Below are 118,118 nucleotides of genomic sequence, written 5' to 3' on the forward strand. Positions count from 1 at the left end.
TCATGTATTTAGCCGAGGCAGAGGAAATCAATCAATGCTGTCAAAACCTATTACTTTGTTAGAAGCAATTGGTGATACAGATCCACCAAGGACCAGAAGAATAGTAAATCATTCCAAAATGCTTCAATTTTAAAGTCTTTGCTTTGAATTCAGCATTCTGCAGATGTGCTTCTTCCCCTTTCTGAGATCAATTTCAGATTGCAAATCATTTACACGCATGTGTCTTTACCAGACCTCCATTGGAAGTGATAAATGTTTCCACTTTTCACATTCATGTTCTTAACAAGGATATCTTGAATTCTCTCAATATAAAAGTCTTCAACTAAGGACACTTTAAGCTTGGCTAAAATTGTGGCATATTTTAAAGAAATTGCACTTTGTATCCTTATGGTTGAAGTCGCTTTGAGGTAAAGCGGTGCCGGACCGTTGTGCTTCTCCAGCAGATGGAGCCAGAAATAAACTTTTGCTATAAAGTCGGCCTGCTGTTGCTTTCTGTCTAAATATGTGTGGGTCAGAGGCCTGTCAGTTTCAAGGCTATTCCATGAGGTCCCGTGTGTCACGAGACTGCGCACCCACATGAAACTTCATGGGTTTGCCCGAGGGACGTGTTTCATTCAAGCTAAGACTTTCTTCACAGGAGGCGAGTCAGGCAGGAAACGCCCTCCTCGGCCCTGAAGGGACGTGAAGGTGTGCGATAGGGGACAGGGCCTCCTCGGCAACAACCGTCCAGCTGTCCTCGTCGACAGGTGGATCCACTACTCCTCTAAGACCACCGGTCTTGGGGAGAAGATGACGACCCTTCAAGTGGCGGGGCTTCGGGAGAAGATGGACGCAATGGTGGCGGGAAACGCAAAGGCGGGAAACGCAAGTCTCTCAGATAAGCCGTAGCGAATTGGAGGAGAAGGCCGTAAACAAGGCGAATGAACATGCAGGAGTCCAGAAAGACAGATCCGATCCCTCGTGGGTAAGTGTCGGAAGTGTGTGTAAGAAAAGGATCATTGGTCATACATTTTAATAATACTCCCAAACTCTATAAATATGGTTCTTCCAATGAGGTGGTTTAAGACAAAGCTTTTCTTTCTTTTTAAGACCGTGCACCCCTGGTTCCGCCCTGCTGGTGCTTCGCAGCGATGAGACCTTCACTGAAGCGGAGAGGTTGAGAGAGGAGGAGCACCTGGGGGGGGCTTTGCTCGGAGCTCGGTGGTGTACCCGACGGATCGTGCTGTTCACCTGGGGGGGGTGGGGGGGGGGGGCTAACTGGGAGTCACTCCCATAGAGGAGCACATCGAGAGTTGGCCGGCCCTCAGGTGGTTGGTGGACAAATGTGGGAACCGATGTCATGTTTTTGATAACTCAAACAAGGTGGTATTCAGGTTAAAGAAAAAAGATTCAGGAGACGGAGGTGAACGTGGTCTACTGCTGCGTGGTTTCATGAAAGTCAAAGAAATCAACGGAGAGATGGATCAACGCTGCAAAAAGAAGGCGAGACGGCTGAAAAAGGCAAGGAGGGACATTGATCTGCCCACACGAGCAGCTGAGGAGAAGAAGCCAGAAGAGGACACGATTTAAAAGAGCCAAAGAGAAAGATGAGCAGATTGAAGCTCTGAAAACGCAGAGGGAGTCGGATGAGAGGAAGAACAAAGACTATGAAGGAGGAATTGGATTAGCGGAGAAGAAGCAGCTCCAACATGTCGTCGTGGTGAAAGAGCGAGTGACAACCAGCCTGCGTGAAAGAAGTGCCGTGAAAGAGGACGTCCTGGACGCTGCGGGGCAAAGCAGCGAGGGGGAAAAGGAAGCGCAGGAGGAAAGGGTCCAGGAACAAGAGCGCGAGACGGCAGCCTTTAAGGAAAAGTGTGCAGAGAAAGGAACGGCGCTTGATCGAATGATGATGAATCGGAAAAGAGAAGCGAAGGAGCTCAAAGAGACAATTAAACGGCGAGGGGAGCAAAAAGGAGGCCAAGAAGGTTTTGAAGGCCAGTTGTAGGGGTGCATCGGCACTATCGGGGAAAAAAGAAGCACGACGAGAACCTTTTGACGTCAACAAAAGGTAAAAACCGCGCCGGGCCGACGATAAAGATGGCCGCCCGCAGTGCGACTGAGCCGCCATGAAGAAGAGGAAGAAGAAGCTAAACCCAGTGAGTACAAAGTCATCAGCAACACAGATCCTGAGTGTCATCACCCTGGTGTGTGCGTAGAAGTAAATGGGACTTAATGTACCTTTCATTTGCAGAGACGGAGAAGAAGAAAGCGTTCGTGTTAGATGATGGTGCCGCCACACGAGGAGGTGAGTAAAAGTGGTGTTTTTTTCACCCATCAAGCAAATGGCGATCACGGCGTGTTTCAGTCGTAGTTAAACTTCGTCGGGCTTAATGAGTGAGCCTGAGATTGTGTGCGGATTCCCGCCGTAAGCCCTTTCGCTTCCCACAATGGACATTTTGTTCAAAATCTTATTGGGATTTTTAGTTGCTCCTTCAAATTATTTCAGTTGTCACAACAAGCTTTTTTTTCCAGTTCAGCCATACATCCAGCCAGAGATCTCCAGAGAGTAATTAATGCTTCTATTCCCTCACGGTCAGACCGCGGTGGCCTTGTAAAGTCGTCTCTTTGTTACCTGCAGTTTGCACAATGTCTGTCAGAATCAGGATGGATTTTCCAATTGTATTTATCGGTTGTTTCTAAGGCTTTTTAATATATTTTTTACCAAAATCCTGCGTTTCCATACTGAACCCCAATCAGACGCAGTGCGATCGACACAAAAACCGCGGCAACATTAAAGTTAGAATTTCCGACCTATTCTCATCAATGATCTTGTTTCAGAAATTGGATTAGTGGTTGATGGTTTATTTCGACTAATTAACCTTATTTACATGTTGATCCACTTGAACTCTACTGAACGGCTTCCTCTGGGACCCACGTATTTTATCATCAGGTGTAACACACATGGTGCCTTTAACAGATACTTATGCAGCGAACCTTAATGGGCCCGTAGATAGAGACAGCGGACACGGTGCGTCCTCCTTGGTGGCTGAGGGCCGGAGGCGCTGCCTTCGGGGCTCTTTGCAGCTCCTCCAGGGTTGTGCAGCAGGTCGGCTGCTGGAGCTGCAGCTGGGTCCCTGCTGGGCAGCAGCTCACGGGTCCACAGACCTGGGCTCAGGCAGGGGGAAGTCAAGTCAGACACCAGGAGCAAGTCGTTCTCCCAACAATGAGGCATGAGAGGCCTAAAATCCGACTTGAGTCGTGTATTACAAAAGTTATTTCTTCATTAAGCAAGGTTTTACATCGGGTCTGATCGGACACAATCAATTAAAACATCTGTGTGGGTGTTTGTTTTTGGTTGTCATGTTGAATGGGTTCTGAACGTTTCAGAAATTGTTTATTGCCATCATATGCCAGACATACATGGAATTTGACTTGGTGGCTGGTGCATGACAGCTGACAATAATGGACAACAGACAACGCTGTGCAGGAATAGGATGAAAAATATAATAAAATATAAGCTATGGGTTAGTAAGCTAAGAAATGAAGATAAAATAAAAAAATGAAGATAAAGTGCACCAGATAACAGAAAATAACAAGTGACAGTATTTACATGGAGTGAGAGTCAGTCAGGGGGGGCCCGGGCTCTGTTGATGAGCCCGACTGCCGAAGGGAAGAAACTGTTAGTGTGGTGGGACGTCTCAGTCCTGATGGACCTCAGCCTCCTGCCGGATGGAAGGGGCACAAACAGTTCATGTCCAGGGTGGGAGGGGTCAGCTACAATCAATTTAAATTTAAATGTTTTAAACAAATTTACATTAATTAAAGACAGAATTAGCTTCACATACAATTTCAGAGACAAAAACATATTTGCAAATTAAGTGCATTTTGAGTCCTGCATTCCATATACATAAAAATGGAGCATTTAAGAATTTCATAACATACCTTTCTGATCTATAGAATTTTTGGTAATATTTCAGCTAGATGTGGATACATCAAACCTAGAAAATAATCTAATTATGGTATATTTTAAATAATTATAAGGTAATACACATTCAAGTTGAAAAAGAAAAACCATTCATTTTCTTTTAATATTCACCAAAGCTAAAATTCTGTTTCTTATCTTTGTCAATTTAAATCCATAAACTAGAGGATTCATCACAGGAGGAATAAGGAGGAATTCTATAGCAATGAAGTTCTGAAGGCTCTGAGGTAAATCTGTGGATCCAAATCGCATATACATCAATTCAAAAAACCCTATAACAATGAACGTGACTAAAGAGACTAAATGAGGCACACACGTCTGTATAAACCTCGCCCTTTCATCTTTAGACTTCACACAAGTTCTAATCATATGCATATAAGTCCAAATTGTGAACAACCCATGACATATGTAAATGATAATTGTTGCATATGACAGAATGTTACTTGAAACGGTGTTAGTGTCAGGGCAAGAGAGTTTAACAATTATCCAGTTCACACAAAAGAGTTTTGGAATTATTGCACTGCATAACTTCAGTGTAGATGTCAGAACGATACTGATGGAAAAGATGCAGAAAGGTGTGAACCAGGAGAAACATATCAGCTGAGAGACCTTGCTCTTTGTCATGACAGACTGGTAGTGAAGAGGTCGACATATAGCCACATATCTGTCGTAGGCCATGACTGCTAGGATGGATAATTCACAGCAAGCAAATGAATACATGACAAAAGCCTGCAAAAGGCACCATTCATAGGATATCTGTTGAGAGGAAGAAAACAGATCAAAGAGGAACTTGGGGTAGAAACCTGTGGTCCCATAAAGACCATTCATGCAAAAACTACACAATAAAATGTACATGGGTTCATGCATGTTTTGATCCACAATAATAATCATGATGACAGAGATATTGAAAAACAGAATCATACAGTAATACAGTAAAGTGAGTGAAAAGATAGCAATTCTGTAATTCATTGTCTCATTTATCCCTGAGAGAAGGAACATTCTTACAATAGAAACGTTTTCCATGATTTGCAGAGCAGATTATCACCGGTACTATTTAAAGATATAAAATCTGGTGTCACAATATACATCAAGTGGTTACAGAATGTCATGCAGTGAGCTGGTGCCTCTGTCTCTACCGTCTATTAGTAACAGCTTTGCCTATGACATCACCGCATTTGGGAATTCAATCTCTTGTTTACTGATCTAGGATCACTTAACGATGAGGGAGTAAAACTAGAGGACTAATCTCTCCAGCGAAAATAAATAAAATAAAATGTTTTTATCTCCAGTTACATTATAGTTGAAAAATATGTATCCAATCAAATCTTCATTTTGCAGAGTGCACAGTACCATTATCTCATTAGCTACATTTGGGGCATGTGTGTTTAGCTTTCACATGCCCATTCATTATTTAATCACATAATTTGGATAGATTTCATGAATTATTAAAAATCAATGGGTCACATGGGCATAACTGCTGGTAAAGGGCAGAAGTCTTTTTGAGAATTCTTTCTAAAAAGGATCTAAAATCCCTATAATGCCACATTATAGACACCAATATTTGAGGAGCCCTGTAGAAAAAGTCATGCTGTGATTTGAAAAAAAAATCTTTTGACATTTGGGGATTTTTGAAAGGAAGGGGCTTAATCTTAATTCCTAATTGATTCTGCTGCAGACTGTGCTGCCAAGCTCTGTGCGAGAGCTCCTCTCAAGCTCAGAGGTTAATCCAGGTTGAGTCACGGCCTGGAGTTTTCCCACATCAACTTTGTGGTCAAGTTTGTCACCAGGGCCTCCAAGCAGAAACCACGACCCCACCTCAGCACCCATCAGGGAGCCCAAGGTGTCTAACGGGCTCACACATTACTCTGAGGTCACGCTGGGCTAACACTTGCGTGTCCCTCGGGCCTTTTGCGCGTTGATTCGCAACCTCCCGCCGTGGATTAGTGCTCTCGATTGTGCACAAATCCGCCCTGGGCACGGCATCTGTTCAAAGGAGGTGCTGCATCTTGGTGTTGTGGACTGAGACCTAAAGGCCCCTTTCAGGGACTGTCGCAAGTGGCAAGACTGGGAGCCCCCAGAAAACCCTCACTCCAAATGTTTTATGTTTTCAAGCTAGTGGCTTGACATAAAAACCGTCACACTAAGGGGCGTGAAGTTACACCAGTGGGTTCAGTCACGACCAAGATGTTTCTAATACTTTTGTTTTTTTCTTCCTACATGTGGCTGACGAAGGACTGTGGCAAATAGACAATCATGCTCGAAAAATGGAAAGGGTCCACACGTTGGATATGGCTTTCAAAACATTTTTGACGTAACATTATTCCATGTGTCCTGCATGTTGCTCGATCCGAAAGGTTGATGTTTAAGGCATCACGGCAAGATGCCTTGTCTTTTTTTAAGAGTAGCCTCGTCAAAAGTTTATTGGATAGCGATATGTAATTTTTTAATGTTTGTATAAAAGCAGCAATCAGCCAAACTAGAGTTCATTGTGACAGAAATAATGAGAACGTATTTGCAGATCGTGTTTGATGTTTCAAGTACTTTATTTTCAAAACTAACAAAAGAGAGTGTAGGTTGGCTGAGATGTTTCAGTGAGAACCATGCGACCGGCTGCTGCCTAGGCAGGTGTTTGATGTTTCAAGGGAGCTGGTGCGGACAGCTGCACGGATAAGAGAGAGAGAGAGAGAGAGAGAGAATGTTGGGCGAGATGCTTGAGTGAAAATCATGCAACCGGCTGCTTCCTTGACATGAAGTTGGATAAGTGTGATTTGTATACGTTCAAATTAACATTAATGCCGTTACTGTGTTACTGCTTGATGCAGTAACACTTGTCTCAGATATGCACTCTACTGGGAGCACTTAGTTGTCGGTGTCAATAGTTTTTGCAATCCACATCCTTAAGTGGGTTGAATCTGTTGCAAAGGTTTAGTCTTATACTGAGTGATGTAGAGACATAACAGTGGGGTGTGGTTCTATGACTGTCTTGTGCTCTTTGTATTTAAGAGCTTGTGAAATGTCTGCATAAATTCCTGGTTTACAATAATTGCATTAAGTGCCCCCAACATAACATAAAAATGTCCATTTGGTCATACATGCAGCCAATGATTTATACAGATAATAGTTAAAGATATATCTTCAACAGCACAAACACTGACAATGTAAATGCTTTGTGAGTCAACATACACTGAGGGTTATATTCATTAGTCATGTAGAGCAGACTGGAACATTCTGCAGAGATCTCGGTACATCCTAAAAACATATTGTTTTCTTTCTCACATTGGAATCATTTAACATTGATCTAAATGGCGGTAAAAAAAAAAAATCTCTTTCGTATCTTTGTCAATTTTAATCCATAAATTAGAGGATTCATCACAGGGGGAATGAGGAGGAATTCTATACTGATGAAGTTCTGAAGGCTCTGAGGTGAATCTGTAGAGCTAAATCGCAAATAAATATATTCAAAAAGAGTTCCAAAAATGAACGTGACTAAAGAGACTAAATGAGGCACACATGTCTGCATAAACTTCACCCTGTCATCTTTAGACTTCACACAAGTTCTAATAAGATGCATATAAGTCCAAATTATGAAAAATCCATGAGAAAAATAAATGATCATTGTAAAATATGCAGTTATGTCATTTGAAAAGGTATCAGATTCATAACAAGCAAGTTGAACAATTACCCAGTTCAAACAAAACAGTCTGTCAATGTTTACACCACATAACCTCAGTCTTGATGTTAGCACAACATTGATGGAAAAGATGCAGAAAGGTGTGAACCAGGAGAAACATATCAGCTGAGAGACCTTGCTCTTTGTCATGACAGACTGGTAGTGAAGAGGTCGACATATAGCCAGATATCTGTCGTAGGCCATGACTGCTAGGATGGATAATTCACAGCATATAAATGAATACATGACAAAAGCCTGTAAAAGGCACCATTCATAGGATATCTGTTGAGAGGAAGAAAACAGATCAAAGAGGAACTTGGGGTAGAAACCTGTGGTCCCATAAAGACTATTCATGCAAAAACTACATAAAAAAATGTACATGGGTTCATGTAAGTTTTGATCCAAGATAATAATCATGATGACAGAGATATTGAAAAACAAAATCATACAGTAATACAGTAAAGTGAGTGAAACGAGTGTTACTCTGTAATCATTTGCCTCGTTTAACCCTGATAGAAAGAACATTTTTACAACAGAAACATTATCCATAATAAGATAAGTAGTTGTCATACCTCTCCTCAAATTCTACTTGCTCTGTGTCACAGCATGAATGTCTACAGAAAGAAAGGTTACACCGTGCTGAAGCTGCACCTCCATCAAAGTCTGTGTTCCCTCTACACCTGCTTTTATAACAGCTTTGACAACAACAACAAATCCAACTGGGAATTTACAGAGTTAGAAAGCAAAGCTAGAAAGCAAAGTTAATGTACAAGCTTTTGACATGAAATGTTCACCAGATGTTGATAACAACTCAAGTACTACATACAAAGAAACCAAAACAAAGAAGTTCAGAAATAAAGTTATGTGTAATAATGTGAAATGACAAAGGCAAAAAGTTATGTCTAATGTGCGACTTGCGGCATAGCCAGCCAACCCTGTGCCACGTTCACTGAAAGAGGCTATGGTGACAAGAACCGGATAGGTTGGAAGAGGGAATAGTTTCTAAAGTGGATCAAAGTCAATGGGGGTCCCCAATCGTGGTGGCAACCAAAGGGTGATAAATCGATCTGCATCTGTGGTAATTACAAGGTCACGATAAATGACCAACTGAAGTAGAGACGTACCCCCCTGCCCAACACTGAGGATTTATTTGCGACCTTAACTGGTCGAAAGTGTTTGTCAAAGTTAGATCTCTCGCATGCTCTCACCAGCAATTGAGATTAGACAAAGTGTCACGAGGGAGACGAGGTCGAGGGCAAGGAGGGAGGACCCAGACGCGGAGTTGAAAAATAAAAAGACTTTAATTGTCAAAACTCACAAAATCAAAATCGCTCCAACCAAAAAAAGGGGAGGAAGGAGGAGAAAACAAAACAGACAAAAACAGGGACCTGGACTTGGAAACATGAAACAGACTTGACTTGATTTACTTGAACGTTGACATGTAATGACGCCACAGGGGACAACAGGCACACGGGGCTTAAATACACGAGGGAGGTGCAGGTGATTGGACACAGGTGGAAACACTCAGGCAATCACGGGACAAGGCAGGAAGTGAAGTTAACCCAGGACCACAAGGAACATGAAACTTCAAACTAAGACAGGGAAAGAGACCAAACCGTGACAGAACCCCCCCCTCAAGGACCGAATTCCAGACGGTCCTAAAGGGGGGCAGAACCATGAAAATCAGACAAGGGGCGGGAGGGTGGGGACCCGACAGCTATGGTCCGGCGGCCTGCCGGGGCGGCGGCCGGGCGTGGGGTGCTCTGGGGGTCTGCCGGGTCGGCGACCGGGCCTCGGGGTCTCAGGGGGTCTGCCGGGTCGGCGACCGGGCCTCGGGGTCTCGGGGGGCGCCGAGCTGTGCGGCTCCGGCGTCGTCGTGGCGTGGCGCGCCGGGCTGTGCGGCTCCGGCATCGTCGTGGCGCGCCAGGCTGTGCGGCTCCGGCGTCGTTGTGGCGTGGGGCGCAGTCTTGGAGACTAGTGCCTGGGGGCCGGAACGGGCGGAGACTAGTGCCTGGGAGCCGGAACGGGCGGAGACTGGAGCCTGGGGGCGGGAACGGGCGGAGACTGGAGCCTGGGGGCCGGAACGGGCGGAGACTGGAGCCTGGGGGCCGGAACGGGCGGAGACTGGAGTCTGGGGGCCGGAACGGGCGGAGACTGGAGTCTGGGGGCCGGAACGGGCGGAGACTGGAGTCTGGGGGCCGGAACGGGCGGAGACTGGAGTCTGGGGGTCGGAACGGGCGGAGACTGGAGTATGGGGGCCGGAACGGGCGGAGACTGGAGTCTGGGGGCCGGAACGGGCGGAGACGAGACTCTGGGGGCCGGAACGGGCGGAGACGAGACTCTGGGGGCCGGAACGGGCGGAGACGAGACTCTGGGGGCCGGAACGGGCGGAGGTCTTGGAGCTGGGGGCGTGGGTCTTGGAGCAGGGGGCGTGGGTCTTGGAGCAGGGGGCGTGGGTCTTGGAGCAGGGGGCGTGGGTCTTGGAGCTGGGGGCGTGGGTCTTGGAGCTGGGGGCGTGGGTCTTGGGGCCGGTTCGGGCTGAGACGGGTGTCGTTGGCGCCGTCGCTGCCGCCGAATGCGGAGGTCCAGGGCGCGGGGGTCGTACTTGGCCTGGAGGCGGGCGGCCAGCTCCAGCACCTGCTCCCAGCGTGCGCTGAGGACTGGGGGCTGGACGCTGGCCTCCATTGGCGAGGCCCAACCTCGGTCTGGAGAGAGGCGAGGGCGGTGACCGGGGCGCCGCCCGGAGCCTGCTGGCGAGCTGGGGTTGGCGTTGCGCCGGGCAGCCTGCTGCACGCTGCGGGGCCCACCAAGGGCCAGGCGGGTTCCCCAGAATGGGTTCTGGGGACCCCACTCCGCTGGGTCCTTAGTTGGTGGCGTCATTCTGTCACGAGGGAGACGAGGTCGAGGGCAAGGAGGGAGGACCCAGACGCGGAGTTGAAAAATAAAAAGACTTTAATTGTCAAAACTCACAAAATCAAAATCGCTCCAACCAAAAAAAGGGGAGGAAGGAGGAGAAAACAAAACAGACAAAAACAGGGACCTGGACTTGGAAACATGAAACAGACTTGACTTGACTTGACTTGACTTACTTGAACGTTGACATGTAATGACGCCACAGGGGACAACAGGCACACGGGGCTTAAATACACGAGGGAGGTGCAGGTGATTGGACACAGGTGGAAACACTCAGGCAATCACGGGACAAGGCAGGAAGTGAAGTTAACCCAGGACCACAAGGAACATGAAACTTCAAACTAAGACAGGGAAAGAGACCAAACCGTGACAGAACCCCCCCCTCAAGGACCGAATTCCAGACGGTCCTAAAGGGGGGCAGAACCATGAAAATCAGACAAGGGGCGGGAGGGTGGGGACCCGACAGCTATGGTCCGGCGGCCTGCCGGGGCGGCGGCCGGGCGTGGGGTGCTCTGGGGGTCTGCCGGGTCGGCGACCGGGCCTCGGGGTCTCAGGGGGTCTGCCGGGTCGGCGACCGGGCCTCGGGGTCTCGGGGGGCGCCGAGCTGTGCGGCTCCGGCGTCGTCGTGGCGTGGCGCGCCGGGCTGTGCGGCTCCGGCATCGTCGTGGCGCGCCAGGCTGTGCGGCTCCGGCGTCGTTGTGGCGTGGGGCGCAGTCTTGGAGACTAGTGCCTGGGGGCCGGAACGGGCGGAGACTAGTGCCTGGGAGCCGGAACGGGCGGAGACTGGAGCCTGGGGGCCGGAACGGGCGGAGACTGGAGCCTGGGGGCCGGAACGGGCGGAGACTGGAGCCTGGGGGCCGGAACGGGCGGAGACTGGAGTCTGGGGGCCGGAACGGGCGGAGACTGGAGTCTGGGGGCCGGAACGGGCGGAGACTGGAGTCTGGGGGCCGGAACGGGCGGAGACTGGAGTATGGGGGCCGGAACGGGCGGAGACTGGAGTATGGGGGCCGGAACGGGCGGAGACTGGAGTCTGGGGGCCGGAACGGGCGGAGACGAGACTCTGGGGGCCGGAACGGGCGGAGACGAGACTCTGGGGGCCGGAACGGGCGGAGACGAGACTCTGGGGGCCGGAACGGGCGGAGGTCTTGGAGCTGGGGGCGTGGGTCTTGGAGCAGGGGGCGTGGGTCTTGGAGCAGGGGGCGTGGGTCTTGGAGCAGGGGGCGTGGGTCTTGGAGCTGGGGGCGTGGGTCTTGGAGCTGGGGGCGTGGGTCTTGGGGCCGGTTCGGGCTGAGACGGGTGTCGTTGGCGCCGTCGCTGCCGCCGAATGCGGAGGTCCAGGGCGCGGGGGTCGTACTTGGCCTGGAGGCGGGCGGCCAGCTCCAGCACCTGCTCCCAGCGTGCGCTGAGGACTGGGGGCTGGACGCTGGCCTCCATTGGCGAGGCCCAACCTCGGTCTGGAGAGAGGCGAGGGCGGTGACCGGGGCGCCGCCCGGAGCCTGCTGGCGAGCTGGGGTTGGCGTTGCGCCGGGCAGCCTGCTGCACGCTGCGGGGCCCACCAAGGGCCAGGCGGGTTCCCCAGAATGGGTTCTGGGGACCCCACTCCGCTGGGTCCTTAGTTGGTGGCGTCATTCTGTCACGAGGGAGACGAGGTCGAGGGCAAGGAGGGAGGACCCAGACGCGGAGTTGAAAAATAAAAAGACTTTAATTGTCAAAACTCACAAAATCAAAATCGCTCCAACCAAAAAAAGGGGAGGAAGGAGGAGAAAACAAAACAGACAAAAACAGGGACCTGGACTTGGAAACATGAAACAGACTTGACTTGACTTGACTTGACTTGACTTACTTGAACGTTGACATGTAATGACGCCACAGGGGACAACAGGCACACGGGGCTTAAATACACGAGGGAGGTGCAGGTGATTGGACACAGGTGGAAACACTCAGGCAATCACGGGACAAGGCAGGAAGTGAAGTTAACCCAGGACCACAAGGAACATGAAACTTCAAACTAAGACAGGGAAAGAGACCAAACCGTGACACAAAGACTCTGAACAGTATTTAACCAAAAATACCCACAGAGGACTTTACCTCTACCATCGCCCCAGCTATGGGGTCGCCAGCGCACCATCATTTTTTCGATGAGTGATGGATTAGATTCTGCAGGGACAAGAAGGAGTGACTTGTTTTTTTGAATGACGTCTTAACCACAACCACTTAAAGCCCTGCACTTGAAGAGACTGGAAGCGATGTTGGGCTATCTGGCACGTCATGGCTTGAGAGCAAAGTTGGACAAATCCCAATTTTTGGAAGCAATTGTGAATGCCCCAGAGCCCACAAATGTCTCCGCGTTGCGGTCTCATTTGGGACTGTTGAACTATTATGGCCATTTTCTGGAAAGCTTGTCCAGTGTGTTTTCAGCCATTGCATGCTCTGCTGAAAAGGGACGTGAGGAACCTTTCAAGAAAGGAAAAAAAGTAGAAGAATTAAGCTCTATTTTTTCCTTCTACGATGTTGTACCTGGCCATGAATGCATCAGGGCCGTTCTCCTCCTCACATGGAGCAGCTCATTGCGCCTCACCAGTGGGAAGTATGGAGGGAAACCAGTCCGTCCATTGATGATTAAATGGTCTTCTTTCGCTATTGATTTGTTCCTCGTTTTTCTCACCCGATTCTTTCTCTCACTTTCTCCATCTCACTCGTTGCTTGTTCAAATGTCGCTATCTTTCTTTTCTTCCTACCGTCTTTATATTTGTAATTTGCCACAAGCCTCTCATATCTGTCCTTGGTATTGAGACTACCTCATCGTCCTGCCTGAAATGCAAATACTCAATTGGTCGAGTGGTATCACGTGGGATGGTTTAACTCAAATGCAAGTGGTCTGCGATTTAAGCCGCTACCGTAAAGGCAATCAAAGCTGCGCAGTCAAAGTGCGCTTTCAAGTTTTAATCACAACAGTCTTCTTTTAGCTTTGGGACGACTTCTGGGTCCGCATCCGGACCAGAGTCCGCTAGTCAGCGACCTCTGCCCTACGGGGTAGTCATAGTCAGGAGAGACCGTTTGCAAACGTTTGCCTTGCGCACTCTGACTGAGAAAAGGTAGGCAAAAATAGAAAAAGAGGCGCTAGAAATCATCTATGGAGTGAGAACATACAGTATAAGTATCTATATGGACGCACATTTACTCTCTTCACAGATCACAAGCCCTTATTGGCTGTACTGGGACCAAAGTCAGCGGTGCTTAAGTTCGCAGCCTTTCACATGCAGCGCTGGGGGTTGACTGATGGCTTGAGCTAGAACACAAGAGGTCAGCAGACCACTTTAATGCGGATGCCATGTCCAGACTTCCTGTGACTGAGTCGGACAAGACAACACATGAATCCCAACATTTTCTACTTCTCACCTGTGGAAGATCTGCCCATATCAGCTCAGAACATCAAAGTAGACACCAGAGCAGATCCATTGCCAGAGGTGTATAGTAACTTTTTGTCTTTGTCATAATCAGTTGCATAGGTTTTCATACAAAAGGAGCTTTGCACACTTATAGGAGCTGAAGATTTGGTCAAAGTAGATATTTACAATGGTCATTTACATTTAAAAGGATTTTAAATCCAGTTAAAGTAAATTGTAGCGTCAACTTTAATCAAATTAAACGTCGCCACAATCTCCACTTATCTGTTTGAAAAGGTTCCAAATTCAACTTCAACTAAAATTCTAGCAAACCAGTCGAGATAATTTGCTAACAGTGCTGGCTATGTACACTTTTTTAATCATAACTGAAAGCTATCAAGAGGAACACGGCACTGAAACACTCAGACATTGCTGATATCCATAATATTTCTCTCATACAAAATAGGCGAATCATCAATCCTGAGCGTCATCTTAGGCTCTACCCGTGTTGCATGTTGGTCTACCCGAGTTTAAGGGAGCTGTCGCTCTTTTACGAGTCGTGTTATTCAGTTCCAACAGAATCAGTCGCTCATAAAAAGTGGTTGAAACATGCAAGTCAGTCTGGCCTGCACAAAACCCTCTCCTAGAGAACTGTTCATAATTACATGTGTTTTTAGCTTGGCATGTCCATGTTTTAAAGGACTTGATACCCTGTTAGTGATTTATTTTTTTATTTAAGGATCAGATTGCTGCCTAGACAGAAAGTTAGACAACTGTGATTTGTAAACGTTCCACTATAAAGGCGAGGTTGATGCAGTCACATCTGCCAGTCATCTACACTCTAGTGGAAGTAGTTTTGTGTGTCATTAGGTGTGTTGATTCTGATACAAAGTTGTCAAATTGTTTATTCAGTGTTAAGTAGAAACATAACTGTGGGGTGAGGGTCCATGACACTCTTGTGCACTTTATATTTAGGAGTTTTCAACCCTTGAAATGTCTCCATAGATTTCTGGTTTACAGTAATTGCATTATGTTCATGGAACATGAAGTTAGAATGTTCATTTTGCAGAGGTGGGATCAAGTCACTGTTAGGCAAGTCACAAGCAAGTCTCAAGTCATTGCCCTCGAGTCCCGAGTCAAGTCGAGTCAAAGACGAAGCAAGTCTCAAGTCGAGTCACAAGTCACAGCCAACAAGTCTCAAGTCGAGTCACAAGTCGTACCATTTTAGTTTCGAGTCATTTCAAGTCATCTTATTATAGTGGGGACGGGGAACCCTGGGTGATGGTGCGCTGCCTCACAGACCTAGACTACGAAGGGAAGGGTAACGGTGGATCGACTGTGTTATAGTACTGTAACGCTCACCCCAATGCTGCAGCGTAAATAAGGAGGCGATGACTGGCTTGCAACTCCGCTGCATTTATTTATATAAAACAACTCAACTTCGGTCACTGTTGGCCGTCACCACGCCGAACGAACACTTCCGCATACACGGCCCCCCAAAACTCGGGTTGTCTCGCGTAACTACAGCTGGTAACAGAGCATAACGTGAACACATGAAACATCTGCATAACTGATTAACTAATAACTTTAACTCAGCTCATTACACTACTTTAAAACGGACGTTGACATAATGTTGGCGAGGATTTCCTGGAGTCTGAATCCGGGTTCAAAAATCCCGATTTTTGTAACCATGAACGAGCTGTCTCGTTGATACGGTCAAATGGACTGCAGTGCTCTCTGCATACAGGTGGCGCACATTTTTTTGACAGATGCAGATAAACAGAGCGGCGCGGTGGTGTGAAAATGTTTTCCCCCAGTTTTCATGGGAAGTAGCAAGTCTTCTCGAGTCAAAAGGCTCGAGTCCAAGTCAAGTCACGAGTCATCGGTATTCAAGTCCAAGTCGAGTTGCAAGTCTTTGTACGTTTTGTCGAGTCGAGTCTCAAGTCATCAAATTCATGACTCGAGTCTGACTCGAGTCCAAGTCACATGACTCGAGTCCACACCTCTGTCATTTTGTCATACATACCGTTTGAGACACATCTTCAACGAACATAAAAAATTGAGACGCTTTGTTAATTAACAAACATTAAAGGTTGTGTTCATCAGTCATGTAGAGCAGACTGGGACATTCTGCAGACCTCTTCATATATCCTCAAACAAAAACATCACATTCATTTCTCTCACTTCAAATTTAGTTGAGATTGAACTCAATGGCGGTAATTAAAAAAAAAAATTCTGTTTCGTATCTTTAGTCAATTTAAATCCAAAAACTAGAGGATTCATCACAGGAGGAAGGAGGAGGAATTCTATAGTGATGAAGTTCTGAAGGCTCTTCTGTTACAAAGTGAAAAGGTTTGTCTAATATTCTATTTAATGTGATGTAGAAGCAGGATTGTGGTACATGACACTCTTGTGCTCTTTCTATATAACAAAGATTTGTCCCTTGAAACGTCTGCATAGATTTACAATAATTGCATTAAGTACATGAATACATAACACTGAAAATGTAAATGCTTTGTTAGTCAACATTGAGGGTTGTTCATTAGTCATGTTGAGCAGATTGGGACATTCTGCAGACATGTGTACACATCCTCAAACAAAAACATTACATGTATTAATTTCTCACATTAGATTGAATCAGAAATTTAAGTCAATGGATGTAATTTTCTTCGGAAAAGAAATTGACGAAATATTCTGTTTCGTATCTTTGTCAGTTTAAGTCCATAAACTAGAGGATTCATCACAGGAGGAATGAGGAGAAATTCTATAGCAATGAAGTTCTGAAGGCTCTGAGGTAAATCTTTGGAGCCAAATCGCATATACATTAAATCAAAAAATATCAAAACAAGGAACGTGACTAAAGAGACTAAATGAGGCACACACGTCTGCATAAACTTCACCCTGTCATGTTTAGACTTCACACATGTTCTAATAAGATGCATATAAGTCCAAATTATAAAAAATCCATGAGAGACATAAAAGATAATTGTAAAATATGCAGTTATGTTGTTTGAAAAGGTGTCAGATTCATTGCAAGCAAGTTTAACAATTACCCAGTTCACACAAAACAGTCTGTCAATCTTTACACCACATAACCTCAGTCTTGATGTCAGCACAACATTGATGGAAAGGATGCAGAAAGGTGTGAACCAGGAGAAACATATCAGCTGAGAGACCCTCCTCGTTGTCATGACAGACAGGTAGTGAAGAGGTCGACATATAGCCACATATCTGTCATAGGCCATGACTGCTAGGATGGATAATTCACAGCAAGCAAATGAATTCATGACAAAAGCCTGAAAAAGGCACCATTCATAGGAGATCTGTTGAGAGGAAGAAAACAGATCAAAGAGGAATTTGGGGTAGAAACCTATGGTCCCATAAAGACCATTCATGCAAAAACTACATAAAAAAATGTACATGGGTTCATGTAAGTTTTGATCCACAATAATAATCATGATGACAGATATGTTGAAAAACAAAACCATACAGTAATACTGTAAAGTGAATGTCAAGAGTGTTATTCTGTAATCATTTGTCTCATTTAACCCTGATAGAATGAAAATTCTTACAACAGAAACCTTATCCATAATAATATAACTACTTGTCATACCTCTCTCCTCAAATTCTACATCCCCAATGTCACAGCATGAATGCCTACAAGAAGGGTTACACCGTGCTGAAGCTGCACCTCCATCAAAGTCTGTGTTCCCTCTACACCTTCTTTTATAACAGCTTTGGCAACAACAACAAATCCAACCGGGAAATCAAACTATAACCTTGAAAGTTAAAGTAATCAAAACAAGCACCCCTTGTCTGTGTTTCTTACATATATATGTTTATATTTTTAAATACATATAGGCATATATATACACAATACAATGAAACATGATGCTCAGGTTATAATCACGTTAGTCATGTTTTTGGTTGAATCCTTTTTTTCCCCTTTAAAAAATGTTTTGCACAGTACCGCGATGAAGCAGGAAACACATGAATGGCTTGTAAATATGCGTCTTGTGGCTGTACCATTGTTTATCAGTCAAAAAAAAGATTACACATTAAAAACCTTCTCTGATAGATTAAAAAAGGCACACATAAAACACATTTGTATGATTTTAAATAGGCCTTTTTTATATTGTGGAAATAATACAGAAGTATTTGTTGGGGATACTATTGTTGTGTAATATTTTAATAAAAAAAGTTCGGGAGAAGAGAATGAATTGTTTCAATGTTTGTCTAATAAAAAACAGGGTCTTGATGAATGATCAAAGTTGTAAAAGTCCATTTATTGCTTGCAAGCTGCAGTTTAAATACACGAACGCGTTTTACAGTGCTGTGTGGAGAGGGCGTCTCCGAGCGGTCAAAACACTGAGCTTTTATACACACATACGAAGGCCATCTTCAGTGGCAGGTATAAAAAATTGCAAACCAAGTTGAGGGAAGAACCAAGGTTAAGATGGGGGTAACAGACTCTTTGAGCGTTTATGTGTGAGAGCAAGTTGACTTGACACAGCTGCAAATAGAAACCTTGAATCTTTCAGCTTTACGCACATTACTTTAATACAGACAATTATCCCTATTTTACCATAACACTGTTATAACATATTTTACCATTAAACTATTACGATGGAGGCTGTAGATTAATTCTTTATTCAAAATCGTTTGCTTAAAAACTTTAATACCCAAACCCATCACAGAAATCAAGTCATACCAATAAAGTGTTCTGTGTTTGTTCTTGACGAAGTTCATGTCAGAAAAGGCTGATTCGCAGAGATAGGAGAAACCAAACAGACATGCAACTTTCATAGCTACTGTGCATTCACCTCCGTACTTCTGTGTCCACAAAGCCCCAAAAGTCCACCACAGACTGATGGGTTTTGAAGTTGGAGGTCATTTTGCAGTGTTACAATTTCAATCTCCACCTGTCCAGTATCCACATTGAATATAGCACTTAGCTGCTCAGCAATGCATGTCATGTCCTCTTACATGAAAGGGTTTGAAATTAAAGACACACATGGCTCAAGTTGATCGAAGTCACAAAACCTGTTCTCAAACTCCTGCCTTTGTTTATGACTTGAGAGTACTTTTCTACACTTTTGTCAAAGGCCCCAGATGCAGAAGCATTGTCATTCAACACTGAGTGTAAGGAGGGAAAGTGCAGCACTTTTTTTCTCTGTAAATGCACAGAGAACATTTTCATATAAGCTTTGCAATGCATTGGCAGCACTTATAATGTCAGCAACAGATGTACCTTTGCCTTGCAGCTCACAGTTCAAATGGTTCAGTTTTTCAGCGAGTTTTTCAAGTATCCACTCAGTGTCCTCAAGCAGCGAGGCGTCTTCCCCTTTGTATTGCAAGAACTCTTTGGTTTTGCCCAAAAGTGCTAAATAACGCTGCACAATCCCTCCTTTGCTGAGCCATCGGATTTCTATGTGTAGTAACAGGTCCCTATATTCAGCTGACAGCTCCTCCAATAGCACCTTTAATGTCCTGTGTTGTATGGCTTCAGAGCGAATGCCATTCATGATTTTCACGACAGGTGTAATCACGTAATCGAATCTGGTTACTTTTGCATAAAGCGCCTGCCGGTGAATGATACTGTGGTAATGTAGAACATTTGGGGAAATCTGGGTCACCTTTGCATTGAGCAATGAAGATGCCGGCAGCCCTGTCCTTTGTCAACAATGGCACCTTTTTCTTCACGGAAAAACTCACTGAGTTACATGTCATTTAGCTGACGCTTTTATCCAAAGCGACTTACATTGCATTATAACCCATGCATTACATTTTAGCCTGGGGAGCAATTAGGGGTCAGGCGTCTTGCTCAGGGACACTTCAACATGGCACATGGGGCAGCCGGGCTTTGAACCGCCAACCTTGCGGCTCCCAGCGCACTACACTACTCCATGTGCCACCATCACCGAACACCATTCAGATGAACATCATCAGTTGAGCTGTCCTGGTGCTGTCCATGGACTCGTCGCACTGAGTACTAAACCATCTGCACTTGACCGGATCCTGGTCCAGTTGTGCGGTCACGTTTTCAGATATGGCTGACACTCTTCAAACCTTCGTGCTTGCCCCCAGTGGTACAGTAGCAAGAGTAGAGATGGCTTTGGGGCCATACTACTCGTCTTTGAACACAGTGTTAGCACCTAGTATCAATGGTTCTTTCAAGACCACCGCGTCAGAAAACGTTTTTTTTGTTCTTCATTAAAAAATATGCGGCACTAAACTAAATCTTCAGTCGCTTTTTGTGTTTTTATCCGGGGCCTCGTGAAAAAAAGACTGTCGGCCCAAAGCTCCTTTTGTCAGGGACGCGAGGTCGAGGGCGAGAAGGGAGGACTCAGACGCAGGGTTAATGAACAAAATAAAAGGACTTTAATAGTCAAAGAACTCAAATTGAAAATCAATCCAACCAAAAAAGGGGAGGAAGGAGGCAAAAACAAAACTGACAAAAACAGGGACCTGGACTTGAAAACATGAATCGACTTACTTGACGAGAACGTTGACATGTAATGACGCCACACCAGACAAGGGACTCACAGGGCTTAAATACACAAGGGAGGAGCAGGTGATTGAACACAGGTGGAAACGATCAGGCACGGCATCAGGGGAAGACAGGACAAGGCAGAAAAGGGAAGTTACCCAGGATCACAAGAGACATAAAAACTACAAAATAAGACAAGAAGCAGACCCAAACCGTGACACCTTTTAGGTCACGGGCCTTTTCTATCCGCAGTGCCAGGCGGGGAGCTAGCATTGTAGCTTTGGTGACACGTACTGAATTGTCTTTCCACTTTGTGCATAAATGCCTCTTTTAGACAAAATATCTTCCCTCTATCAAAGTGAAACTGCCCATGATTACTGTCCACACACTGGGCTATCGCATATGGGTTTTTAGCCTGGTATCTCCATGTTTTAAAGGGCTTAATACTCTAAGTAATTTCTTTTCAGGCGATTCTTAAAATTCATCATTCTTTTTTGTGTGTTATATTGATGTCTGCATACATTTCTGGTTTACAATAATTGTAATGCGTTTATGGACCGTAACATTAAAATGTTCATTTGGTCTTACATGTTACATAGCATTTGATTCATAGACATAAAAGATAAAGATGGATCTTCAACAAACACTGAATTTTCAAATGCTTCGTTAATTTGGCTCTCCCGCTTTGAAGCAATGGATGAGATCATCTTCACTCCCGTCGTCTTTCAGTGTCAGTCCACAAACATTGACGGACATTCGGATCATGCCCTTGTCCAGCTTCTCCCAGGCAGTGACCACCCAGTTCACGAGCAGGTGGCGGGCTCTCATGTTACCTCCAGCAGTATATTCTTTACTTTTACATTTATATATTTTTTTACCCCCGGCCTGTATTTGGGGCCCGGCCTTTATTTGTCCGTATCGACCGCGCCCCCGGCTACTATCTGAAGCCCGGCCACTAATTGAATCCCGGTTTTTATTTGAGGATTTACGGTATATCCTAAAACAAAAACATCAATTATATTTCTCCCAGCAGATTTATTTGAATTTAACTTAATGACTAATTTTCTTCCAAAAAAACCCAATCTAAAATCTTGTTTCGTATCTTTGTCAATTTAAATCCATAAACTAGAGGATTCATCACAGGGGGAATGAGGAGGAATTCTATAGCAATGAAGTTCTGAAGGCTCTGAGGTAAATCTTTGGAGCCAAATCGTATATGCATTAAATCAAAAAGAACTACAACAAGGAACGTGACTAAAGAGACTAAATGAGGCACACACGTCTGCATAAACTTCACCCTGTCATCTTTAGACCTCACACAAGTTCTAATAAGATGCATATATGTCCAAACTACGAATAATCCATGTGAACTATAAATCATCATTGTAAAATATGCAGTTATGTTGTTTGAAAAGGTGTCAGATTCATAACAAGCAAGTTTAACAATTGCCCAGTTCACACAAAACAGTCTGTCAATGTTTACACCACATAACCTCAGTCTTGACGTCAGCAGAATATTGATGCAAAGAATGCAGAAAGGTGTGAACCAGGAGAAACATATCAGCTGAGAGACCTTGCTCTTTGTCATGACAGACTGGTAGTGAAGAGGTCGACATATAGCCAGATATCTGTCGTAGGCCATGACTGCTAGGATGGATAATTCATAGCAAGGGAATGAATAAATCACAAAAGCCTGTAAAAGGCACCATTCATAGGAGATCTGTTGAGAGGAAGAAAGCAGATCTAAAAGGAACTTGGGATAAAAACACGTGGTCCCATAGAGACTATTCATACAAAAACTACACAATAAAATGTACATGGGTTCATGTAAGTTTTGATCCAAGATGATAATCATAATTATTGAGGTATTAAGAAACAAAATCATACAGTAATACAGTAAAGTGAATGTCAAGAGTGTTACTCTGTAATCATTTGTCTCATTTAACCCTGATAGAATGAAAAATCTTACAACAGAAACATTATCCATAATAAGATAAGTCGTTGTCATACCTCTCTCTCTCTCTCCTACATTCTCAATGTCACAGCATGAATGCCTACAAGAAGGGTTACACCGTGCTGAAGCTACACCTCCCTAAAAGTCTGTGTTCCCTCTACACCTGCTTTTATAACACCTTTGGCAACAACAACAAATCCAACTGGGAATTTACAGAGTTAGAAAGCAAAGCTACAAAGCAAAGTTAATGTACAAGTTATCAAAACATAGACGAAAATTAAACCTGATGCTCAGGTTTTAATCACTACAGTAATTTATGTGACACAATAATATTATTATAATCTCATGTCCAAGCTTTTTTGCTAATAGGTAAATATGGTAATTTTATTATTTAAAATACTGTTTATTGCACAGTACCAAGATGAAGCAAATACAATCTTAATAGTTTGTATGTAAGTATCTTGTGGCTGTACAAAGGTTTAGTAGACCAAAAGGATGACACATTCAAAACTTTCTCTAATTGATGAAAACAGGCACGGAAATTACACATTTGCATGATTTTGAAGAGACCTTCTTTATATTTTGGAAAAAATAGTTTAAAAAAGTATTTATCGGGGACACTATTAAGAGGGAGGCTGTACATTCATTTTTCATCCAAAATCATTAATTATTGGCTGAAAAGCTTTAATGTCCAAACATGCATGTCAACCTGCAGGTAATGTGTCAGGCCAGAGGTTAAAAAACACGTATGTTCAATCTGCTATGATGTTGCACAGATAGAGACCTTTAAAATAATGGCTTTGATACGCAGTCAAATCAGACATTAACATTAGTTTGCAGGGAATATTTATAGTAAGCAGACTACGTATTCACAATCTTTTCTTCTCAAACGTTTTGAACAATTTTGAAAAGATTTTAGAAAAAGAGATTTGAAAACACTTGATCTGTTGAGAGGAGAAACTCTTGCTTAGATTACATCAAAATCTTGTTTCTGATTTTAGTCAATTTGAAGCCACAAACCAGAGGATTCTTAACTGAAAGTTATGAAGTTCCGAAGTTTCTGCGGTAACATACTCAATAATCTTTTGTACACCAAATTTAACCTGTTTGATCTTTAAGATACTTTAATTTCAAATGCAAAACAAAAACAAAGAGAGTTAAAACAAGTTAACTTGAAGTGAGCAGATTTATAATATAGATGAACATATTTATGCAATGCCTTTTTACATTGTGCATGAACTTGTGTGTAAAGGTAGACTAGAAGAGTACCTTTTCTTCTCCAGCGTCACCAAATTTGCGGGTGGAATTCAGCTGTGGCGCGTAAAAGAGTCTCTCTCACTAGCCACTTGGGCGGGTGGAATTCGATTTATCTGTATTTTTTTATCGTAGTTTAAGTGTAATGGATGTTCAGTGTTTTGCTTATGAGCGCATCATTCACGAACCCAGAACACTCGATTTCGTTGGTGGCAGCCGTGGTTCCTGTAAACCGACTGAGGACCGTGACGACGCGAGCGCGCACTTACGTGCATTAGCTTAGCCGTCTCAGTTTAGCTAGCAGGCTGAATCCAAGCTTAATCCCATCTTTTTTGAGCGAGATACGTCCAGCGGCCTCTGGGTAAACCTCGCAAACCATTTCAGTGTCTTCCACACAGGTTTGGGGGGTTAGGTGGGGGTTTGTCAAGTTTGTCAATCTTGAGCGTCATTTTAAGCTCTACCCATGTTGGTTTCTGAATGTTTAAGAGAGACGTTGCTCTTTTACACGTCGTGTTATTCAGTTCCAAAAGAATCAGTCGATCATAAAAAGTGGTTGAAATGTGAGAATCAGCAATGAGGCCCGCACAAAAGACTATCTTCAAATTTATTGTCACTCTATCAAAGTACAGCCTTCCATGGTCCCTGTCCAAAATTCAAAGATGGACAAAGTAGTTACAGTTATTACACTTTTTTATCATGAGTATGCCATTTTCGTATCAGAAGACAAAAAACAGTGTGGAGCTGACACACCTGAAACTCAAGCCTGTAGGAAGCTGGTGCAGACAGCAGACACTTGTAATTTGTATACCTTCAATTCAACATTAAAGGCAGGGTTGATGCAGTCACACCTGCAGTCACATCTGTACTCTGCTGGGATCATTTAGTTTTGTGTGTTGTTGCACATGCAATCCAGATCATTGGGTGGTTAATTCTGTTACAAAGTGCAACTGTTGAGGTCGGATTTTCTAATTCATATGATGTAAAAACATGGATTGTGGGGTGTAGGTCGATTTTGTTTAACATAGTTTTTGACCCTTGAAATGTCTGCAAACATTTCTGGTTTACAATAATTGCATTGTGTGTATGGAACATACCATTAACATGTTGATTTGGTCATACATGTTACATGTATTATATGATTAATGCACATAAAAGTTAAAGATGGATCTTAAACAAACACAGGATTTTGAAAGGCTTTGTTAATCAATATACGTTGAGGGTTGTATTCATCAGTCACATAAAGAAGATTGGGATATTCTGCAGACATCTTCATATGTCCTCGAACAAAAACATCCATTTCTTTCTTTCTCCCAGTAGATTTAATGGCGGTAATTTTTTCCCCCTAAAATCCTGTTTCGTATCTTTGTAAATTTAAATCCATAAACTAGAGGATTCATCACAGGAGGCAAGAGAAGGAATTCTATAGCGATGAAATTCTGAAGGCTCTGAGGTAAATCTTTGGAGCCAAATCGTATATGCATTAAATCAAAAAGAACTGCAAAAATGAACGTGACTAAAGAAACTAAATGAGGCACACATGTCTGCATAAACTTCACCCTGTCATCTTTAGACTTCACACACGTTCTAATAAGATGCATATAGGTCCAGATTATGAATAATCCATGAGCGAAATATATGATAATTGTAAAATATGCAGTTATGTTGTTTGAAAAGGTGTCAGATTCATAGCATGCAAGTTTAACAATTGCCCAGTTCACACAATACAGTCGGTAAATGTTTACACCACATAACCTCAGTCTTGATGTCAGCAAAACATTGATGGAAAAGATGCAGAAAGGTGTGAACCAGGAGAAACATATCAGCTGAGAGACCCTCCTCGTTGTCATGACAGACTGGTAGTGAAGAGGTCGACATATAGCCACATATCTGTCATAGGCCATGACTGCTAGGATGGATAATTCACAGCAAGCAAATGAATACATGACAAAAGCCTGCAAAAGGCACCATTCATAGGAGATCTGTTGTGAGGAAGAAAACAGATCAAAGAGGAACTTGGGGTAGAAACCTGTGGTCCCATAAAGACCATTCATGCAAAAACTACACAATAAAATGTACATGGGTTCATGTATGTTTTGATCCAAGAAGATAATCATAATTATTGAGGTATTAAGAAACAAAATCATACAGTAATACAGTAAAGTGAATGTCAAGAGTGTTATTCTGTAATCATTTGTCTCATTTAACCCTGATAGAATGAAAAATCTTACAACAGAAATATTATCCATAATAATACAACTACTTGTCATACCTCTCTCCTCAAATTCTACTTTCTCAATGTCACAGCATTGTCTACAGGAAGAAGGTTTACACCGTGCTGAAGCTGCACCTCCATCAAAGTCTGTTGTCCCTCTACACCTTCTTTTATAACAGCTTTGGCAACAACAACAAATCCAACTGGGAAATTGAACTCAAAGCTACAAAGCAAAGTTAAAGAAATATAAACAAGCACACTGTGTTTCATATGTATATATTTATACATATATATTAGGGCTTTCAACATTAACACATTAATCTTTGTGATTAATGTGGCTAAAATAAAAGTAATAAAATATTTTGGAACTAAAAAAAATTGACCCTCGAAAAACGGTCTCTAGCTGCAGTCAGTTAGATCGGAGAAAGCAAGACAGTACGGAGAGAGCTTTTTGCATTGGAAGTAAAACAAACAGGCGCGTGAGGAGTGGGCCGAAATGTGCGTGTTTGGGAGGGAAGGGAGGATGGGGGCTCACGGCCGCACACGCTGCTTGTGGAGAAGGTGGGAATAACCCCCCGCCCCCCTCTCTCTTCTCAGTCGTGGGTTGTCATCAAGTTGTGAGGGTGGGTCCCGCAGCCAGGCCTGAGAACCACTGACTTATGTTATACAATAACGTTAATACAAACTCAGGTCTCAGCTTGAATCACATTTTGCTATTTAAAGTGCTCTTTATTGCACAGTACCATAATGAAGCAGATATAATCAAAACAGATTGCAAATGTGTATTATGAGACTTTATTTTTAGACTGTACAATATAGACGAAAATAGGCACACAAAATACACATTTCATTAAGATTTCTTAATATTTGGCAAAAATGTACAGAAGAATTTGTCAGGGACACTATCTAGAGGGAGGCTTAATTTACAACTAAAGTCATTAATAAATGGCCAAAAGACTTTAATATGTGAACTAAACACAGAAATCAAATCATATCAATACAGATTGTACTCTGAAGTGTTAGAATGAATGTCAACATGCAGGTAATGGCCTTTAGAAAAGTTACTTTCATAGCCAGTCAAATCACACATTTAAATTTGGCAGGGAACAGTTATTATCAGAAGACATAATATGTTTTTATCCTCTTTATCTCAAATAAACATGAATTTGAAAATGTTTTAGAAAAAAGGTTGGAAAAAACTTGTTACAACGTTGATATGTTGATAGGATAAACTCTCCCCTAGATTACATTGGCTACTAGGAAGACGCACACTAAATAAAATCTTAAATTCTGAGTCTAATTTTAGTTCATTCAAACCAGAGAATTCATAACATAAAATAACATGTAATGTAATGTAATGACTGAAGGAATTGACTGCGTTTACTTACTCGAGGCAATTAAGATCATAAAGCACAGCAAAGTCAACATTGAACAAAGAAATGAAACAAACAACATCTTGGATGTTTCAAGGACTTTATTTGCAAAGGCAAAACACTAACAATGGAAGTATTATGTCATGGGAATGTCATAGCTGGCTCAAGCTATGCCAAACATCAGGAGCAGGAGACAGTGTATACGAATAAAGAATATATGTTTATTGAAGTATAACCCTAACAGAAAGAACTTCCATGAAGAACTGAAATAACATACCCAAAAACCATTAGGATCCTATGAGGTGGGAAGTCAGTAAATCAGTAGTGTAAGTGTGGACGTGTATGAATGAAGAGAATAGGGCCGGGCCTGCCTCCTCTCGAGTCCCCCCTCCAACTGGCAGGAGCATGGCATGTATAGACCTTAGGAGACACCGGGCCCAGGTGCTCTCCATTAGCCATCAGGACAATGCCCCACCCAGGCTCACCTATAGGGCGACAGTTAGGTAGGCACACCATCCACTACTCATAATACTATGTGTGTGACATCACCGGAACTTAAAGAGATGATTTAAAATATTCAATGTCTTAAATTTGTGTGTTATTGTAGATTAGAAGAATAAACACTTAAAGCCTCAGCTGAAACACCTAAAACTCAAGCCTGCGGGGAGCTGGTGCAGAAAGCTGCATGGATAAATAAAAAAAGCGAGAGTCTATGGTGGGTAAGACGCTCGACAGGGGTAGAGCTATTCATGCAACCAGTTTTTGCCTTGAGTGGAAGTTTAACAAATGTGATTTGTATAGGTTCAATTTTACATTGAAGCCGTGCTTGATACAGTCACACTTGATCTGAACTCTACTCGGAGCACTTTGTTGTGTGTGTCAACAGGTTAAGCAGTCCACATCCTTAGGTGGGTTGATTCTGTTATAAAGTACAATGGTTTAGGTCTGATTTTCTAGTTTTTCTATTTAATGTGAAGTAAGAACATGATTGTGGGGTGTGGTTGTATGCCACTCTTTTGCTCTTGAATGCATGAACTCCTTTTCAATAATTGCATTTTTTGCAAAGAACATAACATTAAAATGTCTATTTGATCATACATGGAGTAGATGATTTCTACACGACAGTTAAAGATTTAAACAAACACAAAAACACACTAAAAATGTAAATGCTGAGTAAACATACATTGAGGGTTGTATTCGTTATGTAGAGCTGAATGAGACATCCTGAAGACATCTTGATCTATTGTCAAACAAAAACATCCATTTATCTATTTCTCACTTAAGTTTTATCTTTACAAAATCTAATTTGTGGTAATTCTTTTCGGAAAAAAAGTAAACCCAAAACTCTGTTTTGTATCTTTGTCAGTTTAAATCCATAAACTAGAGGATTCATCACAGGGGGAATGAGGACAAATTCTATAGCGATGAAATTCTGAAAGCTCTGAGGTAAATCTGTGGAGCCAAATCGCATAAAAACAAAATCAAAAAGAACTACAACAATGAACGTGACTAAAGAGACTAAATGAGGCACACACGTCTGCATAAACTTCACCCTGTCATCTTTAGACTTCACACACGTTCTAATAAGATGCATATAAGTCCAGATTATGAATGGTCCATGAGAAAAATAAATGATCAATGTAAAATATGCAGTTATGTTTTTTGAAAAGGTGTCAGATTCATAACAAGCAAGTTGAACAATTACCCAGTTCACACAAAACAGTCTGTCAATGTTTACACCACATAACCTCAGTCTTGATGTCAGCAAAACATTGATGGAAAGGATGCAGAAAGGTGTGAACCAGGAGAAACATATCAGCAGAGAGACCTTCCTCTTTGTCATGACAGACTGGTAGTGAAGAGGTCGACATATAGCCAGATATCTGTCGTAGGCCATGACTGCTAGGATGGATAATTCACAGCAAGCAAATGAATACATGACAAAAGCCTGTAAAAGGCACCATTCATAGGAGATCTGTTGAGAGGAAGAAAACAGATGTAGGAGGAATCTGGGGTAGAAACCTGTGGTCCCATAAAGAGAATTCATGCAAAAACTACACAATAAAATGTACATGGGTTCATGTAAGTTTTCATCCAAGATAATAATCATGATGATAGAGATATTGAGAAACAAAATCATACAGTAATACAGTAAAGTAAATGTAAAAAGTGTCACTCTGTAATCATTTGTCTCATTTAACCCTGACAGAATGAAAAATCTTACAACAGAAACATTATCCATAATAAGATAATTAGTTGTCATACCTCTCTCCTTAAATTCTACTCTGTGTCACAGCATGAAAGTCTACAGAAAGAATCCTCACGTCGTGCTGAAGCTGCACCTCCGTCAAAGTCTGTTGTCCCTCTACACCTGCTTTTATAACAGCTTTGGCAACAACAACAAATCCAACAGTGAAATTAAACTCAAAGCTACAAAGCAAAGTTAAAGTAGAAGTTATCAAAACAAGCATTAATATTATATTTCCAATCGGGATAACATATCACTACTACTACTATTCTCTCTCTCTCGCTCAAGCGAGGGCACACACACACACAGACACACACACACACACACCATTAGTTATTACTTAGGTTTCGGTGGCAATCGCCAAAAAAAAAAAAGACTTGCAAGAGCGTCCTTTTGGGGCAATGTTAACATCTTGCTTTCACAACCGATTGTAACATTATTGACGACAAAGTCCAGCCTCTCGAACCTTATTGCTTAAATATTGCACAGCAGCCAATTATGTCTGTCACTCAGCAACAATGAAAACATGCTCAAAGCTGCCAACTTTTCAAAAAGCATCAGAGTGAGATTTTGTCAGGGTTGACCAATATTTTGCAGCTCACGCAGCCACACACGTTGGTGACTCAAATATCAGGGAATTGGGATCAATTTGGCGCCGTAGCCATGTTTGGCCCTGCAATCCGGTGGTTTGTGGAGCCCAGACTTGAGTTGAACAGTCAACCAGAAAACTATTGTTGTGCCTCAATGACTGTGTCTGTACCATAATGTAGCCGAACTCAGAGGTCAGTAACTGGTGCACCGCGGTCCGGGTCCGGACCCAGAAGCTGTCCCATCGCCCGGCGGAGCTTTGGTCGTCTTTATGGTGGTGGCTTAAAGCACAGACCAATTGCATTCGAGTTAAACCGTTCCACGTAATACTACTCCACCAAAGAAAAACTCAGTGAAATTTGAGTGAGACTGAGAAAGCAAGAAAGGGACGGGTGATAAAAAATGACAGCAAAAGTAGAGCATTTAATCCGAAATGGATGGACTCGTTTCTGTTCATACTACTGTTCACCACTGAAGCACTGACATCGTCTCATATGCTCAGAACCCATTCAAACGCCATCATGAGCTCCCCCACGTGAGGAGGAGAATTCATTTGATTTGTTAGTCGTGTATTGATTAAATGCAATTGTTGATACATCTCTATTCCTCTATATAATCACACTAAGTAGTCACATTATGATCTTCTGTAACTTTGCTCTAACTGGACCTCTTCACATTTTGGTTGAATACCCCTGGCCTAATGAATAGACCAGTGTTTAAGATTTTTCTGAGGTAGATTGAGTGACATTTTGATTACAACTAATTCTCAACTGAAATCTAACCTGTATTTAGTTAATAATATTATTCTTAAGAGCACTTAATGATTCATGTTCAGCAAAAAGGACCGAAGGAAAGGAACGAAGGCTTCTCGACCCAAAACCAGATATTGGATGTGTGGCGTATGTGCATGTGTCACAAGGCGAAACTGTGAGAGTTGGCAGCTGTCTGTGCTGAATATGAAAAAAAGTGGCATTTTGTCAGCAAATAAACAAAAGTCTTTAATCAGGATTTAAAAGAGCTAAGGGACTTCGCCGACTAAGGCAGAATCAGATACTGATACAGAAGAATATAGATCGAAAAGAACTGTCAGATGATTAGGAAAAGGTATTAATCATTTGAATTTTGGGAGACACTGTAATGCAATTTTTTTAATATTCTAGCATTTATGGTGAAAAGCGCTATTTCTACTAATCACACATTCAAAGATCTAACCACAGAAGAACACTTTATCGGTACATAGACATAAACAAGCTCATGTTCAAGGTTTGCTCACAAAGCTAAAAATAGATTAACATCATCAATGGAGATCATGATATCCTCTACTAGTGGGTGCTATTCGGCCCAACAACTTGTAGTGGAGCATCCTTAAATATTGCCTCACATCTAAATGTTAGTTTAATTAAGTTTAAGTGACTCTTTTTAGCTTGAGATTAACAGAGCTTTGAAAAACACAAATCTGCTATGAGAGAAACAATTCTAACTTAGGAAATAAGTCCCTGCTTTAGATGTCCAGGTGGAGTTACTTCAGATTGCTTTGGAATCGTGTGTGTACAACAGCTGCTGTATAACAGCTGTCTGCTAACAGCAGACACTTGGTCGCCAAATAAACCGCCTCACAATAATCACATCTAACTAGAATGAGTCAAAACTTTTATGATGAGATACAGATTAGTTAAAAGCCTCATATGGTTAAATGTACCTCAGACATATCAAACATTTGAAGAAAACAGGATTGATAAATAAAGGTAAATTCCGTTGATTATTTTTCTGAACTACTTGCTGTGCTGGTTCGGCACTTCTCTACTTTCTCTCACATTGTTGAAGAATTAACAATATATAGATATATTGAGTATTTTTCCCAAATGACAAACATTTACAAACTGAAATTTCATTTCTGCAAACCAACTTGTGAGTTTTTATTACACATGACATTTTGAATGCTGTTTCTTACTTTTGTCAGTTTCAAACCATATATCAGGGGATTAACAATTGGAGGAATAAGGAGAAATTCTATTGCCATTAAATTCTGCGCACCTTGTGGTAAATCTTTGGAACCAAATCGCATGTACAACAAATCAAACAGCAAAGAAGCAACTACAATGATTAAAGAGAACAAATGTGGTACACATGTCTGCATGAACTTTCTCATGTTCTCTTTGGACTTCCGGCATGTTCTGATCATGTATATATAAGACCAACAAACAAACACACAATGGCCAAAATAAAAAGTATAATTAAAGGCTGGGATTATAATTGTTGCCACGGAGGCAGAACAAGCCAGTCTAGAAATTAACCAATTAACACAGAAGATCTTTGGTATGTGTGAGCCACATAACCGTGATCTTGCAGTTGTAACTGTGCTTATGAGTATCAGGGAAAAGGGAACAAGCCAGGCAAAAAACACAAAAACACACAATCTCATTTTAGTCATCACCAAGTGGTACACGAGAGGGCGACATATAGCCACATATCTGTCGTAAGCCATGAGCACCAGAAGAGAGAAATCAGCACAAGCTGAAGAGTGCAACACAAAACCCTGCACAAGGCATCCGGCATAAGAGATAACGTGTGAAGGAGACAGTAGATCCATGAGGAATTTGGGGTAAAAGCCTGCTGTCCCGTAGAGTCCATTGATGCACAGGTTGCAGAGGAAGATGTACATAGGCTCGTGGAGCTTTTTGTCCGCAATGACTGTCACAATAATGGTCAGATTTACCAGCCATATCACCGAGTAACACAACAACGTCAGAGCAAAGAGAATAATTCTGTAGTGTGTTGTCTCACTTAAACCTGAAAGAGTAAACATAGTTATTACTGAAACATTATCCATCACAACGTTTTACAGTTTCACATTGGAATACTTAACAGAGAGAAATGGCCATTGTTCAACCTCAACAATCGATGGACAAATGGTGCAGCCCTGATTGTGGCCACCAGTCCTCTTACATGATGTGTAACCAGTGGTTTACATTCTCTCATAAAAGCAACCCTCAATACCATTGTTGATAAGGGACTTGAAATCCCATTCAGGGATATGGAAGTCAAAAACAACACATTTTAGTTTTTGTAAGACTTTAAATCCCAGAAATAAAACAGAAGTCTTCCTTTAAAAAAAAAAATGTTCTCCCAGGCTGCCCAATTCTGCAATAACTTGTGACTCTCTAACTTATTATTTAAGAGAAGTCTTGTAGAAGCTCTTATTTCTCATGAGGATTCTCAGTTCACCCAACCTTTTGGGCTGCAAAATGAGCCTTGCAAGCCTTTTCATTCTGTCTTGTTGCTTAAAGTTTCCTAAATTTAAAGCCAGTACAGCAGAATTTTCCTGCAGCAGGGTCTGTCAGTCTACCCAACTCAGTTCTGGTTCTGTAGTGAATCTGCCTCTTGCGGACCCATTAATACGGGCTTTGCCTCCATCAGCTTGGTGTGGTTCCAAGCTGGCAACAGGAATGGAGGGTGGAAGGTATGGCATTCTCGGTACTCTGAGAAACTTCAACAACAGTTCTCAGCAAGTGACTCTGCTTCAGTTTGGAGAGGCTTTAAACACCTCACAAACTACAAGCCGAAAACCCCCCATTCAATGAATGACTTCTGCCTGGCAGACCAGCTGAACCTCATCTCCCACTATCACAGTTTTGTGCTTTGAATGAATAGTATTTTAGATGATATCAACAGCAAAACCCATTCAGTGCATTTAGGCACAGTGTACGTGCAACTGAATTTGTCTGGGATGTGAAGAATGTGTTCATTTGGGTCCTCGCTACGACGTCGTATATGAACTTATTGTATTTCAAGGAATTATTAGGGTCCTCGCTACGACTAGTTGTAGAGGTCCCTATTGTATTTCAAGGAATTATTATTTTTAGGGTCCTCGCTACGACTAGTCGAGAGAAACCTATTGTATTTCAAGAAATTATTATTATTCTCACAAACCGCAGGCCTTTTGGGGGCCTTTATCATATTCAAAAAGTTGTTAAATTTGGCATGGAAAAATGTTTGGCCCACAGTAGGCCAGTTTCCGCCCCCGATGTCCAATCAACTTGAAAGTTAGCAAGTTTTTACTAGAATTTAGTAAAAATCACATTTTTGGCAATTTCTCCTAAGCGCTAAGTTTGATTGTCACGAAACCGTCGGTGGATCATTATTTGGTCAATGTGCCCTTGATATATCAGAATGGTGCTGATAACTCATTGTTTCAATGAGATATGGGCTAATTAATTTCACAAGGGGTGTGGCTTAATCTGGCAGATTTCTAACTTCAAATGACTTGGTCTGCCCTCACCAAAAGTATAGCATGTGTGAACATTGAAGCCCTAAACCCATACTAATATTTTAATAATTTTTGAAGAATAAGGGGCGCTGTAATTAATGGTTGAAAATATGCCTTTTTGGCCTGTTTTTGGGCTTTCTTCACCACATTTCTTACAGTTGTAAAAGACCAAACTCATCCCAGAGATTAAAACCAATTCTTTTCAAAATCGCGCAGTGATCCTTAGACCTTAGGCTCTAAAAATTGCATTTTTCCAGAAGAATTTCCAAACTATGTGTGTAGGGAGCATTTTCAAAAAACCACCATTCGCCACGAACGTTGAAGTTGTTATAACTCGACCTAATCTGCTCCATAATCTGCAACATTTAACGTTTAAATATATATGTAACATTTACATTTATATTTAACATTTACATTTATATTTAACATTTACATTTAGATTTAACATTTACATTTAGATTTAACATTTATATACAACATTTAACATTTGGATTTAAATTTAACATTTACATTTAGATTTAGCATTTACATTTAGATTTAACATTTATATATAACATTTAACATTTACATTTGCATTTAACAACTTTGTGTTACTGCCAAACATTGTACTTGGAAAAGTTGTTGCATGTATTTACATGATTTTGTCTCTAAATGTTTGAAAAAGTGACATGTGAATATTGTCCTGCTTTTTTTATTCATATGATAATGCTAAATGTACGAAAACTGCGCAGGATTTTAGAACGTGCAACATTTTACAAACGGCACCCCATACACTATTTCATACTCAAACACGGGACGATTCCTTATTTTAAGGGACGGGTGGCATCCCTATTCCAACCTCTATACACTCGGCTGCGAACCGCTCCAGTGACAGTTGGGGGTCACATAGGGCTCTGCAGTATGGCAAAATGTTAATATCAAAGTATTTAGATTCTGGCAATATCCTGGTATATGGCGGTATAGTTTTTTTCAATTAAAACCCATTGGCCAACTTGCTTGCAACTCGCCGGCGGGTTAGTTTGTTAGCGTGTTAGCGCGTTAGCTAGTGAGCGTGTTAGCTTATTGTGGCTGCTACTGTTGCCACCAGAGAAAATACCAGCGGCTCCACCCACTTTGCAATAAATTGTTTGCTGATCTAACGTACGTCAGATTATTCAAAACCAAAAACCCTCCAAACAGACACAGCTCCTCTCTTTGGCACAAGTTGTGTTTGTGCATCTCTGGTCCCTTGTTGTTCCTCCTGTATCGTGTTTTTCATGCAGCAACTGTTACTTCTTGTTGTAAGTTGTACCCAGCGTGCTAATTTCATAAAACTTATAATAAATCAGACACCAGCATGTTGTAACCAAGAAGAGGTGACTATGTCCGTATATATTACAATTTATATAACCAGATGGATGTCTTTGTTCTTGGTTCTTGAGCAGCAGTACAGACACTAGTGGACTGTGTATTGTGAGAACTCAGGAAACCTCTGTGTCACAACTTCAATTTTTTATTAAAACCACCTTAATATAGCTCAATGAATCCTGAAGTTCTTCATGACAGCTTGAACGTTTTTGAACACAGAGGACACGCACTTAATAAAACCAAAATTTCTGTTTCTGCTTTTAGTCCATTTAAATCCATGAACCAACGGATTCATAACTTAAGGAATTAACATAAATTCTAAAGCCCTGAAATATTGAAGTCTTTGCAACATCATACCCAAACCAAATTGTGTGTTCATAAAATCAACGGCAAAGACAAGATTAAATGAAGAGATGGCAAACAAGTTTGAAGATTTAATTATTTTATTTTAAAATGCAAAACAATAACAAAGGTAGAGTTTTGTCAAGGGAACTTGAAGGGAGAGGATTTATAATATAGATAGAGATTTCTATTCAATGCCTTTTGAATGATCATTAACCTTGTGTGTAAAGGTAGACTAGAAAGGCAAAGCACTTAAGGCCTCAGGTTACACATCTAAGACTCAAGCCTGAAGAAAGCTGCATGGATTAAAAAAAGAAAAAGTGAATGTCGGGTGAAGCGCTTGAGTGACATTCATGCGACCCGCTGCAAGAAGTTAGACAGTGTGATTTGTATACGTTCAATTTTTGAAGAATGCAGAAAGGTGTGAACCAGGAGAAACATATCAGCATAGAGACCTTCCTCTTTGTCATGACAGACTGGTAGTGAAGAGGTCGACATATAGCCAGATATCTGTCGTAGGCCATGACTGCTAGGATAGATAATTCACAGCATAAAAATGAATTCATGACAAAAGCCTGCAAAAGGCACCATTCATAGGAGATCTGTTGCGAGGAAGACAACAGATCAAAGAGGAACTTGGGGTAGAAACCTGTGGTCCCATAAAGACCATTCATGCAAAAACTACACAATAAAATGTACATGGGTTCATGTAAGTTTTCATCCAACACAATAATCATGATGATAGAGATGTTCAGAAACAAAATCATACAGTAATACAGTAAAGTTAATGTAAAGAGTGTTACTCTGTAATCATTTGTCTTATTCAACCCTGATAGAAAGAAAATTCTTACAACGGAGACATTATCCATAATAAGATTAATAAACTACTTTTCATACCTCTCTTCTCAAATTCTACTTTCTCTGTGTCACAGCAGGAATGCCAACAGAAAGAAGGGTTACACCGTGCTGAAACTACTCCTCCATCAAAGTCTGTTGTCCCTCTACACCTTCTTTTATAACACCTTTGGCAACAACAACAATTCCAACTGGGAATTTAAACTCAAAGCAGCAAAAAATCAAAGTTCAAGAAGAAGTTAACCAAAACAAAGAAGTTCAGAAGTAAAGTTATGTGTAATCATGTCAAATGACACAGGGGAAAAGTATTGAACACGCTTACTGATATTTATTCAATACTTTGTACAAAAGCCTTTGTTGGTAATGACAGTTTCAAGACACCTCCAGGATGGAGAAACTAGTCGCATTCATTGCTCTGGTCTGATTCTTCCACACAAACAGTCTTCAAATCTTGAAGGTTCCATGAGCCTCTTTCTATGAATCTTGATCTTCAGTTCTTTCCATAGATTTTCAATGGGATTTAAGTCAGGTGATTGGCTGGGCCATTCTAGCAGCTTTATTTTCTTTCTTTGAAACCAGTTGAGTTTCCTTGGCTGTGTGTTTGGGATCATTGTCTTTCTGAAATGTCCACCCTCGTTTCATCTTCATCATCGTGATAGATGGCAGCAGATTTCTGTCAAGAATGTCTTTGTAAATTTGCACATTCATCCTTTCTTCAATTATGTTAAGTTTGCCTGTACCATTTGCTGAAAAGCATTCCCACACCATGATGTTCCTACAAGTGGTCCTTGAAAACTCTTCTGATAATTCTTTTCCCATTTCCACAATTTCAAAGATGCCTTCATATTCTGGAAAAAAGTATTCGCCAGGGACGCTATGAACTAAAATCATCAGTAATTGGCCAAAAAACTTTAATGTGAACTAATCAAAGATATCAAGTTCTACCAATTCAGATTTTACTTTGAAGTGTTATAATGCATATATGTAATCTGTAGGCAATGGATTAGGGCAAAGGTTAAAACCCACTTATGTTGTGACGGCAGGGATGTTGCACAGAGAGATCGAATCAGACATTAACATGAGTTTGCAGGGAATAGAATAAAAAGAAATTGTATATTTTTTGCCTATTTTTATTTCAAATAAACAGGAATTTGACATTTAAAAGAAAAAGACATGTTACATCGTTCATGTGTTGAGAGAAAGAACTCTGCCTTAGATTACATTGGCTACTGGGAAGGCAGGCTAAGATACTGGTAGAGAATGATATTAATCCATTAATTCATTCAAGAACTGTGAGATGATCAGGAAAAGGTATTATTTATTTTGAATATACGTGGAAGACATTTTGTGAGCTTAGTAACTATAATACAAATAGTTTTGTATGTTTTTATTATTTAAGCATTTATGGTGAACGCTATTTCTACTCATCACACATTCAAAGTTCTACCCACAGAAGAACACATTATCCGTAATCTAAGGACATTCACCACTCATAGGGCCAGGTTTTCAAATCTCATATTCAATCATATGTCAAAGGTGAAGAAGATGATTTGGTTTGCTCACAAAGCTAAATTGAGATTAACATCATTAACAAAGCTCATGATATCTTGTACTAGCAGGTGCTATTTAGCTTTTCAGTAAAAAATCAGGCAGAGTTGAACAGTGCGTTGTATTTAAGAAAAACATGGATCTGTTATGAGAGAAACATTACAAGGGAAATAAGTCCCTGCTTTAGATGTCCAAGTGGAGTTACTTCAGAGTGCTTGAAAACAAATAGACTAAGAAATAATGCCTTTCTTTACTACATTCTCTGTTCGCATTCCCTGCTTTTTCTTTCTTTTTTACTTTCACAGTGGATTTCAATTCTTCATTATGATGCAAATCATACATTTTATGATGAGATACAGATTAGTTGAAAGCCTTATAAGGTTAAATGTACCTCAGAAATAAAAAATTAAAAAAAACATCCTTATTAGATGAATGGAGGTGAATTCTGTTGGTTGTTTATCGAAACTACTTTCTGTGCTGCGTCGGCACTTCTGTACTTTCTCACTATCACATCATTGAAGAATTAACAATAAATCAACATATCGAGTATTTTTCCCAAATGACAAACATTTACAAACTGAAATTTCATTTCTGCAAACCAACTTGTGAGTTTTTATTACACATGCCATTTTGAATGCTGTTTCTTACTTTTGTCAGTTTCAAACCATATATCAGGGGATTAACAATTGGAGGAATAAGGAGAAATTCCATTGCCATCAAATTCTGCGCACCTTGTGGTAAATCTTTGGAACCAAATCGCATGTACAACAAATCAAACAGCAAAGAAGCAACTACAATGATTAAAGAGAACAAATGTGGTACACATGTCTGCATGAACTTTCTCATGTTCTCTTTGGACTTCCGGCATGTTCTGATCATGTATATATAAGACCAACAAACAAACACACAATGGCCAAAATAAAAAGTATAATTAAAGGCTGGGATTACAATTGTTGCCACAGAGGCAGAACAAGCCAGTCTAGAAATTAACCAATTAACACAGAAGATCTTTGGTATGTGTGAGCCACATAACCTCGATGTTGCAGTTGTAACTGTGCCCAGGAATATCAGGAAAAAGGGAACAAGCCAGGCAAAAAACACAAAAACACACAATCTCTGTTTAGTCATCACCAAGTGGTACACCAGAGGGCGACATATAGCCACATATCTGTCGTAAGCCATGAGCACCAGAAGAGAGAAATCAGCACAAGCTGAAGAGTGCAACACAAAACCCTGCACAAGGCATCCGGCATAAGAAATGACGTGTGAAGGAGACAGTAGATCCATGAGGAATTTGGGGTAAAAGCCTGCTGTCCCGTAGAGTCCATTGATGCACAGGTTGCAGAGGAAGATGTACATGGGCTCGTGGAGTTTTTTGTCCGCAATGACTGTCACAATAATGGTCAGATTTACCAGCCATATCACAGAGTAACACAACAACGTCAGAGCAAAGAGAATAACTCTGTAGTGTGTTGTCTCACTTAAACCTGAAAGAGTAAACATAGTTATTACTGAAACATTATCCATCACAACGTTTTACAGTTTCACATTGGAATACTTAACAGAGAGAAATGGCCATTGTTCAACCTCAACAATCGATGGACAAATGGTGCAGCCCTGATTGTGGCCACCAGTCCTCTTACATGATGTGTAACCAGTGGTTTATATTCTCTCATGAAAGCAACCCTCAATACCATTGTTGATAAGGGACCTGAAGTCCTTATCAGGGATAAGGAAGTGAAAAACAACACTTCATTTTAGTTTTTGTAAGACTTTAAATCCCAGAAATAAAATGGAAGTCTTCCTTTAAAAAAAAAACATTTCCCCCTGGCTGCCGAATTCAACAATATGTTGTGACTCTCTAACATTATTTTTAAGATAATTTAAAAGAGACACTTTAAATCATGGAAACATTGTGAAAATGTGTTGTTAATTTTGTGTAACCCTGATGGTGCAACAAATTCGACCGACCCAAGGATAGGATTATTTTCTCTTTGTACCAAAGACTACTCCCCTCTTGTAACAACGTCTTTCAGTACCGTTCCCATGAACCTGCAAGTCAACCTCACCTTTTTAATATTCTTAAATACTAGTCGCTCATTGGGTTTGAAAAAGTCAGAAAAATAGGTTAAATTGGAGAATATTTCATTTTATTGCAACAACAAAAAAGGCCGGAGGAATAACAGCCTTGAAGCCTTTTCATTCTGTCTTGCTGCTTAAAGTTAACTAAATTTAAAGCTAGTACAGGGAACTATCATTTTGTGTTGTTTTGATGTGGTTGTGTTTGCAGCATTTTCCTGCAGCAGGGTTTGTCAGTCTGCCCAACTCAGTCCTGGTAGTGTAGTGAATCTGCCTCTTGCGGACCCATTAATACGGGCTATGCCTCCGTCAGCGTGGTGTGGTTCCCGGACTGGCAACAGGAATGGAGGGTGAAAGGTGTGGCATTCCGTATACTTCACTTTTTTAAAGTGTTCTTTTATGTCATATTTGTCTCTACTGCTTCTCAAGTGTGAATGTGCAGGATTTGAACCAGAAACCTTGTCTTCCACTATCACAGTTTTGCCTCCAGGTCCTCCTCTACCAAAGAGGGCATTGTAGTTGGATTCAGGAGTTCCTCAAAGTGATCTTTCCACCGCCCGATAACCTCCTCTGTTGTGGTCAACAGGGTCCCATCCTCACTGTACACATCTTGGAATGTGTACGTGTCCCTGTTTCTCCCACCTGAGGTGCCGGATCGTCTTCCAGAAGCACTTTGGTGCAGACCGAAAGTTCTTCTCCATAGCTACACCAAAGCCTCCTCCACGGCAGTCTCTGCCGCCCTTCGAGTCCGTCAGTACACTACAACTGCCTCTGGAGTCCCACCGGATATCATAACCCGGTGACCACCGGTGTCCACCACAGGGTTCGATGGTCACCTAGGACCTTGAGGCCACAAGTCACTGCCGCGGCTTCAGCAATGGAAGTTTTGAACATACGCCACTCTGGTTCAATGTCCCCTTCCTCCACAGGAATGTGAGGGAAGCTATGCCTGAGGTATGAGTTGAAAATCTTTTGGACCAGGGCCTCCTCCAGACGTTCCCAGTTCACCCGCACTACTATGTTTTATCAGATCTATCCTGAGTATTCTGCCCTCGCTTTACTCTCTCTTTGAGTGTCAAAAACATGCTACCTCAGATCAGACGATACGATTACAAAATCAATCATCATCTTTGGCATAGGGCGCTATGGTACCACGTACACTTATGAACATCCTTATGAACATGGTGTTTATTATGGACAGCTCCGTGACTAGCAGAGAAGTCCAATTACCAACATAGCACCCTTGTAGCAGCGCAGTTTCCCCCCACAGGTGGTGAGCCAATGGGAATTAGAGATCTGGGGTGGCTGTTGGGGCTCCAAAGCAAGCCCGGCCACCTCCATCTCAGTCTGGCTCCACATAGGGGCCCCGGGCTTCCTCCGGAACGGGTAGCTTCTTCTCTCTTCCGCTTTTTGGTAGGGCCATTTGATTTTGCTATGTAGAAAATATGTTAAGAGAAGAGAATGCAGCGATGACGTGAAGATCCGTTGGCGTGTCATACGCCTTTGCAACAACTTTTAACTAGGGCCGGGACTCGATTAAAAATATTAATCTAATTAATTAGAGGCTTTGCAATGAATTAATCAAAATTAATTGCATATATTACATGCATACATACAAATATTTGACCTGAGAACAGTGAGAAGTCATTTTTTTCACATGGATTTTTATTTTTGTTCAACCAATTCCAGTGTAGCAATAGCATATTTAGAAATATAGTACTTTCAGAAATTCAGGTAGCCTATAGGTAAGTAGACCTTCTGTAAACTAGGTTTTTTTAAGTAGACCAATACTTTCAAGTACATTCAGAACATGGTTATTTTTTCAGACGTGGACTTAGTTACCCTGGTCCTTAAACCAGTCATCTGGTGCAGTGTGGGTTGGGTGTAGGTCCTTGTACCCGGAGTCGGGCTAACGTCCACGCTAGCTGCTAATTGTTTTGCGCTGAGGTGATACTTGAGGCTCGATGCGAATTCCTTGTTGCACAGGTTGCACACAACCATGGTCTTATCGACGCTTCCATCTGTGTTTTTATTATAATAAGATTTCCCATTCACGGGGCCACCCGACACGGTCTCGTCAGCTTCTTCGTTCATGTTCACTGTGGTTTGTTGTTGTCTGAAGTCATGAACGATACTTGGTGCTCCAGTATAATCAGTCCTCCAAAACTCATCCAGTGAGAAACGTTCCGCGGTGCAAAAAAAAGTGTAAGAATGCGTAAAAAATGTTTAATGTGTTATTTTTTGTGTAATTAATTAATCTTAATTCATATTGTAATTAATTAATCGTAATTAACGCGCTAAAGTCCCGGCCCTACTTTTAACCAACCCAGAGCTAACTCTGTCTTTGTTTGATAAACGTATTTTAAATAAGACACCAGCATGTTTTAACCAAGAAGAGGTGACTACGCCCGTATGATGGAAAACCTGATGGATGTCTTTGTACTTCAGCCTAAAGGTTTTTGAACACAAAAGACACACTCTTAATAAGCAAAAATATCTGTTTCTGCTTTTAGAGAATTTAAATCCATGAACCAGAGGATAGCTTGAGGAATTTACAGAACTTCTAAAGTCGTTAAATTCTTATGTCTTCATACTTGAACCAAATTGTGTGTTCATAAGATGAAAAAGTACAACAAAGACCAAATTGAATGAAGACATTAAACGAGGCAAACAAGTTTTAAGTACTTTATTTTCAAATGAAAAACAATAATGAAGGAGTTATGTCAAGTAAACTTTAGGAGATTCATAATGTGGATGAACATATTTATTCAATGCCTTGTGTGTAAAGGTAGACTAGAAGAGTTATGCGCTTAAGGCCTCAGCAGGCGCAGATGGGACTCAAGCCTGTAGGAAGCTGCATGGATAGAAAAGAGTGTGTGTATGTTGGGTAAGACGCTTAAGTGAGAATCATGCCACTGTGTGATTTGTACACGCTTAATTTTGAAGCTGTGCTTGATGCAGTCCCCTTGAAATGTCTGCATACATTTCTAGTTTACCATTATTGCATTATGTGCATCAAAAATAACAATAGACATAACATGTCTATTTGATCATACATGTTGCATGCAGCATATGATGTATACCCATAACAGTTAAAGATATACAACAAACACAAACACACTGAAAATTGCATATATCTTGATTAATCTTGAAAAGAATCATCGCGTTCATTACTTTCTCACATTAGATTTATTTTTAGATACCTAATAGCGATAATCTTTTTCAGAGAAAGAAAAGAAACACAAAATTCTGTTTTGTATCTTTGTCAATTTAAATCCATAAACTAGAGGATTCATCACAGGAGGAATGAGGAAGAATTCCATAGAGATGAAGTTCTGAAGGCTCTGAGGTAAATCTGTTAGGCCAAATTGCTTATGCATAAAATCAAAAAGAACTACAACAATGAACGTGACTAAAGAGACTAAATGAGGCACACACGTCTGCATAAACTTCACCCTGTCATCTTTAGACTTCGCACATGTTCTAACAAGATGCATATATGTCCAAATTATGAATGGTCCATGAGACACGTAAAAGATAATTGTAAAATATGCAGTTATGTTGTTTGAAAAGGTGTCAGATTCATTGCAAGCAAGTTTAGGAATGACCCAGTTCACACAAAACAGTCGTTAAATGTTTACACCACATAACCTCAGTCTTGATGTCAGCAAAACATTGATGGAAAGAATGCAGAAAGGTGTGAACCAGGTGAAACATATGAGCTGAGAGACCCTCCTCGTTGTCATGACAGACTGGTAGTGAAGAGGTCGACATATAGCCAGATATCTGTCGTAGGCCATGACTGCTAGGATGGACAATTCACAGCATATAAATGAATTCATGACAAAAGCCTGCAAAAGGCACCATTTGTCAGGGGGCGAGGGTGCAGGTTGAAGGCAGGCAGGCAGGACTCAAACGCGGGGTTCAGATTTCCAAAAATTGTGCTTTTTATTTTGCACAAAACAAACAGAAGCCAAAAAGACCGTGCACCAACGATGGGCAGACATAGACAATGACGCGACAGGGGACAACGGACACACAGGGCTTAAATACACAAGGGAGGTGCAGGTGATTGGACACAGGTGGAAACACTCAGGCAATCACAGGACAAGGCAGGAAGTGTAGTCACCCAGGAACACAAGAGACATGAAAACTACAAAATAAGACAGAGCAGACCCAAACCGTGACAGAACCCCCCCCTCAAGGACCGAATTCCAGACGGTCCTAAAGGGGAGCAGAACCGGAGAAAATCAGGCAAGGGGAGGGAGGGTGGGGACCCGACGATCCTGGGCCGCGCGGGGAACTCCGGGTGATGGCGGCCATGTGTCGGGTCCTTCGGGGGGGGCGGCCGGAACGGCGGCCGGGCCTCAGGGTCTCGGGGGGGCGGCCGGAACGGCGGCCGGGCCTCAGGGTCTCGGGGGGTCTGGCGGGGCGGCGGCCGGGCCTCAGGGTCTGGGGGGGACTGGCGGGGCGGCGGCCGGGCGTCGTCGTGGCGGGGGGCGCCGAGCTGTGCGGCTCCGGCGTCGTCGTCGTGGCGGGGGGCGCCGAGCTGTGCGGCTCCGGCGTCGTCGTCGTGGCGGGGGGCGCCGAGCTGTGCGGCTCCGGCGTCGTCGAGGCGGGGGGCGCCGAGCTGTGCGGCTCCGGCGTCGTCAAGGCGGGGGGCGCCGAGCTGAGCGGCTCCGGCGTCGTCGAGGCGGTGGGCGCCGAGCTGTGCGGCGTCGTCGTGGTGGCGGGGGACGCCGAGCTGTGCGGCTGCAGCCCAACCCCTGACCCCACCCCCCCCCTCAAGGGCCGGATCCCAGACGGCCCCCAGGGGTGGGGGGGAGAGACCCAAGGGATGGGAGGGAGGGGGCACGATCAGGGGTCGTGGGGACGGGGCTGGAGACTGGAGTTTGGGGGCCGGAACGGGCGGGTACTGGAGTCTCGGGGCCGGTTCAGGCGGAGACGGGGGTCCTTGGGCCGGTTCAGGCGGAGACGGGGGTCCTGGGGCCGGTTCAGGCGGAGACGGGGGTCCTGGGGCCGGTTCAGGCGGAGACGGGGGTCCTTGGGCCGGTTCAGGCGGAGACGGGGGTCCTGGGGCCGGTTCAGGCGGAGACGGGGATCCTGGGGCGATGCTGTCGTACAAGGCCTGGATGTGGGCGGCCAGCTCCATCATCTGCTCCCAGCGTGCGCTGAGGACTTCCCAAAACGGGTCTTTAACGTTGAACCCTGCTGAGTCCTTCGGTGGTCGCATCATTCTGTCACGAGGTGAGGATGCAGGTTGAAGGCAGGCAGGCAGGACTCAAACGCGGGGTTCAGATTTCCAAAAATTGTGCTTTTTATTTTGCACAAAACAAACAGAAGCCAAAAAGACCGTGCACCAACGATGGGCAGACATAGACAATGACGCGACAGGGGACAACGGACACACGGGGCTTAAATACACAAGGGAGGTGCAGGTGATTGGACACAGGTGGAAACACTCAGGCAATCACAGGACAAGGCAGGAAGTGTAGTCACCCAGGAACACAAGAGACATGAAAACTACAAAATAAGACAGAGCAGACCCAAACCGTGACACCATTCATAGGAGATCTGTTGAGAGGAAGACGACAGATCAAAGAGGAACTTTGGGTAGAAACCCGTGGTCCCATAAAGACTATTCATGCAAAAACTACACAATAAAATGTACATAGGTTCATGTAAGTTTTGGTCAAATACAATAATCATGATGATAGAGATATTGAGAAACAAAATCATACAGTAATACAGTAAAGTGAGTGAAAAGAGTGTTATTCTGTAATCATGTGTCTTATTCAACCCTGATAGAAAGAAAATTCTTACAACGGTAACATTATCCATAATAAGATAACTTTTCATACCTCTCTCCCTAAATTCTACTTTCTCTGTGTCACAGCAGGAATGCCAACAGAAAGAAGGGTTACACCGTGCTGAAACTACTCCTCCATCAAAGTCGGTTGTCCCTCTACACCTTCTTTTATAACACCTTTGGCAACAACAACAATTCCAACTGGGAATTTAAACTCAAAGCTAGAAAGCAAAGTTCAAGAAGAAGTTATCAAAACATGCACACTGTGTCTGTGTTTTATATATAGATTTATAAATTATACATATGAATATATTTTTATAGAAATATATATATAACAAAAATGAAACATGATGCTAATTTGTGTCAGTGGTTCCGACCCGTTTTCTTGGCCCTGGGGCTATTATTTCCACTCTGGACGGAGGGGTTCCTCTGCTCTGATCGATGCTGAGAGGAACCGCTGCGCTGCGTGAGGAGTGGGCCACCTGTGCGTGTTTAGGAGGGAGGGGAGGAGGGGGGCTCACGGCAGCACACTCTGCTCGATGAGAAGTGGGAACAATAACCCCCCAACTCCAGGCCAGGCCTGACAACTACTGAGTTATGTGATACAATGAAGTTAATACAATGTCATATCTGAGCTTAGATCCCTTTGTTGTAATTTAAAGTGCTGTTTATTGCACAGTACCACGATGATGCAGATATATTCTAAACAGCTCCTAAATATTCTTTATTTCACATTTTCTTAATTTTTTACTTCAAACTGCAGTCCTGAAAAATACATGGCGTAGATATGTGTGCAAATGAATTTGTAGACAAAAGACAGGTCTTTTTTTTTTTTTGATGGAAAGATATTCCATTAACTATCTTAGATTTCTGCACTAGACAATCAAAGAAGAATAAAAACTAACACACTGTCCCTGAACTGATGTGTTCCCATAGTCTATGTTTATGAAATCACAGGCATACATCCGCTGCGGTGGTGTTCTATCTCATCCTTGGTCTGTCCCACATTAACATCTTTAAAATGTGCCTTCTGATTTCTGGTAACTTAAGCCCGTACACAAGAGGATTCAGAACTGGAGGAATAACAACAAATTCCAGTGAAAAGATAACGGCCAAATAAGGATGTATCTCTTCTATATTATACCGACTCAAGGCGATATCACTAAATCCTATGACAGAAAAAATCCCAAATGAAACAATGTGTGGCAGTCAGCTCTGTACGACTTTCCTTATGAATTCTTCTGAGCTTTTCCAGCAAACCAGTACAATTCGAAAATAGGTGTACAAGACATAAAAAAGCGGAACTAAAACAGTGGTCACGGTCACAAGCATACCGACAATATTGTTGACAACCGTGGTAACGCATGATAACTTCGCTACATTCCACACGGCGCAAAACACTTTTTGTATCTCATTACCGCATAGAGGAAGCCGGGAAGTTAAATAAACGCAAACTGTGAGACAAAAAGATGGAAAAACCAAAGCCAACGCTACCAATTTCAGAACGGTTTTGGACGTCATCTTTCTGTGATAGTGCAAAGGGTGGCACACAGCCAAATATCTATCATAGGCCATACTGGCCAGAATGGTGAACTCGTGGGACGCATATGTGTATATGACATAGATCTGAAAGAAACAAGCAGGACGTAAGATCGTGTGAGTGTCTGACAAAAGGTCCATCAGAAATCTGGGAAAGAAGCCAGTGGAACCATACAGAGCGTTGACGGATAAACATGCGATGAACACGTACATGGGCGCGTGCAGAGCTTTCTCTCGGAATATCACCAGTATGATGACAAGGTTCGCAGCTACAACAAAGCTGTAGATCAGAAGGCAAAAAAAAAAGACAGGATAGCGGAAGTGTCCAATGCTCACAAACATGGTTAAATTAAAGTGAAAGGAATCAGTAATGTTTTCCATTGCACTTACAATAAATCAGCAACGTATATAATTATGTTTGACTTTGCCGCCTGTCTATACCTGTGTAAATCAAAATACAATCAATAGTGTGACAAAATACTTTGGTATAGTCATTGTAACATAATGTCATATAACATTGGTCATGCATACAAGAGCTTCCTTATACTAACTAGTATTCAGAATTGCACAGGTCTGTGTTCTACATTTTGATCCCGGATTAAGCTTTAGGGACAAGTGCAGGTAATGGGAGGAGTCTTTTATTTTGTTGGACTACACAGGTCAACACAGCATTTGCACAATAGAGTATTGTTATGGTAACATGAGCAGCTCCGTGGGAGCTGCTTTCTTCCACAACGTGCTCTTTTTTCCTTGTGGGTTAGTTAGAGTTGACTCTTGACACACAGTTGCACAGGCAGGCCCGCTTCTCTGAGGGGCCGTTTAGGACTGAACTATTGAGACATATTTATCTATTGCGTACAGTACTGAGACACTTGTCTTTACTAATGAAACACTCTCTCACACACACAAGTGAGACTCTTACACATACATACATGCTCTGTAAACCTTTGCACGCGCATATATAAAACATTATACATACTCCTCTGAAACACTTGACCAACACACGCGCATACATATAAACTGCTGTATCATATACACATACATATGAATTACTTACATGCATACAATGAAACATTTATACATATCTATCTGAAACACTCATGCATGCATATATGAAAAAGTAAATGTATGAATTTCCTGATGAACCTGTTGAGCATAAAGCAACGCCTCCTAGTGGTGGGATAAATAATTCAACGGCTATTTTGACAAGACCCACCCAGCACGGCTGGTTGAGGTAAAGATTTATTGGTTATAGTCATACATTGGCCCTGATTATAGAGGGTCCAGATTGACCATTGTTCCGGCAACGGCCCATCGAGAGACACAAGATCCACCTTGTGGCACTGGCACGCAATGGCAAGTCTGTGGCAGTCGTCAGTCAGGTTTCAGGCGTCAATCAGGCGTCACAACAGCGACACTCGTTTGGCACCTGACAAGAAGCCGTCACACCAAAGTGTGGAAAAAAGTGATGGAATAATATTAATAATATACTGTATGCATAGCTTGTATGTATGTGTAGCTTTAGTATTTATACCATGCTAGTATATATACTAAAGGTCTAAGACCAAATTTTGTAATCTTGTTTTTTTTTAAGTAGAAGTGTTGCCTGTCTTGTGTTGACTGTGCTTTCACTAAATGTTAATTAAAATGGGGATTATGACTTCATGGCTGGCACGGTGGTGTGGTGCTAAGCACTGTCACCTCACAGCAAGAAGGTCCAGGGTTCAACTCCACCCAGTGGCCTTTATGTGTGGAGTCTGCATGTTCTCCCTGCATCTGCCTGGGTTCTCCAGCTTCCTTCCTCAGTCCAAAGACATGCTCTGGGGATTAGGTTGATTGGGAACTCCAAATTGCCTGTAGGATGGATGTGAATGGTTGTTTGTCTCTGTGTTGCCCTGTGATTGGCTGGTGACCGATCCAGGGTGTACCCCAGTCTCTCGCCCGAAGTTGGCTGGGAAAGACTCCAGGCCCCCCCGCCACGCTGAGTACAGGCTAAGCGTTTTGAAGATGGATGGATGAATATGACTTCATTCTACAGTTCAAGCTTCATTGAAAATGTTAATTTTCAAACCACTTACTATATATAAAAATGAAACAGATAAAGATCTTCATTATTTACATAAGGTGCATGTTTTAATTGTTGAAAAATGTACATTACAACATTTTGTTTTCAACACATGTGCTATATATACACATATTAAAAACAGAAGAAACAGAGTTTACTGACTTCTGACGTCACATTTCCTGAAGCGTGAGCTGGTGGGCAGGTCGGGTGCTGACGCTTTTGTGACGCCTGACTGACGCCTGCCACAGTGGCTCCACAGTGGAGCCACTGTGGAGCCACTGTGGAGCCACAGTCCAGCCGGTGCCACACGCAGGATCTCTGCTTGCTGGGCCCGTGAGCGTGAATATGAGTGTGAGTGGATGTCTGTCTCTATCTGTCAGCCATGATATGGTCAACGATCAACTCCAGGCCTCGGCGACCCCGGATGGAGGGAGCGGTTTAGGCTCATGCATGTACGGAGGCAGAGAAGCAGTGAAGATGCGCTCACATAACGGCCTCCTGGGCTTTCAGCCTTTCCCCTAACAATATGTCAGAGCAAACTAAGCGCAATTTGATGGGGTCATGTAGAGAACTATTTTGTAATGTATTGTTGATTGGGATACTATTTCTGTTATAACATACTGCGATCATATATATATGTATTAAGTTTAAAAGCTTGAGATGAACCGTGGACATTTTATGGCTGTGATTAGTTGTGACCTTTCCCGTTTGTCTCATACATACAATTCTGATGTTTTTTAAATCGTTTCATAATAATTCATTAAATTCAACAACTGAATAAACTAAACTGTATTAAACTCACAACATTATCTTTGTTTAATGTGATTGTTCTGCTTTCAGGAGTGGACTTGTTTGTGTAAACTACTTCTCTGACTGTCTCTTCGGAGTAGGGTTGCTTTATTAATTGCTCTCAGAGGATGCTGGAGGTAATGACCTGTTGACCACTTCTTCGGTAATTACTGAATGTACTCTATGGAACTCTTTAAAAATAGCAGTGGCACTATTCCCTGTGTGGTACTCATAATTGAGGTGAAACTCTTTTACATCTTTATCCTAGTCACAGTTAAACACAAATTAATCAGGGCCAAACATTACACTTTGAATACTTAAAACTTCCCTTTCTTATTGTATACGAGCATCAAAGCATTGCTTTAGCAAACAATCCCATGAGAGCAGTTTACCGCATTGACCACTGGATCTCAATTAGATGGCTGTAGCCGCCCTCGCCCCCCCCGAGGCTTTTTGTTTTCCACTAAAGGTCACCAGGGAGGTCGCAGCGATGAACCCATAACAACAGCATTTCCTCGGCTATGGAAACAAGTCACTCTGGAGATTAGAAATGACATCACTTGCATTTCATCATTATGAAGGCACATTTCTGACCATTCATCCCTCTAAGGTACACACCTGCAAACAAAACACACACACACACACACAAGACAAGTCAGCAAACTTTTAAGCTTTAACAAAAACATAAAGTAGTAAGACATTAGACAGATGCCTTCAGTGTAGTATATGTTATATGTGTAATATCTACTGCAGTAGGTGATAATTGTATTTGATTTTACGGTAAAGTTTTAGTTATTTGCTCTGATGTTGCAGAAAAAGAAACAAGGTATATTATCATGAAAAGCTTTAAGATAATGCCGAACAAGATAATACAACTAAGTAATATTCACTGGAGTGACAGTGCATTAAATTCAATTCACAGTCTCACACAGGCCCTCTTCACAAGTGCATGATCACAGGTGCATCACAAAAATGAGTTTCGGAAGCTGTTGATCCTAAAGCAATGCAAAAAATAAAGTCCAGCGATGAATACAGATATATTCTGGTCTGATTCAAAAGTGTTTCCTTTGAGCTCGGCTCCTGGGATTATTGTATTATACTTGATTCAGGTGCTCACATACTGTAAGCTTTGCATATCGCTTCTTGCATTTGATGTTTTAAAACCTGCTCGAAATATAAACACATGTACAGGGTGAATGATGGAAACGACCTCTGAATTATCTAACAATAGCAGCAAAGTTTTTTTAGACCACTCAGTAGACTAAAAATCAAGCCTTCAGTCTCAACCTAAATCTTTCACCTGCCATCCTGCACAAAGTAACCATTCTGTGTCGGATTTTAGTCAGGATGAGTCCATAGATTATAGGGTTGAGAATAGGGGGAATCATGAGGATTTGTATGGCCATGAAGTTCCGCAAACTCTGTGGCATAGATGCTGACCCGTACCTCGAGTACATGACGTCAAAAAGCAGAGCACAGGTGACGTTAATCAGACACAACAAATGCGGCACACACGTCTGGGTGAACTTTCTCTTGCCCTCTCTGGACTTTAAAGCCGATTTGATCAACTGCACATAAGAACACACAATGAAGAGGACATGCACGCAATAGAACGCGATAACTATCAGTCCAACAATGTTGTTTGCGATAGTTAGACTACAGGCTAGTTTGACAATAGACCAGTTCTCACAGTAGAGTTTGTCAATTTTGAAACCACATAATTTCAATGTAGATGTCAAGGTTAGAACCATAACTTCACAGCACAGGGGCACAAGCCAGCTAAAACCGACTAAGACTGCAGTCCTTGGCACTGACATTACGGAGTGATACTCCAGGGGTCGACATATAGCCACATATCTGTCATAGGCCATAAGAGCTAAAACTGAAAAATCAATTGTTGCATAAGTGTATATAACAAAGACTTGCAAAAGGCATCCTTCGTATGATATTACCTGACTATCAGACAGGAGATCAAAGATAAATTTAGGATAAAAGCCTGTAGTCCCATAAAGTATGTTGATGCAGAGATTACATATAAAAATATACATTGGTTCATGTAAATGTTGATCTAATATTATAGTTAAAATGAGAGACCCGTTAACGCCAACGATGAGACAATAACAAATTACAGTAAGAGAGGAAAGTGTGATGTTGTAGTTGGCAGTGGCACTAAAGCCAGACAATGAAAACAGAACTATATCGGAGGTATTTGTCATGGTGCAGGTTTGCATCCAAATGTGTTCGTGTTTACGATTTATATTGAGTGATGTTAAAGGGAACTCCCTCTCTACTCTGTGCATGTTATTGGCTGGCGTCTGGGAGGTAAAAAAAAAAAAAAACTTCCATTGAAGATTTTTATTATTGAACCATATTGAAAACAAATGTCACTCTAATTTAAGTTGTGGTAAAAAGTATATGTGGTTTCATTTCCTACCTGGAGAATAACTTCATGATCCATCCCGTAGATACACACCGGTTAACTGTGTTGACATTTTTTTGGTTTGTTGTGTCACAGATGAGCTACAATTGAATTCTGATGTGCATCCCACTGTTACATGACGGTAATACATTATCCTTGACTATTGTGAATAAATCAGTTACCAGAGTGCTCCAGTGCCAAATAACTGCTCTCACAAAGGTCAGTCAGGTCCACAAGCCTGTAATCAGGCATGAACACATGGTATATAGCATTAGCTTTAACCTAAATTTGTCTATTGAGGGAGACACTAGTGTGTCATATATTGTGTGCCAACACAGCGATGTTTGCCAATAAAACTAAGTATCCGGCATTATTGTATGAAACATACTATATGGTAATAAAGTCCACTCTTGAGGGGTGAACAGGGCGTGCCTTCCATATCTTAAGCTCATACTAAAACAATGAAGTGTGAGCCTTGGTTAAAAGCATAAATATGCTTCTTATGTCACCAAAGCTGTCCTTTTTACGTATGGTCAGTATCGGGTGTATTGACACTACTTTTTAATTTCTCTCTGCTCCCTTCTGTTGACAGGGGGCCCAGATTGTGGAATATTTGCATATTATTTACACACACACACACACAAGCAGTTGTGTTTTCATTACATACATTTTCAGGAGACGGGCGTTTTCTCCACATAAAGAAGACAAGGGCCGGCAATGGGCACTTGTGTTTGTATTTATGGACCCATAAGATGGTTAAAAAACACATTGAAATACATCTGAAGGCTCATCGACTGCATGGAGAGAGAATTAGAGAAAAATAGTTGTGAATATACAAAATGTGAACTTTTACTTCAGTGCAGTGTAAATTAGTGCAATTCATTGAACTGTGTTGAACCAGAGATCCGATCCGACAACAAGAATAAAGTGCTTTGTGGTCTGATGAACTACATGATGAAAATAATGTCTGATGACAGAAAAGAAAGGTCAGAGTAAAGGTAAGACAGGATCAGTGCTTACATATCAAACCTCGACTCTCAATTGAAGTCTTTGACCTGCCATCACACACAAATGTACTATTTTGTTTCGTATTTTAGTCAGAATCAGTCCATAAATGATAGGGTTAATTATTGGTGGAATTACAATAAATTGTATGGCAAAGAAATTCTTAACACTCTGCGGCACAGATGCTGATCCGTACCTCGAGTACATAACATCAAACAGCAAAGCAACAGACACATTAAGCAGACACAACAAATGCGGCACACACGTCTGTGTGAACTTTCTTTTTCCCTTGGTGGACTTTAAAGCGGCTTTGACCAACTGCACGTAAGAACACACAATGAAAAGCAAATGCAGACAATAGAGAGCGATAACAAACAATCCAAATATGTTGTTTGTTTTTGTTGAGCCACAAGCAAGTTTAACAAGGGACCAGTTCTCACAGTAGAGTTTATCTATTCTGGAGTTGCAAAATTTCAATGTAGATGTCAAGGTTAGAACCATAACTTCACAGCACAAGGGTGCAAGCCATGAGAAAGCAACTAGGACCGCAGTCCTTCGCACAGACATTACAGAGTGATACTCAAGGGGTCGACATATAGCTACATATCTGTCATAGGCCATGACAACGAGGCTGGAGTAGTCGATTTTTATATTGGAGTATATGACAAAGACTTGCAATAGGCATCCTGAATATGATATTACTTGGATTTTGGAAAGAAGATCAAAGAAAAATTTGGGATAAAAGCCAGTAGACCCATAAAGCCCATTAATGCATAATGAACATACAAAAACATACATGGGTTCATGTAAGCTCTGATCTAATATTATGGTTAAAACCAGAGACACGTTTAACAGCACAATAAGACAATAACAAAGTAAAGTGAGGGAGGAAAGTAGGATTTTGTAGTTAGCAGTGGCACTGAAGCCAGACAAAGAAAACAGAACTATATCAGACATGTTAGTCATTTTAGATGAATTGTCAGCAAACCTACAAGTCCTCAGCAGGGATAAGAAGACAAAACATGCAACGGAAGGAACGTTCCTTGTCAAACATAGATGTGATGAACATATGAGACATGCCCAAGCTCTTCTGTATCGCACAGTGTTTTTGAAATGTTTCTTGAAGGGAACCCGCCCCCTTACTCTGCAGACTGCTCATAGGCTAGGATCTCAGAAAAAAAACACTGCCAAACAAGGTTCTGTGTGGAATTATAGATTCTCAAACTTATTCGTGACTGAAATTAACTGATATGATTTTTTATTGCACAATAACATGAACACATGTAGTTTGTCTTATATTGTGAGCCAACATAGTTTGTTTTCCAACAATCCCAAATATTTTGAAGGGTGTATGATTGACATTGGCCATATGTTGGCCAGATGTGCCTGCAATTAACATTGCTGTGTTGGGTGAATAAAGAAATACACCTCACAACTACCCACACTGAGTCCAGACACCCGTGGCCTTCTTACGTAATGATTGAAACAAAAGAATACAAGCCACTACGTTTTAAAGCAGTCGTCTCGAACTCTTAAAAATAGACTTAATACAGTCTTGCCAAAAACAAAATTAGACACAAAATAGAGCATCCTAACGTGAGCAGCAGAGCAGCAGCTGAGCTGTAGGCATCAGTGCGACTACCATTCCTCACTCATTGTTTCATATGGGACAAGAACAGCAGACTGCTCCTTCTCGCTTGTTATAATTAATTGAATATTGAATGTCACACTGACGTTATTTAGTATACCACATCAATTTCAATAACGGTAACATACTACATTTTCTGTGCGAGGTACCTGCCGTACCACTTTGATGGTGACTCCAGAGAATGTTCCCCACAGCCTCGGTTGACCACTTAGGGTTCATGATCAGGTTTGCTCAACTTTCTGGGAGTTATGCGTGGGGCGTATTGATTGTAAACCTAAGTTGACCACAATGCAGGCACTTGTGTTTGGCAGGGGAAAGGGGGGGGGGGCAGAACAAAAGGGACCTTTTGTTTATTTCGTTCCTTTGACCCCATTTTTTGGGGTGTTACCTACTAATTGTCCCACGGGGACCAAACACAAGTTTTGCGTGTCATGCCTCGTTATTTGTTTCAGCTGCACCCCCCCCCACACTACTTCACTGTCCACCGCTGGTTATACAGGGTGCACCAGCCCAGGCTTTTACGTTCACCACCTAAAAGACGAGCTCCAACTTAGGTGGGAACTTAACATCGGGGCACGTCCGGGATTGTTACGTTCCCACCTAAGTTGGCGCTCGTCTTGTAGGTGGTGAACGTAAAAGCCTTTATAGGCCACCAGCTCGTTAGCTGATTACTCCCCAGGTCTTATATTGCCACGCCTCCTCGCCAACAGCCAACCAGCACTGCACACCTGTAAACCATGAAAAAGAAAAAAAAACACTACCCCCACTCACAGTTAAAGGCATAGAGACGTAACATGGGGAAATGTAACAGTACCATTGTATGAAACAACTCCAATGTCACCTAGTGACCTTGTCTTAGCAGGCCCCAGGTCGAGCCCCCCTGCTTTGCTTTGGTGGGATAAGGACAAGCCCAACCAAGTTGTTTTGCCTCCTTTGAATTCAATGTTAGTGGTGATTCAATAGACTTTACTCAGATACGAGCTAGCTGGTACAATCTAATGTTAGAGTGTGGATTTTTATTATCAGAAGTAAGTGCATAAAACGTTGACAGATAACCCTATGTCATTTATAAATATAAAGTTAGTGGCCTTCTCTGATTGGGTTGAGTGAATGTTTCTTCTGCATGGGGCCTGCTGGTCCAGAGAACCGAACACAGAGTGAGGAATAAAGTTTGATTGTTCAACATGAACCCTTAAAGGATCTAGCTGAGAAAAGCCTTTCTAGGTTCATGTCGAACTGGGGATCAGAGGTCTCATCCTCATACAGTCTTACTTTAAAGAAGATGAGATGATCAAACCCCTCATGGACCAGATAATCCAGATTTGATTATCTGGAATGACACAGAATGTGTAGCCCAACCCACCAATGCATCCATGAAGAGTATAAAGATCAGCAGAGGTTCTTGTCTTGCTCAGTTGGGAGGGTCACAGCAACGGACCACAGGCTTTCATACTTGGTAGATACCTTTAGCCTTGAGTGTAAAATGTGAATTTTTGTTCATATATTGTATTCTGATTGTTGTGTGAATACTGATATCTACATCCTCATTTGTGTTCACAGGTGACTAAGAAGACAGGTATCTGTGTCATTTATGAGCCATAGAAGAAATGTTATAGACCTGAATCCATTTGGCTTTGATGCTTTGACCAGTGTGGTGGAACACAGTGTGCTGCTGGTTTACTCTGGTAAAAAAAGATCAATGGTTAGATTTGTTGCAGTTGATGAAGAAAATAACTTTGGACAAAATTCAAACGAACGAGATTGTTTCATGATTCTTCTCTTGTTTTTGTGTTCTTGAATGTAATAGGTTAACACATAACACTAATATTGAGTCAGCGTTGCTGTTACATCCTCTATGACTCACGTTGTTGTACGCATAGTGCGCATCAAAAAAATGCAAAACTCCACTGAGGTTGTGTCTTTTGTGCTGTCTGCCTATGGTAACATTGGAAACTTAAAATACCTGTATTTCAGCATAATACTATTATGGTACAGCTCTATTTGTGTGTCAAACACAATTCTTAATGTGGTCATATATAAGGACAGAGGATTGCATGAGCCAATGTATTTGTTATTAGGTAATTTATTTATGAATGAAATAAGTACAAGCACATCACTATATCCTCTTCTGCTCTCACAGATGTTTTCAGATACACATGAAGTGACGTTGCCATGGTGTTTTCTGCAGATGTTTTGTATCTACACGTGTAGTTGTGTCCAGTTATGCAGTTTAACAGCTATGGCCTATGACAGATATGTCTGTATCTGTTATCCTTTATACTACAATGTTTTTATGAGCAACAGGAGAGTAGGTAAGATCATTCTGCTTGTTTGGATTTATTCATTTACTAGCTATATGTTCTCATTTTCATTCATCCTCCCTTTGAAGTTCTGTGGAAATGTTATTGACAAAGTGTTTTGTGACCAACAGTTAATTATTAAACTTGCATGTTCAGTCTCAGCACTTACCAGCATATCTGACTTGTTTTTTGGCTTTATGAGTTTGATTCTCCCTTTGAGTCTCATTTTTGTCTCTTACATAAAGATTTTGTGGGTTTGTCTAATTGTGTCAAAAGAAAGCAAACAAAAAGTCTTAACAACCTGCACACCTCAGATTGTCTCACTGGCAAACATTTTTGCCTACGCCACCTTTCATTTTGTGGGCTCCAGGGTGGATATTCGCTATATATCAGATAAAATACGTGTTATTTTATCCTTATATATCCATATTCTTCAACCTATGATCACCCCCTTCATGTACGGACTTTACCTACCCAAAATAAGACAATCGTGTAAAAGACTTCTGTTTGATAGAAAATAAATATGTTGGATATTTTACACTGTGGTGTAATGTTCTTTGATGTAAGTGTCTCACCATTAAAAAAAAGTTTGAAGTTAAATAAAAAGGTTCTCTCGATCTTGAAAAGGTTCTCTCAATCTTGTTTTTCTTTACAGGATGGTTTAAAAATGAAAAACAATCAAAATGAACTAGGAGATTTACAAATACATCAAACATTACAAAATAAAGACTTCAACCTTGAACCTTTCTGCAATTCTAAACCTTCCACATGACTCATGGGTCCTATTTCAGCTGTCATAAAACTTCTTAAGAAACCTAGGCCTTCCTCAATATACATCCTTCAGTAGTCTTTTGTTCTCGTGGACTCGTGAAACGTCATCAGTTGCAGCTCGAGTACTGTTTTTCAATTCAAGTCCGCATCTGGCAGAGAACGGTCATAATACCCGGATGTGATTCGCCCCGCCCATTGTACCATCCATCGGAGAAGGGTTGTCCATGCTCGTGACAACCAAATATCCCAGAATTAATTTCACCTCAGCAACAGGCAACAACAACAGAGGGAAATAAACACAACTGTAAGTCAAAGTTCATGAATACTACTATATTTAAGTCACGGAATGTGATTTTTGTGATCGGTTTGTCAACATTGAGCCATCTCAACATTTAACTCCAGGGGTCCGTATCAAGAAGCGGGTTTAGTGGAAACTCAGAGTTTGCTAACCGTGAGATGAGGGAAAGTTTGGGTCGTCTGTTTCATAAAGGGAGGGAACTAAACCTCAGGGTCAGTCGCTATGGGAACTGAGCCTCAGATTTAGAAACCTCGAGTTTGTTTCATAGGCTCCTCCCTCTGGCAGCAGCCAGCCAATGACCCAGCGCGCTTTCATTTCCTCATTCATTCATACTCTGAATCAGGTGTATTTTTTTTGATGAAATACGTATTCTACATATGAACAAAATAAGATCCTTTTACGTTAAAGAATAAAGTATTTTCGTGAACATTGCACGTCCTTTTCTGGACGATCCTTCAAAACATGAATTTCAATAACAGTAACCCAATACTACATTTGCTGGGTACATGCTGTACCACTTTGGTCGTGTCTCTTGAGAATGATCCTCACAGCACATTTCATCTTAAAACTCCATGTTAAGGTTTATGATCAGTAGTACTATCAGTAGTACTCTCAGATTGATAGATGGATTATTGGAAAGTTGTGTTTGAGGTGTATGGATTAGATTAGTCTGACGTAGATTGTAGACCTAAATTGACCACAGTGCAGGCAAAGCATCGTAGGTACGTCATCCAATGTAACAGAGTTTTTTCTGTTATAAAAGAGAAGAAAAAAAATTAGTTGGTCCAGCCAGTGCATGTAAGTCCAAGCAGACCACAGGTAGAAACAAAGTAGGGTTCGCTGAAGGTGCGTGCAGCCGGACGCCCCGGCGGGCTTATAGCCGCGGGTTTCACATGTGTGAATTAAGCACTCTAGTTTGACACATGTGCTGTAGAGTTATTGGATGGCCCCAAGTAGGGCCCCCTGTCCCAAAGTCTCAGAGTGCTCTTTCCACTGCCCGATAACGTCCACAGGGTTCCATCCTTACTGTACACAGCTTGGATGTTCCCCTTTCTCCCTGCTGAGGTGCTGGATAGTCTTCCAGAAGCACGTTGGTGCAGACGAAAAGTAGCTTCCCTGAACTCCTCCCTCACTCTGGGCTTTGTCTCCTTCACGGCAGAAGCTGCTGCCCTTCGAACCCATCGGTACACTGCAACTAACTTATAGTCTCTTCAGATATCATAACCCTGGGTATGATCCTCATTCTGTCTTACTTAAAAGAAGGAAAGATGACTGAACCCCTAATGGACCAGCATCCCGTCCAGATTTGATTATATTAAATGACAGAGCAATCCATAATGCAAATGTCATGTAGCCCAACCCTCCAACACTTCAAGAAGAGTATAAAGATCAGCAGAGGTTCTTGTGTTGTTCAGTTGGGAGGGTCACAGCAACGGACTCGAGGCTTTCATACTGGTAGATACCTTGTGTCATGATGGTAAAACGTGAATTTATAATCATGTATGCTAAGTGCTGTTGTGTGAATAGTGATATTGTCTTCCTCACAGGAAACTAAGAAGACATTTTTCTGTGTAATTTAAAAGCCACAGAAGCAATGTTATAGAATAGAATCCATTTGCCTTTGTTACTTTAATCAGTGTGGTGGAACAGTGTGGTGCAGGTTTACTATGGTACGCAGAAATCATTGTTGACATTTATCTAAATTGATGAGGACAATTTTTTTGGACAAAATTCAAACTAACACGATTATTTTGTGATTCTTTATTTCTGTACTCAGTGATGTAAAAGAGAAGAAAAGCTCCTTGATGTGTTTAACTGCCTCAGATTACAACTATAAGAATATTTAAATGCAGGTAGAATATTGAGTTGAGGCATTATTTAAAAAGGGTAACAGATAACACTATTACTGAGTCAGCGTTGCTGTTACATCCTCTTTGACTCACGTTGTTGTACGCATAGTGTGCATTGAAGAAATGGAGAACTCCACCGAGGTTGTGTCTTTTGTGCTTTCTGCCTATGGTAACATTGGAAACTTAAAATACTTGTACTTTATCATAATACTATTATGGTACAGCTCTATTTGTGCAACAAACACAATTCTTATTGTGGTCATATATAAGGACAGAGGATTGCATGAGCCAATGTATTTATTATTAGGTAATTTGTTTTTGAATGAAATATATATAAGCACATCACTATATCCTCTTCTGCTCTCACAGATGTTTTCAGATACACATGAAGTGACGTTGCCATGGTGTTTTCTGCAGATGTTTTGTTTCTACATATTTGGTTGTGTCCAGTTATGCAATTTAACAGCTATGGCCTATGACAGATATGTCTGTATCTGTTATCCTTTACACTACAATGTTTTTATGAGCAACAGGAGAGTAGTTAAGATCATTCTGCTTGTTTGGATCTATTCATTTACTAGCTATATGTTCTCATTTTCATTCGTCATCCCTCTTACATTTTGTGGAAATGTTATTGACAAAGTGTTTTGTGACCAACAGTCAGTAATTAAACTTGCATGTTCAGTCTCAGCACTTACCAGCATGTCTGACCTGTTTATTGGCTTCATGAGTTTAATTATCCCATTGAGTCTCATTTCAGTCTCTTACATAAAGATTCTTTGGGTTTGTCTAATTGTGTCAAAAGGAAGCAAACAAAAAGTCTTAACAACCTGCACACCTCAGATTGTATCATTGTCAAACATTTTTGTCGGTGTCGCTTTTCATTTTGTGGGATCCAGGCTGGATATTTACTATTTACCAGATAAAGTGCGCATTATTTTATCCATATATGTCCATATACTTCAACCAATGATCACTCCCTTTATGTATGGACTTTACCTGCCCAAAATAAGACAATCGTGTAAAAGATTTCTGTTTGATAGAAAATAAATATGTTGGATATTTTTTACGTGCAAATTCAGCATTCTTTTACGAAAGCAAAGTTAGAAGAACAACATTATTATTTCAAATAAAAATTATTATTCCTAATCTTGTCAATGTCTTGACTATATTTTCTATTCATTTTTCCCACTCATTTGATAAATAAAAGTGTGAGTTTTCATGGAAAACACAAAATTGTCTGGGTGACCCAAAACCTTTGACCGGTAGTGTATATATTAGTTTTTAAAAAGAAGTGTATAATTGCATCTGATGTAGGCACTTGTGTCCTGGGGGGTGACAGGCTCGGATGAGCTTCCCCCAGAGATACCTTCAGCCACCAAGCGACTACTGTTTTGGCTGAGTGGCCCTCCATACAAAGAAACCAAAACAAACGAGTTCAGATATAAAGTTATAAGTGTAATAATGTGAAATGATGACACAGGGAAAAAGTATTGAACACGCTTACTGATATTTATTCAATACTTTGTACAAAAGCCTTTGTTGGTAATGACAGCTCCTGTATGGAGGAACTAGTCGCATGCAATGCTCTGGTGTCATTTTGGCCCCTTTATTAATGGAATAGTACATTCAAACGTACGCATTGCGCACACTCTCTCTCCCTTGCGGCTGCAGCTGTATTTCATTTGCGGCGAAATACATGCTCATACTCACTGTAAGCCTGCAGAAGGACTTCCAACTCCAACCCAATAGCTTGTTCTTTTATGTTCTGTTGTCATGGCGACTTGTGGTATCAGGGCTCCATTGATGATGGCTTTTCATAATTATGATGCACGCGCTTGTCTCAAGGTGAACATACTTAGAGTTGATTGAACTAACGCAGATCAGCGGTTTTGGAACCGGATAATCAGAGTTTCCCATCTCAGAGTTAGTCGACTCAGAGTTCAGGGATAGACTCAGAGTTTGTTGAGTTTGTTTTCCTTTCTGAAATACCCCCCAGGACTTAACTTCCAGCCGTCTGCTTCTTCCTCAGCTCCATTCTATGTCCTACAACAGCTCTTCTCCCTGCCTCACAGAATGGTGCTTTAGCAAAGCTATGAACATATCCAATTGTCTCTGAAGTTATTGAAATAACAGTATTACCATGAGTAAATAAAACTAAGTTCTTTACCTAAATCAATCACTGTTTTTACACATTGTGTTTAGTTCAAGAGCATGAATCATTCTGTTAACAGGGTTCAAAATATCTCCTTTGGTTTTGCAGGAAGCTAACCGTTCTAAAAAGAATATCCATGTTTATTTTCTATGGTAACCACTACCATCCGATAGAACAGTAATAAAGGAAGTTAGACCATGCCACTAAATGTTTGCTCATAAAGTCCATCAGCTAAACAAATTGTTCCTTCTATGAGGACAATAACGTACGATAATGACCACATGAACTGTGACCCTGAAGCCCCAAACCAGGTCCAAAGCACACATGGTTTTACCGTAGGGCCTGATACTCGGTCACTGTTCCACATCATCAAAAAGGTACTGCATGGTTTTGGGGTCAAAAGGTTACAACAGGCGAGTACAACCAGTGTACGGTTATATCAATGCTTTCTTCCCATCTGGTGATTTTCCTTTTGGTTTTTTTACTTGATGCCTTTTTTTGTTTTCTCTGGTACTGTAGCGGCTATGCGGAACTTAAAGCCACTGAGGGGCTGCGTAGACAGGCTAAAAGTAGGTTTTGATGCGCTGGCCAATGCACTACCACGTGTTTTGTCCTGTAAAATAAAAAAGGCTTACCCCTTTGATTCTTCGTTTGAATATTTGTTTTATTTCTCACAATGCGGAGTCCATTCAGCTGTCACTTACAACCAAATAAACGTGACGGAGACCGGAGCGGTCAAAAACTGTGTGCTCCTCCGTCTCGCAACACCTGCCACCTGGCTGAAAGTTCCCACCTATAAAGAAAGTCCAACAGGGTAACACCTGCTGGCCCAATTTGGTACCTTCCACACAATGTTAATTAGAACTGGCTCCTACAGGTACTTTGGTACTTCTATTTGCATTTATTTTCTTGTTTGCTTTTAGTTGTTTTGCTTTCCCGAATATCACCTGTCATGAATTTTCCAATTCTGATGTCTCATCCTCATTCAGTCTTACTTTAAAGAATATAAGATCACTAAACCCCTCATGGACCACCAGATTTTATCATTTGAAATGACATAGCAATCCGTAATGCAAATGCCAGGTAGCCCAACCCCCCAATGCATCCTAGAAGAGTATAAAGATCAGCAGAGGTTCTTGTCTTGTTCAGTTGGGAGGGTCACAGCAACGGACCGGAGGCTTTCATACTTGGTAGATACCTTGAGCCTTGAGTGTAAAATGTGAATTTATAATCATATATTGTATGCTAAGTGCTGTTGTGTAAATTGTGATATTGTCTTCCTCAAAGGAAACTAAGAAGACATTTATCTGTGTAATTTAAAAGCAACAGAAGCAATGTTATGTATGCTAATTGTTGTGTGAATGCTGATATCTACATCCTCAATTTTGTATTCACAGGTGACTGAGAAGACAGGTATCTGTGTCCTTTAAGAGCCACGTTTATAAGAACATTTAAATGCAGGTAGAATATTGAGTTGAGGCATTATTCAAAAGGTAACAGTATTTCTGAGTCCGCTTTACTGCTACATCCTCTATGACTCATGTTGTTGTACGCATAGTGCACATCAAAAAAATGGAGAACTCCACTGAGGTTGTGTCTTTTGTGCTGTCTGCCTATGGTAACATTGGAAACTTAAAATACCTGTATTTCACCATACTACTATTATGGTACATCACCATTTGTACGTCAAACACAATTCTTATTGTGGTCATATATATGGACAGAAGATTGCATGAGCCAATGTATTTATTATTAGGTAATTTGTTTTTGAATGAAATATATATAAGCACATCACTATATCCTCTTCTGCTCTCACAGATGTTTTCAGATACACATGAAGTGACGTTGCCATGGTGTTTCCTGCAGATGTGTTGTTTCTACATATTTGTTTGTGTCCAGTTATGCAATTTAACAGCTATGGCCTATGACAGATATGTCTGTATCTGTCATCCTTTACACTACAATTTTTTAATGAGCAACAGGAGAGTAGGTAAGATCCTTCTGCTTGTTTGGATTTATTCATTTACTAACTATATGTTCTCATTTTCATTCATCATCCCTCTTACATTTTGTGGAAATGTCATTGACAAAGTGTTTTGTGACCAACAGTTAGTAATTAAACTTGCATGTTCAGTCTCAGCACTTACCAGCATATCTGACCTGTTTTTTGGTTTTATGTGTGTGGTTCTCCCATTTGGTCTCATCTCAGTCTCTTATATAAAGATTTTGTGGGTTTGTCTAACTGTGTCAAAAGAAAGCAAACAAAAACTCATAACAACCTGCACACCTCAGATTGTCTCACTGGGAAACATTTTTGTCGGCATCGCTTTTCATATTGTGGGGCCCAGGTTGGATATTCGCTATTTACCAGATAAAGTGCACATTATTTTATCCATATATATCCATTTACTTCAACCGATGATCACCCCCTTCATGTACGGACTGTACTTGCCCAAAATAAGGCAATCGTGTAAACGACTTTTGTTTGATAGAAAATAAATGAGTGGGATATTTTACACTGTGATATAATGTTCTTTGATGTAAGTGTCTCACCAATAAAAAAAACTTTGAAATTAAAAAAAATGTTTCTCTCAACCAGGAAATGATGTAAAGTAACAGGATGGTTTAAAAATGAAAAACGATCAAAATGAACTAGGAGGTTTACAAATACATCAAACATTACAAAATGAAGACATCGACCTTGAACCTTTCTGCAATTCTAAACCTTCCACATGACTCATGGGTCCTATGTCAGCTGTCATAAAACTTCTTAAGAAACCTAGGCCTTCCTCAATATACATCCTTCAGTAGTCTTTTGTTCTCGTGGACTTGTGAAACGTCATCAGTTGCAGCTCGAGTACTGTTTTTCAATTCAAGTCCGCATCTGGCAGAGAACGGTCATAATACCCGGATGTGACTCGCCCCGCCCATTGTACCATCCATCGGAGAAGGGTTGTCCATGCTCGGGAGAGTCAAATATCCCAGAATCCATTTCACCTCAGCAACAGGCAACAACAAATGAGGGAAATAAACACAACTGTAAGTCAAAGTTCATGAAAACTACTATATTTAAGTCACGGAATGTGATTTCTGTGATCGGTTTGTCAACATTGAGCCATCTCAACATTTAACTCCAGGGGTCCGTATCAAGAAGCGGGTTTAGTGGAAACTCAGAGTTTGCTAACCGTGAGATGAGGGAAAGTTTGGGTCGTCTGTTTCATAAAGGGAGGCAACTAAACCTCAGGGTCAGTCGCTATGGCAACTGAGCCTCAGGTTTAGAAACCTCGAGTTTGTTTCACAGGCTCCTCCCTCTGGCAGCAGCCAGCCAATGACCCAGCGCGCTTTCATTTCCTCATTCATTCATACTCTGAATCAGGTGTATTTTATTTGATGAAATACGTATTCTACATATGAACAAAATAAGATCCTTTTACGTTAAAGAATAAAGTATTTTCGTGAACATTGCACGTCCTTTTCTGGACGATCCTTCAAAACATGAATTTCAATAACAGTAACCCAATACTACATTTGCTGGGTACATGCTGTACCACTTTGGTCGTGTCTCTTGAGAATGATGCACATTTTATCTTAAAACTCCATGTTAAGGTTTATGATCAGTAGTACTATCAGTAGTACTCTCAGATTGATAGATGGATTATTGGAAAGTTGTGTTTGAGGTGTATGGATTAGATTAGTCTGACGTAGATTGTAGACCTAAATTGACCACAGTGCAGGCAAAGCATCGTAGGTACGTCATCCAATGTAACAGAGTTTATTCTGTTATAAAAGAGAAGAAAAAAAATTAGCTGGTCCAGCCAGTGCATGTAAGTCCAAGCAGACCACAGGTAGAAACAAAGTAGGGTTCGCTGAAGGTGCGGCTGTCACCCGGTGGGCCGTGCAGTTGGACGTCCCCGCGGGCTTTTTGCCGCGGGTTTCACATGTGTGAATTAAGCACTCTAGTTTGACACATGTGCTGTAGAGGCATTGGATGGCCCCAAGTAGGGCCCCCTGTCCCAAAGTCTCAGAGTGCTCTTTCCACTGCCCGATAACGTCCACTGGGTTCCATCCTTACTGTACACAGCTTGGATGTTCCCCTTTCTCCCTGCTGAGGTGCCGGATAGTCTTCCAGAAGCACGTTGGTGCAGACGAAAAGTAGCTTCCCTGAACTCCTCCCTCACTCGGGGCTTTGTCTCCTTCACTGCAGAAGCTGCTGCCCTTCGAACCCATCGGTACACTGCAACTAACTTATAGTCTCTTCAGATATCATAACCCTGGGTATGATCCTCATTCTGTCTTACTTAAAAGAAGGAAAGATGACTGAACCCCTAATGGACCAGCATCCCGTCCAGATTTGATTATATTAAATGACACAGCAATCCATAATGCAAATGTCATGTAGCCCAACCCTCCAACACTTCAAGAAGAGTATAAAGATCAGCAGAGGTTCTTGTGTTGTTCAGTTGGGAGGGTCACAGCAACGGACTCGAGGCTTTCATACTGGTAGATACCTTGTGTCATGATGGTAAAACGTGAATTTATAATCATGTATGCTAAGTGCTGTTGTGTGAATAGTGATATTGTCTTCCTCACAGGAAACTAAGAAGACATTTTTCTGTGTAATTTAAAAGCCACAGAAGCAATGTTATAGACCAGAATCCATTTGCCTTTGTTACTTTAATCAGTGTGGTGGAACAGTGTGGTGCAGATTTACTCTGGTACGCAGAAATCATTGTTGACATTTATCTAAATTGATGAGGACAATATTTTTGGACAAAAGAAGAAGAAATGGAGAACTCCACTGAGGTTGTGTCTTTTGTGCTGTCTGCCTATGGTAACATTGGAAACTTAAAATACTTGTACTTCATCATAATACTATTATGGTACAGCTCTATTTGTGCAACAAACACAATTCTTATTGTGGTCATATATATGGACAGAGGACTGCATGAGCCAATGTATATATTATTGAGCCATTTGTTTATGAATGAAATAAGTGCAAGTATGTCTCTATATCCTCTTCTGCTCTCACAGATGTTTTCAGATACACATGAAGTGACGTTGCCATGGTGTTTTCTGCAGATGTTTAGTTTCTACATATTTAGTTGTGTTGAGTTATGCAGTTTAACAGCTATGGCCTATGACAGATATGTCTGTATCTGTTATCCTTTACACTACAATGTTGTTATGAGCAATGGGAGAGTAGTTAAGATAATTCTGCTTGTTTGGATTTATTCATTTACTAACTATATGTTCTCATTTTCTTTTGTCCTCCCTTTGAAGTTTTGTGGAAATGTCATTGACAAAGTGTTTTGTCACCAACAGTTAGTAATTAAACTTGCATGTTCAGTCTCAGCACTTACCAGCATATCTGACCTGTTTTTTGGCTTCATGTGTGTGGTTCTCCCATTCAGTCTCATTTTAGTCTCTTACTTTAAGATTTTGTGGGTTTGTTTATTTGTGTCAAAAGAAAGCAAACAAAAAGTCTTAACAACCTGCACACCTCAGATTGTCTCATTGTCAAACATTTTTGTCGGCGCCACTTTTCATTTTGTGGGATCCAGCCTGAATGTTCACCATTTACCAGATAATCTGCGTATTTTTTTATCCATATATCTCCATATACTCCAACCAATGATCACCCCCTTCATGTACGGACTTCACCTACCCAAAATAAGACAATCGTGTAAAAGACTTCTGTTTGGTGGAAAATAAATACATTGGATATTGTACACAGGGATGTCATTTTCTGTGATGTAATTACCTCACCATTAAATTTTTTTTTTCCTCAATCCGGCATAGATGTAAATGTGGTGACGGGCGTGGTTTCGGCTCGGCTGCAGAGGGGGAGAGAGGGGGAGTGGCTCGGGGGATGGTGACAGCTCGAGGTAATGAACCTCCAGCTGAGGGCAATTGACAACGCGCTTCCCCTTCTATTTTAGAGTGAATAAAATATATTATAAACTGCGAGCAAGTGTCCGTCGGTCATTCCGAGCCCCTACGATCCCAGCGGTTACAGTAAAGTAACATGTTTGTCTTCACAAACAATATAAATGAACTAAGAATGTAGCACACTTGGACATACGTAACATCCAGTCGTGCATTAGTCGAATACCGTGAGAAGTGCGCATCAGCGCTAAGTTACAGGTACACTATTTTCCTCTATATCCTTCTTCTTTCTTCTACTTTTCCCAAGCGCATGTAAACATCTCCCACTTGACTCCTAAAACAAGGACCCCTTAGGTGACCTCGGTGCCTGTGTGAGCTTAACTCTCTCACTAACCAAAACATGTACACAATATCTCTTAGCAAAAGAACATCTGGCAGGTTAATAAACAAATAAGTAGAAAATCAAATGAATAAATATTAGAATACATGGAATATAGAGGGGTGTCCATTTACTGTTCATCTCCATGCTGTGGACCCCACAGGACGTTTACAAATACATCTACGTGTTGACTATCTACAGACATATCACTAAGAACCTTCAAGAAAGCATTTGCAAACTGCAAATCATTCTCTCATTAGTCTTACTTTAAAGAAGCTGAGATGACTCGACCCCTCATTTACAAACCCAAAAAAGTATATTACCACCAATATCATTAAATTACAATGTTATTACTGTATTTAGTTGAGAAGTCCTTTTCTCAACTAAATACATTTTTTGGCTAAATCTTTTCTCATAAAAATGTATTCTAATGGAAGGTTAATTTAGTGGGATGATTCTTATGAAGTTATTTCAGCCCTAATGTAACACCAAGCACACTACTTCATATATTGATAGAATTTGCCACCAGAGGTCAGAATGAGACCAGACTGTAAATGCGCGAGAACTCCTCACATCAGGTCTGTTTAAAGGTCAGAGGGAGTACTACATGCTGACTACAGTTGCATGTTTCTTCTGCATTAGGACTACTGGTCCCAGTGCAGGAGGCCATACATGGAGAATGTAGTAGATCAATGACACTGAAGCTTAGTCATCATGTTCACTGCGATGTGGCATCACACAAGGTGGTAGATACACCAGCGGATCTTTAGCATCGATAACATTGTGATCACATGTGAATTAATGGAACATACAAGGTTTTGTTTGAGAAATTGAGTTGGCTCAAGTCCTAAGTGTCACAGGTCAGTGTTTAATCAAGATAAACTTTCATCAAAGTACAAATACCCTTAACGAAAGTGTTAGTGCTGTCCAAATTAACGTGTTAATTGATTATGGTGGCCGAGATTAATACAATAAAATGTTTCAACACAGTTATGGCAACTTTGTTTACTTCCAGTGTGTGTGGACCCGGGACCCCAGTCAGTTAGACGGGAGAGACCCAATAGTTGAAGACAGAGAGAGCTTTTGTCACGTCAAGGAAACTGTGTTAGTCAGGTCATCTCGTGTCTGTCTCTTGAGTTCCTGTTTATTTTTCAATATTAACCTTCCTCTTATTTCAGGCAACTTGCTCCTTCCCCATGTGCCGGTCTGCTTTGCCCGTGATTGTTTCCACCTGTGCCCCTACCCTGTGTGTATATATTGTCTTCATCTCCCCTTGTCCCGTGCCAGTTCGTCTTGTCCCAAGCCAGGGAACCAGCTTATGTCTGCATCTCTGGTCATAGAGTGTCCACGTTGTCTTTGTATCTTGTTCAGGCTCGCCTTTTGTCTTGACTCCTTTTTCTCAGCCTAGTGTTTATGTTCTAGATCCCTTTTTTGTTCTTAGATTTAGTATAGGGTTTTTTCCTTGAGCACGAGTGATTTTCATTTCAGTGGCTCTTGTCTTTTTGTCAACAAACTTTGATGTTTTTTTTTTAACATTGTCTAGAGAGTCGTGCGTTTGGGTTCAGGGCCATTGTCCGGTCATGACATCTTTTTGCATTGGAAGTAAAACAAAACGAGGCACGACATACAGCGGAGGACTGTGCAGAGGAAATCCTCCACATGTCAAACAGAAAAGTGATGAGTTGCAAACGGACCACTTTAGGGAATGCTAGGCTAAGCTAGCTGCTGGGCTACTTCCATCTCAACATCAACAGTTATGTAACACTTTGTGCTGATAATTCAAAACCTTTTTCTAAGTGCTCATTTGGGGAGTTGCTGTCTTGTCCTGGTTGAGGGGTGCAAGGTCAGAGGGCGAAAGCAGCAAGTGCCAACCATGCAGACACAGGTGTGATTAGGATGAGAGTTAGAGACACACCAAGCACCATTCAACACTCACGCTTTGTTTGTTATGTTTACATTAAGGTTTGGAGACCACACATTGGATGTGATTGGATCTTGTGTTACGGCAGAAGAACCTGCTCCTCCTCTACTCCAGTTTAGGGCAAATAGAAATCTTTTCTTTATATCTAACAACAAGTACAAAACGTAATGTTCTTCCTGATGTTGGTCAGTTGTTCTTCCGGGCTGTGGGCCGACAAAAAAATACAATTAAGCAAAAGTGTCTCAAATACATGCTTTGCATACTCGTTACTTTGAAGATTTAGAAACTTTTTTATAAAAACTAAAAAACTTTTTATAAGAACTTCTGTCTATTGACAGACAGAAGTTTGCAACTTTATTGAGTCTGGTGCCGTATTGTGACTTTTTTGTTTGACATTTTTTGGTATTAAGTACAGAATTAACCATCGCGCAAGCGCGGGTCGGTGTGGTTCTAGATTAACGAAATACATGTAACGGTGAACTTGAATGGTGCTTCAGCAAAGCTATTAACATATCCAATTGTCTCTGATGTTATTGAATAAAACTGTAGATAACGTCATCCTGACCTTTAAGTTCGTTACTTGAATCAATCACTGTTTTTACACATCATGTTCAATTTACTGCTATTCGAGAGTACTCATCCTCTAAATAGGGTTCAAAATATCTTTGGAATCTGATGAAAAATATTGTTATATATGTTAATTTTCTAAGGTGAGCAGTACTATGAGATAAAACAATAAAAAAAAGGAAGTGATACCTTGCCAATGAACATTTTCTTATGCGGTCCATCAGCTCAGGAATCAGGAAACGTTTATTCGCATAATATGTTAGACATAAATGGAAATTGTCTTGGCGGTTGGTGCATGATGGAAGACAGTACAATAATGACAACATAGTGCAGCAATAAGATAAAAATAAAATAAAAGTATATAAAAATATATGCTATGGGTTAGTACGCTAAAGCTAAAGCTATGGGTTAGTAAGTTAGAAGAGATAAAGATAAAATTTGAAATAAACATAAAGATAAAGTGCACCAGCTAAACAACGTCTTGATGAGCCCGACTGCCGAAGGGAAGAAACTGTTAGTGTGGCTGGAGGTCTTAGTCCTGATGGACCTCAGCCTCCTGCCGGATGGAACAGTTCAGTTCCAGGGTGGGAGGGGTCGGCTACAATTTTTCTGGCCCGCTTCAAAGACCTGGAAGCGAACAAGTCCTGGAGAGACGGCAGATTGCAGCCAATTACTCAGAGCGGATGACATGCTGCAGCCTGCCCTTGTCCTTGGCTGTGGCTGCAGCGGACCACACAGTGATGGAGGAGCAGAGGATGGACTCGATGATGGCCGTGTAGAGGTGCACCATCATCGTCTGGGGCAGGTTGAATCTCTTCAGCTGCCTCAAGAAGAACATCCTCTGCTGAGCCTTTTGATGTGATGGAGCTGATGTTCAGCTGATGTTCAGCTCCCACTTGAGGTCCTGGGTGATGATGGACCCCAGGAAACCAGTTGTTGTTGAAGTAGAAACAGATACCTCCACCCTTCGTCTTGCCGGAGAGCTCCATGACGCTGTCCGCTCTGAGGAGCTGGTAGCCGGCCAGCTGGAGCGCGGAGTCCGGTATCGATCCGCAGAGCCACGTCTCCGTGAAGCACAAAACGGAGGATGAAGAAAAATCTCTGTCTCTTCTCACCAGCAGCTGAAGTTTGTCCAGTTTGTTGCACTGTTAGCGCACGTTGGAGAGAAAGATGCCTGGCAGCGGTGTGCGAGAACCACGCTTGCGGAGTCGCACTAACGGGCCGGCACGTTTTCTTCTCCTCCAGCGTCTCACCGCGTGAGTAAAGGTGAGCACACCTTTGACTAGAATGTCCAGTAATTCAACAGATGAGAAAAGAAAAGTTGGAAACGAAAAGAACAAAAAATAAAGAGCACCGAAACACAGAGGCAGCCATCTGCGGCGCCATCTTGGATATGTATCCAAGCTAAACAGATTGTTCCTCGTATTAGGATAATAACGTACAATACAGAACACGTGAACTTTGACTCTGAAGCCCCAAACAAGGTCCAAACCGCACATGGTTTTAAAGTGAGGCCTGATACCCGGTCATTGTTCCAGATCATCAATAAGGTACTGCATGGTTTTGAGGTCACAGGTCATGACAGACAAGTACATCAGTATACAGTATATGGCTAAATCAATGATTTCTCTTCATTTTACTTGATGCCTTTTCTTTGGTACTTCTATGTGCATTTATTTTCTTGTTTACTTTTAGTTGTTTTGCTTTCCCAAATATCACCTGTCGTGAATTTTCCGATTCCTATGTCCATCCGCATTCACTCTTACTTTAAAAAAGAGAGAGATATGATGACTAAACTCCTCATGGACCACCAGATTTGATTTTATGAAATGACACAGCAATCCATGATGCAAATGTCATGTAGCCCAACCCACCAATGCATCCAAGAAGAGTATAAAGATCAGCAGAGGTTCTTGTCTTGTTCAGTTGGGAGGGTCACAGCAACGGACCGGAGGCTTTCATACTTGGTAGATACCTTGAGCCTTGAGTGTAGAATTTGACTTTATGTTCATATATTGTATGCTGATTGTTGTGTGAATTCTGATATCTTTATTCTCATATGTTTTCACAGGTGACTAAGGTGGCCGTGATAAGAGCATTATTGAAAATTTAAATGCAGGTAGAATATTGAGTTTGAGGCATTATTCAAATAGATAACAGATAACACTATTACTAAGTCAGCTTTGCTGCTACATCCTCTATGACTCACTTTGTTGTACGCATAGTGCGCATCAAAAAAATGAAAAACTCAACTGTTGTGTCTTTTGTGCTGTCTGCCTATGGTAACATTGGAAACTTAAAATACTTGTATTTCAGCATAATATTATTATGGTACATCTTCATTTGTGTGACAAACACAATTCTTATTGTGGTCATATATAAGGACAGAGGATTGCATGAGCCAATGTATTTATTATTATGTCATTTGTTTATGAATGAAATAAGTACAAGTATGTCACTATATCCTCTTTTGCTGTCACAGATGTTTTCAGATACACATGAAGTGACGTTGCCATGGTGTTTTCTGCAGATGTTTTGTTTCTTCATATTTAGTTGTGTTGAGTTATGCAGTTTAACAGCTATGGCCTATGACAGATATGTCTGTATCTGTCACCCTTTACACTACAATGTTTTTATGAGCAACAGGAGAGTAGGTAAGATCATTCTGCTTGTTTGGATTTATTCGTTTTCTAGCAATATGTTCTCTTTTTCATTCATCCTCCCTTTGAAGTTTTGTGGAAATGTTATTGACAAAGTGTTTTGTGACCAACAGTTAGTAATTAAACTTGCATGTTCAGTCTCAGCACTTACCAGCATATCTGACCTGCTTTTTGGCTTCATGAGTTTGATTCTCCCATTTAGTCTCATTTCAGTGTCTTACATGAAGATTTTGTGGGTTTGTCTAGTTGTGTCAAAAGGAAGCAAACAAAAAGTCCTAACAACCTGCACACCTCAGATTTTATCATTGGCAAACATTTTTGTCGGCGCCACTTTTCATTTTGTGGCATCCAGGTTGAATGTTGGCTATTTACCAGATGAAGTGCGTGTTATTTTATCCATATACATCCATATACTTCAACCAATCATCACCCCCTTCATGTACGGACTTTACCTACCCAAAATAAGACAATCATGTAAGAGACTTATGTTTGATAGAAAATAAATATCTCGGATATTTGACATTGTTGATTAATCTTCTTTGATGTATTTGTTTTAACATTAAAAATTTGTTTTAAGTTGAAAAATATTTCTCATTGTGTGGCAAGGATGTAAATATATCTCTTTAACATCGCATACATTACAAATCCTTCAAGGCAGGTGTAATTAAACTTTATCTTAACAAGTCCACTCTTGATCTAAAGGTGTAGGCTTACTATAGACTTATCTCTTATCTTCACTTCCTCTCTAAGAACCTTCATAAAGCAGTCCCAAACATTTTCTCATCAGTCATACTTTAAATAAAGATAAGATGACTCAACCCTTTATTTACAAATCAAAAAAGTATATCATAACCAATATAAAGAAATTACAATATTTTTACACAATTATGAAAACACTTTTTGTCCTCTTCCCAACTAAATACTTTTATTTTTTTTGACAAGATACAATTTGACTGTAATGTAAGGTTAATGTAGTGTAATGATTCCTATGAAGTTATTACAGTCCTGCTGTAAGAACAAGCACACTACTTCATTCATGTATTAACAGAATTTGCCACCAGAGGTCAGCCACTGACACTGGAGGGTAGCAAATAACAAAGTGTGTTTACTTGCAATGCAACCAGAAATTAACATACAATAGTACACATGACTTGAAATAACAGCCAAATATGACTTTTGATTAAACAATACTTTTCAAATTCAACAAGTTCTTTCTCAGTTTGACTTCTAAAACCTGAATGAATACACCTCACAACTACCCACACTGTGTCCATCACCCATGAGCTCTTAAATTACTCATGAGTTAAACAAAAGAACACAGGCACAAACACACACTCTTTGTAGTATAGACCTAATACAGTCTTGCTAAAAATAAATTTAGACTTAAAATCTATATGTATGTGTGAAGGACCAGGGTACGCGTGATGCTGGGAGTGCGGGTTGAGTGAGAAAAAGTAGAGACCAAAATTTACAACGTAGGATTGGTAATCAGTGTGAGTACTATTCCTCACTCATTGTTTCATTTGGGACAAGAACAGCAGACTGCTATTCTATTTAAGAATCATAGGAAATACACCACTGTTCTCAATGGGATTTATACCTGACAGCCACTTACATGAACCTAATGAAGAGCATAAACATGAATCAAAATGAAAATGTGCCATCATATGCAACAATTTCTTTGTACGTCATCCGACGAGTGAGGTTGTTCCATTCCTTGGCGCTTCGGCGTGAAGCAGCCAATGTTTTGTTTTTTGAGGCTCCACCATTCTCTAGCTGCATACAGGCCTGCACTGGTCAGCAAACTGATACCCACACTCTTTGAATATATTAGTTATTAACTTGCTGGCTTATTGGGTGTGTTGTATTGTGTGTAATTGTTAATAATGGTTCTTATTTACATTTTATTCCAAGTACAAGATTTGTTGCTATATTTGGTTTCGGGCTGTTTGATAGGTGATTCCAGAAGATGTGGATAATGCACTGATTAAAGAGACTGAGAAACGTCAAAGCCTTAGGCTGAGTCCGACTGAGAGGACGGACGCTCAGCCTGAAACTGAACCGTCTGACAGTGCTGTGCGAGTGCAGAGAAAAGGCGGACCCCACCAGAGTTCCTCCCAAATAGCTCGCGGATAGCACAACGGAAAAAGTGGAGGATTGTCATAGCTGCTGAACGTCCTGTCGAGAATATTTCTCCAAGCCTGTTAAAGAGTTTGTTGGAAGATCAACCAGCAGGTGGTTTGGCTGAGTCCATCATTCGTGCGGTCGGTAATTTGCGCTCAAGGGGAGCAGCTACTGAGAGGCGCGGTCCACTCGGATATGATGCTTGTCCAGCTCAAACTCAGGGAAAGAATATGCGCCGTTCTTGGAACTCCTGAGTGATATCCGCAACAAAGAGGAATATGAGTCTTCAAGGATGAAGCTGAACACATCAGAACACAAGAGCGCCTCTTGCAGGTGTTGACAGAATGTGACAGAATTGAAGAAGTAGGGCTAAAACTCTCCCTTGACAAGTGTCAATTTTGCCAACTCAGTGTCAAGTATGTAGGCCACATTGTTTCAGCCAATGGTGTTGCTACTGACCCTGAGAAGATTGAAGCAGTCACCAGGTGGCCAAAACCCACAAACCTTGAGTCACTGCGATCCTATATTGGGTTTCTGTGGGTATTACTGACGCTTCATAGCAAACTACTTCTCTATCGTTAAGTCCCTCACTGAACTGACCAAGGGCTATGCGCCGACTCAGCCTGGAAAGAAGCAGGTCCTGGACAAGAACAAGACCTACTTTAAAGTTTCAGAATTGTTCAATGACCGATGGGACCAGTCCTGCACGGACACTTTCAATCGCATCATTCAATGTCTGATTAATGCCCCTGTGTTGGCATTTGCCGATGCCAAGCCATATGTATTACACACTGATGCAAGTTTCCAAGAGATTGGTGCCGTGCTTTAACCAGGAACAACTAGTAGGCCAAAGGCCCGTCGCCTTAGCCAGCAGAAAGTTGAGCTCTCCAGAACAGCGATATCCAGTACACCAGTTAGAGTTCCTTGCACTGAAGTGGGCGGTAGTTGATAAATTCCATGACTATCTTTACGGAGCCAGGTTTACTGTTTGTTATTGTTGTTGACAAGGTGTAATTAATGTTTCATGTTTAAAAATTGTATAAGCTAAAGCAGTGGTTCTCAACTTGTCTGGCTCCGGGACCCACCTTTACCCCTTAATGACAAGCCGCGACCCAATTCGATCGGTCAACGGGGGGGGGGGGGGAAAGACGAAACTCCGCTGCATTGCAAAAAGTGTTCCATGATATGCGAAGGTGGACCCATCAGTTTAGAAACACTGAGCTAAAGGGATGCTCCAATCAGGCGTCAGGGCGGGGGGTCAGTTGGAGAGGTGCAGAAGAGACGCCCCTACTCCCGCATCGCCAACATCGTGAGGTCGACGAGTGAGGTTGTTCCTTGGCGCTTCGGCGTCAGGCAGCCAGTGTTTGGTTTTTTGAGGCTCCACCGTTCTCCAGCTGCAAACAGGCCTGCACTGGTCAGCAAACTGTTGGGTACCCACACTCTTTGAATATATTAGTAGGGTGTGTTGTGTTGTGTGTAATTGTTAACAATTGTTCTTATTTACATTTTATTCCAAGTACAAGATTTGTTGCTATATTTGGTTTCAGGCTGTTTAATGGGTGTTATAATGGGCTTAAATAATATGGTTAGCAAAGTGCGGGAACCAAGCATTAATTATATATAGATATAGGAAACAGTTTAAGAATTCGGGCAGCGCACTCCAATAATATAGCCGGGACAGCTAGGGAGCGCCACACTGTGTAGTGAAAATCCCTCTATCTTGACATGTGACTTTGGTATTCGACAGCCAGGTCTCCTTCAAACACAGTAGGCTGCTCTGTCGGAAATGAAAATCGTACAGGTCAGGTAGCTCATCCGTCTTATCAGGGTTCTGCCCACTTGATGCAGGAAGCCACAGCTGAAGAAGCATGTGACAACTATAGGAGATGAAAATTGGGGCCGTTTCACTCCTAACTTGAAATGTTCGGGCGACTCTCTAGAAAAGTATAAAACAGGGCAACAGAAGGAGGAATAAAGTGTTGTTGTTAAGTGCAGCCTTTGTTTTGTCTTAGATATTTGATCACACTTATGATCCTGAAACAAAAGGATGAAAAAGACATTATAGATAGTATGTTAGTGGCCTTCTCTAATTACAAAGAAAGTTTTTGCACGAAGTTGCATGTTTCTTCTGCATGGGGACTGCTGGTCCCAGTGCAGGACATCAACAATAGAATAAGCATGAATAACATGATGATGTCATTAATGGAACACATCAGGTTGTCTCTGAGGAAATTAGTTGGCTCAAGTTCTGAGTGTCAAAGGCCAGTGTTTAATCAAGTTAAACTTTCCTTAAGTTAATTGTTTATTCTCAACAAAAGTATGCATCTTCATCAAGTCTTAGGTCTTAGTCTTAGTATTAGGTTGTGGGGCTAAACACTTCACTGACGATCAGTCAGGATTACGTTATCAAGTGTACGCAGAAAATTAGAGCAAGGTGAGCTCCATCAATGTTTAGGGTCAACTCTTAATTCAATTCTTAGTCATTTCTATGCTTCCATTCCCAAGAGACTTATTCTTGCATGTTTACCCCCTGCAGATTTAAAAAGCAGAGATAAAAAATGACATGGGACAGAATAAAAGAACACAGTGAGAGGAATAAAGTTTGATTGTTTAACATAAAACCTTCATAGTTCATGTTGAATTGGGGATCCGATATCTCACCCTCATTCAGTCTTACTTTAAAGAATATAAGATCACTATACCCCTCATGGACCACCAGATTGTATTATATGAAATGACACAGCAAACCTTGATGCAAATATTGTGTAGCCCAACCCACCAATGCATCCAAAAAGAGTATAAAGATCAGCAGAGGTTCTTGTCTTGTTCAGTTGGGAGGGTCACAGCAACGGACCGGAGGCTTTCATACTTGGTAGATACCTTGAGCCTTGAGTGTAGAATGTGACTTTATGTTCATATATTGTTTGCTATTTGTTGTGTGAATACTGATATCTACATCCCCATATGTGTTCACAGGTGACTGATAAGACAGGTATCTGTATCATTTATGAGCCATAGAAGCAATGTTATAGACCAGAATTTGGCTTTGTTACATTGACCAGTGTGGTGGAACACAGTGTGCTGCTGGTTTACTCTGGTACGAAAAGATCATTGTTTAGATTTATCTCAGTTAATAACGTTGGACACAAATCAAACCAACAAGATTGTTTTATGATTCTATGTTTTTGTATTGTCGAATGTAACAGGATAACAGATAACACTAATACTGAGTCAGCTTTACTGCTACATCCTCTATGACTCACGTTATTGTACGCATAGTGTGCATCAAAGAAATGAAAAACTCCACTGAGGTTGTGTCTTTTGTGCTGTCTGCCTATGGTAACATTGGAAACTTAAAATACCTGTATTTCAGCATAATATTATTATGGTACATCTTTATTTGTGTGTCAAACACAGTTCTTATTGTGGTCATATATATGGACAGAGGATTGCATGAGCCAATGTATTTATTATTATGTCATTTGTTTATGAATGAAATAAGTGCAAGCACATCATTATATCCTCTTTTGCTCTCACAGATGTTTTCAGATACACATGAAGTGACGTTGCCATGGTGTTTTCTGCAGATGTTTTGTATTTACATATTTGGTTGTGTCCAGTTATGCAATTTAACAGCTATGGCCTATGACAGATATGTCTGTATCTGTCATCCTTTACACTACAATGTTTTAATGAGCAACGAGAGAGTAGTTAAGATCATTCTGCTTGTTTGGATCTATTCATTTTCTAGCAATATGTTCTCATTTTCATTCATCCTCCCTTTGAAGTTCTGTGGAAATGTTATTGACAAAGTGTTTTGTGACCAACAGTTAGTAATTAAACTTGCATGTTCAGTCTCAGCACTTACCAGCATATCTGACCTGTTTTTTGGCTTTATGTGTGTGGTTATCCCATTTAGTCTCATTTCAGTGTCTTATATAAAGATTTTGTGGGTTTGTCTAATTGTGTCAAACGAAAGCAAAAAAAAAGTCATAACAACCTGCACACCTCAGATTGTCTCATTGGCAAACATTTTTGTCAGTGCCACTTTTCATTTTATTTATTCCAGGTTGGATGTTGGTTATTTACCAGATGAAGTGCAAGTTATTTTATCCACCTATCTCCTAATTTTGCAACCAATGATCACTCCTTTTATGTACGGACTTTACCTTCCAAAAATAAGACACTCGTATAAAAGACTTCTGTTTGAAAGAAAATAAATATGTTGGATATTTTACATTGTGATGTAATTTTCTTTGGTGTCATTGTTTTACCATTAAAATGTGTTTTAAGTTGAAATATTTCTCTTTATGTGGCAAGGATGTCAATATATCTCATCTTGCTCTGTCTGCTCAGAGGAAACAACATGTTTCATAAAATTAGACTGTGATGGAAGATTAATGTTGCGTAATGATTATTATGAAGTTATTAAAGTCCTGCTGTAACACCAAGCACACTACTTCATGTATTGATGAGGTCAGAATCAGACTGGATTGTAAATGTGACAGGTGACTGAGGAGACAGGTGTTTGTGTCATTTATGAGCCACCGAAGCAAAGTTATACACCAGAGTGCATTTGGCTTTTTTACTTTGACCAGTGTGGTAGAACACAGTGTGCTGCTGGTTTACTCTGGTACGAAAAGATCTCGGTTAGATTTATCTCAGTTCGATGTGGACAATTGTTTGGGACAATATTATAACTAATAATTTTATATGAATTTTGTGATTTTTTCTTTGCATGATCTCAAATGTAACAGACAAGAAAAGCTCCATTAATCAAAGGACCCTCACTGAACTGACCAAGGGCTATGCGCCGACTCAGCCTGGAAAGAAGCAGGTCCTGGACAAGAACAAGACCTACTTTAAAGTTTCAGAATCGTTCAATGACCGATGGGACCAGTCCTGCACGGACACTTTCAATCGCATCATTCAATGTCTGATTAATGCCCCTGTGTTGGCATTTGCCGATGCCAAGCCATATGTCTTACACACTGATGCAAGTTTCCAAGAGATTGGTGCCGTGCTTTAACCAGGAACAACTAGTAGGCCAAAGGCCCGTCGCCTTAGCCAGCAGAAAGTTGAGCTCTCCAGAACAGCGATATCCAGTACACCAGTTAGAGTTCCTTGCACTGAAGTGGGCGGTAGTTGATAAATTCCATGACTATCTTTACGGAGCCAGGTTTACTGTTTGTTATTGTTGTTGACAAGGTGTAATTAATGTTTCATGTTTAAAAATTGTATAAGCTAAAGCAGTGGTTCTCAACTTGTCTGGCTCCGGGACCCACCTTTACCCCTTAATGACAAGCCGCGACCCAATTCGATCGGTCAACGGGGGGGGGGGGGGGGGGAAGACGAAACTCCGCTGCATTACAAAAAGTGTTCCATGATATGCGAAGGTGGACCCACCAGTTGAGAAATACTGAGCTAAAGGGATGCTCCAATCAGGCGTCAGGGCGGGGGGTCAGTTGGAGAGGTGCAGAAGAGACGCCCCTACTCCCGCATCGCCAACATCGTGAGGTCGACGAGTGAGGTTGTTCCTTGGCGCTTCGGCGTCAGGCAGCCAGTGTTTGGTTTTTTGAGGCTCCACCGTTCTCCAGCTGCAAACAGGCCTGCACCGGTCAGCAAACTGTTGGGTACCCACACTCTTTGAATATATTAGTAGGGTGTGTTGTGTTGTGTGTAATTGTTAACAATTGTTCATATTTACATTTTATTCCAAGTACAAGATTTGTTGCTATATTTGGTTTCAGGCTGTTTAACCCTCCTGTCATGTTGCGGGTCAAATTGACCCGTTTCAAAATTTAAAAATCTAGGAAAAATATTTGAAAGTACTTTTTTTGTATGAAACTTCTTCTGCTTGGCTTAATTAGTGTAACCAACGTAAAAAAAAAAAAATATATATATCATGCATTTGAAACCCCCCCATGCAGGTCTATATTACAGAGATGATGTTCGGGTCAATTTGACCCGGCAGTGAACGTGGAGGCTATAGGGGGTCAGAAGTGTCAAGTTTAGACCATTTCTTTCTTTGAAAATGTGAGACTGTCTTTCTTATTCACTCTTCACCACATTTCTCTCTCTAACACCACACACACACACACACACACACACACACACACACACACACACACACACACACACACACGTTCACAGCCCCACATATAAAGTTGTCCACATTTCAAACTTCAAACAAAGAAATCAAGTGTTTGTTATTGGAACCGATCTCTGTCCTGCACTTATGTGCCCATCCCCCCACGTGAACCAGACGTGCGTCTCAGATGCACTCTCTTTCTAACGGCCCCCACCTGTACAAGAAATAAATATACTATTTTGGTGGGAAAACCCCGGCCACATACAAAAGGGTTGCTGTGGAATCTTACAAACATTACACTCTGAAGAGCATGCATACAACTCAGCAGCTCAGTAAAAAACTATGAGCACAAAAAGAATGACGGCCCTGGAGGCTCTGGAGCTCATCTTTGATCGCAACAGCGAAATAGAGGAGGATGTGTCCGAAGATGAAGACCATCTTGAGATGAAATTCGGATTCTAAAACATCGGATGAGGAAAGTATAATATCTGTTCCAAGCGAAACATTCCTTTCAAAAAATCGGGAAATACAGTGGTCATCCTCACCTAACGCACGTCAGCTGAGACTGACTGCCAAAAATATTATAAAGACTGTGCCAGGCCCCACCAGGATGGCAGTGACTCGTGTCACAGACATCAAGTCAGCTTTTGAGCTGGTCCTCCCAAAGTCATTACAAAAAGTAATTCTCAAGATGACTAATCTAGAAGGGAGACGTGTTTTGGGGGAGGATTGGAAGGAGCTGGACGAAATGCATTTTCATGCATATTTGCGGCTTCTCGTCCTTGCTGGGGTCTATAGGTCAAAAGATGAATTGGTAGCCAGCCTGTGGGATGCAGAGACAGGCAGGGCGATATGACAACAAGACAAGCACAACATGTGTGACATGTGCAAAATTTATTTGCACAAAGCACACCGTGACGACATGTCACTCATGTGCTGTGTAGACACACACACACACACCCACCCATACACGCGCATACACACACCTCGTTAATTTTGCTCATCTCTTGTTCATTTTTGTAAATGTCTGTTTCTTAACACTATGAATGAAGTTTACTTTCAATAGAAATTCTTATTTACTCATTTGGCTTGATTTTGAGTAAGCGGGTCAATATGACCCTGAACAGCATAGGTGTCTCATCTCTATTTATCTACATCACCCCATGACATTTTTTTTTCTTCAAAAAAATAATAAAATATAGCAAAAAATACATGTTATGGTAGACTAATGCAAATTATGTCTAGGTTTTTCAAATGTACCTAAAATAATGTCTGAGCAGACTATTTTTCATTAAAACGAGTGAGTTATACTAATTTAACTATGAATTATGGAGGAGCAAATAATTTCATTCCATTAAAAACTGATTGAATTGTTAGTTAAGGTGTTGATGATGAGGTAAAAACTATATTTCATAGTTTTTTTTGGTTTCTGACAACATTTGGAAGATTTAACATGCCCCGGGTCAAATTGACCCGGGAACATCATTGCTGTACCTAAGAAACGAACATAGCAGGAGGGTTAATGGGTGTTATAATGGGCTTAAATAATAGGGTTAGCAAAGTGCGGGAACCAAGCATTAATTATGTATAGATATAGGAAACAGTTTAAGAATTCGGGCAGCGCACTCCAATAATATAGCCGGGACAGCTAGGGAGCGCCACACTGTGTAGTGAAAATCCCTCTATCTTGACATGTGACTTTGGTATTGGACAGCCAGGTCTCCTTCAAACACAGTAGACTGCTCTGTCGGAAATGAAAATCGTACAGGTCAGGTAGCTCATCCGTCTTATCAGGGTTCTGCCCACTTGATGCAGGAAGCCACAGCTGAAGAAGCATGTGACAACTATAGGAGATGTAAATTGGGGCCGTTTCACTCCTAACTTGAAATGTTCGGGTGACTCTCTAGAAAAGTAGAAAACAGGGCAACAGAAGGAGGAATAAAGTGTTGTTGTTAAGTGCAGCCTTTGTTTTGTCTTAGATATTTGATCACACTTATGATCCTGAAACAAAAGGATGAAAAAGACATTATAGATATTATGTTAGTGGCCTTCTCTAATTGCAAAGAAAGTTTTTGCACGAAGTTGCATGTTTCTTTTGCATGGGGACTGCTGGTCCCAGTGCAGGACATCAACAACAGACCGGTGTCCTGGGGATACGTGGATAATGTAGCGGACCAATGACAGTGAGGCTTAACGTTCTTGTTTACTTGATGCAGCATTACACGAGGTGGTAGATACATCAGGGATCTTAAGCATGAATAACATGATGATGTCATTAATGGAAAACATCAGGTTGTCTCTGAGGAAATTAGTTGGCTCAAGTTCTGAGTGTCAAAGGCCAGTGTTTAATCAAGTTAAACTTTCCTTAAGTTAATTGTTTATTCTCAACAAAAGTATGCATCTTCATCAAGTCTTAGGTCTTAGTCTTAGTATTAGGTTGTGGGGCTAAACACTTCCGTGACGAGTCTATCAGTCAGGATTACGTTATCAAGTGTACGCAGAAAATTAGAGCAAGGTGAGCTCCATTAACGTTTAGGGTCAACTCTTAATTCAATTCTTAGTCATTTCTATGCTTCCATTCCCAGCAGGCTTATTCTTGCATGTTTACCCCCTGCAGATTTAAAAAACAGATAAAAAATGACATAAGGGACAGTATAAAAGAACACAGTGAGAGGAATAAAGTTTGATTGTTGAACATAAAACCTTCATAGTTCATGTTGAACTGAGGATCTGATATCTCATCCATACATTCAGTCAAGAAGAAGATATGATGACTAAACTCCTCATGGACCACCATCAAGATTTGATTATAAGAAATGACACAGCAATCCATAATGCAAATGTCATGTAGCCAAACCCCCCAATGCATCCAAGAAGAGTATAAAGATCAGCAGAGGTTCTTGTCTTGTTCAGTTGGGAGGGTCGCAGCAACGGACCGGAGGCTTTCATACTTGGTAGATACCTTGAGCCTTGAGCGTAGAATGTGACTTAATTTTCATATATTGTATGCTGATTGTTGTGTGAATACTGATATCTAAATCCTCATATGATTTCACAGGTGACTGCGCATCAAAGAAATGGAGAACTCCACTGAGGTTGTGTCTTTTGTGCTTTCTGCCTATGGTAACATTGGAAACTTAAAATACTTGTATTTCAGCATAATACTATTTTGGTACATCACCATATGTACATCAAACACAATTCTTATTGTGGTCATATATAAGGACAGAAGATTACACGAGCCGATGTATTTATTAGTATGTCATTTGTTTATGAATGAAATAAGTGCAAGCACATCATTATATCCTCTTCTACTCTCACAGATGTTTTCAGATACACATGAAGTGACGTTGCCATGGTGTTTTCTGCAGATGTTTAGTTTCTACATATTTAGTTGTGTTGAGTTATGCAGTTTAACAGCTATGGCCTATGACAGATATGTCTGTATCTGTTATCCTTTACACTACAATGTTGTTATGAGCAATGGGAGAGTAGTTAAGATCATTCTGCTTGTTTGGATTTATTCATTTACTAACTATATGTTCTCATTTTCATTCGTCATCCCTTTGACATTTTGTGGAAATGTCATTAACAAAGTGTTTTGTGACCAACAGTTAGTAATTAAACTTGCATGTTCAGTCTCAGCACTTACCAGCATATCTGATGTACTTTATGGTTTCATCAGTCTGGTTCTCCCATTGAGTCTCATTTCAGTGTCTTATATAAAGATTCTGTGGGTTTGTCTAATTGTGTCAAAAGAAAGCAAAAAAAAAGTCATAACAACCTGCACACCTCAGATTGTCTCATTGGCAAACATTTTTATCGGTGCCACTTTTCATTTTATTGATTCCAGGTTGGATGTTGGTTATTTACCAGATGAAGTGCACGTTATTTTATCCATATATCTCCTTATTTTTCAACCAATGATCACTCCTTTTATGTACGGACTTTACCTTCCAAAAATAAGACAATCGTGTAAAAGACTTCTGTTTGATAGAAAATAAATATGTTGGATATTTTACATTGTGATGTAAGTTTCTTTGATGTGATTGTTTTACCATTAAAAATATGTCTGAAATTAAAAAATGTATATTATATTTCGTGCTCTATCTGCTCAGAGGAAACAACATGTTTCATAAAATGTGACTGTAATGTAAGGTCAATGTAGTGTAATTATTTTTATGAAGTTATTAAAGTCCTGCTGTAACAGCAAGCACACTACTTCATGTATTGATCGATTTTGTCAGCATTAGGCAGAATCAGACTGGATTGTAAATGTGTGAGAACATCAGGTCTGTTTAAAAGTCAAAGGGAGTACGACTACATGCAGTTCAGTGGCGGCTGGCCAGTAGAGGACCACGAGGCCTGGCCCCACCTTTATGCTTATCAATACATTTTCTAAATTGTCAAGGTTTGTGTATTTGTGTTTTTGAAATATGGAATATATCATGTCATATTTGTCAAATATGATATCGGGGCAAAATATATGGTTTTTCTGTATCTCCACTCCCCCTGTCTGCATGTACAGACATATCTATATATTATATATCTATATGTAGCTTAAGCGCAAGTTCAGTCAGGAAGACCACCAGTCTGACTCTGTTCGCCTCCTTTGCAATTACTCTATCAGCTGATTGGAGGCGGGCACATTTTAGTAACCAATCAGATTCTACACACGGTTTCCTTAAGCCAATCACGTTGTCGTTGTCAATCTTTAAAAGTGTTCTCCTCTCTGTTGGCTGTCAGCTGTCATTTCAGCGTGTAGCTGAAGCGAGGCGAAGCAAAGCAAGGCGTTCAATTAGCGCGTCCGGCAACACAGTGTTGCGGTAAACTCCAAACTCCGATTGGACGATGAACGATTGTGGATAAACTAAATCAATAATCTGAGCCGTCGTGCAGCCCGCCGAGGTACCGGTGTAGTAGCACTCGCCTACGAGGCGCAGCAGGAAGCAGTCATGCTAAACGTAAGAGCGCGGTACCAAGCCTCCTCTGCCCAGGTGTGAGTGGGTAAGGCTCACAGCTGGCAGACGGGCGGAGTGAATCGGAAACAGACCATTATGTTTTTATGTAACGTCATTCACCATAAGATATAATCCAAGGCACAATAAATGCATTCAGCAGAGGGTACAGAACAAGAAGCAAGAGAGTACAAATAAGTAAGAAGCCAAACTACAAGTGCTTTATTAAGAGCCAGGGCATAAACAGTCGGGTTGTTGTTAAGGGGTTACGTTAGATCTCTCTGAGGGAGCGACACGCACCCGCTACGCGGGCTAACCGGGAGAGCGCTACGCCCCGGACGGGCTCTCCAGCTACTGCGGGACATCGAGGACGGGAATCTCCTTCATCTCCAACGCCTGGGAAACACGCAGCATTACGTCCAGCAAGCAGCATAGCAGCCTCTCAAAAGGCTAACACGCGGTAAGGCAAGTCGACGCTCCCCATCCACGTTAAACTGCTAACGTAACGACGCGCTCAGCTGAAGCTCCGCGATGCAAAGCTATACCCCGGTTAGCATTTATCCGGCCGTCCTCTATGTGATGCTAGCGCAGCGTCTGGTTAAGTAAAGCACTGTTTAAAGTACCGCTCCACGGGGGAGCACGTAGCTCTGGCGTTGTAATGTAATGTAATGTATACCCTGAGGGGGAGCATGAGCTAGACTCGTACAGAGCTGGGTAGCGATCTCAGCGCGAACTACGGGAGTAATCGTTCTGCCACCAGTAAAGCCAGTAAAGCTCCTCAGGCCCACTCCACCGCATTGACTACAAGGAAGGGATCCTCTACACGACCATAGCAGAATAACGGCTTCACCTGGACTATTCTATAGGCTATGATGTAGATAATGTATATGTCGTGAACGCAAAACAAGGACCAGACTTGAGACTTTAATCAAAGCGATATGACAATGTTTATTTGTGACAGGAGTATTCAGTCCTGCAGTCATACGTGCACGGACCTGTTGCAATCTGTCTAGCAACAGCAATGAAAGGGCGCTTAATTCAAAGTGCGCTCGGAATATAAAGTCTTTAAGAGCATTCTTGATTGGTTCACTATGATGGAGGCAGCTCCTTTGTTTATGACCTTCGGGGAGCCCCATTGGAGCACAGGGATGTCCATCCCTTCAGGCTCTCGGATCATCACGTCTCCTGTTGTTCATGAGTTCACTGCATACTTGAGACAGTTTGTGTGTGTGAGACATGTTAGTCTCAATATTCTGTTTTATCTACATTTGACCCTGGGAGGGCGTGCAGTTCTTTAGCAACAGGTTCACTCCATTTTAAGGCTGTTTTGCGTGTGAGCCATGGTCACCCCGTCCCATGTATGGACGTGACCCTGAGAGTGTGTGCAGCCTTTTTATCAACATGTTTGTGTGCTCCGGGTCATACACAGCCTCCACTCGTTATTAGTATTCAATTATTGTTCAAGTGTAATTGCAGTCTAGCGTGAGCATGCATGATTATATTTAATCCTCAACATATAGCATAAATAAATACACTACAGGACCACTAGCAATAGAATAGAATAAAATAAATAATGGTATGTCTGTATGCAGGTACATGGGTTTCGAGGCTTTCAAGCAAAAGAAGTTAATAACAACTTGGACAGGAAGCTTTCAAGGAACTCTACTTTCTCGACAGTCAACTGCGCTCTCTAGCCGTGCGGCATTGGGTTACCCAGCTCCGATGGCCTGTCAGCGACGCGTCAACCACCTGCTTTGGACATGGAACAGTCATTGCGGCAGCAAGAAATCTTCGGGTCTGAGGTCCTAAAGCCTAGTTTATGGTCCTGCTTTTCAGAGAAACGCAGGGGCGTGCTTGGTTCCACCCTCTTCCGACCGATGTTCTTGCGGGATGCGATTGGTTGGCTAACATCCTTTCCATCCATCCTTTTCGCATAATACCGGCATTTTAAAGGATGCTAAGCGATTAATCAGATTGAATAGCTTCTGTCGGAAGTAATGTGGAAATAGGACCACTTATTCAACCAGTCATTGGCAAACTACAAGGACACCCATAGGGACTCTAATTCATGGCGGGAGATCTCTGCAAACGTCGGGTGGCTGGTTAAGGGGTCCGATAGTTCTGCAGGAGAACACGGGACAAATATGTCCGCGAACAGCGGAAACAAATGAACAAACAAACGGCTTTAACACACCAGACGTCGTTCTCTGGGTCGTCTTCAACAAGGGACGTTGCTCCACTGTGCTGGCAGTGAAGTTCTTTGAAGCACGTGCAGGCCCCTTTTAGGAACACTAATTGGGACGAGTCATAGACACAAGTGCGCGTAAGATGGAGCTGCATTGCAGCACCATGCAAGCTAAACTACACTCGCAGCATGTTGACGAGAGATTGCGTTAGAGTGAGAGGCTCTTTTGCCATATGCTTCATCTCAGGCGGACCTGCGTTTCCGTTCTGCTAGCAGGACATGGCGTCTTTGCAAACTGAATCTGGCAACAGGATCGGTACGGACAGAGCGTGGATGGCAGGGGTTTCATATGATTAGGGTAACCGCCACAACAGCGGTTCTGATCAGCAACTTGAGACAATGCAGGCCATCGTTTTTTGGGGAGGTTCAGTCAGAGCCACAGCTGGCTAGACCATGGCCTCCTTTCTTCAGATGATGGCATTTAGTGTGACAATAGAGTGCAGCATTAATATCAACTAAGGTTAAAATTCTTTTCTTAGCTGGCTGAAATATTAGATGGTCCACTTAAGGAAGTGAGTATCTACAGTACGCAAGACATTCGTTTAGGGGCAGCTACGTTAAACTATAAACAAAGGTATCTCCTCTTCATCCCTGCCACTAATGGGACGTTGAACTGCGGCAACCCCTACAGTCACAAACATCGAGGATGGTAAGTTGGGTTCAGGAAAGCTCTTTTCGTTGGGTGGTTGCCGATGTAGCAGTATTCCTCATGCAGGGTGCTGCAGCACTAAATGGTTCCCACAATATAGGCAGGGGATCTTCTCTCGTGTCCCTAGAAGTCCTTGCACGCCCGAGGGTTAGACTCGGTAATCTGGCTCAACTTGACAAGTTTGCAGTTCTAGGAAGTAGCAACTGCACTAGCACGTCGAATGGCAGCTGCTATCTGCTTTAGCTACTGTTAAGCATTTTAAACCCCCCTTATCTTCGCAGGTTGCGCACCGGCACTGGAGGTAGATCTAACCTGCGTTTTCTGAGCCCTCACCCCGGGAACGAGTCACTGGCAGGTTGCGAAATGTCGCTGCAATTTCCCGTCTCCAGACTTCCTATCGCCGCCCATGCGGCTCCGGACCTGGCCCATGCTCAAAGCTCCACTAGAGGCTGTCCTACACACGCTCAATACAGATAAGGGCTAGAGCTGCAGCAGCTACCCAAGTGAGTGACAAGCTCACCGCTGACAGGGCGGTGGTCGGCGGCGGCGGCTGCTGCGACGTTCCTCCAGCCTGACCATAACACGGTACTTGCAAGATCCCTGAAGCGGTAAAAGAACAGACAATCATGCATATAACTGGTGGTGGTGGTGTATTCCCTTGGCAATGTGGGGAGGTCACTTCAGCGTCCCCTTACAGTGGACCGCCGTGGTTCCTTAGTGTCCCTTGGAAGAGAGGCCGTAGGGTCCCATCAGGAGGTCATCATGCAAAGTTTGTGGGCCATGTGTGTAAGACCCACCATATGCCATGATTCAAGTGAGGGCCGTATGTGTAAGTCCCAGCAAGATGTCATCTTTACTATGGAGGGGGCCGGCTGTGTAAGACCCAGCAGATGACATCAGTCAAGTGAGGGCCGTATGTGTAAGTCCCAGCAAGATGTCATCTTACTATGGCGGGGGCCGAATGTGTAAGACCCATCAGGTGACATCATTCTAATGAGGGCCGTATGTGTAAGTCCCAGCAAGATGTCATCGTTGCCATGTTGAGGGCCGAAGGTGTAAGTCCCAGCAAGATGACATCATCCTAAGTTTGTGGGCCGAGTGCGTAAGTCACAGCAAGGCAACACAAGTTTCAAGGTCTGGGGCCGATTTCGTAAGACCCATCCAGGTAACCTTCTTTCTAAGTCTCAGTCTGGTAAACCCGGTGAGCGATCGGCAGTCCATTGCGACGTCCTATTCTGGGCTTGGACTCACCAGATCTCTTACCTCTGTTTTGACATCAACCCATGCAAGTTTAACTTCAGTCATGACTAACTTTTGGCGTTTGCTTAGGAATTTCACTACGGCAGTGGGTACGGTATTTATTTATTTACTTATTCGTAGAAAATAAATGTCTTTTGGGGATTGGGCTTATTGGACCTCACTATCCCTGCCTTCGGGGATAGTACTTCGTGATGGAGTCCAATCGCCAAAGACCTTGCACAATTCGTATTTTATGCTTGTGGAATAAATTATTGTATTACTATTAAACGAGTCTCTCCTGATTGAAATATAATTAATGCTTGGTTCTCTGCTAACCCTATTATTTAAGCCCATTATAACACCTATCAAACAGCAGAACTCGTGGGCTTAAATAATAGGGTTAGCAGAGTGCGGGAACCAAGCAATAATTATATATAGATATAGGAAACAGTTTAAGAATTCGGGCAGCGCACGCACTCCAATAATATAGCCAGGACAGCAAGGGAAATCCCTCTATCTTGACATGTGACTTTGGTATTGGACAGCCAGGTCTCCTTCAAACACAGTAGGCTGCTCTGTCGGAAATGAAAATCGTACAGGTCAGGTAGCTCATCCGTCTTATCAGGGTTCTGCCCACTTGATGCAGGAAGCCACAGCTGAAGAAGCATGTGACAACTATAAGAGATGAAAATTGGGGCCGTTTCACTCCTAACTTGAAATGTTCGGGCGACTCTCTAGAAAAGTATAAAACAGGGCAACAGAAGGAGGAATAAAGTGTTGTTGTTAAGTGCAGCCATTGTTTTGTCTTAGATATTTGATCACACTGATGATCATGAAACAAAAGGATGAAAAAAGACATTATAGATATTATGTTAGTGGCCTTCTCTAATTGCAAAGAAAGTTTTTGCACGAAGTTGCATGTTTCTTTTGCATGGGGACTGCTGGTCCCAGTGCAGGACATCAACAACAGACCGGTGTCCTGGGGATACGTGGATAATGTAGCGGACCAATGACAGCGAGGCTTAACCTTCTTGTTTACTGGATAAAGCATTACACGAGGTGGTAGATACATCAGGGATCTTAAGCATGAATAACATGATGATGTCGTAAATGGAACACATCAGGTTGTCTCTGAGGAAATTAGTTGGCTCAAGTTCTGAGTGTCAAAGGCCAGTGTTTAATCAAGTTAAACTTTAAGTTAATTGTTTATTCTCAACAAAAGTATGCATCTTCATCAAGTCTTAATAATTACAGCATTGATTAGAAGTCAAAGGTCACGAATATGGTTGTAAATCTGTGTCATCGGGTTTTGAAAGTGTCACACTCAGCACCCAGCTCCGCCTTCCACACCTGCCCCCCATCCACAATCAGCCCCGCTAGTTAAGCACTGCACTCCCAGCCTGTCATTGCCAGATTGTTCTTCGCGTCATGCAAGTCTCTCCAGCACTCTCCCATGGACTGATCTCCCGGTTTCGACCCTGCCTGTTCCCGACCTGTTCGCCTGTCTCCGCCCCGGTGAGCACCTCAGCCTTCTGTCCCCGACCACGAGTTCTGCCTGAGCGCCTCGGGTTTCCGTTTCCTGCTCCTTGGACTGCCCGGCGCTTCCGCTCCTGTGCTCTGCATCCCTGACCGGCCCAGCGATCGCACCAGCTGTTTCCCGGCATTTCCTCCCCGACCCTGAGGACCGAACTCTGCTCTGCCTCTCATCGAGCCTGAACGTCTGCTGTGAAGCCGTGTTTAATTGAACGCATTAGCTAAACTGTTAGTATTAAATATTATCATGCATGCTCACGCTAGACTGTAATTACACTTTAACAACAATAATAATTAGTGGAGGCCGTGTATACGGTGGCCGAGAAGGTTCAGACAAATACAAAAGCAACAACACAACCGCAAACGCCACAACGCAACACGAACGCCACAACACGAAAATACAAAAGCCACATCACAACCGCAAATGCCACAACGCAACACGAACGCCGCAACGCAACACGAACGGCGCAACACAACACGAAAGCGAAAACGGAAGTAGCTGCCCACGGGAGCGAGCGTATTTTGGAGGAACGCCCACGGGAGCGAGCGTATTTTGGAGGAACGGAGCTGGAGGATGCCAGATCGTTTAAGAAGTAAGTGAAACATGATTCCTTGCGGCTACAGTTAAAGTAAGGAATCATGTTTCACTTACTTCTTAAACGATCTGGCATCCTCCAGCTCCGTTGTTACGTGCCGACTGGTTTTTGAACCTACTGGTTTGGCTACGCGTGCGTGTTTGTTTTGCCCCGACAGCGGCAGATGTTGTCTGCCTCGGTCACCTGATCCGTCACACATTCGCAAACATATTGCTGAAAATGTTCAAAATGCATCCCATATCCAATGCAGCGATTATGATTGTATAAGTGAGCACTACATCACTGCCACGTATAAAGAAATAAATAAAAGAACATACGTTTATTAAAAGATCGCCACAACCTGGATTCGAACCCGCAGTCGAGCAAAATAGCAAAACTTTATAAGACGGCGGCGCTACGCCGTCGGCCAACCGAGCTGTCAGATGCCGCTACTGATTTCACTACTTATCATGAAATTGCAAATCGTCAGTGGCAAGAACATCTTTTGGTTCAGGGTGAGCCAAGACAACTGGTTTTTGGTGGCGTAGCGTGAAATACATAGTTCTGTCAGGTTTTCTAGCACATTGTCCCAGTAGGATTACTCTCTTAATAACATCTAAACGCGTAGCCAAACCAGTAGGTTCAAAAACCAGTCGGCACGTAACAACGGAGCTGGAGGATGCCAGATCGTTTAAGAAGTACGTGAAACATGATTCCTTACTTTAACTGTAGCCGCAAGGAATCATGTTTCACTTACTTCTTAAACGATCTGGCATCCTCCAGCTCCGTTCCTCCAAAATACGCTCGCTCCCGTGGGCGTTCCTCCAAAATACGCTCGCTCCCGTGGGCAGCTACTTCCGTTTTCGCTTTCGTGTTGTGTTGCGCCGTTCGTGTTGCGTTGCGGCATTTGCGGTTGTGATGTGGCTTTTGTATTTTCGTGTTGCGGCGTTCGTGTTGTGTTGTGGCATTTGCGGTTGTGATGTGGCTTTTGTATTTTGTGTTTTGGCGTTCGTGTTGTATTGTGGCGTTTGCGGTTGTGTTGTTGCTTTTGTATTTGTCTGAACCTTCTCGGCCACCGTACGTGTATGACCCGGAGCACACAAACATGTTGATAAAAATTAATTAGCACATCCCTACTGGATATTATGAATCTGTCTTTGTTGACAGGACATGTACCACAGTCCTTCAAGGTAGCTGTAATTAAACCTCTTCTGAAGAAACCTACCCTAGCTCCAGAGGTGTTGGCTAACTACAGACCCATCTCTAATCTTCCCTTCCTCGCTAAGATCCTGGAGAAATCTGTCGCGAATCAATTATGTGACTTTCTACAAAACAATGCTTTGTTCGAGGATTTCCAGTCAGGATTTCGAATGCATCACAGCACAGAAACGGCACTGGTGAAAATTACAAATGATCTTCTACTTGCATCGGACCAAGGACTTGTATCTTTTCTTGTATTGCTGGACCTCAGTGCTGCATTTGACACCATCGATCACCGTATCCTGCTGCAGAGACTGGAACACTTGATTGGCATCAAAGGAACTGCACTCAGCTGGTTTAAATCTTATTTATCGGATCGATCCCAGTTTGTGTTTGTGAACGGTGAATCATCGAGGACCACGAATGTTGGTCACGGAGTCCCACAAGGTTCTGTGCTTGGACCGATTCTATTTACCCTGTACATGCTTCCTTTGGGCGACGTTATCAGAAAACACCGCATAAACTTCCATTGTTATGCAGACGATACTCAACTGTATCTATCGATCAAGCCAGAAGACACCAACCAACTTGTTAGACTTCAGGACTGTCTTGGAGACATCAAAACCTGGATGACCTGCAACTTCCTGATGTTAAACTCGGAAAAAACGGAAGTTATCATGATAGGCCCAGAGCGCCTTCGAAGTCAGCTGTCACGTGATACAGTCTCTATGGATGGAATTGCTCTGGTATCCAACAGCACCGTCAGAAATCTTGGAGTTCTCTTCGACCAGGATATGTCCTTTAACTCTCATATAAAGAAGACTTCAAGGACTGCCTTTTTTCATCTACGGAATATATCAAAAATCAGGAACTTCCTGTCTCAAAGTGATGCAGAAAAACTAGTTCATGCATTTGTTACTTCTAGACTGGATTACTGTAATTCTTTGTTATCAGGCTGCTCTTGTAAATCGCTTAAACCTCTCCAACTGATTCAGAATGCTGCAGCACGTGTATTAACAAGAACTAAGAAATGGGATCATATAACTCCTGTATTAACTTCTCTGCACTGGCTTCCTGTTAAATCAAGAATAGAATTTAAGGTACTTCTCCTCACCTACAAGGCACTTGCTGGTGAGGCACCGTCTTATCTTAAAGAGCTTGTTACACCGTATTGTCCTACAAGGCATCTACGCTCCATAGATGCTGGGCTACTTGTGGTTCCTAGAGTTTTAAAAAGTAGGATGGGGGCCAGAGCCTTCAGTTATCAAGCTCCTCTTTTGTGGAACCAGCTTCCACTTTCAGTCCGGGGGGCAGACTCGGTCAGTTCATTTAAGATAAAGCTTAAAACGTTCCTCTTTGATATTGCTTATAGTTAGGGCTGGCTCAGGTTAGCCTGGACCAGCCCTTAGTTAAGCTGCTCTAGGCTTAGACTGCCGGGGGACTTCTTAGGACACACCAAGCCCCTCTCTCACTCTCACTCTCTCCTCCCACAATCATCCATGCTTTATTAATGTACATCACTAATTAAGCTTCTTTCCGGGAGTTTTTTGTGCTTTCTCGCCTAGCAGGTCTCCGTGGATCATAGTTTCGTGCGGACCCCGGTTCTAACTCCTGGCTCATGGCTCTGCTGACACCTGCTGCTGCCATCATCATTACTTTAAATATGATTCATATTACTGTCATCAAAAACCAACATCTTTCTGCTCTCCCTCCCCACAGAAGCCTCTGTGGATGGTGGTTCGATCTGATGGAGGTTGTCCCTGCAGTGGTCCTGCCGTACACCTCTTCTGCTACTTGCAATTACTTGTATCATTTCAGTTAGAGAAATTGAATGTATTGTACATCTTTTACATTGTTGATTCTGTACACATGACATCCATTGCAGTCTCTCCATCCCGGGAGAGGGATCCCTCCTCTGACGTTCTCCCTAAGGTTTCTTCCCTTTTTTCCCCATTGAAGGGTTTTTTTCATATTTTGGGGAGTTTTTCCTGTGCCGATGTGAGGGTTTCGGGACAGAGGATGTTGCATGTGTACAGACTGTAAAGCCCTCTGAGGCAAATTTGTAATTTGCGATTTTGGGCTATACAAAATAAAATGAATTGAATTGAATTGAATAAAAAGGCTGCACGCACTCTCAGGGTCACGTCCATACATGGGACTGGGTGACCATGGCTCACACGCAAAACAGCCTCAATATAGAGCGAACCTGATGCTAAAGAACTACACGCACTCTCAGGGTCAAATGTAGATAAAACAGAATATTGAGACTAACATGTCCCACACACAAACTGGCTCAAGTATGCAGTGAACTCATGAACAACGGGAGACGTGATGATCAGAGAGCCTGAAGGGAGGGACATCCCTGTGCTCCAATGGGGCTCTCCGAAGGTCATAAACCAGGAACCGCCTCCATCCTAGTGAACCAATCAAAAATGCTCTTAAAGACTATATAATCCGAGCGCACTTTGTATTAAGCGCCCTTTCATTGCTGTTGCTAGACAGATTGAAACAGGTCCGTGCCCGTATGACTGCAGGACTGAATAATCCTGATTGAAGTCTCAAGTCTGGTCCTTGCTTTGCTCAACACAACAAAACACTCCGTGCCGTGCTGCATTCGGCTCCGCCACACGCCCATGACAGAAAAAGATGATTGAATTTCTATCACTGAATATTTATGCACTGAAATTATGTATCTGAATGTTTTTCAACATTAAAATACTGCAAAAAATTCAACCTAAAAAACACCACTGTTAAAACATTCGGCCGCAAAAAAAAAATCATGGTTACAATATTCAGCCCAAAAAATTCAGCCGCAAAAACACCAACATCTGGGACACTAAGGAAGAGCAATTGATTCTAGATTCAAGATCAGAAGCGTGTGTCAAGCAAAAAGGAGCGAGCACCCAATACAACTTGGGCTTGTCGGAAAGCTTGGTGACCGGATTGTACATAATAATAATAAAGGGGCTTTAACTCTTCTTTATGCCATCACTTCCATACACAACAGGCAAGTCTATACATTATATAGCTGTTTCAACTAATTTTTGATTATTTGATCATTTCAACATGTGTTAATTTTCCTTCTGATGTTTCTATTGATGGATTTTTGTTTTTTTGTTACTATTTGCATTCATTGTATTTTTTGCTTGTGTTTTTTATTCTCCACAATTTCACTATCATATATTTTCCTTAGAGCTTCACAATACGGTCAACGTCCAAACAGATAGTGGGAAATTTTCTCAAAAAAAGGAAGAAATGAAAGCACCTTGTGCAATGCTAACAGGGTTGAGTGAGTGCAGACAGAACTAGCAGTGCTCTTCAGAGGGGGGGGTTAGGTTGTGGGGCTAAACACTTCCGTGATGAGTCTATCAGTCAGGATTACGTTATCAAGTGTACGCAGAAAATTAGAGCAAGGTGAGCTCCATCAATGTTTAGGGTCAACTCTTAATTCAATTCTTAGTCATTTCTATGCTTCCATTCCCAGCAGGCTTATTCTTGCATGTTTACCCCCTGCAGATTTAAAAAACAGATAAAAAATGACATAAGGGACAGTATAAAAGAACACAGTGAGAGGAATAAAGTTTGATTGTTGAACATAAAACCTTCATAGTTCATGTTGAACTGAGGATCTGATATCTCACCCTCATTCAGTCAAGAAGAAGATATGATGACTAAACTCCTCATGGACCACCATCAAGATTTGATTATAAGAAATGACATAGCAATCCATAATGCAAATGTCATGTAGCCAAACCCCCCAATGCATCCAAGAAGAGTATAAAGATCAGCAGAGGTTCTTGTCTTGTTCAGTTGGGAGGGTCGCAGCAACAGACCGGAGGCTTTCATACTTGGTAGATACCTTGAGCCTTGAGTGTAGAATGTGACTTAATTTTCATATATTGTTTGCTATTTGTTTTGTGATTACTGATATCTTTATCCTCATTTGTTTTCGCAGGTGACTGAGAAGACAGGTGTTTGTGTCATTTATGAGCCATAGAAGCAAAGTTATAGACCAGAGTGCATTTGGCTTTTTTACATTGACCAGTGTGGTAGAACACCGTGTGCTGCTGGTTTACTCTGGTAGGAAAAGATCTCGGTTAGATTTATCTCAGTTCGATGTGGACAATTGTTTAGGACAATATTATAACTAATAATTTTATATGAATTTTGTTCAAACCAATGTCATTTTGTGATTCTTTGTTTCTGTATTCTTGAATGTAACAGACAAGAAAAGTTCCTTGATGGTTTTGCCTGCCTCACATTACAATTATAAGAACATTTAAATGCAGGTAGAATATTGAGTTGAGGCATTATTCAAAAGGTTAAGAGATAACACTATTACTGAGTCAGCTTTACTGCTACATCCTCTATGACTCACGTTGTTGTACGCATAGTGCGCATCAAAAAAATGCAAAACTCCACTGAGGTTGTGTCTTTTGTGCTGTCTGCCTATGGTAACATTGGAAACTTAAAATACTTGTATTTCAGCATAATACTATTATGGTACAGCTCAATTTGGGTGTCAAACACAATTCTTATTGTGGTCATATATAAGGACAGAGGATTGCATGAGCCAATGTATTTATTATTATGTCATTTGTTTATGAATGAAATAAGTGCAAGCACATCACTATATCCTCTTCTGCTCTCACAGATGTTTTCAGATACACATGAAGTGACGTTGCCATGGTGTTTTCTGCAGATGTTTTGTATTTACATATTTGGTTGTGTTGAGTTATGCAGTTTAACAGCTATGGCCTATGACAGATATGTCTGTATCTGTCATCCTTTACACTACAATGTTTTAATGAGCAACAGGAGAGTAGTTAAGATCATTCTGCTTGTTTGGATCTATTCATTTTCTAGCTATATGTTCTCATTTTCATTCATCCTCCCTTTGAAGTTTTGTGGAAATGTTATTGACAAAGTGTTTTGTGACCAACAGTTAGTAATTAAACTTGCATGTTCAGTCTCGCTAATTACCAGCATATCTGACTTGTTTATTGGCTTTATGTGTGGGGTTCTCCCATTGAGTCTCATTTCAGTGTCTTATATAAAGATTTTATGGGTTTGTCTAATTGTGTCAAACGAAAGCAAAAAAAAAGTCATAACAACCTGCACACCTCAGATTGTCTCATTGGCAAACATTTTTGTCAGTGCTGCTTTTCATTTTATTTATTACAGGTTGGATGTTGGTTATTTACCAGATGAAGTGCAAGTTATTTTATCGACATATCTCCTAATTTTTCAACCAATGATCACTCCTTTTATGTACGGACTTTACCTTCCAAAAATAAGACACTCGTATAAAAGACTTCTGTTTGATAGAAAATAAATATGTTGGATGTTTTACATTGTGATGTCATTTTCTTTGGTGTCATTGTTCTACCATTAAAACGTGTTTTAAGTTAAAATATTTCTCTTTATGTGGCAATATATATCTCATCTTGCTCTGTCTGCTCAGAGGAACCAACATGTTTCATAAAATTAGACTGTGATGGTAGATTAATGTAGTGTAATGATTATTATGAAGTTATTAAAGTCCTGCTGTAACACCAAGCACAGTACTTCATGTATTGATGAGGTCGGAATCAGACTGGATTGTAAATGTGTGAGAACTCCTCACATCAGGTCAGTTTAAAGGTCACAGGGAGGTCTTGGCTACATGCTACATGCTGCAGTTCACTGGCTGCTGGCCAATAGAGGGCCACGAGGCCTGGCCCCACCTTTAGCCAAAAAATAATATATATATATATATATATATACACATTTTTCTTTTTCTGTTTTTAATTATAGTATTAACACATTTCATAAATTATCAAGGATTTTGTATTTGTGTTTTTGAAATATGGAATATACCATGTCATATTTATAAAAAATAAGATATCTGTACGGTGGCCGAGAAGGTTCAGACAAATACAAAAGCACCAACACAACCCTAAACACCACAACACAACACAAACGCCACAACACAAAATACAAAAGCCACATCACAACCGCAAATAGTAGGTTCAAAAACCAGTCGGCACGTAACAACGGAGCTGGAGGATGCCAGATCGTTTAAGAAGTAAGTGAAACATGATTCCTTGCGGCTATTTAACTAACAAACTAACGTTAGCTAAATGGCGCCACGCATCTTTTAGCTAACGTTAGTTAAACTTTAACTGTAGCCGCAAGGAATCATGTTTCACTTACTTCTTAAACGATCTGGCATCCTCCAGCTCCGTTCCTCCAAAATACGCTCGCTCCCGTGGGCAGCTACTTCCGTTTTCGCTTTCGTGTTGTGTTGCGGCGTTCGTGTTGCGTTGCGGCGTTCGTGTTGTGTTGTGGCATTTGCGGTTGTGATGTGGCTTTTGTATTTCGTGTTGTGGCGTTCGTGTTGTGGCGTTCGTGTTGTGGCGTTTGCGGTTGTGTTGTTGCTTTTGTATTTGTCTGAACCTTCTCGGCCACCGTATATCTGGGCACCCAAGTAATCAGTCACACAGCCAGCGGTATCCAAATCGGCAGGAAAAACCACACGGACACTGGTCAAGACACGGCAAAGACACATTATGAACTGCTGGTAAGCTCACTGGAAACGGACTGGGACAAACTGGCACAGAGCAAGTGATGGACAGACTAATTACACAGTGCAGGTCAAGCAAGGAGACACGAGTGGAGACGACCAGGGAGGAGCTTGTTATCACACAGGAAGAGGGAGATGCCTGAAGTCACCGAACACACCGACAACCAGAGAGTGAACAAGCTACACAGAAGGACGTAGCGGGACAATTACAACCTGCACACCTCAGATTGTCTCACTGGCAAACATTTTTGTTAGTGCCGTTTTTTCATTTTGATATGGGCTATCTAACCGAATGAATTGTACATTATTTCATCCATATACAGTATCTCCATATAATTCAACTAACATTTTATTTTGTATAGCCCAAAATCGCAAATTACAAATTTGCCTCAGAGGGCTTTACAGTCTGTACACGTGCAACATCCTCTGTCCCGAAACCATCACATCGGCACAGGAAAAACTCCCCAAAATAGGAAAAACCCTTCAATGGGGAAAAAAGGGAAGAAACCTTAGGGTTACATGAAAATATTCTGGTGATGAACATAAATCCTCAAAGGATCGGGGCCTTCATGGTTCATGTTGAACTGGGGATCCAATGTCTCTTCCTTATTGAATCATACTTTAAAGAAGATAAGATGATCAAACCCCTCATGGACCACTAACGCGTCCAGAATTTGATTATATAAAATTACATAGCAATCCATTATGCAAATGTCATGTAGCCCAATCCCCAATGCATCCAAAAAGAGTATAAAGATCAGCAGAGGTTCTTGTCTTGTTCAGTTGGGAGGGTCGCAGCAACGGACCGGAGGCTTTCATACTTGGTAGATACCTTGAGCCTTGAGTGTAGAATGTGACTTTATTTTCATTAATTGTATGCTGATTGTTGTGTGAATACTTATATCTACATCCTCATATGTGTTCACAGGTGACTGAGAAGACAGGTGTTTGTGTCATTTATGAGCCATAGAAGCAAAGTTATAGACCAGAGTGCATTTGGCTTTGTTACTTTGACCATCGTGGTAGAACACAGTGTGCTGCTGGTTTACTCTGGTAGGAAAAGATCTCGGTTAGATTTATCTCAGTTCGATGTGGACAATTGTTTGTGACAATATTATAACTAATAATTTATATGAATTTTGTGATTTTTTCTTTGCATGATCTCAAATGTAACAGACGAGAAAAGCTCCATTAATCAAAAGCATAACAGATAACACTATTACTGAGCCGTCTTTACTGCTACATCCTCTATGACTCACGTTGTACGTATAGTGCGCATCAAAGAAATGGAGAACTCCACTGAGGTTGTGTCTTTTGTGCTTTCTGCCTATGGTAACATTGGAAACTTAAAATACTTGTATTTCAGCATAATACTATTATGGTACATCTCCATTTGTGCGACAAACACAATTCTTATTGTGGTCATATATAAGGACAGAGGATTACATGAGCCAATGTATTTATTATTAGGTCATTTGTTTCTGAATGAAATAAGTACAAGTATGTCACTATATCCTCTTCTGCTCTCCCAGATGTTTTCAGATACACATCATGTGACGTTGCCATGGTGTTTTCTGCAGATGTTTTGTATTTACATATTTGGTTGTGTTGAGTTATGCAATTTAACAGCTATGGCCTATGACAGATATGTCTGTATCTGTCATCCTTTACACTACAATGTTTTAATGAGCAACAGGAGAGTAGGTAAGATCATTCTGCTTGTTTGGATTTATTCATTTACTAACTATATGTTCTCATTTTCATTCATCCTCCCTTTGAAGTTTTGTGGGAATGTTATTGACAAAGTGTTTTGTGACCAACAGTTAGTAATTAAACTTGCATGTTCAGTCTCACTACTTGCCAACATATCCGACCTGCTTTTTGCCTTCATGAGTTTAATTATACCATTGAGTCTCATTTCAGTCTCTTATATAAAGATTTTGTGGGTTTGTCTAATTGTGTCAAACGAAAGCAAAAAAAAAGTCTTAACAACTTGCACACCTCAGATTGTATCATTGGCAAACATTTTTGTTGGTGCCACTTTTCATTTTATTGGTTCCAGGTTGGATGTTGACTTTTTATCAGATGAAGTGCAAGTTATTTTATCCATATATCTCCTAATTTTGCAACCAATGATCAATCCTTTTATGTACGGACTTTACCTTCCAAAAATAAGACACTCGTATAAAAGACTTCTGTTTGATAGAAAATAAATATGTTGAATGTTTTACATTGTGATGTAATTTTCTTTAATGTAATTGTTTTACCAATAAAAACATTTCTCTTCTGTGGCATTGATGTAAATATATCTCATCTTGCTCTGTCTGCTCTGAGGAAACAACATGTTTCATAAAATAAACTGTGATGGAAGATTAATGTAGTGTAATGATTATTATGAAGTTATTAAAGTCCTGCTGTAACACCAAGCACAGTACTTCATGTATTGATGAGGTCAGAATCAGACTGGATTGTAAATGTGTGAGAACTCCTCACATCAGGTCAGTTTAAAGGTCACAGGGAGGTCACAGCTACATGCTACATGCTGCAGTTCACTGGCTGCTGGCCAATAGAGGGCCACGAGGCCTGGCCCCACCTTCAGCCACAAAATAATATATATATATACACATTTTTCTTTTTCTGTTTTTAATTATAGTATTAATACATTTCATAACTTATCAAGGCTTTTGTATTTGTGTTTTTGAAATATGGAATATACCATGTCATATTTGTAAAAAATAAGATATCTCGGCACCCAAGTAATCAGTCACACAGCCAGCGGTATCCATATCGGCAGGAAAAACCACACGGACACTGGTCAAGACACGGCAAAGACACACTATGAACTGCTGGTAAGCTCACTGGAAACGGACTGGGACAAACTGGCACAGAGCAAGTGATGGACAGACTAAATACACAGTGCAGGTCAAGCAAGGAGACACGAGTGGAGACGACCAGGGAGGAGCTTGTAATCACACAGGAAGAGGGAGATGCCTGAAGTCACCGAACACACGACAACCAGAGAGTGAACAAGCTACACAGAAGGACGTAGCGGGACAATTATAACCTGCACACCTCTGATTGTCTCACTGGCAAACATTTTTGTTAGTGCCGTTTTTTCATTTTGATATGGGCTATCTAACCGAATGAATTGTACATTATTTCATCCATATATCTCCATAAAACGATCAGCCCCTTTATGTGCAGATTTTTCCTACCCAAAATAAGACAATTGTTTAAAAGTCTTCCGTTTGATAGAACATGAATATGTTGCATATTGCACACGCTGCAATTCGATTTATTTGTTTTTACCATAAAAAAAACAGAATGTTAATGTGGCAGGGTGATTGATATAAAGTTAATACAGGTCTATTGCAACAGCAGGTAGATTTTTGCACAACGTGTAAAGATGTTTATACATTACATATCTTATATACACTCACCGGCCACTTTATTAGGTACACCTGTCCAATACTCGTTAACACTTAATTTCTAAGCAGCCAATCACATGGCGGCAACTGAGTGCATTTAGGCATGTAGACATTGTCAAGACAATCTCCTGCAGTTCAAACAGAGCATCAGTATGGGGAAGAAAGGTGATTTGAGTGACTTTGAACGTGGCATGATTGTTGGTGCCAGAAGGGCTGGTCTGAATATTTCAGAAACTGCTAATCTACTGGGATTTTCACGCACAACCATCTCTAGGGTTTACAGAGAATGGTCCGAAAAAGAAAAAACATCCAGTGAGCGGCAGTTCTGTGGGCGGAAATGCCTTGTTGATGCCAGAGGTCAGAGGAGAATGGCCAGACTGGTTCGAGCTGATAGAAGGGCAACAGTGACTCAAATAACCACCCGTTACAACCAAGGTGGGCATAAGAGCATCTCTGAACGCACAGTACGTCCAACTTTGAGGCAGATGGGCTACAGCAGCAGAAGACCACACCGGGTGCCACTCCTTTCAGCTAAGAACAGGAAACTGAGGCTACAATTTGCACAAGCTCATCGAAATTGGACAATAGAAGATTGGAAAAACGTTGCCTGGTCTGATGAGTCTCGATTTCTGCTGCGACATTCGGATGGTAGGGTCAGAATTTGGCGTCTACAACATGAAAGCATGGATCCATCCTGCCTTGTATCAACGGTTCAGGCTGGTGGTGGTGGTGTCATGGTGTGGGGAATATTTTCTTGGCACTCTTTGGGCCCCTTGGTACCAATTGAGCATCGTTGCAACGCCACAGGCTACCTGAGTATTGTTGCTGACCATGTCCATCCCTTTATGACCACAATGTACCCAACTTCTGATGGCTACTTTCAGCAGGATAAAGCGCCATGTCATAAAGCTGGAATCATCTCAGACTGGTTTCTTGAACATGACAATAAGTTCGCTGTACTCAAATGGCCTCCACAATCACCAGATCTCAATCCAATAGAGCATCTTTGGGATGTGGTGGAACGGGAGATTCGCATCATGGATGTGCAGCCGACAAATCTGCGGCAACTGTGTGATGCCATCATGTCAATATGGACCAAACTCCCTGAGGAATGCTTCCAGCACCTTGTTGAATCTATGCCACGAAGAATTGAGGCAGTTCTGAAGGCAAAAGGGGGTCCAACCCGTTACTAGCATGGGGTACCTAATAAAGTGGCCGGTGAGTGTATATATCAATAGCTTTTGCCACCAGAGGCTCCTGACATCCCTGCTGTTTAAAGGGGGGGGGGGGCTACAAGTTGGAAAATGTTACACAACACCTGTCTAAAATCATTAAATAGGACTTTTATTAAATAAAGTATATAACTGGCAATTTTGTATGACATTCGATTGACCCATGCTTTTTAAAATTCAGCTGGCTCTTTCTAATCTTGACTGCTTCTAACAGTCAACCTCAATGAAAACACCTCACAACAGGCTCACACTATGTCAAGGCATCCTTGGGGTCGTAAGTTTCTCATGATTGAAACAAATGAATAAAAGCCACTACGAATGCAAGCAATTGGCTCAACATTTTTGTAGATTAAACTTAAAATAGCTTTTAGCTTTTGCCCAAATGAGCAGCAAAGCAACACCTGAGTGGTACGCATAAGTGTGTGTACTATTTCTCACTCACTGAAATGGCCAATGCAGATTGTACCTCAGGTAGCTCATCCATAGGAGCGGACATTACATTACATGTCAGTTAGCTGTCGCTTTAATCCAGGGTTCTGTTCTGTCCACTTGATGCAGGAAGCCGCGGCTGAGGAAGCTTGTGCCGACTACAGGAGATGAAAAGTGAAGCCGTTTCACTCCTGGCTTGAAATGTTCGGGCAAAGTATAAGACAGGGGGGCGTCTTCTGCAAAAGAATGATAAATAAAGTGTGATTGTTAACTGCAGCCAATGTTTCTTCTTAGAGATTTGATCACGCTGATGACCATAAATCAGAAGGTATAAAAAAGCATAACAAACAAAAATAATAAGACACAATAACACAAATACTACACAGATGCCAGGCGACACATTCGCCAGAAAGGGGGCGACAGCTTAAATGTGTACAAGACAATTGTTTTGGGTCAGATGGTTTTGCTAAAATGTATCTGATGTTTGAGAATGCATACAATTTGTTTTCAATAAGGCATAAGATATGGATAGATAAGCCTTTGTCATATATGAATATAAGGTTGGTCCCCTTCTCTCATTGCATGGGGAGTTTTGCACAGAGTTGCATGTTTCTCCTGCATGGGGACTGCTGGTCCCAGTGCAGGACATCAACAATAAAACTGATATCCTGGGGATAGATGGATGATGTAGTGGACCCATGACACTGAGGCTTAACCTTCTTGTTTACTGTGATGCAGCATTACACGAGGTGGTAGATACATCAGGGATCTTAAGCATGAATAACATGATGATGTCATTAATGGAACACATCAGGTTGTCTCAGAGGAAATGAGTTGGCTCAAGTGTCACAGGCCAGTGTTTAATCAAGATAAACTTTCCTTAAAGTACTTGTTTGTCACACTAAAAGTATGCATCTTTATTGAGTCTGGTGAAGTTGTTACATGTTATGCTTGACATGTTTTTATTGACAGAAGCAAATAAAACTATTTGTCAGCTTTATCAGACTTGTCATACTTTTTATAAAATGTGTCAAACTAAACTAATATGAGAAAAACAGTCAACAACATATTTGTTTCCCAAAGTACAGGAGCTAATTTAAAAGTTATGTTCTGTTTACTGCTATTCATCATATAAACAGGGTTCAAAATATCTTCTTTTGCTCTTCAGGGAGCTAACAGGACCTGAAAAATAATATCTATGTTGATTTCCTATGGTGACCACCACTATCAGAAAAGGAAGTTAGTCAATGCAGTTAAACATTTTCTTATGCGGCCCATCAGCCAAACAGAAGGTTCCTCGTATTTGGACAATAAACGTACGATACAGACCACATGAACTGTAACTCTAAACCCCAAAGCAAGGTCTATAGCACAAAAGGTTTTAGAGTAAGGCCTGATACCCTGTCATTGTTCCACCTCAACAAAAAGGTATTGCATGAGTTGGAGGTCAGAGGTCAGAGGTCGCAATAGGCCAGTCCATAGACTGCCTTTGCATGTGGTGATTTTCCTTTTTTTTTTATTTGATGCCTTTTTTTTTCATTGGTATTTCTATTTGTGCCGATTTTTTTGTTTGCTTGAGGTTGTTTTGTTTTTCACAAATATTACCATCATCCAGCTTCACAATCAGGTCAATATCCAACAAGGGAATAGGAAAAGATGTTTTCTTAAATCAAACCTTGATGGCTGAAAAAAAGGGAATGAAGGCCATAATAATATTTGACCCTTATCTCGTCCTTTTATTTGCAAGGTTTCCTCTCAAGAGCCCTCAACATGGCGAAGGCGATCCGGCACCTCGTCCAATGCTAACAATGCTAACAGGCAAGAGTGCAGACAGAACTAGCGGTGCTCATTAGAGGGGGAACCAGTTGTGGGGCTCAACACTTCTGTGACAACTCTATCGGTCAGGATGACGATATCAAGTGTAAGCGCCAAATGAGAGCAGTGCAGGCTCCTTTAAATCTCCTTTTCCCATGATCAATGGTTTGGGTCAACTCTTAGTTTAATTGTTATTGTTTCTTTGTGCAAACATTCCCAGGAGGATTTTTCCACTTTCACCTCCTACAGGTACAGAAGAAAAGAACACAAGCCCAACTCCCCAATGCATCCAAGAAGAGTATAAAGATCAGCAGAGGTTTGGGTCTTGTTCAGTTGGGAGGGTCACAGGACCGTAGGCTTTCATACTTGGGCCTTGTTCATATATTGTTTGCCATTTGTTGTGTGAATAACGATATCTACATCCCCATATGTTTTCACAGGTGACTAAGAAAACAGGTGTCTGTGTTATTTATGAGTCATAGAGGCAATGTTATAGACCAGAATCCATTTGGCTTTGTTACATTGAGCAGTGTGGTGGAACACAGTGTGCTCCAGGTTTACTCTGGTACGAAAGGATCATTGTTTAGATTTATCTCAGTTGATGAAGAAAAATCAAGTAGAATATTTATTTATATTTATTTATTTGAGGTATTTTTTCAAAGGGTAACAGATAAGACTGTTGCATAGTGCGCTTCAAAAAATGGAGAACTCCACTGAGGTTGTGTCTTTTGTGCTGTCTGCCTATGGTAACATTGGAAACTTCAAATACCTGTATTTCAGCATACTACTATTATGGTACATCTCTGTTTGTGTGTCAAATACAATTCTTGTTGTAGTCATATACATGGACAGAGGATTGCATGAGCCAATGTATTTATTATTAGGTAATTTGTTTATGAATGAAATATGTGTAAGTACATCACTATATCCTCTTCTGCTCTCACAGATGTTATCAGATACACATGAAGTGACGTTGCCATGGTGTTTTCTGCAGATGTGTTGTTTCTCCATATTTGGTTGTGTCCAGTTATGCAATTTTACAGCTATGGCCTATGACAGATATGTCTGTATCTGTCATCCTTTACAATACAATGTTTTTATGAGCAACGAGAAAGTAGGTAAGATCGTTCTACTTGTTTGGATCTATTCATTTACTAGCTATATGTTCTCATTTTCATTCATCCTCCCTTTGAAGTTTTGTGGAAATGTCATTGACAAAGTGTTTTGTGACCAACAGTTAGTAATTAAACTTGCATGTTCAGTCTCAGCACTTACAAGTATATCTGACCTGTTTTTTGGCTTCATGTGCGTGGTTATACCATCTAGTCTCATTTCATTCACTTATATAAAGATTTTTTGGGTTTGTCTAAATGTGTCAAAAGAAAGCAAACAAAAAGCCATAACAACCTGCACACCTCAAATTGTATCATTGGCAAACATTTTTGTTTACGCCACTTTTCTATTTGTGGCATCCAGGTTGGATATTCACTATTTTCCAAATAAACTGCGCGTTATTTTATCCATATATATCCATCTACTTCATCCAATGATAACCCCCTTTATGTACGGACTTTACCTGCCCAAAATAAGGCAATCGTGTAAAAGATTTCTGTTTGATAGAAAATAAATATGTTGGATATTTTAAACTGTGTTTAATGTTCTTTCATGTAAGTGCCTCACCATTAAAAAAAAGAAATCTTTAATGTGGCACGGATGTATATCGAGCAAGAAAAGTTATATTCAGTGCATCCTTGCATTATGACTCTGCAGTTAAATATTTAACAATCATTTTAACACAGTTTAACATAATAAGGACATCTTATTCAAACAATTCAGTTCATTAACAAATCTATATGTATAACAATATTCCGAATGTGATAAAACTACTATGTCATAACTATTATAAATATCCAATATAAACATAAAAAATATCTCCAAACTTTCGATTCCTTTATCTAAATTATTTTAAAATTCCCATGTTATTAAAGGATGGTATCGCAGCTCTGCCCACACACTAGTGTTCTGTTGCTGTTTTATCCACTTGTCAGGCGTTTGGTCCCGTTATTGCTAGTGCAACGCTAGCTAGCGCCATGTTAGCGCCATGTTAGCGCCATGCTAGCTATCTCCCTGCTAGTGCTACGCTAGCCAGCGCCATGCTAGCGCCATGGTAGTGCTATGCTGGCTAGTGCTTATGGATGTGGTACCTATCCACGGGTGTCTGTGTCCGAGTGCCGAGGCTGTGTGTCTCATTAGTGTGCGTGAGAGTGTCTCAGTAGTGTGCGTGAGTGTCTCAGTAGTGTGCGTGAGAGTGTCATAGTAGTGTGCGTGAGAGTGTCTCAGTAGTGTGCATGAGAGTGTCTCATTAGTGTGCGTGAGTGTCTTAGTAGTTAAGTCCTAAACGGCCCCTCATATGGTCGATAACAGTGAGAGTAATCAGGGATTTACCCAGAACAGTGTTGCCAACTCCTCAGTTAGGAAAGTAGCTATTGGCTGTCCTAAAAGTCGCTAGATGACGTCATCAACTAATTTGCATACCCTTTTACGCTGTATAAGAGAGGAATTGTGCTAGCATGGAACAGTGTTCAGCGATTACCAATGCCAGTATAACCTCAGCCTCTTTTGCAGTCACATTTTTAACCATAAATGGCAACTTGTTTTGAGTGGAACTGTTATAAGGCTTTGTCTTTTGAGTATGTTTTGAAGTTTTCATGTGTTTTTTAATATCACCAATTTTAGCATAATAATCTGTCTTACAATACAGCGATCTAGCGATCGGCCGGGCTTGCACAACCTCACCTGCTCCGCTCTGGCCACCCATAATTCGGGATGTCCCGGGTAATACGGGACGGTTGGAAACCCTACGCTTGTCTGTGCTTTGAGAAGGGGGTGAGGTTCACAACAGTACCCGCTGCTCGTTGAGAAGAAGCGTTGGAACGACACGTTCTTTTTACGTCACCAAAAGTCGCCAAAAGTCGCCAATAACGTCAGGAAAAGTTGCTAGATTTCTCTCTTTTTGAAAAATGTGTCGCTGGAGGGGTCTGAAAAGTCGCTAAATATAGCGACAAAGTCGCTAAGTTGGTAACACTGACCCAAAATCCACACCTCAAACAAGTAGTAATCGCAAAACTATATTACAAATTGAAAAAATATGGAGATGCTCAGAGACCCGTGACTCTACCGAACGCTTGGATGCAATTTATATGTCACCGCCGGTCATAAATTATCTAAAGTGAGAAAGAAAGAAATGAATGTTTTTGTTTGAATATATATCAAAATGTCTGCAGAATGTCCCACTCAATCAATTTATAACGTTTGTTATGGGTATGAATCATATGCTACACGTACGATCATAAATGTCATGTTCCATTCAATAAATCACACACTTCTACACACAAAATCAGAAACGTATGAAGAAATTTCACGGGGCAAAAGCTCATTTAAATATAAAGAGCACAAGAGTCTCATTGACCCACACTCCACAATCATCTTCCTATATCACAATGGAAAATTTGACATGATTCATGGTATACTTATCTCGCTCAAAAAACATATATATAAAAGACACATGGTGCTTGTTTTGATAGCTTCTACTTTAACTTTGCTTTCTAGCTTTAGAAGGGGTGTAGCTTCAGCACAGTGTAAACCTTCTTTCTGTAGACATTCATGCTGAAAGGTATGAAAATTTGTTTCATTATTTTTGAAAATGTTTCTGTTGTAAGAATTTTCTTTCTCTCAGGGTTAAACAAGACAAATGATTACAGAGTAACACTCTTTTCACTCACTTTATTGTATTACTGTATCATTTTGTTCCTCAATATCTCTGTCATTGTGATTATTATTGTGGATCAAAATCTACATGAACCCATGTACATTTTATTGTGTAGTTTTTGCATGAATAGTCTTTATGGGACCACAGGTTTCTACCCCAAATTCCTCTTTGATCTGTTTTCTTCCTCACAACAGATCTCCTATGAATGGTGCCTTTTGCAGGCTTTTGTCATGTATTCATTTGCTTGCTGTGAATTATCCATCCTAGCAGTCATGGCCTACGACAGATATGTGGCTATATGTTGACCTCTTCACTACCAGTCTGTCATGACAAAGAGGAAGGTCTCTCAGCTGATATGTTTCTCCTGGCTCACACCTTTCTGCATCTTTTCCATCAATCTTTTGCTGACTTCAAGACTGAGGTTATGTGGTGTAAACATTTACTGACTGTTTTGTGTGAACTGGGTAATTGTTAAACTTGCTTGTTATGGATCTGATACTTTTTTAAACAACATAACTGCATATTTTACAATTATCTGTTATGTGTCTCATGGATTTTTCATAATTTGGACATATATGCATCTTATTACAACGTGTGTGAAGCCCAAAGATAAAAGGGTGAAGTTCATGCAGACGTGTGTGCCTCATTTAGTCTCTTTAGTCACGTTCATTTTTGCAATTCTTTTCGATTTCATGCAAATGCGATTTGGCTCCAAAGATTTACCTCAGAGCCTTCAGAACTTCATGGCTATAGAATTCCTTCTCATTCCTCCTGTGATGAATCCTCTAGTTTATGGATTTAAATTAACAAGGATACAAAACAGAACTTTGTATTTATTCTTTTTTCAAAGTAAAACTACTGCCATTTAGTTCAATCTCAAATAGATCTAATGTGAGAAAGAAATGAAGAGGATGTTTTCATTTTAGGATAGGACAAGATGTCTGCAGAATGTACCAAAAAGCTTTATGTACCACTGACTGATATATCATTTTGATATATTATTCTTAATGCATGTTGACTAACAAAGCATTTCAATTTTCAGTGTGTTCGTGGTAATGAAGATACAGTTGCATCATGTATGGCCAAATGGACATTTTAATCTTATGCACATAATGCAATTCATTTAAACCAGGAATTTATGTAGACATTCCACAGTACATTAGCTCTGTTAAATATAAAGAGCACAAAAGTGTCAGATCCACACCCCACTGTTATGTTTCTACATCACTTAATATTAGACTAAACCTTTGTAACTGAATTAACACCTTAAGGATGTGGTTTGCTTAAACTGTTGACACACACATCCAAGTGCTCCCAGTAGTGTAAGCGACTTACAATATGAGCATTTCAACCGTAGGGATCCCAACTCTTAAGAACAAGAAATAAGATTTACAACTAGTTATATATAAGCGCCATTGTAAGTACAATTTAAGTGCTACAATTTGTTAGTGTTTTTAGTTAAGGTATAATCTGAAGAGGTGTGTCTTTAGTTTGCGACAGAAGATGTGAAGGCTCTCTGCGGTCCTGATGTCATCGGAGAGCTCGTTCCACCATTTCGGAGCAAGGACAGCAAAGTCGCAATCTGGTCGAGTACAGCTTTATTGTTAAATTGAACTTATGCAAATCGCACTTGTCTAACTTTCGGTCTAGGAAGCAGCCGGTCGCATTATTGAGTCTCACTCAACATACACTCTCTCTTTTCTATCCATGTAGCAGTCTTCACCAGCTCGCTGCAGGCTGGAGTCTAAGCTGTGTCAGCTGAGGCCTTAAGCAGTTCACTCTTTTAGTCTACCTTTACACACAAGCAAATGCTCAATAGAAAAGCATTGAATAAATATGTTCATCTTGATGAAATTGTTTTGCTTTTGAAAATAAAGTTCTTGAGTCAAACATGTTGTTTCATTTCTTTATTAAAATTGGTATTTTCTCTTTGATCTTATGTACAAAAGTTTGAGTATGCTATCGCAGTCTTTATTTCAGATAAAAAGAGGCAAAATATATACGATGTATTTTTATTGTAACTATCCCCTGCATACTCAAGTTAATGTCTGATTTGATTGTTGTCAGGGGGGGACGCGGTCGAGGGCAAGGAGGGAGGGCCCAGACGCGGAGTTGAAAAATAAAAAGACTTTAATTGTCAAAAACTCAAAAATCAAAATCGCTCCAACCAAAAAAGGGGAGGAAGGAGGAGAAAACAAAACCGACAAAAACAGGGACTTGACTTGGAAACACGAAACAGACCTGGCTTGACTTGACTTGACACATGAACGGTTGACATGTAATGACGCCAAGAGGGACAACAGGCACACGGGGCTTAAATACACGAGGGAGGTGCAGGTGATTGGACACAGGTGGAAACACTCAGGCAATCACGGGACAAGGCAGGAAGTGAAGTTAACCCAGGACCACAAGGAACATGAAACTTCAAACTAAGACAGGGAAAGAGACCAAACCGTGACAGAACCCCCCCCCTCAAGGACCAAATTCCAGACGGTCCTAAAGGGGGGCAGAACCATGAAAATCAGACAAGGGGCGGGAGGGTGGGGACCCGACAGCTATGGCCCGGCGGCCTGCCGGGGCGGCGGCCGGGCGTGGGGTGCTCGGGGGGTCTGCCGGGTCGGCGGCCGGGCCTCGGGTGCTCGGGGGGTCTGCCGGGTCGGCGACCGGGCCTCGGGGTCTCGGGGGGTCTGCCGGGTCGGCGGCCGGGCCTCGGGTGCTCGGGGGGTCTGCCGGGTCGGCGACCGGGCCTCGGGGTCTCGGGGGGTCTGCCGGGTCGGCGACCGGGCCTCGGGGTCTCGGGGGGTCTGCCGGGTCGGCGACCGGGCCTCGGGGTCTCGGGGGGTCTGCCGGGTCGGCGACCGGGCCTCGGGGTCTCGGGGGGCGGCGCGGCTCCGGCGTCGTCGTGGCGTGGGGCGCCGAGCTGTGCGGCTCCGGCGTCGTCGTGGCGTGGGGCGCCGAGCTGTGCGGCTCCGGCGTCGTCGTGGCGTGGGGCGCCGAGCTGTGCGGCTCCGGCGTCGTCGTGGCGTGGGGCGCCGAGCTGTGCGGCTCCGGCGTCGTCGTGGCGTGGGGCGCCGAGCTGTGCGGCTCCGGCGTCGTCGTGGCGTGGGGCGCCGAGCTGTGCGGCTCCGGCGTCGTCGTGGCAGGGGGTGCCGACCCAACCCCTGACGCCACCCCCCCTTCAAGGACCGACTTCCAGGCGGTCCCAAGAGGGTGGGAGGGAGGGGTCATGGTCGGTGGCCGTGGGGACGGGGCTGGAGGGGTCATGGTCGGGGGCCGTGGGGACGGGGCTTTAGACGAGACTCTGGGGGCCGGAACGGGCGGAGACGAGACTCTGGGGGCCGGAACGGGCGGAGACTAACCTCTGGGGGCCGGAACGGGCGTGGGTCTTGGAGCTGGGGGCGTGGGTCTTGGAGCTGGGGGCGTGGGTCTTGGAGCTGGGGGCGTGGGTCTTGGAGCTGGGGGCGTGGGTCTTGGGGCCGGTTCGGGCGGAGACGGGTGTCGTTGGCGCCGTCGCTGCCGCCGAATGCGGAGGTCCAGGGCGTGGGGGTCGTACTTGGCCTGGAGGCGGGCGGCCAGCTCCAGCACCTGCTCCCAGCGTGCGCTGAGGACTGGGGGCTGGACGCTGGCCTCCATTGGCGAGGCCCAACCTGGGTCTGGAGAGAGGCGAGGGCGGTGACCGGGGCGCCGCCCGGAGCCTGCTGGCGAGCTGGGATTGGCGTTGCGCCGGGCAGCCTGCTGCGGGGCCCACCAAAGGCCAGGCGGGTTCCCCAGAATGGGTTCCGGGGACCCCACTCCGCTGGGTCCTTCGTTGGTGGCGTCATTCTATCAGAGGGGGGACGCGGTCGAGGGCAAGGAGGGAGGACCCAGGCGCGGAGTTGAAAAATAAAAAGACTTTAATTGTCAAAAACTCAAAAATCAAAATCGCTCCAACCAAAAAAGGGGAGGAAGGAGGAGAAAACAAAACCGACAAAAACAGGGACTTGACTTGGAAACACGAAACAGACCTGGCTTGACTTGACTTGACTTGACTTGACACATGAACGGTTGACATGTAATGACGCCAAGAGGGACAACAGGCACACGGGGCTTAAATACACGAGGGAGGTGCAGGTGATTGGACACAGGTGGAAACACTCAGACAATCACGGGACAAGGCAGGAAGTGAAGTTAACCCAGGACCACAAGGAACATGAAACTTCAAACTAAGACAGGGAAAGAGACCAAACCGTGACAATTGTCTTTGAAAATCATTATTTTAAAAGAAATCTTTTAACCTGTGCCCTATCCCATTACCCGCAGGATGAAATGCATCGTAATTCTTCACTTGAATTTATAATTTACTGAAGAGGGTTTTGATACACAGGTAGTTAGTCACACAGGCATCGGTATCCAAATCAGCAAGCAAAACTCACAGGTACACAGAAACTGGGGAAAACAGGGAAAAAACGGGGAAAACACACAAGCAATTTCTGGAAAGCTCACTAGAAACAGACCGAGATGAAGTGGCACAGAACAAGAGATTGACACTGACTAAATACCCAGGGTAGGTAACGGGTCGAGACAACCAGGAAGGAGCTTGCAATCACACAGGAAGAGGGAGGTGCATGTAACGAGAGACCAGGGTCCCGTTCCTCGAACGTTGGCTAGCTGAGTTAGCCGGATCGTTTTCAGGATGAGATGACATAGATCAGGCTTTTCAATGGCAAGTTTGGCAAAATCACCATAGCAACACATTGAAAATCTTGGACCTAGTCTGGGGCAAGTTCATTTGAGCCACGTGGATTAGCTCGCCACTCCCCCGGGAAAAAAAAATAGCTCTCTTCCTCATTGATGAAAGAGCAATATCAGTTAGATTAACGTTTGATTGAGACAGTTCCCTGAGATCACAAAAATTTGTTATGACATCACAATGACGACTATCGATTCTAGGGTAAGACATACTGTCTCACAAACTCTCTCATACTGTCTCACACACTGTCTTTCATACTGTCTCACAAACTCTCTAATACTGTCTCACACACTGACTCTCATTCTATCTCACATACTCTCACACACATTCTCTCATCTGGAAAGGCGCTGCATGTCGTAGTCTTCGTAAAGTTTGTTTATTTGGCGCTAATAAACTTTTGGATGTTCCATGTTTCTCTTAGAACTACTAGTTCTGCATGGCCATCTACACATACAGTAGATACACATACACCCACACATATGATACATAAGCGCATACAGTACATACAGTATATCCTCATGACTATTCTTTCAAATCAAACTGGAAATTCGATGTCTGATCCTCATTCAGTTTTACTTTAAAGAAAAAGAGATGACTAAACCATTCATGGACCAGCGTTGCATCCAGATTTGATTACATGAAATGACACAGCAATCCAATATGCAAATGTTGTGTAGCCCAACCCACCAATGCATCCAAGAAGAGTATGAAGATCAGCAGAGGTTCTTGTCTTGTTCAGTTGGGAGGGTCGCAGCAACGGACCGGAGGCTTTCATACTTGGTAGATACCTTGAGCCTTGAGTGTAGAATGTGACTTTTTGTTCATATATTGTTTGCTATTTGTTGTGTGAATACAGATGTCTACATCCTCATATGTGTTCACAGGTGACTAAGAAGACAGGTATCTGTATCATTTATGAGCCATAGAAGCAATGTTATAGACCAGAATTTGGCTTTGTTACATTGACCAGTGTGGTTTAACACAGTGTG

At 41.8% G+C, this 118,118-nt stretch overlaps 21 protein-coding genes and 3 pseudogenes across 21 annotated transcripts; 11 read left to right on the forward strand and 13 right to left on the reverse strand.

Moving 5' to 3' along the window:
* Positions 1 to 4,054: 4,054 nt before the first annotated feature.
* On the reverse strand, positions 4,055 to 4,984 carry LOC119229313 (olfactory receptor 4E1-like). The gene has a single exon (XM_037489585.2). The coding sequence runs from the start codon at positions 4,982 to 4,984 to the stop codon at positions 4,055 to 4,057; it is 930 nt and encodes a 309-aa protein (XP_037345482.2).
* Positions 4,985 to 7,259: 2,275 nt separating this feature from the next.
* On the reverse strand, positions 7,260 to 8,180 carry LOC119228895 (olfactory receptor 11H6-like). Its single transcript, XM_037488883.2, has one exon. The coding sequence runs from the start codon at positions 8,178 to 8,180 to the stop codon at positions 7,260 to 7,262; it is 921 nt and encodes a 306-aa protein (XP_037344780.2).
* Positions 8,181 to 16,575: 8,395 nt separating this feature from the next.
* On the reverse strand, positions 16,576 to 17,614 carry LOC119228899 (olfactory receptor 4B13-like). Its single transcript, XM_062564887.1, has one exon. The coding sequence runs from the start codon at positions 17,539 to 17,541 to the stop codon at positions 16,576 to 16,578; it is 966 nt and encodes a 321-aa protein (XP_062420871.1). The 5' UTR covers positions 17,542 to 17,614.
* Positions 17,615 to 21,477: 3,863 nt separating this feature from the next.
* On the reverse strand, positions 21,478 to 22,407 carry LOC119228904 (olfactory receptor 4B13-like). Its single transcript, XM_037488894.2, has one exon. The coding sequence runs from the start codon at positions 22,405 to 22,407 to the stop codon at positions 21,478 to 21,480; it is 930 nt and encodes a 309-aa protein (XP_037344791.2).
* A 2,540-nt stretch (positions 22,408 to 24,947) lies between these two features.
* On the reverse strand, positions 24,948 to 25,874 carry LOC119228906 (olfactory receptor 11H6-like). Its single transcript, XM_037488896.2, has one exon. The coding sequence runs from the start codon at positions 25,872 to 25,874 to the stop codon at positions 24,948 to 24,950; it is 927 nt and encodes a 308-aa protein (XP_037344793.2).
* Positions 25,875 to 28,492: 2,618 nt separating this feature from the next.
* LOC119228907 (olfactory receptor 11H6-like) lies at positions 28,493 to 29,455 on the reverse strand. The gene has a single exon (XM_037488898.1). The coding sequence runs from the start codon at positions 29,453 to 29,455 to the stop codon at positions 28,493 to 28,495; it is 963 nt and encodes a 320-aa protein (XP_037344795.1).
* Positions 29,456 to 31,937: 2,482 nt separating this feature from the next.
* Positions 31,938 to 32,879, reverse strand: LOC119228909 (olfactory receptor 5F1-like). The gene has a single exon (XM_037488900.1). It carries the CDS (start codon positions 32,877 to 32,879, stop codon positions 31,938 to 31,940), a length of 942 nt encoding a protein of 313 aa, XP_037344797.1.
* A 3,386-nt stretch (positions 32,880 to 36,265) lies between these two features.
* LOC134132796 (olfactory receptor 4M1-like) lies at positions 36,266 to 36,874 on the reverse strand. Its single transcript, XM_062564888.1, has 2 exons — positions 36,401 to 36,874; positions 36,266 to 36,301 (listed from the first exon to the last, which is right to left on the reverse strand). The coding sequence occupies exons 1-2, from the start codon at positions 36,872 to 36,874 to the stop codon at positions 36,266 to 36,268; spliced, it is 510 nt and encodes a 169-aa protein (XP_062420872.1).
* Positions 36,875 to 38,993: 2,119 nt separating this feature from the next.
* Positions 38,994 to 39,935, reverse strand: LOC119228911 (olfactory receptor 4P4-like). The gene has a single exon (XM_037488901.2). It carries the CDS (start codon positions 39,933 to 39,935, stop codon positions 38,994 to 38,996), a length of 942 nt encoding a protein of 313 aa, XP_037344798.2.
* A 3,755-nt stretch (positions 39,936 to 43,690) lies between these two features.
* On the reverse strand, positions 43,691 to 46,496 carry LOC119228912 (olfactory receptor 4E1-like; annotated as a pseudogene).
* Positions 46,497 to 47,064: 568 nt separating this feature from the next.
* On the reverse strand, positions 47,065 to 48,534 carry LOC119228910 (olfactory receptor 6N2-like; annotated as a pseudogene).
* Positions 48,535 to 51,957: 3,423 nt separating this feature from the next.
* LOC119228915 (olfactory receptor 10J5-like) lies at positions 51,958 to 52,980 on the reverse strand. The gene has a single exon (XM_037488905.2). It carries the CDS (start codon positions 52,918 to 52,920, stop codon positions 51,958 to 51,960), a length of 963 nt encoding a protein of 320 aa, XP_037344802.2. The 5' UTR covers positions 52,921 to 52,980.
* Positions 52,981 to 54,088: 1,108 nt separating this feature from the next.
* Positions 54,089 to 55,085, reverse strand: LOC119228876 (olfactory receptor 1D2-like). The gene has a single exon (XM_037488862.2). It carries the CDS (start codon positions 55,077 to 55,079, stop codon positions 54,132 to 54,134), a length of 948 nt encoding a protein of 315 aa, XP_037344759.2. The 5' UTR covers positions 55,080 to 55,085; the 3' UTR covers positions 54,089 to 54,131.
* A 2,496-nt stretch (positions 55,086 to 57,581) lies between these two features.
* Positions 57,582 to 58,582, forward strand: LOC134132840 (putative gustatory receptor clone PTE01). Its single transcript, XM_062565215.1, has one exon. The coding sequence runs from the start codon at positions 57,617 to 57,619 to the stop codon at positions 58,580 to 58,582; it is 966 nt and encodes a 321-aa protein (XP_062421199.1). The 5' UTR covers positions 57,582 to 57,616.
* Positions 58,583 to 61,103: 2,521 nt separating this feature from the next.
* Positions 61,104 to 62,030, forward strand: LOC134132847 (putative gustatory receptor clone PTE01). The gene has a single exon (XM_062565258.1). It carries the CDS (start codon positions 61,104 to 61,106, stop codon positions 62,028 to 62,030), a length of 927 nt encoding a protein of 308 aa, XP_062421242.1.
* A 2,677-nt stretch (positions 62,031 to 64,707) lies between these two features.
* On the forward strand, positions 64,708 to 65,634 carry LOC119228917 (putative gustatory receptor clone PTE01). The gene has a single exon (XM_037488907.2). It carries the CDS (start codon positions 64,708 to 64,710, stop codon positions 65,632 to 65,634), a length of 927 nt encoding a protein of 308 aa, XP_037344804.2.
* A 2,286-nt stretch (positions 65,635 to 67,920) lies between these two features.
* LOC119229229 (putative gustatory receptor clone PTE01) lies at positions 67,921 to 68,847 on the forward strand. Its single transcript, XM_037489443.2, has one exon. It carries the CDS (start codon positions 67,921 to 67,923, stop codon positions 68,845 to 68,847), a length of 927 nt encoding a protein of 308 aa, XP_037345340.2.
* Positions 68,848 to 74,127: 5,280 nt separating this feature from the next.
* LOC119229209 (putative gustatory receptor clone PTE01) lies at positions 74,128 to 75,051 on the forward strand. Its single transcript, XM_037489401.2, has one exon. The coding sequence runs from the start codon at positions 74,128 to 74,130 to the stop codon at positions 75,049 to 75,051; it is 924 nt and encodes a 307-aa protein (XP_037345298.2).
* Positions 75,052 to 79,965: 4,914 nt separating this feature from the next.
* LOC119229035 (olfactory receptor 10A6-like) lies at positions 79,966 to 80,892 on the forward strand. The gene has a single exon (XM_037489118.2). It carries the CDS (start codon positions 79,966 to 79,968, stop codon positions 80,890 to 80,892), a length of 927 nt encoding a protein of 308 aa, XP_037345015.2.
* A 4,723-nt stretch (positions 80,893 to 85,615) lies between these two features.
* Positions 85,616 to 86,767, forward strand: LOC119228918 (putative gustatory receptor clone PTE01). The gene has a single exon (XM_062564814.1). It carries the CDS (start codon positions 85,841 to 85,843, stop codon positions 86,765 to 86,767), a length of 927 nt encoding a protein of 308 aa, XP_062420798.1. The 5' UTR covers positions 85,616 to 85,840.
* Positions 86,768 to 99,570: 12,803 nt separating this feature from the next.
* On the forward strand, positions 99,571 to 100,497 carry LOC134132800 (putative gustatory receptor clone PTE01). The gene has a single exon (XM_062564904.1). It carries the CDS (start codon positions 99,571 to 99,573, stop codon positions 100,495 to 100,497), a length of 927 nt encoding a protein of 308 aa, XP_062420888.1.
* A 2,516-nt stretch (positions 100,498 to 103,013) lies between these two features.
* Positions 103,014 to 103,940, forward strand: LOC134132782 (putative gustatory receptor clone PTE01). Its single transcript, XM_062564809.1, has one exon. It carries the CDS (start codon positions 103,014 to 103,016, stop codon positions 103,938 to 103,940), a length of 927 nt encoding a protein of 308 aa, XP_062420793.1.
* A 5,391-nt stretch (positions 103,941 to 109,331) lies between these two features.
* On the forward strand, positions 109,332 to 110,258 carry LOC119229249 (putative gustatory receptor clone PTE01). The gene has a single exon (XM_037489468.2). The coding sequence runs from the start codon at positions 109,332 to 109,334 to the stop codon at positions 110,256 to 110,258; it is 927 nt and encodes a 308-aa protein (XP_037345365.2).
* A 2,048-nt stretch (positions 110,259 to 112,306) lies between these two features.
* Positions 112,307 to 113,269, forward strand: LOC119228919 (olfactory receptor 4B13-like; annotated as a pseudogene).
* The last annotated feature ends 4,849 nt before the right edge of the window (positions 113,270 to 118,118 follow it).

This window comes from Pungitius pungitius, chromosome 10, assembly GCF_949316345.1.
Source record: "Pungitius pungitius chromosome 10, fPunPun2.1, whole genome shotgun sequence".
NCBI lineage: Eukaryota > Metazoa > Chordata > Actinopteri > Perciformes > Gasterosteidae > Pungitius > Pungitius pungitius.

Bases quoted from the DNA above. Each gene is read 5' to 3' on its own strand.
- LOC119228904 (XM_037488894.2), bottom strand. From the start codon at position 22,407: ATGGATAATGTTTCTGTTGTAAGATTTTTCATTCTATCAGGGTTAAAT.
- LOC119228909 (XM_037488900.1), bottom strand. From the start codon at position 32,879: ATGGATAATGTTTCAGTAATAACTATGTTTACTCTTTCAGGTTTAAGT.
- LOC134132800 (XM_062564904.1), top strand. From the start codon at position 99,571: ATGCAAAACTCCACTGAGGTTGTGTCTTTTGTGCTGTCTGCCTATGGT.
- LOC134132782 (XM_062564809.1), top strand. From the start codon at position 103,014: ATGGAGAACTCCACTGAGGTTGTGTCTTTTGTGCTTTCTGCCTATGGT.
- LOC119228899 (XM_062564887.1), bottom strand. From the start codon at position 17,541: ATGACAAGTAGTTATATTATTATGGATAAGGTTTCTGTTGTAAGAATT.
- LOC134132847 (XM_062565258.1), top strand. From the start codon at position 61,104: ATGGAGAACTCCACCGAGGTTGTGTCTTTTGTGCTTTCTGCCTATGGT.
- LOC119229209 (XM_037489401.2), top strand. From the start codon at position 74,128: ATGAAAAACTCAACTGTTGTGTCTTTTGTGCTGTCTGCCTATGGTAAC.
- LOC119229229 (XM_037489443.2), top strand. From the start codon at position 67,921: ATGGAGAACTCCACTGAGGTTGTGTCTTTTGTGCTGTCTGCCTATGGT.
- LOC119229313 (XM_037489585.2), bottom strand. From the start codon at position 4,984: ATGGAAAACGTTTCTATTGTAAGAATGTTCCTTCTCTCAGGGATAAAT.
- LOC119228918 (XM_062564814.1), top strand. From the start codon at position 85,841: ATGGAGAACTCCACTGAGGTTGTGTCTTTTGTGCTTTCTGCCTATGGT.
- LOC119228906 (XM_037488896.2), bottom strand. From the start codon at position 25,874: ATGGATAATATTTCTGTTGTAAGATTTTTCATTCTATCAGGGTTAAAT.
- LOC119228917 (XM_037488907.2), top strand. From the start codon at position 64,708: ATGGAGAACTCCACTGAGGTTGTGTCTTTTGTGCTGTCTGCCTATGGT.
- LOC119228907 (XM_037488898.1), bottom strand. From the start codon at position 29,455: ATGGATAATGTTTCTGTTGTAAGATTTTTCATTCTGTCAGGGTTAAAT.
- LOC119229249 (XM_037489468.2), top strand. From the start codon at position 109,332: ATGGAGAACTCCACTGAGGTTGTGTCTTTTGTGCTGTCTGCCTATGGT.
- LOC134132796 (XM_062564888.1), bottom strand. From the start codon at position 36,874: ATGGATAATGTCTCCGTTGTAAGAATTTTCTTTCTATCAGGGTTGAAT. The intron at 36,302-36,400 runs GTATACAAATCA...TAATCCATGCAG, and splicing joins GCATTCTTCAAAAATTGAAC to CTTTCTTCAGGCTTGAGTCT.
- LOC119228876 (XM_037488862.2), bottom strand. From the start codon at position 55,079: ATGACTAACATGTCTGATATAGTTCTGTTTTCTTTGTCTGGCTTCAGT.
- LOC119228911 (XM_037488901.2), bottom strand. From the start codon at position 39,935: ATGGATAATGTTTCAGTAATAACTATGTTTACTCTTTCAGGTTTAAGT.
- LOC134132840 (XM_062565215.1), top strand. From the start codon at position 57,617: ATGACTCACGTTGTTGTACGCATAGTGCGCATCAAAAAAATGCAAAAC.
- LOC119228915 (XM_037488905.2), bottom strand. From the start codon at position 52,920: ATGCAAACCTGCACCATGACAAATACCTCCGATATAGTTCTGTTTTCA.
- LOC119228895 (XM_037488883.2), bottom strand. From the start codon at position 8,180: ATGGATAATGTTTCTGTTGTAAAAATGTTCTTTCTATCAGGGTTAAAC.
- LOC119229035 (XM_037489118.2), top strand. From the start codon at position 79,966: ATGAAAAACTCCACTGAGGTTGTGTCTTTTGTGCTGTCTGCCTATGGT.